The sequence below is a fragment of the Mytilus edulis genome, chromosome 9 (assembly GCF_963676685.1).
Source record: "Mytilus edulis chromosome 9, xbMytEdul2.2, whole genome shotgun sequence".
In the NCBI taxonomy this organism is placed as follows: Eukaryota; Metazoa; Mollusca; class Bivalvia; order Mytilida; family Mytilidae; genus Mytilus; species Mytilus edulis.
In genome coordinates, this window is record NC_092352.1 from 22,982,508 (window position 1) to 23,103,531 (window position 121,024).

General features: G+C 32.3%; 3 protein-coding genes across 18 annotated transcripts; all 3 read right to left on the reverse strand.

The window, feature by feature from the left end:
• Positions 1-8,430: 8,430 nt before the first annotated feature.
• LOC139487848 (wings apart-like protein homolog) lies at positions 8,431-46,905 on the reverse strand. 2 transcript variants are annotated; one of them, XM_071273012.1, is made up of 17 exons: positions 46,766-46,905; positions 42,704-44,351; positions 42,159-42,224; positions 36,595-36,783; positions 31,737-31,873; positions 31,133-31,244; positions 29,474-29,722; positions 28,145-28,256; positions 27,502-27,605; positions 23,122-23,198; positions 22,619-22,761; positions 20,862-20,977; positions 19,901-20,041; positions 18,425-18,671; positions 14,917-15,005; positions 11,145-11,240; positions 8,431-10,721 (listed from the first exon to the last, which is right to left on the reverse strand). In XM_071273012.1, the coding sequence occupies exons 2-17, from the start codon at positions 44,342-44,344 to the stop codon at positions 10,656-10,658; spliced, it is 3,585 nt and encodes a 1,194-aa protein (XP_071129113.1). In that variant the 5' UTR covers positions 44,345-44,351; positions 46,766-46,905; the 3' UTR covers positions 8,431-10,655. The 2 variants fall into 2 exon arrangements, with proteins under 2 accessions (XP_071129113.1, XP_071129111.1); XM_071273010.1 differs by having other exon boundaries at positions 42,141-42,224.
• A 9,881-nt stretch (positions 46,906-56,786) lies between these two features.
• On the reverse strand, positions 56,787-76,079 carry LOC139487849 (erlin-2-B-like). The gene is made up of 12 exons (XM_071273013.1): positions 75,959-76,079; positions 73,384-73,481; positions 72,450-72,472; positions 71,679-71,759; positions 71,091-71,137; positions 70,583-70,770; positions 64,165-64,297; positions 63,593-63,684; positions 63,069-63,158; positions 61,752-61,831; positions 60,752-60,914; positions 56,787-60,525 (listed from the first exon to the last, which is right to left on the reverse strand). The coding sequence occupies exons 2-12, from the start codon at positions 73,466-73,468 to the stop codon at positions 60,521-60,523; spliced, it is 987 nt and encodes a 328-aa protein (XP_071129114.1). The 5' UTR covers positions 73,469-73,481; positions 75,959-76,079; the 3' UTR covers positions 56,787-60,520.
• An 8,335-nt stretch (positions 76,080-84,414) lies between these two features.
• LOC139487822 (uncharacterized) lies at positions 84,415-112,098 on the reverse strand. 15 transcript variants are annotated; one of them, XM_071272959.1, is made up of 8 exons: positions 111,615-111,638; positions 99,310-99,420; positions 93,614-93,918; positions 93,028-93,084; positions 87,787-87,936; positions 86,324-87,004; positions 85,496-85,628; positions 84,415-85,161 (listed from the first exon to the last, which is right to left on the reverse strand). In XM_071272959.1, the coding sequence occupies exons 2-7, from the start codon at positions 99,408-99,410 to the stop codon at positions 85,519-85,521; spliced, it is 1,404 nt and encodes a 467-aa protein (XP_071129060.1). In that variant the 5' UTR covers positions 99,411-99,420; positions 111,615-111,638; the 3' UTR covers positions 84,415-85,161; positions 85,496-85,518. The 15 variants fall into 15 exon arrangements, with proteins under 15 accessions (XP_071129060.1, XP_071129057.1, XP_071129063.1 ...); XM_071272956.1 differs by lacking the exon at positions 111,615-111,638 and adding an exon at positions 106,409-106,623; XM_071272962.1 differs by lacking the exon at positions 111,615-111,638 and adding an exon at positions 105,238-105,260.
• Positions 112,099-121,024: the final 8,926 nt, after the last annotated feature.

Consider the following 121,024-nt stretch of genomic DNA (forward strand, 5'->3'; position numbering starts at 1 on the left):
AGTAATACCACGTTTTAGTGAATATTATGTGAATAAAGTCTGTTAATGGGTTGGACAATTGAAATTGTGTCAGTTAAGAGTTATTTAGCCACGAAAATAGTTGTGCTACCTTTATATTTTCCCATTGAAAATGTTAAAAATGAGATGTTCTTGAGTAAAAAAAAATATTGTAAGGGTTCCGCGGAACCCAGTGTCTCGCCTACTTTTGCTGTAAATCGCTCAACAAAAATGAGGGAAAAAATCAATAAAAAATATTCCTCTTGATACTATCTTATGATTGTAAGAAGCTTCTGTCCAAGTTTAGTAAAAATTTAGGATAGTGAATGAATCTAATAAATGTTTTGAAAACTTTAACTGCAGACTGTATGTAATGTTAACTGGAAGAAAATCTAAGTCCATTTAAAAGTAAAATACAGAATAAATGGAGTTATCGTTTTACAATATTTACTTCTGGATACTATCTTATGATCATAAACAAACTTCTGTCCATGTTTGGTACAAACTAAGGATAGTTTAAGAAAGTTATTAAAACTTTAAAAACTTTAACCACAGAGTGAATGTAATGTTTCCCCGCAGAACAAACTAAGTCCATGATTTATAAGTAAAATACGGAAAAAATGGAATTTTATTTTTACAAAATTTACTTCTGGATACTATCTTAATATGATCATAAACAAGCTTCTGTCCAAGGTTGTTAGAAATCCAGTATAGTTCAAGAAAGTTATTAAAATTTCAAAAACTTTAACCACAGAGTGAATATTTGTGGACGCCGCCGACGACGACGACACCGACGACGACGGAATGTAGGATCGCTTAGTCTCGCTTTTTCGACTAAAGTCGAAGGCTCGACAAAAAATAATAATACGATGCAACACTATCCTTCCAGTAAAAGCATTTTTATTTTGACTTTCTTTGCATTTTACTCAAGAGTGTGTCACTTCAATATAGCGTGATCTGGGTTGGTCGCTGGAATATGCATGAATTTATTATTAACGATTTCAATCAGCCTTAATTTTTGTGTCTGCTCAAAGTAGCATGTTCTCAAATCCGATTGAACGTGTCTTTCTAATACAACACAGGGTACATATATAACGTGTTGTCGTTTTCATATGCACATGACATTTGTCACTGGACGTTTAGGTGGTACCCAACATTACAGGGAGATAACTCTGTAAAGTCAGTGATACGTTTTAATTACGTTGTGTTGTAAAGGGAATAATAAGCTTCTCGAAGATCAAAATTGGTGTTTGTCAAACTGCTATATAACCAGTTTTAAATTTTTCTGACAAAACGGTTGGTTCAAATTTTTTGAAATTTTTATATTTCTGTTAAAGGTTCAAATTAAATACTTTGTCAAAATTTTATCCAAATTAAACGAACCACATTGATTTTAGTAAAAGTGTTCGGTACCACCTTAATCCTAATTCCTCAGCATCATCCAATTGTTTTTTTTTTTCTTGTATTACTTAATCATCTGTTGTTTACAAATCATTCTAAAGAAATAAATGGAAAGGAGCGAATGCAGCTACATTTGGTTGTATTAAAATTTAATTCATTTTATTCCGTTTAGTTCCTTTTCTACATATGTGCAGAGGAGAACTGCAGGTGTCCACATGTAAACGTCAAGCATTTGTCACCAATATGAGTACATCGCAATCCGTTACTGTTTCAACACCCAGGGGGGTTTCATGTCTTTATTCTTAAACAATTTGTTTTCTTCTCTTTTTTAGCAATGCATCACTCTCTACTGTCCTTATCTTTTATTTTGTATTCTGTATCTCCATCCAGATTCTCGTGTATACCATGAGGGTACGGATTGGGGGGTGTTGTTTATTTCTGTATTCTTTAAATGGTTATGTTACTTTTCTCTACATTTTATTTATCTTACCCATTATTCTTTCTCTATTCTTTATATTTAGGCATCCCAATATACTGATGTTTAGTTACATTACGACGTTAACCTGTGATTTATATACTGGTTACCAATGTAGATGACACATTGGTGTCATTCATGACAATTAAACAGAATCCACATGATATATGCGACCATTCTCGGATAAAATCAATTTTACTTTAATTTAACACTTTTTGAAACCATTTTTATCAATTTTTAATATCCATTGCCTACATTGTTATTGTTCATGTGTTTTGTTCCGTATATTTTATATTCCATTGCTCATGTTTTGTTTCCGTATATATTTTATGTTCCATTGCTCAAGTGTTGTTTCTGTATATTTTAGCCGCTCGTCTTGAGCCTACCAAATGAACACACCATAAAGTAATAAAATTATACTTTTATTGTCATTCATAACTCTTAACAGACTAATTAACAGACCGGGTTTTATACATCCGACCCATTAACAGACCAGGTTTTTAATAAAGATTGATTTATGTCACCAAAATACAGATTTTCGTGTAGATTTTTCACAAAATGATATCAATTTGGTTAACACTCATAATGCCTGTCTTTTTTCGATGTTCAAAATAGTGCATGCAAGTAAATTCAACCCAAGTGTCATTTTGTGTACATTTTGTGTGTGTAAAATGTGTATAAATTTACTGATGAGTAATTTGCCTTTTCATTTTATAGATCGTACATAGAAGCTAGAAAAATAATAATTACACCACTGGATTCAGTACATTGAATAGTTTTGTCAGACATAAATATTTTTTATGATAAACATATATTTAAAAGGTTATACAATGAAACATTCTGAGTTTTCAATGATTTTCTCGATAACACCTGATTAACAGACTTTAGCCAACCCGATTAACAGACCCACTGCCGATATAGCCGCATACTCAATATAGATTAACCGACCAATCTCTCGGTTAGCCGAGTGTCGGCCGTGATGAAGAGGCATTACTAATCATGTGATACAAATTTTATAAATGACCTGGTAGCTTTAGACAAGAAAAGTACTTACAAAAACCAACAGGAATCTGAAGTCGTACATTATATCATACATGTTTATTACAAACAGTTATAAAAGACTGTAAGAGGTGGTCTTTCGTATACAACATCAAAGAAACAGATACGGTACCTTTTTGGTGATTGTAATCATTGGAGTTTTCTTCTTTTGGCCAGTGAGAACTGCGTATTTGTCAGTTGGAAAGCCATCAGCCACTCTTATTCCCACTTCGTTGGAGCTTCAAGATCTGACAATCACGATCCTTTTTGATATTTTTTGTATAATGCTGTTATATGTAAACAGTCCGAGTTTACTGGATTTCAAATATGCTGGTAGTTCGTTCGTGTATATTAGAAAAGAGCAGGGTGCAGATCTTTCCTTGTTTGATACCAGAAGTTACTGGAGCAACATCGGAAGACTATCCGTCCAGGACTTCTGATTGCGTGCGTTGTGACAGAAAGGCTGACATTCATTTTAATGTTTCATTTTGTATTCCATAAACATTAAGTTTTATACAAGAGATTTTGTGTGAGACTTTGTGTGAGACTTTGTCAAAGGCTTTGACAAAGTCCATAACGATTACATTTGTGTGATTGTTTTTGTCTGAATGTGAAGGACAGTCGTTGGGTTTCTTATGATCAAAGTGTAGGAAGTCGCGCTGGAGATCATTATAATATTATTGTTAAGGTTCATCATAACCTTTTCGCAAATATGGCCGTTTTTACTACAAATTCCACTGTGAGTATAGACAAACCTGTGTATCTTGAAATTTTTTAGAGTATGGCTGGACCTAGATAAATGAAATCTAAAGGTAAAAACGACGGTAAACATAAATTTTGAATCTATAATACAAAATTTAACAGACTTATAAAAATCCAATTGCACGTGTTGCTTATTCTATTTAAATCTATGTTTATGTTTACATCGCTTATATGGCCATAGAAGGTCAACTCGATAGTTTTAAAATTAGATGGCGTCTTGGCTAAAACTCTCACAAACGAAGCTACGTCTTTTTGAGACTATGTCCTGGAAATTGTTTATTTCATACTTTTGATAGTTTGGAAAAATGTTCTACATTGTTATAAATAAAGTATGATAATTTGAGTCAAATCGGTGAACATGAATTTGGCAGCTAGTGCCCCTTTAATTAAGATAAATTAAGTTGGGAAAATTTTTGAGGTTCCCTAATATAATCAATGTTGTGAGCAGTATTGATTTAAATGGACAATAGATGGACAATAGATACCTGTGAACAATAGGTGGTTTAAACCGTGTAACTGAGTGGACCGTATCAAATGAATAAACTCACCATAGATACCAGGACTAAATTTTGTATATACGCCAAACGCGCGTTTCTCGTATGTTTGTTTATTTTGCTATCTTCTGCAGACTGCGAAAAATGCACACCGAAATCCAGGTAAGTAATTACTTTTCTGAAACATAGCCTTCATATTACTTTTATATATCTAGGTCCTGCCATGCCTTAAGGTTCATCATAACAAATGGACAAATATGGCCGTATTTTCACCTCAAAAACTAATCTGTGTACAGACTTACCTATGCTGTTTGGAAAGTTTTAATGCCTAGCATCCACTAGATATATAAAAGTTAAATGCATTTTGTGTTAAAGAAAGATAAAATCTTTTTTGGTAAGAATGACTGTAATTTATAAAGGATGATCGTAACTTTTAAATGATGACCCTCAATTCTAAGAATATCCGTATTTGTATTCATAGCTTTTTGTTGTGTTTGTCTCAATAGTGGCTCAGTTAGTGGATATAAACATGTTTCATCATTTATTTTTAACTATTTGCCGTATTTTGAGTTCATGACAATTATAGTAAATTGCAAATTTCTCGTAAACAATGAAATATTTATTGATAACGACTTTAAAATTTTAATACAAATAGACAGAGATATGACGAAAAGTTGAAGAAACAAGAATGTGTCTCTAGTACATGCCTCATCTACACTATAATTATTTCTCACTTTTTTATATACTAGTATGCTGGTGCGGCATTTGTTTCCAATCAATTGGTACACAGCCAGTTGTGGGTGAATTATGGTAAGAATTTGTTCTGTTTTGAAGTTTGTTTTTGTATTGCCACTGATGTTGTATGAATCTCTGGCTTTGTATTGAATTATAATTTGTAAACGTCTATGTATGACACGTGTAGTGATGCTGGTAAATGGTATAACTGGATGGTGAAACGCCCATTTTTCAGTTATCTTGTTTCTCATCATTTTGATTATGAAAACTGATTGAAATTGTTTTTCGAATATCTTTTGCTTTTGAGTTTGGTATTTTCTTTTATTCAAATATAATCATTTCTAATGTGATTTTTTTCATATTTAATTGCTGTTACTTTGGTCAGGGTCATTTGTTGGATGGTCAAGTATCATTTTGTTTATGTATGTAAAAGATATGTTAAACTTGCTGTTTTAGTCTTTTGTATATCTCTATATAATCATATTGTCCTTTTTGGAGTAAGATTTTTTTTTCTGAGTGTGTTATGCATCCAGGGAAGGCAATGTGTCTATGTTAACATTGTATATGGAATCTTCCATCACTGTATTGAATACCTAAACTCCATAAGTGTCCTTACAAACAACGGTATATTGCTGAGTCTTCTAAAAGACGGGCGAAAGATACCAGAGGAACAATCAAACTCATAGATCGAAAATAAACTGACAAAGCAATGGCTAAAAAAGAACAAATAAATAATAGTACACAGGAAACAACATACAAAACTAAAGACTAAAGTAACACGAACCCCACCATAAACTTGGGATTATATCAGGTGCTCCGGAAGTGTAAGCTGATCCTGCTCCACATGTGTCACCCGTCGTGTTAATAATGTTATTACATATCCGGTAAATAGTCAAATTCGGTAGGTCTAAGTGTTCCTCGAAACCTCTTTCATAATCATTGATATCAATTTGATCAGCAATCAAAGCCGGGCTTCGAAGTTTTTTAATCAGATTTGGATACTAAAAAAATCCAAAGATGTTTTACAATACATACAATGTAAGACTCTTTCATCTTGCAATAGTATTAAAACATTTGATTTTTCTACACTTTACACAAGTATACCCTATCCCAAATTATTAGACAAATTGAAAGAGTTGGTATTTATAAAAAAAAATGTCTTAGGAAGGGATAAATCCTACTTTGTAAAAAATCACTCTGATTCAAACAAAACATTATATGAAACTGACATTATCAAGATGCTTGATTTCTTGATTGAAAACATATTTGTTACGTTTGGAGGACATGATTTTCAATAAACTATCGGCAGTTCCCATTGGAACCAACTTTGCCCATCTACTTGCCGACTTGTTCATTTATTCTTATGGGGCTGACTTCAAACGGGGACTTCTTTAAAAGAAGAAAGAAAAGAAATTAGCAGTATACTAGTACTCTAAATTTACTTTCCGCTATAAAGATGATGTTCTCCCAATAAATAATTCAAAATTGAGGCATGTCATAGTGTAATCGTATCAAACAAAGGTGTTCATTATATTTGGTTTACCCAATAGAACGAACAATTTTTGGGTTAATTTTTTGTCTGGTTTGTTTCAACTGTTCTACCGAAATTTCTGTCAATTTTTATAAACGGGTTAACTAGTGGGGCAGTAACTGATTACCTTTCTAGAGCACATACGATCACCACTGGTTTTGGTTGGGGTAATTATAAAAATCTATTGAAATTGCTAGTTAGTATTTTATTTTTTTAAGTATAGTAAATAGGTTAGAACAAAAAGAGTATGTATCAGACTATTTCATTCATAATCAGTTAAATTTTGCAAGGTGTGTAATTTTTATTTATAAAATCTTTTTGTTTAGCACTCTCCTTTTTCTAACAGCTGAATATTTGGGGTTCCTTCGTGGCTACAAACATATTTGTACATGTTGTCTCAGCAGCTTACAGTAGACCACTCCGAGCGATAAATATACGAGACCCCTGTTTAATCAATTTTATTTAGCCATAGGTTTTTTCCTTTCTACGTTAAGCATGTCTCATCTGACACTGTGTCTTGTGAGAGGTTAAGCTAACTATAAGACCAGGTTAAGTCCACAATTTTCTACATAAGGAAATGCCTGTACCTTGATTTTGGCATTTTATAAACTACTTTCTGTTTTGATTTTGTTTGGAGTGCAGCATTCTATTTATTTCACTTTTTGCTTAAAGGAGTAGGTTCAGAAAGACCCCTTTTTGGCCCCAAAATATAGCAGTTTTACAAAATTGTGAAAATGTAATCTTTTAGCTATTTACTGGAAAGTAGAATGCTTCTGCTACATACATATGGGCTGTTTTTGACAGTACAATGCCCATATATCGGGTACTAGCATCATTAAGTCGTGCTAAATTACTGAAATCTTCACAATTTTAGCATTTTAGTTAAATTTTAGACGGTTTCCGTCTTAAATGAAAGTGGTCGCATTCATTCATAATATTCAAATGTAAGTTGTATTTGATGATAATACATAACATATATAAAGGTTGAAGATGAACACGTATGCGGCCACTTTCATTTTTGACAAAAACCATCTGAAAAGTGACGTTTTTTGGCATAATTGATAGATTTTTCATATTTGAGCTTGAATCGGAGCGTTTTTAATGACTAAATCAGTTAAAATCTTTCACATAAACTAATTGAATCAATTAAAAAAGACACTTAAGTGTTTAAAAAGTGTCAAAAATCTTTCGTTAGATGAACCTGAAATTTGAGGCCAAAATCGGCCCTTACCAGACCTACTCCTTTAGTAAATGTAGTATTTTCATTGAAGGAAAAATTGGTCAACATGTTATATTTGGTCTGGAATGTCAAATTCTCCATCGAGGAATTGATAATATGACTTGAGTACTTTTTTGCTTCCTCACAGCAGTCTGTTGTTAAATAGTTCAACATAATATACAACTTTTACTAGGAAGCTTTTTTCAGCATCTCAGACTCATGGTCTGCCAAATTAAATTTTATAAACTGATCTGTTATGTTTACTGGGGATACACCTTTGAATAACAGATAATTCCTTCCAACAGGGACCCAAATCAGATATTTGATGTCTTCATTTTTAGAAAGAGAGAAGATTTCCTAACTCTGATTTCCTAATGTTATAAAAATAGATTTACATGACAACTATTTAATGATTAGGATGATGGTCACAAGGGTTGAGAACTACTAGTTTAGACAAACAAAAATAAATTCTTTGCATGAATTGGGGCTTTGAATGCTACCCTAGTCAATTGAATTTAGTGTTTCAATTGTTTTTATTGCGTTATCATGCTAATACAAAGCTTTTCTGGAGCTCTGGTAAGAACCCTTTGAAATTTGAATCCTGTTTTCTATTTGTTGATAAGTTATGTAAACTTCTCTTGTGGAGAATGGTCGCATTGGCAATCATACCACATCTTCTTTTTTTAAATTAAATGCTTATGAGTAGATGTACAGGGATGTGTGATCTAGAGTTATGTGAGCCTTATGTGCATTCAAGAAGTTATTACAAACAAAAGTGCAAAGTATTTTCATATTTATTAATTTCATTGATGTTAACCTAACACATGATGAAATCTACCATTTACACAATGGAAAATCTTGCATACAAATTTCATGATTCTTGAGGAGTTAAACTCACGCTCTTAACTATACATCACATATAAAAGTCATTGATATATAATTAACAATAATCAATTATAAAGTGATCGTTTGAGGAACTAAATTTGTACAATTTCACACATTTAATAGGTTATCATTTCAACCCTGCCAGAAATCTTGTGCTGCCCTATTAACTTTTAACAAATATCTTTTACTTTAAAAAATGTCTTTTTTTATGAGCAACACCCAAAATGTATATAGTATGTATACTATTCATAGTTTTATAATAAGCAGACATTTCATTTTATAATGATAACTATTGCACAATAAAAGTTCAAGCTGTTTCTATTAAACATAAACAATCAAAAATCAAGTGTTTCTGTTTACCTCCTGGAAAGTATACACTAGCTGTCATATAGATACAAATGTCTTTGTAACAATAATATGATAAAATGCCATGACCAGCATGCCTTCATACTCATTCACTTTATTTATAAAACATTTGTGTTTTAAAGTAAACTTCATTCAAACTCAGTCTTAGGTTTTTCATTTGGCATGATAATAATAAAGACATATTTCTAAAGATGCCTTACAAATTTATCAAACTTTTTTCAATTATCCCCAAAAAAATATCTACACAAAGATGGATACTCAAATGAACAATCAGGAGAATATTTTGATATATTTTTCTTGTTATGTTGATCTAAATAGATGTGCAACAAATTATCGCATTTGCATGGTTTCTTTTCCGGAGACTATCTTTTCAAAATGTCATCAGTGATACCACATACATTAAATGTAATAATCCTTATTTCATTTGAAGTTTGTACATAAATATTTAATCAGACTATTTACACAAGAATCACACTCCTAAGTATAGGTTTATGTTTGTCATTTTATCATTAGTGCAAGGGCCTTTCGTCACCTATAACCATTATATCATGTGTTCTTATAAACAAAGGATAGAAGTCCACATCTCTAAAAATGTTTTAAAATGTTTATGAAAATAAACCATTGATGTTTGATCAGAGAAAAACCTTTTTAGTTATTTAAAAAAAAAAAGTTGTGACAAGAAACAAAGGCACTATTGCGTCAAATTTGAATAATTATATTCATCTATATTGCAAAGAATGTTTTTACTTTTCTTTTTAATAATTCAAGTGTTTGATTAGATGTTTGAAAGACATCTGAAAATAAATGGAAGTGTTATTCTGATGGCAATAAAGTGATAACAGACATGCTGAGGGCAAACTTATGTTACTGTATTACAAGGGCTTTGATAACTTACGGATGTTTCAGGAACTACTTTTAATATATCAGAATAGCTTCACTATTATGAAATTTAGTGTTAAAATAGAATTTTTCCCAGAACAGTCAGAATTGATTTTTGCATCTTATATTAAGCACAAATATGTAGTTTAAACATAATGAAAAGCATTGGAACTAAGTATAAACTACCTCAAATTATTTTTTTATGTTATACTACTTACTACAAATGAACAAGGTCATGTGTCTAAAACAGCAGAATTATGCCAGATATATATCAAAATGATAAGCATATACGTTAATTCCTTCTTGAACCAAGTAATGAAATGATTACAAAATTGATATTTACAAGAAAACAAATATTTACACAGATAAACAAACAACATAAGAAAAATTATGATACATGAATTTTTGTGACAAACCCGATTTCAACAACAAAAACAATAAACAATGTTGTTTGCACACTTCATCTCTCACATAAAAAATGTTATATAAAAACATATGACATATTGTGTGTTATTTTACATGCTAAATGTGTGATTTATGAGGAATAATTTACCATGTGTGACTTGCTAATGTTTGTGATGAATGATTAAATAAAATTCATACGACTTTTCCAGATCTATCAAAATATAAAAATTTCATCAAACATCATTTTTGTGTAAAACCATCTATTAACAATATCTATCATAACTTGGATTCACCAGAAATACATGTTATCAATTCTAAAATGCATATTTCTGTCAGAAAATTAAGAAAAAAACAATAAATCCTTCAGAAAAAAAACTGTTTGTACTTTTACAGGAATGCCTTTGTATGGCATGTAATAAACTGCTTGTTGGTCCATTTTATGTTGATATGACACCCAGTACACAAATGTTAGCAACTCTCCAGAACTTCTATCACATGACCTATGGATTTCCCTCCTGAACTTCCAACGGCAGTCTGAAAAAGAAAAGTACACATTCTTTTACATATTTCCTTCTTATCCTTATACTATACTGTAAATCAATAAAACATTTTTGTCATGAAACTAAAATAACTTTTTATGAAAGATAGTCACAAAACTTGCCCTTGAAAAATCCCTTTCTTCAGCCAATTTTCATTTTTTTTCCAACTTCTAAATATTCCAATTGTATTGGATAGAAGTGTGGATATTAAAATTCAACAGGCAATCATTTAGAGGACAGTGGATAGATGTGTGGATATCAAATATGCTTCAGGAATCTTTACATGAAAAAAAAAGATATATGTCATGTAATGTATGGATTTTAAATATTGAATATGAAATGATTAAATGTACTGTGGACGAACAAGCTTCCACAAGACCGATGAAGGAGGTTAATTGAATTATACATATAAACTTACCGTTAGACTCATAAAGGATAAAAACTTCTTCAGTATCATTATCATATCATCAAAATTACCAGATGGTAGATGTTCCTTCACCTGATTAACAAACACCTGAAATATACAATCAAATCAGTCAAATTATGTCTCAGTATTTACTTTAAATTTTGATTAATTATAACTTTTTGTTATAATGTGTGAAAATTTTTCTAATATGTAAATCATCACATTTAAAATTCCGGTTCACTGAAAATGGTGAATCTGTGAAAAATGAAAATGGAAAAACTCTGTTCTTGTCACACACAAAATGATAGTGGACATACCCTTTCTTCGTAATTCAAACCAGCTAAAACAAATACTCTAACATGGTAAATAAATTAAACTTGTACAAATGAAAGGACATGATACAGCTTTTAAATAACCTCAAGTGAGCATGTTTTCAGTGATCATTTAGATGTAACAACAAAGTTCCATGAGATGTTGTACAAAATATACCCTACTCCTCATTAACCAAAAGTCATGTCTTATTGAATAGGACAAAGACCTTTTCATACATAAAGTTACTTCCAGGCATATTTGTTGACAATAACATAGTACAACAAGAGTGCACACGCTTAAATGTCTCGCCTTCTATACTAATCATTGATATTATGTTGATAGTCCTAAGTATAAAGCTAAGCTTTATTACAACTGTCACATAAACTTAACATTAACCAAGATAACTAAACAAAGACTAATGAACCTTGAAAATGAGGTCAAGGTCAGATGAACCATGCCAGGCAGACATGTACAGCTAACAATGCTTCTATACAACATATATAGTTGACCCATTACTTATAATTTGAGAAAAATAGACCAAACACAAAAACTTAACACTGTGCAATGAACTGTGAAAATGAGGTCACGGTCAAATAAAACCTGCATGACTGACATAAAGATCATAAAATATTTCCATACACCAAATATAGTTGACCTATGGCATATAGTATTAGATAAAAAGACCAAAACTCAACTAGAGGCTCTAAAGAGCCTGTGTCGCTCACCTTGGTCTATGTGACTATTAAACAAAGGAAGCAGATGGATTCATGACAAAATTGTATTTTGGTGATGGTGATGTGTTTGTACATCTTACTTTACTGAACATCCTTGCAGCTTACAATTATCTCTATCTATAATGAACTTGGCCCAGTAGTTTCAGTGGAAAATTTTAGTAAAAATTTACAATTTTATAAAAATTGTTGAAAATTGACTATAAAGGACAATAACTCCTTAGGGGGTCAATTGACCATTTCGGTCATGGTGACTTATTTGTAAATCTTACTTTGCTGAACATTATTGCTGTTTACAGTTTATCTCTATCTATAATAATATTCAAGACAATAACCAAACACAGCAAAATTTCCTTAAAATTACCAATTCAGGGGCAGCAACCCAACAACGGGTTGTCCGATTCATTTGAAAATTTCGGGGCAGATAGATCTTGACCTGATAAACAATTTAATCCCTGTCAGATTTGCTCTAAACGCTTTGGTTTTTGAGTTATAAGCCAAAAACTGCATTTTACCCCTATGTTCTATTTTTAGCCATGGCGGCCATCTTGGTTGGATGGCCAGGTCATCGGACACATTTTTTAAACTAGATACCCCAAAGATGATTGTGGATAAGTTTGGATTAATTTGGCCCATCAGTTTCAGAGGAGAAGATTTTTGTAAAAGATTACTAAGATTTACGAAAAATGGTTAAAAATTGACTATAAAGGGCAATAACTCCTATATGGGTCAACTGACCATTTCGGTCATGTTGACTTATTTGTAGATTTTACTTTGCTGAACATTATTGCTGTTTACAGTTTATCTCTATCTATAATAATATTCAAGATAATAACCATATAACGGCAAAATTTCCTTAAAATTACCAATTCAGGGGCAGCAACCCAACAACCGGTTGTCCGATTCGTCTGAAAATTTCAGGGCAGATAGATCTTGACCTGATGAACAATTTTACCCCATGTCAGATTTGCTCTAAATGCTTTGGTTTTTGAGTTATAAGCCAAAAACTGCATTTTACCCCTATGTTCTATTTTTAGCCATGGCGGCCATCTTGGTTGGTTGACCGGGTCACCAGACACATTTTTTAAACTAGATACCCCAATGATGATTGTGGCCAAGTTTGGTTAAATTTGGCCCAGTAGTTTCGGAGGAGAAGATTTTTGTAAAAGTTAACGACGCCAGACGACGGACGACAGACGACGGACGACGGACGCCGGACGCCAAGTGCTGAGAAAAGCTCACTTGGCCCTTCGGGCCAGGTGAGCTAAAAACTTAACTTTGACCACTGAACCTAAAAATGAGGTCAAGGTCACATGACATCTGCCCGCTAGACATGTACACCTTACAATCATTCCATACAACAAATATAGTAGACCTATTGCGTATAGTATGAGAAAAACAGACCAAAACACAAAAATTTAACTATAACCACTGAACCATGAAAATGAGGTCAAGGTCAGATGACACCTGCCAGTTGGACATGTACACCTTACAGTCCTTCCATACACCGAATATACTAGCCCTATTGCTTATAGTATCTGAGATATGGACTTGACCACCAAAACTTAACCTTGTTCACTGATCCATGAAATGAGGTCGAGGTCAAGTGAAAACTGTCTGACAGACATGAGGACCTTGCAAGGTATGCACATATCAAATATAGTTGTCCTATTACTTATAATAAGAGAATTCAACATTACAAAAAATTTGAACTTTATTTTCAAGGGTCACTGAACCATGAAAATGAGGTCAAGGACATTGGACATGTGATTAACGGAAACTTTGTAACATGAAGCATCTATATACAAAGTATGAAGCATCCAGGTCTTCCACCTTCTAAAATATAAAGCTTTTGAGAAGTGAGCTAACGCCGCCATCGCTGTAGCCGCCGCCGCCGGATCACTATCCCTATGTCAAGCTTTCTGCAACAAAAGTTGTAGGCTCGACAAAAATAAAGCTATATACATAGTTTGATCTTACTTCAAACAACCAAGTCTCTTTTTACCTGCACACAACAATAAAACAGCTCTGCACTAACAGTGTGATCTGGTTTAACCCAACCCAGTATTAAAGCTATGGACTTACAGTGTGATCTGGTATAGCCCTACCCAGTAATAAAGCTATGTACTCAGTCTGTGATCTGTTTTAATCGAACTCAGCATTTAAGCTATGTACTTACAGTGATATCTTGTATTTCACAACCCAGTAATAAAGCTATGTACTCACAGTGTTATCTTGTATTACACAACCCAGTAATAAAGCTATGTACTTAGTGTGATTTGGTATAGCCCTATCCAGTAATAAAGCTATGTACTAACAGTGTGATCTGGTTTAACACAACCCAGTAATAAAGCTATGTACTTACAGTGTTATCTTGTATTACACAACCCAGTAATAAAGCTATGTACTTACAGTGTTATCTTGTATTACACAACCCAGTAATAAAGCTATGTACTTACAGTGTTATCTTGTATTACACAACCCAGTAATAAAGCTATGTACTTACAGTGTTATCTTGTATTACACAACCCAGTAATAAAACTATGTACTCACAGTGTTATCTTGTATTACACAACCCAATAATAAAGCTATGTACTTACAGTGTTATCTTGTATTACACAACCCAGTAATAAAGCTATGTACTTACAGTGTTATCTTGTATTACACAACCCAGTAATAAAGCTATGTACTTACAGTGTTATCTTGTATTACACAACCCAGTAATAAAGCTATGTACTTACAGTGTTATCTTGTATTACACAACCCAGTAATAAAGCTATGTATGATGCTACTATGCTGTTTTCCATATGCTTGCCAGCTTTTTGTAATGCTGCAAAAAAATCAAAAAGTCTAATTACTTTTATAATTTAAAACATTATTCACAAATTAAATATTGTAGTATATAAAAAAAAATTAAAGGTAGATTTTTTATTCTATTTCTCTAACAACTATACCTCTTCTTAATTCTTTAAAAATAAACATGAATACACATCCAATATTTATGGCATGTCCATCAGATTTTATGAATTCTTTAAATTATCACTGCTGAAATTGTGACTATATTTTTATTAAATCATGTTATGTCCCTTTGAAGTTTAATAAACTCATATAAGTTAATGTTATGTCCCTTTGAAGTTTAATAAACTCATATAAGTTGAAAATTTAAACTGATAATTACATACTTGACCAAGGATCCGGAATTTTTTTACCTAATTTTGGTCATTTAGTAATAACTTAAAAATTGGTGCCCTTTTTCAAACAACGATTGTCGAAATCACATTACTGTGTATGCTCATACAGTCATACTCGCAGCATCAACAAACTTGTTAAACTGTTGCATCGTATTTACTTCATGAATTTTCTTAAAAATTGATCTTGAGCAATTCAGGGAAGGCAACAGTTTAGAAATGAAATAATTATAATGACTCAAAACAATAAATTCCTCAAACTTCACTCATGTCTTTGGATTTTGATGACAAAATTATAACCCGATGTTTTGTGACAATACTAAAACTCCGGCCTCATTTCCAGGATTAGTTTTGTTTGTCAAATTCACAGGAAATCGTTGGCTTTTTAATTTTTACCTTTAACAGTGTTTGAATATTAACTATAATAGTTGGACTTGTTTAATTAAGCATGAAATCATTTTGAATTTACAATTTAGTGTCTAATCTGAGGAAGAGAATTTCAAGTGTGCGTATTACATAGTAAACAAAGCATGTGTGTTAGTAGTGAAAAAATATTTTTTTCTAGGTAAATTAAATCAAGTTTTAATTTAATTTTGAATCAGAATTGGCAATTGTCTAAGCTGAAAAGTGAGTAAATAATGCACAGTTTTTATGGACTTTTAATTGCTTTATAATATTAGTTCTGAGCTTGTGATCAATAGACAGGTGTGAATTAAAAACACAGGTAAAGAGATTAGCGATCATTAGCCAATATTTCCCCGAGCATTAATATAGTTATTAGGAGGGCCCACAGGATTATAAAACTATACTGGAGTGGCAGTTTTATTACAGGAAAAGGACAACAAAACAAAAACCAGATGCTCCGCAGGGCGTAGCTTTATACGACCGCAGAGGTTGAACCCTGAACAGTTTGGGCAAGTATGGACACAACATTCAAGCTGGATTCAGCTCTAAATTTGGATTGTGATTTAATAGTTGACACAGCATAGGTTTCTGACACAGAATGAATGTGTTCTAATGAACTTAAAATTTTTTGTTTTTTCTTAGAGCAATTCACTATGCTGTTGAATATTAATCCTCTCAAAAAAATGTTTGAAGAAATTTTCTTTTTTATTTATGAAATTTCAAATGAGAAACCCAATTTTTTTAATCACATTCCCCTTTCCCTTATTCCAAAACTAATCTCAATTAAAATTTCTAATGGAGTTTGCAACAATAACTACTCATTTAAATACATCATAAAATATTAAGATGTAAAAAAACTGCTTGTTATCACTGAATGGTAAAGATTATTTTAATTTATCAGTTGGTAGTAAAAAGTGAATATACATTGTATATTGTATATAACAAAGATTTAAGTTGATTCTGGACAAAGAAAGATAACTCCAATTAAAAAAATCTTGCTATTGCACAATATTTTGCAATTAGATATTTCTTGCTTACTATTCTGGACAAAGAAAGATAACTCTAATTAAAAAAAAATTTGCTATTTCACAATATTGTGCAATTAGATATTTCTTGCCATTACGCAATACTGTGCAATTGAAAAGACTTGCTATTGCACAATACTTAATATAATAATTTTGGATCCTGATTTGGACCAACTTGAAAACTGGGCCCATAATAAAAAATCTAAGTACATTTTTGGATTCAGCATATCAAAGAACCCCAAGATTTCAATTTTTGTTAAAATCAGACTAAGTTGAATTTTGGACCCTTTGGACTTTAGTGTAGACCAATTTGAAAACAGGACCAAAAATGAAGAATCTACATACACAGTTAGATTTGGTATATCAAAGAACCCCATTTATTCAATTTTTGATGAAATCAAACAAAGTTTAATTTTGGACCCCGATTTGGACCAACTTGAAAACTGGGCCAATAATCAAGAATCTAAGTACATTTTTAGATTCAGCATATCAAAGAACCTAACTGATTCATTTTTTGTCAAAATCAAACTAAGTTTACTTTTGGACCCTTTGGACCTTAATGTAGACCAATTTGAAAACGGGACCAAAGGTTAAGAATCTACATACACAGTCATGACAGTTAGATTCGGCATATCAAAGAACCCCAATTATTCAATTTTGATGAAATCAAACAAAGTTTAATTTTGGACCCTTTGGGCCCCTTATTCTGTTGGGACCAAAACTCACAAAATCAATACCAACCTTCCTTTTATGGTCATAAACCTTGTGTTTAAATTTCATAGATTTCTATTTACTTATACTAATGTTATGGTGCGAAAACCAAGAAAAATGCTTATTTGGGTCCCTTTTTGGCCCCTAATTCCTAAACTGTTGGGACCTAAACTCCCAAAATCAATACCAACCTTCCTTTTGTAGTCATTAACATTGTGTTTAAATTTCATTGATTTCTATTTACTTAAACTAAAGTTATTGTGCAAAAACCAAGAATAATGCTTATTTGGGCCCTTTTTTGGCCCCTAATTCCTAAACTGTTGAAACCAAAACTCCCAAAATCAATCCCAACCGTTCTTTTGTGGTCATAAACCTTGTGTCAAAATTTCATAGATTTCTATTAACTTAAACTAAAGTTATAGTGCGAAAACCAAGAAAATGCTTATTTGGGCCCTTTTTGGCCCCTAATTCCTAAAATGTTGGGACCAAAACTCCCAAAATCAATACCAACCTTCCTTTTGTGGTCATAAACCTTGTGTTAAAATTTCATAGATTTCCATTCACTTTTACTAAAGTTAGAGTGCGAAAACTAAAAGTATTCGGACGCAGGACGACGACGACGACGACGACGACGACGACGACGACGACGACGACGCCGACGACGACGACGACGACGCCGACGCCAACGTGATAGCAATATACGACGAAAAATTTTTCAAATTTTGCGGTCGTATAACAAGTTCAAACTGGCAATTTAGAAACTCAATCTCAACGAAATGACGGAAATTATTTCTGTAAAAAAATAAAATTTGTCCCAAATCCCAATCACTCATTTAGGACAAAATACTTTCAGTTTAGGACATGACCGTTTCCGGACCCTTGTACTTGATGTAGCTACTGAGTAAACAATTATTATGTACCTTTAGCAAACGTTTCTTCATCAGCCAAATCCTCTTCTTTGCTGCCAGGTTTTAGTCTCTCCTCTACATCACCATTTGCTTTCTGGTCACTTTTATTTTTCTTTGCTGAATTAACTATCCATTCCACTCCTGACTCTGACTCCTTCCATTCACCAGACTTGTTAGGAGACTGTTGAGGTGTTGTAGACTCCTGGGAGAAATCTTGTTCGTCCATTGTCTTTGCTGTTTCAAATCTCTTACAGAATACCTTAAAATAACACAGAAACTTAAGTGTGATATAATTATAAATGTATAATTATAAACATATAATTATAAATATATAAATAATTCTTTAACTGTATGGCAATTTAACCCTTTCTAAACCCCTTGTTCAAAAATTTTAATCAAAATGGGGTTGCAGATGATCTCAGAAGATGTTAGAAGTTTAAGTGTTATAACCTTTGTCATTGGATAAATCAAAATGTGTCAACTATAACAGGTGTAAGGGCTGTTCCAGAAAATACTATGTCCCCCCCAGGGAAGGCAATTTTTTTAAATATTATGTGGGTGGTTGTATTTGAAATACCAAAATGCAAAGGGAGTGCTGTTCTAATTAAATTTTATTTCTGTGGGTGGTGGGGGTTAAAAAAAAGTGCCGTCCCTGGGGGGGACATAGTATTTTCTGGAACAGTCCTAAATGAAATTGACAACTTTGCAGAATGAGGAAGGATAAAAGATGAAAATTTATTAATTTCTGGCCTTTGTTAGTCTTGTATGATTATTAATTTTAGTTTTTTTTGTGTATATTTATGAGTTTAGTATAACGTCCATTATCACTGAACAAGTATACATATTTGTTTATGGTCCAGCTGAAGGACTCCTCCAGGTGCAGGAGTTTCTTATTGCATTCAAAACTGATTGGTGACCCTCGGCTGTTGTATCTTTGACACATTCCCCATTTCCATTCTCAAATTTGTACACCCCTTACACTAGCAAGGTCATAGTATAAATAAAAAAGTCTGTATTTAATTTAAAACATTAATGGTTTGTTATTTTTTTTTTTAAATCTAATTTTCTTTATAAATATATCTCATAAAAGGAAATCTTTATGCTTCTTGATGCTTTGCTCTAAACAAAAAAAAAAGACATGTAATATAGAAAGGAAAAAGTTTTGAGATGTTGAGTTGTAATTCCAGGAATATAAGGTTCTCCTGAACATTAGCCACATCTGAGTTAACACATGTATAACAAAAACATATAAAGTAATTTGTGGAGTGTATTTAGCAACTCTTAACTTCTTAAAGAAGTCTTATTTTTGTGTAAGTTCAAACGAAAACCATTTCTAAGTTTGAGATGAAAGTTTAGTCATCTACAACCCTATCTGAAATAAAATATAACTTACATGTTTTATTTGTGTCTTCAAACAAATTATACATATCAATTTTTTTTTTATCTAAACACATTATAAATCATAGATTTAAATATCTACATTCATACCTCAACAAGAGCCTTTGCTGCAGGAACTGTGTTTTTATTGCCAAGACAGTCAAATTCAAAAGATCTATGTGTCTTTGAATCCAGAACTTTTCTTCTGTTTACACCACAGTGTTCCACCAAATTAATCAATAAACCCAGAGACTGAAAAAATAATAATTTGATTACAAAAAAATAATTAGATTTAAAGTTACTTTGGATATAAAATCACATTTCTCAGTTTTCTCAAATAACAAGGACAATAACTGTTACAAATGAGGTCAGGAAGTATTCTACACTTTTATATTTAACTTAAGCTTTAAATGTAAAAAAGGTTTATGAAAGGCATATTATACATGTCTTCATCTTCAATAAAATCTATATTTCAATATTTTCTTTGAAAATTGTTCTCCACAGCAATGTTCTGTTTGTTTGTAGTTGACAGAAACAACTTCTATAAATAGCTGCTATCTGGAAATACAGGTAAAGGTAAACAGATCCCATTCCAGATAGGATAAGGCTATTTTTGTGTTTGCTGATAAAAAAAAATGTGTGACCCTTTTTTAAAGTATTGTGTGAAACACTAAAAATAGGTAGATACTTACAAGTATAAGGATATCATATCTGAGATCTTGTGGGACATACTGTGGAGTCTGTAAGATGGAATAGCTAGATACTTACAAGTATAAGGATATCATATCTGAGATCTTGTGGGACATACTGTGGAGTCTGTAAGATGGAATAGCTAGATACTTACAAGTATAAGGATATCATATCTGAGATCTTGTGGGACATACTGTGGAGTCTGTAAGATGGAATAGGTAGATACTTACAAGTATAAGGATATCATATCTGAGATCTTGTGGGACATACTGTGGAGTCAGTAAGATGGAATAGGTAGATACTTACAAGTATAAGGATATCATATCTGAGATCTTGTGGGACATACTGTGGAGTCTGTAAGATGGAATAGCTAGATACTTACAAGTATAAGGATATCATATCTGAGATCTTGTGGGACATACTGTGGAGTCTGTAAGATGGCTGTTAATACTGTACTTATGAAGTCCTCTTGCTCTCCAACTTTTGTACAGGCAAATTCTGTGGTAAAAGACATACAATATAGTTTGCTTTGTAACCAGTGAACTATAAAATTACAATTCATCTATTATTATTCCTCCCCCCAAAAAAACATAAAAAAATATAAAACTGTACATGACAGATATTAACTCATATTACTTACTTTGATGATCCACTGTTGGGCAATTTATTATGACTGTACATTACAGTACATTATGGAGGGAAGTAATGCCCTTTACTGTCAGGCTTCAAATGGGCATTGTTGGCTACCGTTAATGTCAAATTAGTTAAAATTTTACCATGATTCCTAAAATCCTCATCTTAATCCGTCAGGTCTCAAATTATTATCGTTATTTTTGAAAAAAATTAACATGATTCAAAATCAAGCAATCATAAGAAAGGGTATATTTTATCGTTATGCACCAAAAATTACTGAAAACGATAATTGGCAATCATTTTCACCATTATCCTTCATGAAGGTACCCACCTTACGACTCTGATTATAGGATTATATGTCATATAAATGAATTTCATTGAATTGTAAACTGAGGGGACCACTCACAAACAACTGAGGTGGAGAGCACAAAAATTCATTTCCCTATCCAGGTATTCTCCATTTTGTACAACCATAAAGCTATTTCGAATAAGAAAACTTAAAATCTTTTTGATCTAAAAACAAGAATGTGTCCAAAGTACACGGATGCCCCCCTTGCACTATTCTTTTCCATGTTACATGGACTGTAAAAATTGGGTAATAATCTAATATGGCATTAAAATTAGAAAGATTATACTTTAGGGAACATATGTACTAAGTTTCAAGTTGATTGGACTTCAATTTCATGAAAAACTACCTTGACCAAAAACTTTAACCTGAAACTCCCACTTTCATTTTCTATGTTTAGTGAACCGTGAATTTGGGGTCACAAGTCTAATTTGGCTTTAAAATTAGAAAAATCATATCATAAGCAACAAGTGTACTAAGTTAAGTTGCTTGGAATTCAGCTTCATCAAAAACTACCTTGACCAAAAACCTTAACCTGAAACTCCCCCTTTCATTTTCTATGTTCAGTGGACTGTGAAATTGGGGTCAAAAGTCTAATTTGGCTATAAAATTAGAAAGATCATATCATAAGCAACAAGTGTACTAAGTTTCAAGTTGATTGGACTTAAGCTTCATCAAAAACTTTAACCTGAACAGACGGATGCACAGACGAACGGACAGACGCACATACGGAGCAACAGACCAGAAAACATAATGCCCCTCTACTATCGTAGGTTGAGCATATCGTAGGTGGGGCATAAAAATTTACAAAGGAAGGTTAACAATATTATTCAATATGAAAGTTTTTCTGACTAGCAAAAGAACCAAAAGGCAGAAGAATTGAAACAATGGACACCATATGTTCCAGCAAGCATTCTATGAGTGAGGAATATATTTGGTGCATCCTTTTCTTTAATTATTGAAAGTTAAGTGTTAATCTGTCCACATAAAAGATGTGAAAATTCAAATAGAAACACATTTCTTATACACATAGTCAGGACCAAATACTGAAATAAATATTATTAATTGTAGTGTTCATGTTTCAAAATCAATCTATATGTCTGATATAAATATTATTAATTGTAATGTTCATGTATATCTGATATATATATAAGATTTACCATTTTCATGAGTTAGATTGAGTAGCACTGATAGGATTGCTAGTATACTTTTATACACAACATATCCATAGGACTCCTTGTCTAGTTTTGGTCCATCTGGTAATGGATAAATGGGTAAAAACTTCTGACAGATTTCTAGTGCTCTGGAAAACAAAGATGTAACAATTGATATGAGAGTATCGAAATAAAACAAAGCACCGATAAACTTAATAACCTCTAATGGATACTATTTCTTAAATCTTATTCAAGACATTAAAACTGCAATTTTTTAAAAATTTGTTTGGTTTTAAATTTCACTAAAACCAAAATCAGAGTTTAAAGAGAGGATGACTTAAGGGTATGAATACTGGCATGTAAAACTGACAAAATGTTACTAGTTTACCAGGAAAATGTTCAAATATTTGGTGTTATAATTATAATTGTAGGACTTGTAAGTCAGTTAAAAAACTGACAGTCGAATATTCAAAAAATCAAAATCTGTAAACTTTTATCTGAATGCTAACCTGCAACAAGATGAACCAATAATTCCTGATTTGTATGACATTAAATATGTCTGATTCTCTGTGTTCACAAATATCACCTGAAAAACAAAGTTTTTTTTGTTAAATCAAGTGCATGTTGTTTAAAAATACCACCAGGCATTCATAAATTATAAATCATTTGTTCAAATTTAATATTTTTTAATGTACCTGAATTAAATCACGGTTTTCAATAGATACCATATATAAGAAAACAAGAATGTGTCCCAAGTACACAGATGCCCAATCCGCACTATCATTTTCTATGTTCAGTGGACCGTGAAAATGGGAAAAAATCACTAATTTGGCATTAAAATAAGAAAACTCATATCATAGGGAACATGTTTACGAAGTTTCAAGTTGATTGGACTTCAACTTCATCAAAAACTACCTCGACCAAAAGCTTTAACCTGAAGCAGGACAGACCAACGGACGGACCAACGGACAGACCAACGAACACACAGACCAGAAAACATAATGCCCATAAAAATGGGACATAAAAATCACCAATACAGTAAAACCTGTATAAACCGGCCGGCTAAGGGACTATGAAAAGGGGCCGGTTTGGACAGTGAGCCGGTTTATTCAGGTTTCCGTTTTGACTGGAAGTTAATGACTTGTGACGTCCGACATTTTGCATGTAAAAGTTCTCTCTGATTGTAAATTATATCTGATAAATTAAAATACTTTCACTTCGTTTTTCATTGTTTGCATTTGCATCATAATGTTCGCGTTGTTTGGATTGAAAGACGAGAGTTTCGATTTACTCCCATGATCAATAATTTGAAATGTTGGAATGGCCGATTAAAAAGCCAGAATATTATCAAACGTAATTTCATCACTTTCGAAAGGTTGTCGTACAGTGTACAATATCCATTGATTGTTGTCATCCGGGTTTTTTTCATTATCAAGGTCATTTGTTTAGGGGTTCACAACACTACAAAAGTCTAAAAGTCTGAAAAGACCAGTTTTTGTCTTAATTTGCATGAACTTTTACTTGACATTCTCCAAAAGTATGACTTGTGTCTTAATTTTTCTTGACAAATTCTCATTTATATCAAATTTGTATGAAATTTACTTGACATATTCTCGACATTCTGAATATGGTCTTAAAATTTCTTGACATATTCTTGACATTTGAATATTGTCTTGAAATTTCTAGACATGTTCTCGACATTCTTATTTTTTCTCAGTATGGCTTGACATATTCTGAATATTTTGAATTGTGTCTTAAATTTACTTGACAGTTCTGAGTTTTGCAAATCATGACCAATATTCATGATATAACTTAAATCTTTATTTATCTTTATATAATATACTGTTGTTTCAAGTTACACTTCAAAACTAAAGTTGGGCATGTAAAATAATTGAAAATTTGGGTATAAAATAATTTAAATGTGGGTGTGTTGATATAAAACAATTTAAAATTGGGTTTTTAAATAATTACAAATTTCATTCCTAAATCTTATAAATTAAATGATTAAAAACAATCATACTGTAGACATATTTCAATCTACATTCATAATATTCAATGTTTATATTGTAAATAATTATTGTACCAAAATGTGTTAGATATAATTGCAAATTATGATGATATACAAATCATTCATTTAACAGAAGAATGTGTAATGTCATCTGTTGGAATATATATTAAGTATTACACATGGACAGGATGTTCCCCATAAAAATAAGGTATTCCACACCCCAGAGTACATGCAACTGTCAAATAGAAATTACTGCTTTACCTGTAATTAGCCATACAACTTATCAGTTGACCGACCATGCCACTACAATATTAAAGTTTGTTCATATATGAACATGAAAATCATCATTTTGATGAAAAAAAAAATGAATTAAAATTGATTTTCTTCATCAAAATTATGAAGTTAATTATTTTAACACAAAAAAAAACAATGAAGATTTCTCAAATATTAAAAGAAAAGTATTATCTTCTCCAGGCATAATAAAAAAAAGATGAATTTATAATTGGTCCATTTTCTAAAGAAATCATTGGTCTTTCGAAATGGATCTCAAAAAGACATGCATAATATAGATCTAAACATATTTTCTTTTACGGAAGGAGTTATCACAAATATTTATGTTTGTTAAAAAATTATAAAATTCAACACTCAAATTGGAATAAAGAATGTGTTTTGGTTGTCCTAAAAAATGAATAAGGTATTTGAATCAAGATGGGAACAAATTATTTGACCTTCACAAAAGCCCCCCCCCTCTTTTGTAGCCACACACACACAGAAGGGTCCAACAGAGACGCATGGTCACATTTTAAAACTGCCTACACGATACCTATGTTACATGTTTTAGTAAAGAAAGCAAATTTGACTGGCAGTTTTGCGAACGGGAAAAATCTAAATGTTGTTTGTCAGTAACTTCAACTTATATTCCAAGTAAAAACAATTAATTCAACGTTTAATAAAAACGAATCAAAATTTAACTACATGGGGGATTATTCAGGGCACCAAAAGGGTATCTTACTATACCAAATTAATCCTTGATTCTTCAAAGTTTAGTTTAGCCATAATAAGTATATAACAGCAATAGAATGTCATAATCAGTGCAGAATAAGTCTGTTCACATTCTAAGGCGAAATTTATACTGTTGAGATAGTGTCAAGACATATTTAAGACTGTCAAGAATGTGTTGAGACATATTCAGACATTATTTAGAATGTCAAGAATATGTCAAGACACATCCAGACAATATTAAGAATGTCAAGAATATGTCAAGACAGATCGAGACATTATTAAGAATGTCAAGAATATGTCAAGACAGATCGAGACAAATTTAAGACAGTCAAGAATTGGTCGAGACTAATCCAGACTCTTATCAGATGATACAGGATGTGTCGAGAAATTTTAAGACAATGTTCATACTGTCAAGACACTTGTCAAGAAAAATCAAGAACCTTATTAGACAAATTAATACTATGTCAAGAATTTTTAAAAATTATTTAGACAAATTAAGAATGTCGAGTAAAAATTCATGCAAATTCAGACAAAAACTGGTCTTTTCAGACTTTTTGACTTTTGTAGTGCAACAGGGAACCCAGGATTTCAAAATCACGATGTGAATTTCTTACTCCACGATTTTAATTTGTTTATCCAAGTTAAAACGTAAGTTCAATCCGAGATATATTCGGTGTTTCTTTTCGTTTAATTGACACGTTTATAATGTTTTAATAAATAATACGCTCACTACTGTACGATTGTAGGTTCACAGTTTGACACCTGACTAATTGATTATCACGAAAAGCCATATTGTATAAACAAATGTGTTTTGATTGCATATCGATCATTGAAATTAATTAGACAAACCGGTTTTGACAGGTAATAATTAATGTAATTAAGAGTATTGGGACTTCATAATTAGACTGGAATTCGGAATACACAGGGTCCGGTTTACAAAGGGTATTTTAACAAAGACTTTGAATGGAAAAATATGGGACTTTCATATTCGGCCGGAATGGACAGGAAACCGGTTTATTCAGGGTCCGGTTTAATCAGGTTTGACTGTAGTTCAGTACGAGGATTTAACAACAAACATTATCAGGGCTCACTCTTCTAAATAATCGTAGTGAGAAGTGACATTTCTTTTTGAAACTGAATGTGAGAAGTGGTGACACTTGAAGAGAAGTGTGTTTGCTCCAACCATATAATGTTTGATTTTTACAATTTCTAATATGATATATTTGTAATAACAAATAAAATTTAATAAAATTTCTATGCACAAGTATTGAATGCATATTTTTTACTGTTCAACAGCCCTAAACTAGCTGCTAGTATTTGTCTGCAAAATTTCAGTAAAGAAATAACTAATTTAAAATTGTTATCCTCAGATTTTATGAAAGTTTATCATTTTTTGTCATCAGCTGAAATAGATAGTAGTTAACTGCTACCAATTGCTTCATCCAATTTTTCACAGATTGTTAAATATGTGATTTAGATATAACACATTTTTCAAAGCTCATTGGAAATATTTCCTTAGAAATAAAGAAGAGTTGAAACCATCCAATGCAGATTTATACTGCAAATCACATTTCCCATGGAATTTCTCCAAGGTGCTAGTAAAAACTGCGTTTATGACAATCAAATGCCACTTAATGGAGACAACTCTTAAAATCCAATGCAGTCATTCCTGAATCAAACATTTTTTTTCTCAATGAACATGTGGGATTATTTTACACAATGTCATTTTTTGCAAAATAAAAATTGTTACAAAATTTTTAAATATGTCAACTATTAAATATGATTGTAGTAAAGAATGACAAGATTAATATGGCTGTATTTTTTTTAGATTGTAAGTAGTTTGTTTTAACATTTTTATAAGAGAGAAAGTTTTCCCTACATTTTCCAATACTCGTAAACATCTGTCTGTTTTCTTGATATTTTCTAGAGTACTATCATACAGTAAAGTTGTATCATCTCCTATGGCCTGAATACAGGAACAAACTGGAAAATAAAGTAATACATAATGTCTCGTCCATAAAAAAAATCAAACCATTTCACTGAAAGATTTCAAATATTGTTGTGTGAAGTAGCTGCTCAGATTCTGCAATATGATGTCTGCACAACATTACTCCTTCAAAGTCTTTCTTAAGTCTATTCAAGGTTTCAAGCTTACATATCAAATTAACCATGCCACACTCTTTATATGTCTGTTCTAAGTCATAAACCTTAAATTCAATAGTTGTCTTTTTTAATATCTGTCATATTTGTTTTTTGTCATACATTGGGTCTTTTGTTTTTATCTTAAATTGTTTTACATATTGTCCTGGGAATGCCTTTGATACCTGAGTAGATTGTATATATTTTGCTCATTGTTGAAAGCTGTATGGTGACCTATGGTTTTGACTCTGATGGATAGTTATAAATCATACATCTCCCTTTTTTTATAATTAATATAAATGGAGGTGTCCATAGTACACAAATAATGACCTCTCTAACATTTAACATTATAAAGGGCCATAACTATCCTTAATTATATTTACCTGTATCTACAATATGATCTAAAGCACCAAGTGTTCGTAATTCTTCCTTAAACCATTCCCCAGCTCCCCGTGATGTCAGACTTAGTAATGACTCCATTGCAAGGTTACCAGTCTGAAAAAATAAACAGAGCTTCATCTTCCTGTTTTTAAGCAATTTTTAAGCCTCAGACTTACACAGTTCTAATTCCCACTCTTCTCAATTGAAACCTATTGAGTGATCAAACTTAATTTTTGATTGTATTAGATTTCTGGTCAACTTTTAACTAAATCTTATAAAAAGTATATCTTAATAAAAAAAAAATCTTTTTCTTTTTAACTTATAAATACAATAGGAATTTATAGTTTATTTAGAGGAGTAGCTTTTTAGTTCTAGATCCTCTCCATAGTATGACTCATCAAAATGACAATCACTATATATATATCCATGGCTACATGCATTTAATTTATACAAGTGAAACTCAAAAAACTCTTTTAGATCATTGTTTTTCTATGTGTTTTTTTTTTTAAACAATTGAGGGCTGTTCAATAAAAAATAAACATAAGAAAGAGGGAGCACACTTTGATATCCAATTTATGGATGCATGTTTTAGAACAGTAAAAGAGTAAGAAAACTATAATATAGCCTCTATAGATGTTTATCTAAACTTCAAAGTCCCTCCCTTTCATACAATGTATGTTTTGATTTAAGGAGGCTCGAGGGTATAACAATTTCAGAAAAAAATTAAACATTTGTTTTTCATTACAAATTTTATTAATTACCTTTTGTAGTTGTTACTTTATCATATGGTACAAAAAACATTCAAAACAATTAATTCGTGTTGGCCCCAGATGACTTTTAAAATGTAAACATCATTGAAAAGGTTCCAAATTATCTCCCTTTGGTGGAAAAATGCCATTTTTTGGCTTTAAAATTGAAATATCTCTTTTAACTCATCGGTGATCTATATTTTTTAACATAATTTCGATATATGCTGTACTTAAACTAAATTATTGTAAAATTTGAGCGAATTCTGTAATAAATTTCTTTTTTTATTTTCGATATTACCTTGATTTCTCCTATTAGTTCAACAGAAATAAACCACTTTTACAAAGATGTATGCTTCTTTCGAAGGCAGATTGTGAGCGCAAATGAACGGTGACCCCATTTTTTTATTTTATTTTTCTATTAATTATAAGATAAAGTTCATTTATAGAAAAATATAGAGAAATCCTATATAAATGATTTAGACCCGCGAACCCCCTTAACAATCTTTTTGAAGATCTGTCCCATTTTGATATTTCAGAAATGCTCCCTTGAAAATTAATATTTCCTTCTTTTATTTGACTTACAGAAACACTTTCAAGATCAGTTTGGTTCTCTTTCCCTTCTTCCTTCTGTAACTGGAAATAAACTTCCTTAGCACGTTCAATATTTCTGTTTAGGGCTCGTTTCCCTGCAGCGGTCATTCCTCCATCATTGTTCTGGTTATCGACCTCCATAAGTCTTAACATCAAATTTAGACTAGACTTGTCTAGATCCATGTTTAATCTGTCTCGACTCAACATAAACATCATCAAAGCTGTACATAAGGCTAAACTCTGTAAAATTTTGAAGGAAAATATAATATTCTTCATCAAAAAATGTGCTCTGTTCATAATTTAAATATGTTTTGTTTACTTCAGACTTTAAATTGTTAATAATATAAAAGCATAATCCAGTGGCGTGTCCAGAAATTTTCAAAAGTGAGAGCCCACTGACTGCCTAAGAGGGGGCCCACTTCCTTCATGATTCCCTATATAATCAACCATTTTATTTCTCATAAGGGGGGGCCGGACCCCCTGAAAAAATCCAAAATCAAAATAGGTAAATTTCAATAAAATACTGCTGAAAATAGCAAATGTGGAAAATAGGTAAAATTTTAAAAAATATTCTAAAAATATGAAAAATTCAACAAGTTTTCCATTTGTAACGATAATAGTGACGCCACCTAATTTCGAAAACATATTTGTAATATGTGGTAATAAGCATTGCGTATTAGTTTCATAACATTTGGTTAAGGCAAACTTCAGTAGAGAACGGAAATGAAAAATTCAGCAATTTTTCCATTTGTAAAGTGGCGTAACTCTAGAATGGTTATAATGATGCCACCAAAATTGAAACTTGATTTGTGTGTTTTGTTTAGGCAGTCTGTAAAAGTTTTATAACATTTGGTTGAGGCAAACTAAAGTTAGAAAAGGAAACGCCAAAAATTCAGCAATTTTTATGTTTATAAAGGGGCATAACTTAAGAACGGTAAAAGTAACACCACCCAAATTTAAACTAGATCTGCATTATGTGGTATTCTGACAGCATTGTGTGTAAGTTTCATAAAACTAAGTTGAGGTAAACTTAAGTTAGAGAACAGAAATGATAAATTCAGCAATTTTTCCATTTGTAAAGGGCATAACTCTAAAAATGTTATAGTGCACCACCATAATAACAGAAACCAACTTTGGGACGTATTGATGGACAAGGTTAAAACTTAGTGCCCCCCCCCCCCCTAAAAATCAGGTGGACAGCTTAATGTCTGTTTAAGCATTCTAGAGATGAAGTATGAATGTGAAGTTGCTTAGATCTTAACCTTAATAAAACATGACTGATGGACAATTACTTTTGTTTGATCACTTGCTGATTTTTAATCATTTATGCTACATCATGTCCTAGCTAGCCCAAAATAGAGGGACAACTAGCCCTACTCTGCCCTTTCTGTGCACCCTATACCCCTTTAGTCCTGCCCTACACATTTTTGTTTTCTAGAAGCAAATGAATAATTTTAACTCCTGGAAAAAGAATTTTACAACCCAAATATACTTAAAACCACCATAATATAACAATTTATCTTTTTTTTTACCATCATGATCAATTAATTAATCTAAAGACTATTATATCCCCTAATAAAATCTTAACACTGTGCCTCTCTGCCCTTAATTCCAAACAAGAACATTGGCCTAGACTGGTATCTTACTTACAGGGTCAGAACCAGCATCCTGTAGACTACCAAATATAACAGTCACAGTACCATGGGCCCTCAGATGCATTCTAAATGATGCAGATATACACTTCTGTGCCAGTCCAATACAGCTGAAAATATATAAATTATCTCATTGAAACAGAGCATCTCAATTCAGGATAGATATATGTTCTTTATACAATAATACTTTTAATAGATGTGCAGTGGAGTTCTTTTCTTGTTCTAATAATAATTCTGAATATGAGACAGTATGTAACTTTAATTTTAAACAGGACTGATATTGTTGAAAATAAAAATTAATATATTTAGGGTGTCCAAAGCCCTTCTTTTCTCCATCAGGGAAACTCAAACCACAAAATTGAAAGCTAAGGATGTATACATACTTCAATACTTAGACGCTATATGATCAAAAGGACTTTAAAATAATATTTAAATCTACAAAAGTCAAATCTGCATGAGGAAGATGGAATCTTAGCTTCTTGTCATTTCTAAATTAATCAACAGGAATATTTTATGAAAAGTATAAAGGCAAATAGGACAAACTCATTGAACTTGGTGTCATAGGAGAAAAGATATAAAGCTGCAGGGTGTTTTCCACTTACCTGAGACATCTTGTAGACATGGGTTCTCCTTCTTTTAAACCTGCTAACAAATATTCAATATCATCAGCAAACTCCTGTGTTTCTCCATGTTCCTGGACCTCATGAGCTTCTTTCACATTCTTTACAACGGTATAAAGCTGTAATCAAATGTTAAAATATGTTAATTAAAGAAAAACTAATCAATTAGACGTCTAAAGATTTGAATAGATTTGGTGGTGGATTTATGGCCCACTACTATTGTTTATCTTTTTGTAACAAACATTTTTATAAAGCAAGTTTTATAAAGCTTGAGGGAAATTTTGCACCTGTCCCAAGTCAGGAGCCTTTGGCCTTTGTTAGTCTTGTATGATATTTAATTTTAGCTCATTTATATGTTTTGGAGTTAAATAACTTAATTATGACGTACATTATCACTGAACTAGTACACATTTTTGTTAAGGTGAAGCACACCTCTGGGTGTAGTTCTTTTTGACTGTGTTGAAGACCCATCGGTGGCCTTTGGCTGTTTTCTATATTTGGTCAGGTTGTTATCTCTTAGAAACATTCCCCATTTTCAATCTCAATTTTATATATTTCTCCAATTTTTTTTCTGGTCTTTTTTTAGAAATATTGTCCAATAAAAGACAAAAAGAGAGCATACTATATAACAATTTTATCATGTGGCTCTTCATTCTTAATACAAAATAAATCTTTGTTTTAACTGAACTACTAACATAACATGATGATACAAATTTATAGTTTATTTTTGTGTTTCTTTTGTAATAATTAAAACATGTGTCTGTGTAAATCTTTGTGTTTGTTATGTAATTGAACACAAAAATAGTTGTAACCATATGTGTATCTCTTTGAGTTCTTTATGTACATAAACAGAGAAATAATTATAAGTCAACCTCTATGTGCTCTTTGTAAATGAACATAAAAATAATTCTAAGTGTACCTCTGTGTTCTTTATGTACATGAACAGAGAAATAATTCTAAGTGTACCTCTGTGTTCTTTATGTACATGAACAGAGAAATAATTATAAGTGTACCTCTGTATTCTTTATGTACACTAACAGAGAAATAATTCTAAGTGTACCTCTGTGTTCTTTATGTACATGAACAGAGAAATAATTCTAAGTGTACCTCTGTGTTCTTTATGTACATGAACAGAGAAATAATTATAAGTGTACCTCTGTGTTCTTTATGTACATGAACAGAGAAATAATTATAAGTGTACCGCTTTGTGTTCTTTATGTACATGAACAGAGAAATAATTATAAGTGTACCTCTTTGTGTTCTTTATGTACATGAACAGAGAAATAATTATAAGTGTACCTCTTTGTGTTGTTTATGTACACTAACAGAGAAATAATTCTAAGTGTACCTCTGTGTTCTTTATGTACATGAACAGAGAAATAATTCTAAGTGTTCCTCTGTGTTCTTTATGTACATGAACAGAGAAATAATTATAAGTGTACCTCTGTGTTCTTTATGTACATGAACAGAGAAATAATTATAAGTGTACCGCTTTGTGTTCTTTATGTACATGAATAGAGAAATAGTTATAAGTGAACCTCTGTGTTCTTTATGTACATGATCAGAGAAATAAATTCAAGTGTACCTCTTTGTGTTGTTTATGTACATGAACAGAGAAATAATTATAAGTGTACCTCTTTGTGTTGTTTATGTACATGAACAGAGAAATAATTTGAAGTGTACCTTTGTGTTCTTTTTGTACATGAACAGAGAAATAATTATAAGTGTACCTCTTTGTGTTCTTTATGTACATGAACAGAGAAATAATTATAAGTGTACCTCTTTGTGTTCTTTATGTACACTAACAGAGAAATAATTATAAGTGTACCTCTTTGTGTTCTTTATGTACATGAACAGAGAAATAATTATAAGTGTACCTCTTTGTGTTGTTTATGTACATGAACAGAGAAATAATTTGAAGTGTACCTTTGTGTTCTTTTTGTATATGAATAGAGATAAGATCATAAGTGTACCTCTTTGTGTTCTTTATGTACATGAACAGAGAAATAATTATAAGTGTACCTCTTTGAGTTCTTTATGTATGTTCAAGACCATATGAGTATTTGGACCGTATACATATACTCGTACGGTCCGACCATACGCGTACGGTCGGACCGTATGAGTATACACGTATGGTCCATTACGAGCTGACCATACATGTTATTGGATCATATGGTTTAAATTTAAACAAACATTTATCACAATCTTTATTTTTAGTTTTACAAATTGCTATAATTACAATTACTAGTAGATGGATAAAATGAACAAACGAACAATTGAAATTAAATATTTGTTTAATTGTATATCTTAATCCTGTTTTGGTACTCTCGCCCAAGGTGGCACTTGCTACCACAAGGAACGTAATATTGTTTTTGTTTACATGTTTGCAGTTCATGCATGTTCCTTTGCATTTGCATTTATTTGTAAAGTTGCTAAATATTCTAAAACAATTGTCCTTCCACATTATGTTTACTTACGATATCTTCGATTTCAGTGATCAGAATTCAATTAATGTATTACTGATCGACATGCTAAATACAAGAGATTAACAGATTTAATTAGCGTGAATTTTTTAAATAGTTAAAATATAAAGTTTTTGTTTCAATTACCATTGAACTTTTTAATATTAATTTGAGCGTTAAGTTATGTTGATCTGCTATATGCATTTGTATCTAATGAACTTGACCAACTTCCTAATATCAGTCAGACCTTACGCGTACGGTCAAAACGTATGAGTATTTTGAAAAAGTACCCATCAATCCAGACCGTACGCGTACGGTCCAAATACTCATATGGTCTGGAACATGTACATGAACAGTGAAATAATTATAAGTGTACCTCTGTGTTCTTTATGTACATGAACAGAGAAATGATTATAAGTGCACCTCTGTGTTCTTTATGTACATGAACAGTGAAATAATTATAAGTGTACCTCTGTGTTCTTTATGTACACAAACAGAGAAATAATTATAAGTGTACCTCTGTGTTCTTAATGTACACAAACAGAGAAATAATTATAAGTGTACCTCTGTGTTCTTTATGTACATGAACAGAGAAATAATTCTAAGTGTACCTCTGTGTTCTTTATGTACATGAACAGAGAAATAATTATAAGTGTACCTCTGTGTTCTTTATGTACACTAACAGAGAAATAATTATAAGTGTACTTCTTTGTTTTCTTTATGTACATGAACAGAGAAATAATTATAAGTGTACCGCTTTGTGTTCTTTATGTACATGAACAGAAAAATTATTATAAGTGTACCTCTGTGTTCTTTATGTACATGAACAGAGAAATGATTATAAGTGCACCTCTGTGTTCTTTATGTACATGAACAGTGAAATAATTATAAGTGTACCTCTGTGTTCTTTATGTACACAAACAGAGAAATAATTATAAGTGTACCTCTGTGTTCTTTATGTACACAAACAGAGAAATAATTATAAGTGTACCTCTGTGTTCTTTATGTACATGAACAGAGAAATAATTATAAGTGTACCGCTTTGTGTTCTTTATGTACATGAACAGAGAAATAATTATAAGTGTACCTCTGTGTTCTTTATGTACACTAACAGAGAAATAATTATAAGTGTACCTCTGTGTTCTTTATGTACATGAACAGAGAAATGATTATAAGTGCACCTCTGTGTTCTTTATGTACATGAACAGTGAAATAATTATAAGTGTACCTCTGTGTTCTTTATGTACACAAACAGAGAAATAATTATAAGTGTACCTCTGTGTTCTTTATGTACACAAACAGAGAAATAATTATAAGTGTACCTCTGTGTTCTTTATGTACATGAACAGAGAAATAATTATAAGTGTACCGCTTTGTGTTCTTTATGTACATGAACAGAGAAATAATTATAAGTGTACCTCTGTGTTCTTTATGTACACTAACAGAGAAATAATTATAAGTGTACCTCTTTGTGTTCTTTATGTACATGAACAGAGAAATGATTATAAGTGTACCTCTGTGTTCTTTATGTACATGAACAGTGAAATAATTATAAGTGTACCTCTGTGTTCTTTATGTACACAAACAGAGAAATAATTATAAGTGTACCTCTGTGTTCTTTATGTACATGAACAGAGAAATAATTATAAGTGTACCGCTTTGTGTTCTTTATGTACATGAACAGAGAAATAATTATAAGTGTACCTCTGTGTTCTTTATGTACATGAACAGAGAAATAATTATAAGTGTACCGCTTTGTGTTCTTTATGTACATGAACAGAGAAATAATTATAAGTGTACCTCTGTGTTCTTTATGTACATGAACAGAGAAATAATTATAAGTGTACCTCTTTGTGTTCTTTATGTACATGAACAGAGAAATAATTATAAGTGTACCGCTTTGTGTTCTTTATGTACATGAACAGAGAAATAATTATAAGTGTACCTCTGTGTTCTTTATGTACATGAACAGAGAAATAATTATAAGTGTACCGCTTTGTGTTCTTTATGTACATGAACAGAGAAATAATTATAAGTGTACCTCTGTGTTCTTTATGTACATGAACAGAGAAATAATTATAAGTGTACCTCTTTGTGTTCTTTATGTACATGAACAGAGAAATAATTATAAGTGTACCGCTTTGTGTTCTTTATGTACATGAACAGAGAAATAATTATAAGTGTACCTCTGTGTTCTTTATGTACATGAACAGAGAAATAATTATAAGTGTACCTCTGTGTTCTTTATGTACATGAACAGAGAAATAATTATAAGTGTACCGCTTTGTGTTCTTTATGTACACTAACAGAGAAATGATTATAAGTGTACCTCTTTGTGTTCTTTAGGTTCATAAACAGAGAAATAATTATAAGTGTACCTCTTTGTGTTCTTTATGTACATGAACAGAGGTGTAAGCATCATCACCATCTCTGTTGCCCCAGTGTACAGCTCTGACTAGGTGTGGCATCTCTGCAGGGGAACCCTCTCTTGATGATGTTGGCTTCTTAGCTGTTTTACTCGGGGGTGCTGGTGTCAGCTTTGGTGGTCCGTCAGCCTCACGTTTTTTCTGCAAATACAAAAATACTGTTATAAAATTTGGTTTCAGTATTTCAGGTACAATGATGCATGACTTTCAATATAAATAAACATATAAAGATTCAGGTAAGCGATACACAGTTGAGATAGTATATGAAGGAGGCTGAGTATGATATATTGTATATGTTTATATTGATAAAAAGAAAATATCACAATTCCAGAGAAGTAACTGATCAGTCTTTGAAAGCATAAATACATGAAAAAGTGAAAATTTCATAGAATATTTAAATCAAGAATAAGAATGTTAAAATATATTCAACAAGTGTCCAAACACATAGCACACAAATGAATTTTCAGTTTTATTAAGCCATGAGTTGCATATTTTTAATATATAAATCCATTTATTAATTTTTACTTCTTACAATGACTTATAATGCGTATAAGTTTAAGATAATATCTTTTTCTATACATCTCACAATCAGTAAAATAAAAATGTGAACATTTTTAGTATTCATCAAATTACTTTAAATTTTCTAAAAAATGAAAATTAACTACATAGATGTTTTTATTTTGGATAAACCTTTGTCAGTTTTTGTGTACTCATTTTATCCTTCAAAATTTAACTTCATGGTAACAACCTGTAAATAAAACTGACTATTACTTGAATTCAGACTTATGATTTTGAAGAGATATACCTTTTAGAAAATTTACTGATTTTAATTTTCTATTGATCACTATGTTTAATCTGATCTGTTTATAGGATCTTGCAATATTTTCTCAAGATTGATAAATAAAGTTTAATATATATATAGTTATGTTGTTATGTTCAAAATGCTAATGTAATCCACATGATTTTTTTTATTGGAGTTATTTTTTCTGATAGATTTTTTTTATCACTTAAATGCAGAAGAAAATGTCATTAAACAAATTTAAAAAACATGGAACAGCATATAAAACATGACAGAAATGCATACATATAAGCAATCATTAGGAATACTTTATAGTCATTAGTAAAATGCTGTACATGTGTAGTTTTAAATAAATAGTACATATATAATATAACTTGTAAAAATGTGTAAGTCTAAAATGGACAGAAAAAAGTTCAAACAATGCAGCTTAATACTAATCTCAGAGAGCAAGGCAATCATAAACGTCTACTAATTTCAAGAAATAAAGAATAAAAGCTTAATATGAATCAAAGAGCTGAAAGCTCTGAAGAAAAATGACGCCACTGTCTCTAATATTGGGATAGTTTTTATGCAAGTCTTGATTTTCACATACCGTAATTAGTTTAACAATGCAACATGTCTCGTAAGCATATAATTGATATTCGTATATGTGTGTGTGTGAAGTGAAGGTGCCAACTGGCTGGGTTTTTTTTTAAGACAAATGAATAGGTCAAGACTACCTGAATTGTACAAATAAATACCGTAGAAAGGCTTCTATATTTCTCACTGGTACATAGGATGAATCCGGGTCCGTTCGCGCCCATTCACGTTTGCGCCAACTCATGTTCGCCCCCTTTCACTTTCACACCGTACATGTTCGTAACTAATCTTAATTGGTTTTGTGTTTAATAACTCTGTAAGCAAGTGTTTTCTTATAAGTATAATTGTTGTCATTGTCTCAAAATAAAGTGAGACAGCATTTTTTTTTTGTGTTGAATAAATCTTAATCATGTTTTGGATAGCGTATTGTTAAAGATAATAATAATCCTTTCTAAATAAAGTGGTATTTTGTCAACGTTTTATTTAGCGTTGAATAACTCTTAATCATGTTTTGGTCAGTGTATTGCTATACTTTGTTTCATTGACCTCTTTCATAATGAAGTGAGATTCTGACTAATTTTTTTTCTGTGTGTTTAATTTTATCATGTTTTGGTTATAATAGTGGATTGCTACATGTATATTTTGGTTCCTATATTTTATTGTTTCAGATCAAAGGGCTTAAAAACAATTATCTTTTGTGTTTTCCTTTAAAATCTTCAATGTTTTACTCATACCAAGCTATAAATACATTCAGTATTTACACCAAAGCAATTTAAAACAACAATCATGATTTTCCAATTATTCAACTTGAATTTGAATTAAAATTGGGCGCGAATGAGTAGAGTGCGAACGGACCTTGGGTGTGAACGTGCGAGGTGCGAAAGTGTATTGGGCGCAAACAGACCTGATACCACATAGTCTGAACCCCCTTCTCCCACAAAATATGAAGTAAATTAAAAACAAATTGTTCAGAGAACAATTGAAGTCTTTCCACTAGAAAAGATCTATTTTTATATTGAAATATGAAAAATCAGTTTAAAATGTTAGTTTCTTATGGCTTTATGACGTCCTATTAACCTATGACCTTGACCTCAATTTCAAGGTCACAAACCATGGACCTTGAATCAAAATATCCTAGGTCTTTAATATGTTTGGTTAATGAGTACTACCACTTGACGCGTAATTTTAAATGTAAGATGGACAAAAACTCCCTTTTATTGTATGCGCAGCCTTTCAACCAAAATATACAAGTAAGGACATGTAAAATTATTTGTCAAAATGTCATACGGTATTTGAAAAGAAGTGAAAATAAGCCAAAATCAAAATTTATAATATGACCTTGACCTTTGACATTGACCTCATTTTCATTTTAAGTACCAATGACCTCATGAAGACCCTAGGTCTCTATCAGTTATGGTTTACCAGTTGGAAATGCATATCGCTTGAATCAAATGAAAAAGGGGGAATAACTCTCATATGGAGTCCCCATAGAGCTATGGTTCAAACGAATATTCTTATCCTTAATATGTAACGAGCAATTTGGTAAAATAAAATCTTTTACGGTTACGAAGGAGAGGTGGCCACAAGAAAAACAGTGTTTGGGGAGATAACTCTTACAACGTAATGTATTTTGTTATAATTACATTTGATATAATTATGTTTCATTATAATACTAACTGCACATCACATGTTATTCCTCAAGCAATTGCATCACTCAATAAAACTTTTCATTCATGATAACACGTGGTCCCACAATAAAGTGCACAGATGAATTGAATAAAAAAGTTATAAAATTCGTGTTTTCATGATCCTAGCTAAAAAAAGTAATTATAAGTATTGAATGTTTCTTTTTGTAACCTCATAGGGTTGCAAAAGCATTGACCGTTTGCACATTTTTAGAATGTAGCGCTTACGCTTACGCGCTTCATACAAAAAGTACTTCGGTCAACGCTTTTACACCTCAATGAATTTACAAAAAAAAGCATTCAATACTTAAATGCAGTTGTAAATTTTTAAAGCAAAAAGAGTTAATACTAACTTTCACTTTTTTGGATGTTCATGTACATTTTGTATGTATTTATTTTTCTCAACTACATGAATTTTTTGGTGTATTTTTAATGATATATATGAGTAGTCAAAATAATTATTACGTCTGGCAAGGCTTTTTAAATTTTATTCTGGGACACCTTCCTATGACCACAAGGCTATGTTAATTTTTTTCTGGGACGCCTTCTTAGGAAGCCTTCCTACGAACGTCTTAGGAAGGCATCCCAGAAAAAAATAAAATAGCCTTGTCAGACGTCATTATTATTTGGACTAAAACATGAGATATTGGATATTTTTATGCATTATTTAACCAGTTGAGTCTTTTACAGGATTGTTTGTTTAATGCTGTTTAAACATTACTGAAAAAAAAACACCTTAAATTTGCTAATTATTTGGCATGAAAGTTTGATTTATTGAAAGGGACTCATAGTTTTCCATTTAATTTTAATAATTGTCTAATGGTTAAAACAATGGCTTCGTTGTTTACTTTTATACACAACATATTCACTTTGGTTTCGTTGTTTACCTAATATTCACTATGTACTTGGTAACAGTTATTAATTAATTGAATAGAAAATATTATAATAAATATTATTGGAAGCCGAATTGACGTCAAATAGGTGCCGATTTGACTTGAAGCCAATTTAACCAGGTGCCGACTTGACTTGTACGTTTCAATTCCTCTGCGATCGTTTGCGGTATTTTCTTGAGAAAACCTATTTTCCATCATCAAAGAGAAGAAGAAACTGCTTGAAATGATTCCCGAACGCTTCGTGATTGTTAAAATACGTTTAATTCACTCAAAAAACAATTTTAAAACTTGCGATGTTTAATTCTGTATTCTGTTTAAACAGGAAGTTTCAAAAGCACGTGTAAAAGAAGAAATTAACCGGTGAGAGTGGAAATCCGTACATAACATATATCACTATAGTACGACTTTTAAAGCAAAACAGTTTCATCCTTTTGTAAAACAGTCTTTAATATACCTATCACATTAATGTTTGAAGGGTCTTAAGCTTATTCAAACCATATAAGTCGGTATGAAACACCAAAACGGAATGATAATAACCGATTACGTTTTGTAGTTTACAAAATTCTGGACTGGTTCCTGTCAAACTACAACACTTTGTTCGACTGTAGTGGAATACAAACAGAAACCAGTTAGTTTGTAAACTGGTTCCTGGCTGATTACTACACAATGCTCATGCATAATGATAAGGAACACAAGCACATTCCAGTTTGTATTGAAATTAGTAAATACGAAACCAAGCGCGGTAGGCAGAGAAATCAGGTCGGCAGTTATGGAACAATGACTGCGTCATTTTCCAAAAAATTAATGTTCTTGTGTTAGCAGAGAAATAAACCACAACATTAAATTTTCTAAATGCTTTTTCTAAATCAATGTAATTGGAAATACATAAACAGGTAAAAGAAAATAATTGTTATATATTATATCCATGCATGATATAAACATTTAAAATCATCATGCAACTTTACAAAAAACTCTTATTTTTAGGCTCATAAAAAGTTAATCTAGAAGCAATCAAGTTCAAACTATGGTCTAAAACTACATACATATTCATGTAATTTGGTTTTAAGATACTTCATTTTAACTAAAATATTGAGCTGAAGGGAAGAAAATCAAGTAAATCTTGATGGAAAATGGGCAAGTATCAAATGGTAAGAGAAGTCCTTGCTTTAAAAAAAACATGTATTGCAAAAAACATTAGATCCCTTATATTGATCACTTTTAACATAATTCCTGAGTTATTTCTATAATAAAACTACTTTTCATTATATCTTCATATTAAAACAATTATACAATAGTGTCCAGAATAACCTTTTCAGAAAGATGAAATCCATTTAACTTATGTACATGTAATTTCATGCACTGAACAAGATGTGGCTGTGCCAGAGGATAACCATTTGTTTAAGTAATAAACATGATAAAAAACAAAATATAGAATACAGCTTTACATTTATCCCCCTCCCCTGGTCTAATTTCCATAATATTTTATTTTTCTATTCTGGACACCACTGATAACACTAAAAAGCCAAGCAAAGCAGTATGCACATTTTTTTGTGTTGTTACCCGCTCCTCTTCATCTATATCTGCCTGCCATGTGGACCTCACATTATACACCGCCTTCGACGGGGACTGAAATATACAGTAGAATATCAGTTCTATAAGACTGAAATACATGTATAGAGTAAAATCGAATGTTATAGACAGTCTTCAACAAACTGAAATATACAGTAAAGTCTCATGTTGTACACAGCCTCTGACAGCACTAAAATGTAGAGTAAGATCTCATGTTATAGACAGAATTCAACATGGACTGAAACAAAGAGTAAAATTTCATGTATGTATTTCATTTTATGTCTCAACACTAGAATATTTCAACATGCCATCTTATTGTAACTTTTAGATAGAAATATGAACAGTAATATAAAAGATCACCAAAGCCTGATGCAACCAAATATTGTAATATATTTATAAATATAATATTTTGTCATCTAACAAAATTGGTTTTAAATTTCCCTTTCCCTATACATATACCTTGCTTAAGAGACCAATTTTTATAATATACATACTTATTTATACATTTACAGTGATTAAAATGTTGTCAGTATTACCTTCTGAAGTGTTGGCTTTTTCTGAAGTTCTGCCACTCTTGCATTCTTGGATCGGAATATTTTCTTCACCTTGACTGGTTCCTTGGATTTAGCTGAGTCTTGTGAACTATCTAAAGATCCCTGACTACTGGACATGATATCTTGTGAACTACTCAGGTCTTCCATTGGACTGTCACAAGTTTCTTGGGACTCCTGAGAACTCTGTATTGGGGTAGGTTCCTGTGAGATTTCCATACTTTCAGCTTGTTGTCCTACAATATCAGGCATTTCAGACTCTTCACCATCATCAAAACCAAATGAATTCTCAGCAGGATTTTGCTGTATGTTTTCAATTTCTGCTATAACTTCGTTCTGTAACGGTGGAGGTGGTGTCTCTTCTTTAACTGGTGAATCTTCGCACTTGATTTCTTCTTCAGGAAGGTTTCTATTTTTACTTTTAAATATTCTATTGACTCTAACAGCTGAACCCCCTGAACCTGAAGATGATTTTGTCTTCCTGCTGAAGGACCTAGGAGGAACAGGGTCGGCTGAAGTAAAGTTATCAGAATTTTCTTCTGTCAAGTCAAACGCTGAGTTAGTATTTTTATTCAGGGTCTGTATCTCTTGTTTTGCCAAAATTGCTGCCTCAGCTAAGTTTGATACCTGATTGAAGCTGGACACAGGATCTTCCTGACTGGCTTTTGGGCCTCTAGGCTTTTCTTTCAGATAACTTTTCAGTCCTGGAACAGGAGGAACCTTTGGGGAACAAACCACAATGACTGTGGAACCCTTGCCATGTTTGATCTCTGATTTTTGTAGAACTTTACTGTTATTGAGTCTTCCTACAGGGTCATCATTATTTGGGGTGTACTTGAACTGACTATAAACAGCAGGATCCATGTAATGACTTCTAAAGTTTAGAACAGTTAACCCTTCTTCACTGTCTTCTTCTGAATGTAAAACATGAGTTTTACTAGTGATCATTCTGGGAACATTACCTTCTTTACGCCTTGTGTATGTTCGTGTAGTTTTCTTTTTACTATTTTGGTCTGCAAATGGGTCCTCTATTTCTCTTTCAGGAGAATCGGAAAACACATCCCTTCTCTGTGGCCTTCCTTGAACCTTATTTTCTTCTTTGGTAACTGCCACAGACTGATCACCTGATTCTTGGTCATCATCGCCCCCTTTTTTCCTACGTGAATATGTACGTACAGGTCGTCTAGAAAAATTAGACAAAGGAATTTCATCTTCCTCCTCTTCTGTTCTTTCCTCTATATTCTCAGAATTATCTACAATTTGCTCTTGTCCTTTATGTGATACCTTTAGATTAGGGATAGCAGGACGTCCTAATCCACTCCCTGAGTTTGAAGTTGGAGGGGGTGGTAAAACAGGGGCCTGAACAACTTCTTTTTTCACTGTCTCACCATCTTCAAAATCAAAAGAGAAAGGATCTGCAGATTCTGTCTCTATTTTGACTTTTTTACATGTGACTTCAAATGGATCATCTTCTCTTAAACGACTGAATGAAGTCTTGCCCCACTTGGTCTGTGATGTTGACCTGTTCGCTGCTGAATTTGGTTTAAGAGCATCATCAAATGCTTTACTCTGAGCAGCTTCTCTGTTGGCCTTCCCATAGGTTTTAACAGCAGATTTGGTAGCCATGTTGTATCTAAAATATAAGTATATAAAAGCATGAATATTGAATTTCAAAGTTCATTCAAGTCTGAAAAATTAATCATTAAAAATCAAATTCAGATTGAAACTAATTATTGTTTTTTTTAGTTTTTCAGTAAAATATTCATACAGAAGTTTACTTTTTTGCATAACAGATTCAGTTCTTCATTATCCACTATAATCCCTAAGTTCAAGTATATATATAGTTAATAAAAATACCAAACATTTCAACAGAACACACACAAAACATGGGAAATACGACTTTTCACAAAGAATAAGGATAGACTTCATGAGCATTTGCTGCCACATTCATGTCCACACATTTCTTTGAAATTATCAAGTTGAAAAATAACGTACATGTACTGAAAAGAATTTAGCATAATTAAAAAGTAACACAGGAAACAAACAATTATCTGATTGGGGAAAATTCTCATAAATGGGTACTATCCCCATTTTGGGGTAAAAATTGTATTCATTTATTATACTTTACATATATTTAATTTATACATAGAATTCTAGTGGGTAACATGTTATCACGTGACATGGAATAATTCAGCTAATTTTCATTTAATTGCAAGGAAGGACAAATATGCCTAAAAATTTATAACAGCTGAGAATAACCCTATTAATCACTGGCAAGTAACCTTTTTGGTTTCTTGATTATTACATAAGTTATCTCCCATGAAAGAGATGTCACAGACGTAATTAAACAAAAGTGCAAAGTTCACGTTACTGGAAGACCATCGATCAAGAGAATAAGAAATAAGAATTTGGAAGATCATCTTGTGCCGATGATATCTCTCATAAATGGTCCTTTGGCTTGTTTATACTATACAAATCATTGGTTGTACAAACAAGAATTCTAAGACACTAATGTATTTTTGAACATAAACTTTGTATGTCTACTGACTAAAGTAAGTAAAGTGCTCTTAGTGATTCAAAATACCCTTCCACTGTTAGTTTGGTATAATAAAACAATTGTGGCCCCTTAGAAGCGATGAATGTCAAAATTGTCAACCCTTCAAAATTATTATACTTAAACTTCTTGTGTTAACAGTTTTAGATATTCACCTTGTCTATGGGTCATTATTGAAAATTATACCCAACAATTGAAAATAGAATTTAATGATGTAAATACTGCATGTATTTAGCTTGGTATGAGTAAAAACATTGAAGATTTTAAATGAAAAACACTAAAAGATTTTAACAGCTTGGCTCCTTTGATCTGAAACAATGAAACAAAAAAATCATAGCAATGCACTAACCAAAACATGCTTAAAATTTATTCAACACAAATACCTTGTTATAGTCTCAATTTATTTTGAAACAATGAAATAAAAGTTAGCAATACACTTAACCAAAAAAAGATTACGATTTATTCAACACAACAAACACGTCTTAATTTAATTTAGGACAATGACAACAAATATACTTATAGGAATACACTGACTTGCCAAAACTTAATTATAAAGTTATTAAACACAAAACCAATAAAAATCTGGCGCGAACGTGTAGGGTGTGAAAGTGAAAGGGAGCGGACGTGATAGGGTGCGAACGTGAATGGGCGCGAACAGACTCAGATTCTTTTAGGGGTATAATACCAATACACCTTATTGCTATTTAGAAATCTGTCCTGCTTGACCAGATAATCGGACCCTTCTAAACTATTGACATCCTACCACAATCACTTTTCCATTGTGGGCGTCAGATAATTTGTATTTATTACATCAAAATTTTAATGGAACCTTTGAGATGTACAGTAATAGCGAACAAATAGGTATTTGCAGTATATAATTTGTTTCCCAATCCACTATAAATAAATATGTTTAAAGCTAAGTGGTGATAATATCCAAACTTGAATATGAACAGCTGTAGACTAGTCCACATTCATCTAGCCTGGGGTCCTGGCTAATCTTGTCAGTATACGAGGCGCAGCTAGATTGGGCCGGATGCCAGGCTAACATTCATCTTGACAAAATACCTAAATAGTTGTTGTAGTAAAGGTAAAAGCAAAGATTTTTTTAAAGTATGAAGTATGCACAAACAACATGCCAAGTCATCTGCCATGATCTCGATTTGAAAAGTATAAATTATAATTTATACGCAATACAACAAGATCTTAGTTGATCCTGATGTAGCTACGAGGAACAATATAATCGTCAATTATTTGTTTTTCACAGAAAGTAGTTTAATATCTCAAAAAAATAACTCTAAGCTAGACGTAAATCAATGTGCATATCTATCAGAAAAGGCGAAAAAAGATTGATCATTTTGAGGAGGTAAGATAACTCGTACAAGAGAAAGATTGCGTTCATTCGTCCATCTGAGAACGTGTCGCGCCAAATTCTTTGAGTAAAATGTTGCGTAAATGCATAATATTGTAATGAAAAACTCCCATTTTCAATTCACCTGTTAAAAACAAATCTGCATGATATACAAACACAATCGGCAGCTATCGCCTGTACAGCGCCATTTTGAAAATTCTAACAATAACAGTTGTACGCAGGCGCACTCTCATCGCACTTGTCTTTCAGGACAGATTTTACAGGCATTGTTTCGTAAATCAAAGGGGAAATAACTTTAAAAATAGTTCAACTAATCAGTAAGTGTTATTTCCCTTTGACCCATTTTTTCCCCAATCACCTGCACATTATTAAATAATGATTAAAAGCACTACTGTAAATAATTAAAGCAACATTTAGAACAACATACTCATGAATTGGTTATATATTAAATTTTATCCATGGAATGGAAATATTTTTTTTATAGATATTTGTCCTTTAAAAGAAAGAGTCACATGTAAAATATGTTATCTGTAAATATTCGTTGACATAAAATGTTTTTGTTGGCATTATGATGTAATAACACATACAGCTTGGTCTATTGTTTCGGCTTAAATTTTTGATAATTCCTGCTATCCTTTTAGTGTAACTTAGTTTTAAGATCTACCAAGTTACGGCAAGTGCGGCTAATTATTTTATCTACATGTATAAATTACTTTTAAATGTCAATCATGGCCAATAAGCAACACCTCAGGCGGGCACAAGAGAAGATCGAAATGTGTTTTATAAGACAAAATAAAAGTCATGGATGACTCGTGAAATGATCCCCACATTATGGACCTCAGTAGATGTTTGCTCTAACGACCGAGGACTCGTGAAATGCTCCCCACATTATGGACCTCAGTAGATGTTTGCTCTAACGACCGAGGACTCGTGAAATGCTCCCCACATTGACCTCAGTAGATGTTTGCTCTAACGACCGAGGACTCGTGAAATGCTCCCCACATTGACCTCAGTAGATGTTTGCTCTAACGACCGAGGACTCGTGAAATGCTCCCCACATTATGGACCTCAGTAGATGTTTGCCCTAACGAGTGAAATGCTCCCCACATTAAGGATCTCAGTAGATGTTTTGTCTAACGACCGAGGACTCGTGAAATGCTCCCCACATTGACCTCGGTAGATGTTTGCTCTAACGACCGAGGACTCGTGAAATGCTCCCCACATTGACCTCAGTAGATGTATGCTCTAACGACCGAGGACTCGTGAAATGCTCCCCACATTATGGACCTCAGTAGATGTTTGCCCTAACGAGTGAAATGCTCCCCACATTAAGGATCTCAGTAGATGTTTGCTCTAACGACCGAGGACTCGTGAAATGCTCCCCACATTGACCTCGGTAGATGTTTGCTCTAACGACCGAGGACTCGTGAAATGCTCCCCACATTGACCTCAGTAGATGTTTGCTCTAACGACCGAGGACTCGTGAAATGCTCCCCATATTATGGACCTCAGTAGATGTTTGCTCTAACGAGTGAAATGCTCCCCATATTATGGACCTCAGTAGATGTTTGCTCTAACGAGTGAAATGCTCCCCACATTATTGACCTCAGTAGATGTTTTGTCTAACGACCGAGGACTCGTGAAATGCTCCCCACATTGACCTCGTTAGATGTTTGCTCTAACGACCGAGGACTCGTGAAATGCTCCCCACATTGACCTCAGTAGAAGTTTGCTCTAACGACCGAGGACTCGTGAAATGCTCCCCACATTATGGACCTCAGTAGATGTTTGCCCTAACGAGTGAAATGCTCCCCACATTAAGGATCTCAGTAGATGTTTGCTCTAACGACCGAGGACTCGTGAAATGCTCCCCACATTGACCTCGGTAGATGTTTGCTCTAACGACCGAGGACTCGTGAAATGCTCCCCACATTGACCTCAGTAGATGTTTGCTCTAACGACCGAGGACTCGTGAAATGCTCCCCACATTGACCTCAGTAGATGTTTGCTCTAACGACCGAGGACTCGTGAAATGCTCCCCACATTGACCTCAGTAGATGTTTCCTCTAACGACCGAGGACTCGTGAAATGCTCCCCACATTATGGACCTCAGTAGATGTTTGCTCTAACGACCGAGAACTCGTGAAATGCTCCCCACATTATGGACCTCAACAGATTTTTGCGCTAAAGACAGAGGACTCTTGAAACTATCCACACAATATGGATCTCAGCAGGACTAAATAGGTTGGCCGCATCCGTGAGAGCTATAGACGACTTCAAGCTAATCATTCAGCTGTTGTATATTTCATACATACCGGGTATATCATATATATAGAAAACCCTAACTATTCATTGTATCACGATGGCGAGGTAGAACTTGGATAAGTTTATTTTCTATTGAATGGGCCCATGAAAAGCACCACAAAATCACTGATAATACACTATTTTAAACAAAAACGTACAAAGTACAAAGTTTGAACGTAGAACATATCTCTACATTTTGATTTTATATGTACCTGTCGTACTAATATGCCATCCTCACGCCCAGTCACGACAGAGAGGTATTATAATGATCTAAATAATGGAAAAACAAAGGATATTGTGTATCCATCCATAACACAAAATCAGTTAATGCACAACCACAACAACAACAACAACAACAACAACAAAACACACAAAAAGCAAAGGAACAGCGCTTTTATTGCCGTTCTTCATCTCAAAGTCACAGTGAGGCCCTCAACACGGAGCAAATAAAACTCACATCACTGCAAATTTTATACATGTATTTTCATTATAATTATATGGTCATATATATTTATTGATATATCCATATATCTTACATTGAGCAGCATGTCAATTTCCAACCAGAAAGCAACTGCTTATACATTATGGAAAGAGAGAATAAATTGCGGAAAACCTTCATGTTCTCTTATTAAGTTTTAGAATATGTGCTCGATACAAAACAAAAATGTTTTCATCAATTATAGACGACGATGCTGTTAAATGTCCAGTGTCATATTAATTGAATATACAGGACGAGAACATGTTAGTGTGATATTATTTTTAACCATTCTCTGTACTAGACGGACAAGGTAACAATCTTAAGGAAAACATGCTACCCAGACACATTATTCTGCATCCAAGCCTACAAATCGTTGCTCTTACTCATAAATGTCACATGCCTAACTCTTAGCCGTAAATGCCACATGCCTAACTGAGAATCAACACATACAAATGTTCAAGTCTATGTTTTACCCGTCCCTGAATTGAAATCATGACCTCCGGCGGAACTCTAGATGAGCACACAGTCATGAGAATACCAAGGCGATTCAATTTATTGTATTTGTTGTAATGAGTGTTGCTAGCTTACCATCCAGTTGCAATTCAATTTAATTAGATCTTTTGAATTAAATTGCTCATAGCTTGACTAATTGTAGGAACGGTTAAACTTTACTTCGAATTAAACGAAAGATTAGAACTGAGCTGAAATGAGGCTAGCTTGATTTGTTTTATTGACCCCATATGTGTTTTTATGATGAAAGTGTAATTCAATAGACAATCGGTATTGATATGGGAACAAACCGAACTCCTTTTCTCATCGGCACGTTTTTGAATATATTCCGGTATATGAGGCAGTTAAAATCTAATAGTTAATTTATATCCTTCATAAAATGATACCAAGAGTTGAATGGAGTAAGAATAGAAGTACGTTTACCCTGGAATTGCAAATGCTTAGCAGGGTACGTCCGTTTAGATGCGCTGCATATATAAATAAGCAGCTATTTCCAATTGGAATTTTGGGCTTTAATTCCACTGCCTTGTGTAGGGAGAGTGACACGATTTCTTGAAGTTTCAAACCTGAACTGCTACATGTACAATTGCAAACTAGCTGCTCATGTCTTTCGTTGTATTCTTGTCATGTTACAGTTAAATTTGCACCACCTCTGCAGAACCTTTCTATTGGAATATTTTCAATTTGTTTCCCCTATGAATATATATATATATATATATACAACTCGTCTAAACATCAACCCAACAATGTTAGATCTGTAAATTTGCTTTCGCAAATTTTTGGTTCTTCCCTCGACGGGATTCGAACCCATGCTACTGTGATATCGTGACACCAAATCGCCTGCACTGCAGCCGTCCCGCTAGACCACACGACCACCTGGGCTCTCAAAAAAGAGCTTTCGCTGGCCGTGTGTTACCTTTCCACGTCAGTTTTAATCTAGCGGCGTACTGCAGTACATGATATATAAGGCATGAAGATGTTATTGTTACAGATCAGCTAAATTGAGTCAGTGACAACCCTACAACAGAGATATATATATATGACATGCGGTGTTAACCAAATAATCCTATAAAAATCATCTTTTTGAGTCTTTGAATGCTTGGTTTATTCAAGTTCAATCTTTAGCTATATAGCTGATCCATTACCTACAATGGAAAGAGTACAATATTATCTTGGCATATTGAGTTCGATTTTCGTAACATATTGAGTGTGACATTATTATAGCATAAGAAGTGTGTAATATTGTCGTGCCATAATAATTAAAAGCGTTATATTGTTGTGGCATTTAAGAATATCATATTGCCGTGGCATATCAAAAGTGCAATATTGTCATAGCATATTGTGAGTGCAATGTTGCCATAGCATATTTAGAGTGCAATATTATATTTTATTAACCAACTAAGTGCATTATTGCCAAAAATGACTGGTTATTGAAAATAACGTATTTTCTGTAATGGCCCTGTTTTTCTGTAATGGCCCTGTTTTTTCTGTAATGGCCCTGTTTTTCTGTAATGGCCCTGTTTTTCTGCAATGGTCCTGTTATTTCTGCTATGGCCCTGTTTTTCTGTAATGGCCCTGTATTAATGCCCAGCTTGTCTATATTAAGCCCAGTTAGGGTTTTTAATAAAGTTAATAAAATTAAGCTGTAAAGAGTATAATACCTGTTTGTAATTTATTTAATTTAGTAACCAGCAACAAACATTAAAGAACCATATAAAGGGATCACTGTTCATCCCGTTTTTCAACACATAAATTGGTTTCTTTCAACTTAATATCTTGGATATTTGGGATATTTAAAGCTTGATCATGGTGAAGTACAATTTTTTTTTTCAAACTAAACTGTCATTAAAAGAGTAAGAGAGTACACCAAGTTGGCAGCACCACATACACTTTTTCAGTTGGTTAAAAAATGTATTAAGAAATGGGTGTTTTTATAATGGCCCTGTTTTATGTCCTTGGTCAGTAATAATTGCCTCGGATGTCTGTAATGGCCCTCGGCGTTGCTTCGGGCCATTACAGACTTCCTCGACCATTATTGCAGACCTTGGCCATATAACAGGACCATTATAAAAATACTATTTAGTGCGATATTGTAGTGGAATATGAAGAGTGTGATATTGTTGAGACACATTAGGAACGCGATGCTGTCATGGTATAAGAGTGCGGCATTGTGGTGGCTTATTAAGAATACAAAGGATGCGAAATTGTTGTAGCAAAGTAAAAGAACGATATTATTGTGGCATGTTTATAGTGCAATAGTGTCGTGTCATTCAGATTGCATATAAAGAGAGCGATATTGCAGCAACATAATCATTTTTTTGTCCTACTAATATTTTATAATTGAGCATCATTTTAATGGAGGTGCTTGCGATGTCATAAACGTATGTGTAATATTCCATAGTAATTAAGTAATCATTGAGTCATCGTTAGATGTTTCGTGAACCAGTGTATGAACATGCAGTTTGTAATTACATTTGATTGAAATTTTCTTCTTTTTCGTGACTGTAAGGAAGCTTTGTATTTCAAGAGTTTTTTTGTGAATTTTTCTATTTCTATGTATCCTAATTCCAGCATCGACAGCTTTAATATGAAGTATATCTCCCAGTTAATACGAGATTCCAAAGCATGCATTTCATATCCTTGGTAGAGGGTTGGTGTATACAAATGAGTTATTAAACCAAGAGTTCTAAGTGATGAAATTGGAGTTTTTTTCTCGAAAAAAATACTGACACCATCAGGAGTTAGTTGACCAATTCACAGATGACGACAAATATGTTACCTTACGAATTAGACTTGTCACTGGGTTTGTGCTAACATGAGGAATACCACGGGTGCCATAAGTGGAGAGGGATCTATTTTAATTTCTATGTTGTGTTTTGTAGACTGCTGTTTGTCTTTTGGTTGTTTTTTTGTTTTGTGCAATGTTAACAAATTATGAGTATGACTATCCATTTTGAATATTTCGCCGTTATTTCACTCTGCCTGATGTTTCACCTGATATTTTTAACATGAACATAATTTTGGCCTTTAATCTGCTGGTATTTTAACTGATCTTTCTTGATTGGCAGTTCAAGTTATATAAGCCAAGTTGCCATGCTAATTGATTTGTAGTACAAGATATGATTTTGGTCGGGCATCAAAACAATACGAACCAAGTTTCTGACATTTCCCCCAAACCCAATTTTTTCACCCATTTGTTTTGTCTTTTAGTTGTTGACGTGGCTTTGAACCTTTGACATAGTGTTCTAAAAATCAAATTGGATCTGTTGCAACTCATGCGGCAATATCAAACCTTTGTTTTTATACGACCGCAAAATTGAAAAATTTTTGGTCGTATATTGGTATCACGTTGGCGTCGTCGTCCGAATACTTTTAGTTTTCGCACTCTAACTTTAGTAAAAGTGAATAGAAATCTATGAAATTTTAACACAAGGTTTATGACCACAAAAGGAAGGTTGGGATTGATTTTGGGAGTTTTGGTCCCAACATTTTAGGAATTAGGGACCAAAAAGGGCCCAAATAAGCATTTTCTTGGTTTTCGCACTATAACTTTAGTTTAAGTAAATAGAAATCTACGAAATTTTGACACAAGGTTTGTGACCACAGAAGGAAGGTTGTGATTGATTTTGGGAGTTTTGGTCTTAACAGTTTAGGAATTAGGGGCCAAAAAAGGGCACAAATAAGCATTATTCTTGGTTTTCGCACAATAACTTAAGCATAAGTAAATAGAAATCAATGAAATTGAAACACAAGGTTTATGACCACAAAAGGAAGGTTGGGATTGATGTTGGGAGTTGAAGTCCCAACAGTTTAGGAATTAGGGGCCAAAAAGGGGCCCAAATAAGCATTATTCTTGGTTTCGCACCATAACTTAAGTATAAGTATATAGAAATCTGCGAAATTTAAACACAAGGTTTATGACCATAAAAGGACGGTTGGGTTTGATTTTGGGAGTTTTGGTCCCAACAGTTTAGGAATAAGGGGCCCAAAGGTTCCAAAATTAAACTTTGTTTGATTTCATCAAAAATTGAATAATTGGGGTTCTTTGATATGCCGAATCTAACTGTTTGTAGATTCTTAATTTTTGGTCCCGTTTTCAAATTGGTCTACATTAAGGTCCAAAGGGTCCAAAATAAAACTTAGTTTGATTTTAACAAAAATTGAATCCTTGGGGTTCTTTGATATGCTGAATCTAAAAATGTACTTAGATTTTTTATTATTGGCCCAGTTTTCAAGTTGGTCCAAATCGGGGTCCACAATTAAACTATTTTTGATTTCATCAACAATTGAATAATTGGGGTTCTTTGATATGCCAAATCTAACTGTGAATGTAGATTCTTAATTTTTGGTCCCGTTTTCAAATTGGTCTACATTAAAGTCCAAAGGGTCCAAAATTAAACTAAGTTTGATTTTAACAAAAATTGAATTCTTGGGCTTTTTTAATATGCTGAATCTAAACATGTACTTAGATTTTTGATTATTGGCCCAGTTTTCAAGTTGGTTCAAATCAGGATCCAAAATTATTATATTAAGTATTGTGCAATAGCAAGAAATTTTCAATTGCACAGTATTTAGCAATAGCAAGAAATTTTCAATTGCACAGTATTGCACAATAGCAAGAAATCTTCAATTGCACAGTGTTGTGCAATAGCAAATATTTTCAATTGCACAGTATTGTGCAATAGCAAGAAATATCTAATTGCACAATATTGTGCAATAGTAAGAAATTTTCAATTGGAGTTATCTTTCTTTGTCAAGAATAGTAGTTGAATAAACTTCAATCATTGTTTTATACAATATACGTAACAATGTATATTCACTTTTACTACCAACTGATAAATTAAAACAATCTTTACCATTCAGTGATAACGAGCACTTTATTTTACATTTTAATATTTTATGATGTATTTAAATGAGTAGTTATTGTTGCAAACTCCATTAGAAATTTGAATTGAGATCAGTTTTGGAAAAAGGGAAAGGGGGATGTGAAAGAAATGGGGCTGGGGGGTTAAATTTTTCTCATTTCAGATTTCATAAATAGAAAGAAAATTTCTTCAAACATTTTTTTTGAGAGGATTAATATTCAACAGCATAGTGAATTGCTCAAAGGCAAAAAAAACCATTTTAAGTTCATTAGACCAAATTAATTCTGTGTCAGAAATCTATGCTGTGTCAACTATTTAATCACAATCCAAATTTAGAGCTGTATCCAGTTTGAATGTTGTGTCCATACTAGCCCCAACTGTTCAGTTTTCGACCTCTGCGGTTGTATAAAGCTGCACCCTGCGGAGCATCTGGTTCTTTTATAATCAAATGATATTGTCCCGAACTTTCAACATATTCATTAGTTGAACACATCTTAACAAAACTACCTTTGACATTTTGACCCAAAAATCAATATAGGTAAAACCAAATTTTCATTAAATTCTGTCCATCAATTCCAGTTATAATCTAGCCCTTTACTTTTAAAGGGGCGACCTCTAAATCAAAGAGGGTCTGCTTGTGGCATTATCAAATCTACTTTTGTTAAGATGTGATAGGTGGCTGAAATTTTTTTTTCTTCCCAATTTCAATTTTATTTTTATGAAGTTATGACCTTGCCCTTTGATCAACTGACCTCTAAATAAATACATGTCTTCTTCACCTTCTGGGCTATTATCGAACAAAGAAGTAACTTTTGATATATTTTCCTCTAAATCAACAAGGTTGGGGGAAACAGCATGGATGCTTATCCAAATGTATACCAAATATCAATGCTCTATCCTTAGTAGTGGGGCCTCGTTGGCGAAAGTGGTATACCTAATCAAACTACTGTATATCTGTGGTTGTGAGTTCCAATCCCGTGCAGATGCGCTTGACTCAAATCCTATTTGACAAGGATTGTACCGAAGGTCAGTGGTACTATTCTGGCACTCAGGCTTCCTCCAACAATAAAAAGAAACAACCAGGAAACAGCACAATTATGTGATGAACATGGCTTGAAAACACCAATCAATCAACTTATCATTAGTATCTTGTCTAAGTTGTTCCTTATCTATAACTGGACGTAAGATGTTGAGCATTGCATTGTTTTGTCCAGGAGTGAAAACATGTACAATTGTAGTATATGTCTCTGCTAACAAAAATGATTTATCTTCCCTGAAAAAAAAACCTGACATATTAAACATCCCAATACTCAGTAGTATGATAAAGTTTGAAATATGTTTTAACAGAAATATTTACTAATTAACTTTTTAACAACTACATGTACTGCATAAACCTACACACCCCAGGATACCAATATTGATTTGTGTGATTCAAGTATCTTTGATTGTTCTCTACAGGGAGTGATGCGTGTATAAATATTATTAATTTTTCACACTTTTCTTATCATTTCAAGTTGAACACTTTCAGAGTTTTATCTTTGACGAGTTTTTGATTTGGCTAAGTTAGCTACATGTATTTTGTAAAATACCCTGTTTTTACTAAATACTTTGTCATAGTTGAGATCCATTACATATATTCCTTTAGAAATAAACATTATTATGAAATAATCATTAAAACGATCAATATCATTATCAATTTCTGCTTTGACTCATTGACTTTTCTAAGTTACTAATGTAGCCTTTATTTTATTTCCAGACCCTGTGTTTTTGGTTTTATTTAATTTAGAGTTACTGGTAGGATTATGATTATGATGAAGGGAGCGTTAAACGAGGTTTAGGTATTGTAAGGTTTAAAATAAAGTTAAGTTTAGTATAGCCCTATATTGGCTGGTTCAACTAAAGAAAATAAAGACCTTTCAATCATACCAAAATATCCCAGAGAAATCACCATAACATTATATACTGGCATTATATATATTATACAAAAACAAAGGTATATAGGTTTTATTAGAAAGGATGATTTTGAAAACGAAATGATGAATTACAGTATCTAACATTATAAATAGTATATAAAATAATGTAGTTAGCGATCATATAAACATTGTTTTCTTTCTCAACTTTTATAACAGTTTAATGTCAATTCTCAAAATAACAGCACTTTTAAATTAAGCTTCTATAAAATGTCAATGTTTTGAACTGGTGTAAATTAGAAAAACCTTTCTTCAAAGTTGACAGATTTCTTATCTATATGCCTATGGTAGAATAAACAAAAATCAATCAAAATAAAGGATTCAATCAATGCTCATCAAACCTAAATTCAAAACAATTGTAAATCTATTATCTCAATTATTGCATTATCTTGTAAAATGTTACATGATTCATACTACAACATGTATGATTTTTTTTAGAATTTCAAAGGAATGTTTTATCTTTTTTCATGTTCTCATACCGACTGTTCATAAAATTAGGTTTAACAGATCTCATTAGTTAAACTTTTTGTTATTTGTTCCAAAAGATATAACAGCCAAATCACAACTCTTAGTTTTATGAAATAAACAAAATCATATATGACTTGATAAATAACAACATCATGTCTGTATCAAACATTATGCTTATTAACAATGCTCTCTTTTTAACATACATTTAATCAACATTTCACATATACTAATACATGTATACATATTGCAATTAACAACACAAAGCACCACACTGTGCAGGATAATAGTCTGATTATGATTATAAAAAAAATCTAGCCTACTTGAGCATTACATAAAATAATACACAACCTTCACAAACAAAGGGATCCCAATATACAGGGAACTTTAGCTTCAAAACCAAGAAGTAGTAACAAACAAAAAGCTACAAAATGTATACACAGTAATTTTCTGTTTTACACATTTCGCAAGTTTCTAAATGACACATGTATGCAACTATTGTTTGTGAGCATTAACAAGATATGGGATTTCATACAAAATAAAAATTTAATTAATTTTAACAAAACTATTATAGCTGATGTTTCTATTGAAAAACAGGCAAAAGACATTTCAGCAAAAAATTTAAGCTGCTACAGGATATTTAAGCGACAATATTATGGCCAATTTTAGCGCCAGATTAATCCATCCACCTGTATTTTTGACAGCCAATTTTTACAAAACTGTTAAAGGGTCATCAAACTAAAAAACTATGAACAATAATTTATACAGGTATAGAATTTTATCATTCATTCCTATACAACTATTTATACATGTATAAATTAATACTCAAGTTATGGAATGGTGTAAGCAGAGTTTACAGCATAAGAAAAATATTTAAAAAAATACAACTTGTCTGCAGATATATCCATACTTAATGTTACTAAATGTGTATCTATTTCTAGTTTAGAAGGGTGGATGTCAAAGTGTCATGATGGATAGGGAGCACAAATTGTACAATGTCTTCTTATCTTCCTCTTTAAATAAAAAAACAACTTTTTTGTTTAATTAAATTTAAATTGTCATATGAAAAACAGTAGCAGCTATATCATGGACAAAGTGTACCCAGCACACACGGAGATACTTCAAAATAATAAAAAAAAAAATAATACTCATATATGCTGAGAATTAGTGTAATTACAAATGTATTCTTACTCATAATCCAAAATTGATCTGAACACAAATATGATGTACTGTAAAAGTCATAAAATAAATATTTACATAAATTTGTACAACTTTTTATATAATAATGACATAATCTATATCACCATCAAGTCTGAAACTATGATTTTGTTGATTTTCTTTATAAATCATTAATACTTTAGAGGGTAAGAACAAAATTAAATGATTATATTTTACCCATTCTTAGCTATGTCTTGGATATAACTTGTCTTTTATTCACTGCATAAATCTAGATTGAAGTCTCACAAAAAATTTAAATTCTAAATCCCTTTCAAAAACATCAAATACAGGAAATGTGTAAAATGAAGTAAGCATTGAATATTAAATGGAATGATTGTAAGATTTTAAAACATCCTTCTTCTCTTAAGTGTGTTTAAAATTAAAAAAAATATATACACAACATTAATACTGCTTACATAGATAATAATATATGATGATTAATGAGTTTCTATTTTGATATATCCAACAAAATGAGTTTGACAACTGTAGTTTGTGATGGTAAATAGTGAGAATAACCCCCCTTTTTTTTTTAAATCAATGCATTTGAATAGGGACAAATGGTCGGACGCCCCCTTTAACCTGGGAATAAAGTTAATGTTCAGATAATTTTGGCCACATTTTGTTTTACTTATCATCTCTTATATGCAGAAGGTGATTTAGGGCTGGGTGAAAGGGGCTTTTGTAGCTACATAGATAGTCAATCCATAGACTTTTTAAAATTCCAAATCCTAACATTGCTTTGGTGGTTGGCACCCTCTTTTTCAAAATCCTGGATCAGCATCTGAGATAGATCTTATTTTGAAAACCTACAATAGTATATGACAAAGAAATGACAAGTCTAAGGAAACAAATTTTTCCTCGTGTAAACATTAGACAAAGTAGATATTTTGATTGGAATTAACATACAATTAACATACAGGTAATTACAACACTATAAATATCTAACAATATCAACAACTGTATTCGTACAAAGGCACTATTGTTATTATGGTATGTAAGAAATTAGTGTACAAACCATATATAAAACACTTTGAAAATAAACATAAAATTTCAGAGAATTATAGTAACACCTATTTGAATAAAGAATGTGATTATATTAAAGTTTATAATTGTGTACACAAATCACAAGAGCAACAAACTTTCAAAATTTGTGAAAAAGTATGTCAAAATAATGTAAATACAGCAATTTTTCCACACAAAATATTTAAAACCTGCTAAAAATGAAAATAACAGTTATTTTTTGTCATTACTGTTTGAAGTTTGAACATAATTTAAATTTTTTTTTTAGTGGATACACATTAATTTTTTGGTCTAATATTTACTTCATAATTTTTTAATATAACAAGTCCCTCACTTCTGACAAGAAAACAGAGGAAGCTTAAATTAAAAAATATTAGTGGAAATAAATTTATCAATCTAATTACTGTTAATAATTTGAAAATTAAAAAAAAATAAAATTATACTATGAAAATAAACCAAAGACCATGCAATTTTGTAAGTAATAATTTTAACATAAATATTCTTATAACATACTTGAATTGAGGTATGATTGCAAACTCATCATTTGAAGACCTTTTAATACACCCCAACTACTGTAAATTCAGAAATTATTGCAATGTTTATGATTTAAGCGACAGGGTTTTGGATTTGTTTATATGAATGAAGCTCGATTTTAATCAGTATGGCAAAAAACAATTATTGTATTTTGGTCTAAAATGACAAATTCACAATAATCTCTGTATTTACAGTATCAAACACTAATAAATTTAATGGTTTATTTTAATAAGTCATCATAACTTTATAAATAAGATACAAATGGCACATAAAGATAAGAGAAAGGAAACATTTTATACTGAAATACTTGGAAGGCGAAAAATTTTACACTCTACTTTTTTTATTTTTTATTTTTGTTAAGGTTTTATATTTAGGTTCTTTTTTTAATAATGGCATTTCCATTCTGGTTCTATATTAAGAAACAACATTTCCATTTCAGCTCTATTTTTAGAAATGACATTTCCACTTTGGTTTAATTCATTCGTATCACAGATGCTCATCTTCTTCTTTAACTTTTAATCTGAAAGAAAAAGAATGTTTCAGTTTTTAATCTATTTTTTATATCACAATGAAGATGAAATTTAAAGAGAAAATTTTCTCCATCAATCACTTAGTGCAAATGAAATAAAAAAAAGTGGCTCCTAAGAGCTCACCTGTCAAAAATTTAATGGATGAATTTTTTTATTTTTTTCAGTTTTAATTTTACTTTATTCTGAATACCCTAAGTATCATAAAAGATTACTTACTATTTTCAGAAACTTTTGACGAAGCACCCTTTTGCTGAGAAGTTTGGACAACTCCACTAGGATCCATAAACATCTGAGGAATACTATTACCAAAGTATATCTTTGTATTGGTAGTAATGGCTTGGTAACGTAACATCTCCAAGTATTGGTCAGTCAGTTTAGCCTACAAATTAGAACATATTTTTTCTTGAATACATTTAGTTTCAAAACAATATTGCAGTATTTAGAATTAATAAAACAAACAAGATTGCTTCGTAATATCAAAATGTCCCCAGTGGCTATGTTATTGAGAAATTCAGTATAGAGTCATACAACAGGAACACAGATTACGTAAAAAAGGGTATTTCAAAGCTTTTGATTTTTTGTGGTTATTCAAATATGGTGTCATTGAAGTACAACAGAGGAAAAACTATCAAAGTCCAATTACTCTTATCTAAGTTATTTTTGGAGAATTTAAATGTCTTATTAATAAATTTTCAAACAGTCATATTCATACCAAAAGTCACAGCATAAACAAACATGTTTAACCCTGCCACATTTTTGCAAATGTCAGAAACCATCAGCCTTTATTAATCTTGTATGTTTTTTTTTTAAATTTTGGTTCATTTTTCTGTTTCTGAGTTTAGTGTTGCATCCATGATGTAGAATTCATTACTGTAATGGGGTAAGCTGAAGCCTACCTCCAGGTGCAGGATTATCTCAAAACACTGATTTGGAGGCCATGAGCCTGTCATTTTCTGCTTGTTGGTCGGGTTATAGTCTCTTGAATACATTCCTTGTTTCCATTTTCTATTCTATCAATGTTTTAACTGGATGAACTACATGTATTTATATAACTGCTTCAGTATTACAATTAATACAGATTTGTCGAATGCAATTGTTTAAAATTAAAGCCATACAAATAGCATAGTTATGAATTCCACAAGAATCCACCATGCTTCTAAGTTTATTTCCTTTATGCAGCAATAATGAGACTGCTTGTTAATGATTTGATACATACTGAATTAGCCTCTGCTTCTTTCTTTGCTTTATAGAATTCAGCATCTGCTTTTGCTCTTTCTTTAGCTAAATGGGTAGCATCTAAAAACAGAACAATTCGTTATGTTAAACTGTTCAAGTGGGGGTTGTACATGATTCATCTACTCAACCAATAAGAGCATAAGAGAATGTAAGAAATTGTGCCTAATGTCATGTTTTCATATTTCAATTTGGATAGGCAAAACATTTGTGTAGGCAGATCTTCAATATTCTCCTTTAGTACTATCTTTTTAAACATGTACAAGAATCAAATTAATAAATCTTGAATGAACAAGTGAAACTGCGAGCTACTGCTCACTGATGATACCCCCGCCGCAAGTGGATAATATTAATAGTGTAAAAATATGCAAGTGTTCGGTAAACAGGAAGTTGTCGAGTGATGAATCTGAAAACGCATCACACGGTATAGCTGACTTATAAAAATCCTGAAACCAAATTTCAGAAATCCTTGTATTGTAGTTCCTGAGAAAAATGTGACGAAAATTTTTAACTTGGCTATCATGTGTAAAATCATACAAGTGTTCGGTAAACAGGAAGTTGTCAAGTGATGAATCTGAAAACGCATCACACGGTATAGCTGACTTATATAAATCCTGAAACCAAATTTCAGAAATCCTTGTATTGTAGTTCCTGAGAAAAATGTGACGAAAATTTTCAACTTGGCTATCATGTGTAAAATCAGACAAGTGTTCGGTAAACAGGAAGTTGTCAAGTGATGAATCTGAAAACGCATCACACGGTATGGCTGACATATATAAATGTTGATACCAAATTACAGAAAGGGTGGATGTGTAGTTCCTGAGAAAAATGTGACGAAAGTTTCATGGGACGGACTGACTGACTGACGGACGGACTGATGGACGGACGGACTGATGGACGGACGGACGGACTGACAGACAGAGGTAAAACAGTATACCCCCCTTTTTTAAAGCGGGGGTATAAAAACACTTATTGAGGATACCAAATAATAAATGAACACATGAAAGTCTGAAATCTACAAGTCCACACTTATATTGCAATACGATTGAAATTATAATAACTAGGGACTTTACTCAGTACTCAGAGTACAAAATTTTAAATAAAATAAAGTATTTTAATTGGTCTATTTCTGAGATTTTACAACCACAAGGCCTAGTATTTGCTTCCACTTTATCTATAATATATAAGATGTTACACAATTTTAACCATGATTTAATGCATTAACCTAATTTTCTGGAAAATTTATGTTGTCGTGTAGCTACAATGATGATCAATATCAAACATTTCATCTCATGCTTACCTTCTATTTCTGATATCTTCTTTTGTGATTCTTTCTCTGTTATCTTTTGCTGCCACTGAATTTTGGACACCTGAGCACTTTTTTCAGCCTCTGTAATGTGTCAAAAAATCTTGTTTAATTCAATATTAGCAATTTTAGCAATATTAAAACCAACAGTTCCTAATCAAAAGTAAAATGATTAAATAGAGACAATATAGATGAGGATTAATATCCACAACAGTTATCACAAATGGATCAATTTACAAGTGAGCTAAAGACATGGAAATATAGCATTTACACCAGTAGAATTAAACCTATAAATCCATGCATGACTTCAAAGAAGTGTGCACTAGACCATACAAATTTGGAATAAGAATGTCCATTTCATTCTTTTCTCATGAAAACTTTTTCTTTTAAATGTTTTTAAATGATACACCACTCGGAAGAATAGAAAGTGCTGTCTTATGGTGAGCAAAATTGTAGATATTCTGGTTTGCCTAAGTAAAATATACCAACAACATAAGAGAATGACTTCTTGTACCTACCTATAACAGCTCTTTTCCTCTCTGTTTCTGCCTCTTTCTCCACTACTTTCTGTTTTTGAATAGAAATAAGTAACTTTGTTTTCTCTCCTTCCCTGAAATCAAATATAAGAAGCGTTTTCATAAAATCAGAATTGTGAAAGCTCACATAAAAAATATACAACTATTAAAAAAAAGACTATGATTATCTTAAACATATTTCATACAGAACAAATAACATGAAAATTAACTACCAAATATACAGCATCAATGAAACAAAACAAAATGGAAATGGGTTATAAGAGCAGAAAAATATCATTTCTTATTCGTTGTTGAAGATTGTGTTAGAGAAAATCTATTAAAAGAGACACATGTATCAAGTTCATAAAAACAAACAGCTAAAGGCTCTTAGGTCTAGCCAAAAATATGTATGACAACTTGTATTTTGTAAAGATGGACAAGCCATTGACATTTATACAAACTATATTCCCATGAAATTTTCTTGCAAGATTATAACAAATATATGCCTGATCAAAGGTTAACACAAATGCAGCATATTTCTTTTTTTTTTATAAATAATATTTATAATAACTTACATAGATTCATAATTTTTTCTGATCTGTTCTGGAATTTTCGGTTTTGTGACTCGAACTGCCTGTACCGATAAACCTGGTGCCATGTTTCCTAAATCACCCTGCAGGGCTGTACGGAGGTTCTCATCTATCTGATCTATAAACAAATTTCATTCATTATCTATTTATAACAGCAGGTAGGTTTTAATAATTAATCTCGCATCTTCTTTATACCAACTGACAAATCGGGCACCCATTCACTCAGGAAAATCGAGATCCATTATTTTTGTGTTTTTTTTTTTTTATTTAATGCTGTAGTCCTGGCCTAGAACTATGAATTTTAAATACTTAGTTGAAGTGTACATTTTCTTTATATGTACCATTTACATACACCTACAAACCATGTCTTTTCCTACTTAAGTGTGTTTATATTACAGAACATAACCAGATGCTCTGCAGGGCACAGCTGTATACGACGGCAGAGGTCAAACCCTGAACAGTTGGGGCAAGTATGGACACATTACAACATTCAAGCTGGATTCAGCTCTGAATTTGGATTGTGATTGAATAGTTGACACAGCATAGGTTTCTGACACAGAATGAATGTGGTCTAATGAACTTAAAATTTATTTTTGCTTTTGAGCAATTCACTATGCTGTTTAATATTAATCGTCTCCAAAAAACAAATGTTTAAAGAAATTTTCGTTTTATTTCTGAAATCTGAAATGAGAAAAATTGCCCCCCCCCCCCCAATTTTTTTTCACCTCCCCCTTTCCCTTATTCCAAAAATTATCTCAATTCAAATTTCTAATGGAGTTTGCAACAATAACTACTCATTTAAATACATCATAAAATATTAAAATATAAAATGTCATACAGTCATGGTTAAAAATAATATTAACAAGAAGTAGTTACGAAGTCTCCCAAACAAAGCTCCCATAATTCGCCATTTCCATGGTCACATATCTCATTTGATTTATTTTATATATGGTTTAGGGGTAGAGATGTCGACTGTTTACAAGTTTTCAAACAGGAGGGGGTGGGGGTGATCCCCAGGGACTTCACCTACAATCCATTTGAATATATGGTTTAGGGGTGGGAATCTCTACTGTTTACAAGTTTTCAAACATGAGGGGGTGGGGGTGATCCCCAGGGACTTCACCTATATTCCATTTGATTTGTTTTATTGTCCCATGCAAGAATATATATTGTTTAGGGGTGGGGATCTTGACCATTTACAAGTTTTCAAACATGAGGGGGTGGGGGTGACCCCCATGGACTTCCCCTATATTTCATTTGATTTGTTTCATTGTCCCAAACAAGAATATATATGGTTTAGGGGTGGAGATCTCAAACCTTTACAAGATAAAATCATACTTTCTAATTGAAGGGGGGTAGGGGTGACCCCCAAGAACTAACCCTATATTTGATTTGTGTGTCTATCACTTACTGTTTTCAAATTAGTCATTTGAAACTTTAAAAAAAAATTAAATCCCATAGGGTTCTATAGTTAACCCCTCCCTTCTTTAGGCCCCTCAAAATACCGATTAATAGACTCCAATGCACAAACGAAAGATTGATGGCTCACCTAGACATTTTTTGATACTCTAAGCATGGAAGTAATATTTAGAAGGAATAACAACGACTAATTAGCATGTATTTATAGCATGCTGAGCTCTGTACTAAAGTCATACGATTTCATCCAATTATAGTCTCAGCGGTAAGAGGCCTTTGGTTACTATCTGCGTTACCGCGGTTGTAAAAGGCATCTGGAATTTCTTATCAGTCACGTGGTTTTATCGAGTCCGGTTATCATAGCGCACCTGTGGGAAATCCCTAGTTTATTAATAACAAGGTAGCGCTGTATCACATAGAATATCTACCTTTAGAAAGAAATCGAATGGTGAAACTAGAGGCTCTAAAGAGCCTGTGTCGCTCACCTTGGTCTATGTGACTATTAAACAAAGGAAGCAGATGGATTCATGACAAAATTGTATTTTGGTGATGGTGATGTGTTTGTACATCTTACTTTACTGAACATCCTTGCTGCTTACAATTATCTCTATCTATAATGAACTTGGCCCAGTAGTTTCAGTGGAAAATGTTAGTAAAAATTTACAAATTTTATAAAAATTGTTGAAAATTGACTATAAAGGACAATAACTCCTTAGGGGGTCAATTGACCATTTCGGTCATGTTGACTTATTTGTAAATCTTACTTTGCTGAACATTATTGCTGTTTACAGTTTATCTCTATCTATAATAATATTCAAGACAATAACCAAAAACAGCAAAATTTCCTTAAAATTACCAATTTAGGGGCAGCAACCCAACAACGGGTTGTCAGATTCATCTGAAAATTTCGGGGCAGATAGATCTTGACCTGATAAACAAATTAACCCCCATGTCAGATTTGCTCTAAACGCTTTGGTTTTTGAGTTATAAGCCAAAAACTGCATTTTACCCCTATGTTCTATTTTTAGCCATGGCGACCATCTTGGTTGGATGGCCGGGTCATCGGACACATTTTTTAAACTAGATACCCCAAAGATGATTGTGGATAAGTTTGGATTAATTTGGCCCAGTAGTTTCAGAGAAGAAGATTTTTGTAAAAGATTACTAAGATTTACGAAAAATGGTTAAAAATTGACTATAAAGGGCAATAACTCCTATATGGGTCAACTGACCATTTCGGTCATGATGACTTATTTGTAAATCTTACTTTGCTGAACATTATTGCTGTTTACAGTTTATTTTTATCTATAATAATTTTCAAGATAATAACCAAAAACAGTAAAATTTCCTTAAAATGACCAATTCAGGGGCAGGAACCCAACAACTGGTTGTCCGATTTATCTGAAAATTTCAGGGCAGATAGATCTTGACCTGATAAACAATTTAGCACCTGTCAGATTTGCTTAAACGCTTTGGTTTTTGAGTTATAAGCCAAAAACTGCATTTTACCCCTATGTTCTATTTTTAGCCATGGCGGCCATCTTGGTTGGATGGCTGGGTCATCAGACACATTTTTTAAACTATATACCCCAAAGATGATTGTGAATAAGTTTGGATTAATTTGGCCCAGTAGTTTCAGAGAAGAAGATTTTTGTAAAAGATTACTAAGATTTACGAAAAATGGTTAAAAATTGACTATAAAGGGCAATAACTCCTAAAGGGGTCAACTGACCATTTCGGTCATGTTGACTTATTTGTAAATCTTACTTTGCTGAACATAATGGCTGTTTACAGTTTATCTCTATCTATAATAATATACAAGATAATAACCAAAAACAGCAAAATTTCCTTAAAATTACCAATTCAGGGGCAGCAACCCAACAACAGGTTGTCAGATTCATCTGAAAATTTCAGGGTAGATAGATCTTGACCTGATAAACAAATTAACCCCCATATCAGATTTGCTCTAAATGCTTTGGTTTTGAAGTTATAAGCCAAAAACTGCATTTTACCCCTATGTTCTATTTTTAGCCGTGGCGGCCATCTTGGTTGGTTGGCCGGGTCACCGGACACATTTTTTAAACTAGATACCCCAAAGATAATTGTGGCCAAGTTTGGATAAATTTGGCCCAGTAGTTTCAGAGGAGAAGATTTTTGTAAAAGATTATTAAGATTTACGAAAAATGGTTAAAAATTGACTATAAAGGGCAATAACTCCTAAAGGGGTCAACTGATCATTTCGGTCATGTTGACTTATTTGTAAATCTTACTTTGCTGAACATTATTGCTGTTTACTGTTTATCTCTATCTATAATAATATTCAAGATAATAACCAAAAACAGCAAAATTTCCTTAAAATTACTAATTCAGGGGCAGCAACCCAACACCGGGTTATCCGATTCATCTGAAAATTTCAGGGCAGATAGATCTTGACCTGTTACACAAGTTTACCCCATGTCAGATTTGCTCTAAATGCTTTGGTTTTTGAGTTATAAGCCAAAAACTGCATTTTACCCCTATGTTCTATTTTTAGCCATGGCGGCCATCTTGGATGGTTGGCCGGGTCACCGGACACATTTTTTAAACTAGATACCCCAATGATGATTTTGGCCAAGTTTGGTGTAATTTGGCCCAGTAGTTTCAGAGGAGAAGATTTTTGTAAAAGTTAACGACGCCAGACGACGACGGACGACAGACGACGGACGACAGACGACGGACGACGGACGCCAAGTGATGGGAAAAGCTCACTTGGCCCTTTGGGCCAGGTGAGCTAAAAAACTTGAAAAACGGACGAGAATTGTTCAAACTACAGCAGTTTAACATGGAAAATTGTATTTAATTTAGCATATTTTTGCTTTTTACCGTTTGTTTTAAACTGTTCTAAAAGTATTTTCCAGTTAAAAGCGGATCCCGAGTTAAACAGTTAAATACCGATGAATCGATCAGGTTTCACATGATGTTTAACAAAATAATGTAGGCAAATGTAGGCATAGATTTTTTTACTGTTGAAATGTGCAAAGTTTATCGAGATTGAATGAAATAATATTTACTTTCAAGTATTCTAAATTTATGTATATGTCATAAATGTCATTGATTGCATTATTGAAACTGGACAACTAAAACGGGGATAATATTTTCGTAAATATATATTTAAAAAGTGTTTATTGTGGAATGCTTGTATTAATATAATAAGCTATACAGCAAAAAATATAACAAACCGACGAAATGGGCTTGCATCTATCTGTCTTACGGTAAATTCATTTTTACACAAATTAGTTTATGTATCAAGAACTTAAATTGAAGGATAGAACCGTTTAGAATTGTTAATAATTTAATTGACTATAAATACACGAGAGATTTAGATTTTTCGTATTTAATAAAGGGTGTCCAAACGTATTTTTTGTACAGTCATCTTCTTAACTATACGGAAATGGTTTTTTAATTGTCTGTAAATTTTAAAATTGAAATGACACAACTTTGTTCTCCAATTTCGTATGTGATAGCTGTCGGTTTTAACTATTAAGTTCAAACTAACCAAAAATAGGGAAAAATTGGACTAAAATAAAAATTGAACGAATGACTCTTTTCGGCAGCGTACATCAACGGAATGTAACAAATGGACTATTCGGGTTACTTCGCATGTATATTCGACAAAAACTTGTCTGTTCGTAGTTCTCCGTGAACACGAAAATGACCGATAAGTGTCAGTGATTTGAACGATCACATGCGGAGAATAAACCAGATATTGAACCAATTAACGAGTTATTGAAAGATGGGCGGTAACGCAGATGAAACCCTTGAAGTGACGACGATGTTATTCCTTCCAATATTACTTCCATGCTCTAAGTAAATCTGACAAGCAGTTTTGAAGAACCGCTGCAGACAAGTTCATTTTTAAAGTGGCGGAAGAAAAAGAAAAAGAAAAGGAAAACTGAGCAAAAACAATAATTAATAGTAAATAGTAAATGGGGAATGTGTCCACAGATGATTCACCCGATAGCATATAACATTATAAAGGGACATAACTCAAGAACTGTAAAAGTGAAGCTGCCAAAAATTGAACTTGAACTGAGTTTAGAGGTAATAAGCATTATATACACATTTCATTAAGTTTAGTCGAGACAAACTTAAGTTAAGAGAAAAGAAACGAAAAAATTCTTCAATTTTTCCTCTTGTAGAGGGGCATAACCCTAGAATGGTAATCAAAGTGCTTGTAATCACAGAATGGTAAAGATTGTTTTAATTTATCAGTTGGTAGTAAAAGTGAATACCGGTATTGCATTGTATATTGTATATAGCATTGATTTAAGTTGATTCAACTACTATTCTGGACAAAGAAAGATAAGTCAAAATTTCAAAGAATATCTCATAAAGCATTGGTTTTAGGTCATTCAAAAACCATTCTGGACAAAGAAAGATAACTCCAATATATTTTCTTGAAACAAAAAAAATGCTTGTTTTGGCCCCTTTTTGGCCCTTTATTCCTAGACTGTTTGCCCCATAACCCCCAAAATATATCCCAACCTTCTACTTATGGTATTAAACCAATTTCAGAACAATTGAAATACTTATACACAACTTATTGTCCTGACACTTAAACCTTAACCCCATAAATAAATCCCAAGCTTCCTTTTGTGGTTATAAACATTGTGTTAAAATTTTATTGATTTCTATTTACTTATACTAAAGTTATTATCCGGAAACCATCTGTCTTTGGACGACCCTAACGCTGCCAACGTGATACCAATATATGACCGCAAAAATTTTGCGATGTATAAAAACAATATTATAATCTTTGCTTATTCTGTCTTTTCTTGCAGACCAACACACTAATTTATGGTTACTTTTTCTTGCAGACCAACACACTAATTTATGGTTACTTCTAGTTGACTATTTACACAATAGTATTGATGAACAATGAAGATAAAATATTTTCAGTTACTCTGTCGTCCCTAATGACCCAAACAATCAAGTTAATCATACCTACCGAATAAATCGATGTAGACTTCCTGCAGTGTGTGTATACTACAGAACTGATTCAATTCGTGATGAACTTTGTTGTAGATGAGAGTTTTGTCATAATCTGCAGTGTAATTCCTTACAATATCATACACAGAATCTATATTCAGTTTGTTAACAACTTCAACTCGATCAAAGAAAATAATAACACCACCACTGAAAACATTAAACAGTAAAATAGTTAAGATGTTTAATGTCATAAAATATAACCCAAATCATGTGGAAAATTGTTATGATCATTGTTTTTCTTTGATTGTATGATTGCATGTCTGATGGGTTTTTTCTTAGAGTCAGAGGTTGATGTGGTCTGTTTTACTGTGAAATATTTTGGAAATTCCTATTAACTTTTCTATGTTTTGTTAGCAAATTCTTTTCAAGTTTACAGAAGTAATTTATCATAGTTAAGTTCAATTTCATGATGCAATTTTATCAAGCTTATTTTGGAAATATTTATAAAATATATAACAAAGGCCTACCTAGTACCACAAGGCACATTCTTTACTTCATCTGTCTGTAATGTTGTCTATAATTAAACAATGTGATGTTTAATTTATCAATAATGTAAAATCTTCAAATGAACAATGTAATGTCTTGAAATACACAATGTAATGTTTTAAAGATTGACAATGTAATGTCTTCAAATAAACAATGTAATGTCTTCAAATACACAATGTAATGTTTTAAAGATCAACAATGTAATGTCTACAATAAATTATGTAAAATCTTCAAATGCAAAATGTAATGTCTACAAATAAATTATGTAATATCTTCAAATACAAAATGTAATGTTTTCAAATACACAAATTAATGTTTTCAAATACACAATGTAATGTTTTAAAGATTGACAATGTAATGTCTTCAAATAAACAAAATAATGTCTTAAAGATAACACAATGTAATGTCTTCAAATTAACAATGTAATGTCTTCAAATACACAATGTAGTTCCTTCACAAACACAATGAAATGCCCTTAAATACACAATACAGTGTCTTAAAAAAAACAATGTATACATCTTAATGTTTATGGATTGATCCATGATGAAATGTTTTTAACCTCAACCTACCTGTACAGCTTTGAAAGATGTAAGGAATGGAACCATAAAATGGAATCCTGGAGCACTAGTTGTCGTCAGAAGAGCACCTCCCTACAATTAGTAATGTTGTACAATAATAATAGGGTTTCACTAAATCACTAGAATTATTAATATGTACTACAAGTTCCCACTTAGTATGAAAACAGTAACACAATACAATCAACTATCATGAAAATGATGACATCCTGAAATTTTGACTGATCTTGGCAGAAAAAGTTATCCTCTTAATTTCATAAACTACCCCATTGATGAAAGGCGCATGTGTCGGATAGACTCTGTCACTCATAAAAACTCTAGTCCTGTGCCTATTTATGTGTTATAAAATTCTTACAAGTTACAATAATTATAATAAAATTCATTACAGGGTAATTGATAACAAAAAACATCATTAAACTATCCCACATAATTATTTTATTATGTTATACATTTTTATGTTAATATCACCAAATATATATATGTATTTCAATGAAACTTGCTCTGAGAATTCATATTAAGTCCAATAGATTTTTCTCAAAGCTGATTGAAGCTGTCCATACTTTTTTTAATTTTGAAGACTTCCAGAAAATGTTAAGATGAACCACTAAACTAACTTCCGTGGGCTTAGGACTGCTGATATCTAGTGCTTTATCACAATTCACTATATATAATAACTTTCTATAATTTACATTGACTTATGTCACATGCACCACCAATGAAATAAATCTTTATTGCACCTTACTGTAAATTCATGTACCGACTCACCCTATAATACACACCAACATGTCCTGAAAATAGAATAATACATGTACCACATTAACCACAACGACATTCCTATACATAATAATCCTGAATAACATAATGTTGAAATCTTCATATAGGTAGCAATCCACGTAAAGCATCTATTATCTTAATATAGGTAGCAATCCATAATAGCATTGCACCTATACAGCTTCAAAGGATGTAATGAAGTGGGTAGATGGACTGAGCTGGTTTTTTTTGGGGTGGTTTTATTTTAACACCTTACCTTATTTTATTAAAGACAGAGAATTTCAACTGGTTTAAATCCACATTTTCTGCCATGGTAGTTTGTTCTCGTAAATATATGTACGTCTATTTTTGAAAGAAGTCAGGTGTTTGGTATTGGTGTTGTCCATTTTTAACAGTATTTTGGAGAATTTCTTTTAATGTATTAGTTTTAACAAGAATGTGTCCATAATACACGGATGTCCCACTCGCACTCTCATTTTCCATGTTCAGTGGACCTTAAAATCAGGGTAAAAACATTAATTTGGCATTAAAATTAGAAAGATCATATCATGGGGAACATCATGCGTACTAAGTTTAAAGTTGATTGGACTTCAACTTCATCAAAAACTACCTTGACCAAAAACTTTAACCTGAAGCGGGACGAATGAACGAACAGACGAACGAATGCACAGACCAGAAAACATAATGGCGATAATGCCCCTCTACTATCGTAGGTGGGGCATAACAATAAAGATTTGTGAAGGTACCAGACACAGCTTATTACAGTATGTACCATGCATGAATACTAACTAATAAGCTGCATCAGCAATGCATCCAATGGGATATCTGAACACTGACTATTATTCAAGATATTATTCTCCAACTGTAGACTACACAAAAACAAATGTTGAACTTGATTGAAATTACTGCTTTATTATAAATTTTATACCTTCTTCTATTTTATGAATAGAAAAATTCATCAACAATGCTAATCCTACACCAACCACTGCCAGTCCTGCTAATGGATTTGCCATTCCTGAGTTCTACCTGTGAAAGAAAATGCAATATAAAATCTAGAAGGTTTCTATGACTATCATTTTAAAAATAAAAAGATGTAATATGATTGCCAATGAGACAACTATCCAACAAAGTTAAAATGATGTGAAGTTTAGCAATAACTAGTCACTGTATGGCCTTCAACCATGAAAAAATAAATACCATTTGGTTGAGGCAAATTTAAGCTAGAGAATGGAAAAAAACAAAAAAAATCACACTGTAGTCTATAAGAGGCCCTACATGAAAAATTTGTAAAGGTTCCGCAGTGTCTCAACTACTTTTGCTGCTTATTGCAGGCTCAACAAATATGAGAATAAAATTCTTAAAAATATTCCACTCAATACTATATTTTGATTGTAAGAAGCTTCAGTCCAAGTTTAGTAAATATCCAGGATAGTTTATGAATCTAATAAATGTTTAATAAACTTTACTGCAGACTGTACATGTATGTAATGTTAACTGGAAGCAAAAATAAGTCCATTTATACGTAAAATCAGGAACAAAATTTAAACAAAATTTCATTCTAGATATAGCTTTTGATCATAAATAAGCTTCTGACCAAGTTCGGTACAAATCCAGGATAGTTTAAAAAAGTTATCAAAATTTTAAAAACTTTAATCACAGAATGAATGTTATGTTTCCTGGCAGAAAAAAAACAAACTTTTAATTTATAAGAAAAATACAGAAAAACAGGAATTTTTTTTTACAAAATTTATTTCTGAATACTATTTTATGATCATAAATAACTTTTTGTCCAAGATTGGTAGAAATCCAGGATAGGTTAAGAAAGTTATCAAGATTTTAAAAACTTTATCCACAGAGTGAATGTAATGTTTCCCGGCAGAAAAACTAAGTCCATTTATAAGTAAAATACGGAAAATCAGGGTTTTTTTTTTAGAAAATTTATTTCTGGATACTACCTTTATAAATAAGCTTGTGTCCAAGTTTGGTAGAAATCCAAAATAGTTTAAGAAAGTTATCAAAATTTTAAAAACGTTAACCACAGAGTGAATATTTGTGGATCACTATATCTCACTTTTTCCACAAAAGTTGAAGGCTCGACAAAAATGTGATACAATTCAACCAAGAAAAACTGTTGGCTTCATTTACATGATTTATGTCAAGTTTCATTTGAGTTCATGTAGACTCTAAGAGTGGAAATGTGTAATTATGAAGAAAACAGTTCAAGAAAGGAATTACATTTTTATGCTCACCACTGGGTTTCCATACTGTGTGTTCTCTTGTGTTATTTTTAGAAGGAAATTTATCCGAGAAAATAGGTGACATACTTTGCATCATATAAAATTGATAATGGAAATGGGGAATGTGTCAAAGAGACAACAACCCGACCAAATAAAAAACAACAGCAGAGGGTCACCAACAGGTCTTCAATGTAGCGAGAAATTCCTGCACCCGGAGGCGTCCTTCAGCTGGCCCCTAAACAAATATATACTAGTCCAGTGATAATGAACGCCATACTAATTTCCAAATTGTACACAAATGTGCCAATTTGTGTACACAAGAAATGTAGGTCATATCAAATAAATACCAAACGGAAAGATTCAAAAATAACTTTTATTATGGGGACAAAGTCCCCTATTACAGTAGAAAAATAAAGAAAAAAAAACAAAAAAACGTAATTTTCATTGTACTAATGAATTCAAAATCGTTCAAAACGCAGAAATCTACTTCCTTCTTCCAGTTTCGTTGTCGTGAGACTTTGAGTAGTCTAGTAAAATATAGGAACTCAAGGAACAATCAATACCAATATTTCATTTTTAATAATTCTTTGTCTTTGATATGAATTGACATTACCTGATGCATTGCGTTTCTTTGTTTACATTGAACATGACGTCATAACTTAAATAACGTCACAAGTAAAATCCATAACAACAGAACCAAAATTGGAAACGTTACGGTATTTCTGTTTCTTTATTTTTTAACAAATAAGTAAGTAACCAAAAAAATAATTCATACAGACTTTGTCCCCATTCACAGGTAATGCCTGCCTCATATTATTTTAGTAAAGTTCTAAGGTAACATTATCGACATAAAACACAAATGGCTGTTTTTTTAGTGTTACCCCATTCCGTTTGAATAGTCTCATATCCACGAATATAGGTGACACTACCGTAACCTTTTCATTGTCTCTTTTGACAAATTTTCTGATTGACTGAGATCACCTTAGCAATTTTTAAGAATCTATAATTTAAAGCAGTGGTCAACACTTACTTCTACGGCAATTTAGTTTATCCTGTGATATGTGTTGCTATGTTCATCTTGTATACATTGTCATTGTTAAATTTGTTAAAAAAAAATAATGTAAAAATTAAGTTTCGTTTTTGATTGCATCTTGTCACTGTCAGATCGATAACTACAAGAAATAATGACTAAATCGGTAGTTAAAATTTCTTTTCCTCTGATTTAATGCAACATATATTGTTGTCATGTTTGTAAAGAATACATACTTATCCTATTTTCTGTTGAGACAACAAAAAAGACACACAATTCTCCAAGCACTGTGATGAAACTATTCACCGCTTCCGGTTGACATGGGCGTCGCCATTGATGCAGAGCTAATAATATAACGTAGACTTATATTTTCGTATTCTAATGTCATTTTCGATTATGTAACTGTTCACTGATTAATAATTAGCGTTAGTTAAAAAAAAATCTGTGATTTCATAAGTAATAAAGAAATCTTTGCAAAATTGTATGGCACAATATAATATGTTTAGCTCACCTAGTTTCAACGGCTATGTATTTTTAGCTCACCTGGTTTCAGAGGCTTCTTCTTCTACCAATACGCGGCCACCATCAATAAGTTGATTATTTTGCCACTTTTGGCTATGGGAGGTTTGGGAAATAATACGTTGTAAGTGTAACAGTTCCTGGTGAGCTTTGTCATACCTTCGCGTCCGTCGTCAGTCGTCCGTCCGTCTGGAGTGATTTTTGTGTCTCTTGTTATGTATATATATGTGTAATGGTGGTCACTTTATTTACTTGTCTATATTCTATTTATTTGGGGAAATTGGTTTGACCTCATTGAATCCGTAGTCAAGTGAACTTCAAGTTAACCCCTAAGCTAGAGATTGATAACTCATGAATTGTGCGTGTTCGGTTATTTAAAGGAAAAGAATGTCAACATTGAAAGTGAAACAAAGGTAAATTATTTGATTGGGTGAGTTTTACAACCAATGGGTCGATGCCACTGCTGGTGGACGTTTCGTTGATTTTCCAATCACGTTAGTTTATTTTCTCTGAATTTACTTTATAAATATAGAATGTTAACCCAGATAGCAAACATGTGTTGGGCCAATATTGGCATTCCGTTGGCAACATTGTTGGGCCAATGTTGGAAACCTATGTTGGGCCAACGTCATTTTGCTCATCGGCCCTCAGTTGGCCCAACATGTTGGGTCTTTATTGGCCCAACATCAGTATGCCAACAAGGTTAACTATTTGCCAACAATCTGCCAACAATGTCAACTATTTGCCAACAGTCTACCAACGTCGTCTAGTTATAAAATTATGTTGGACCAATGTTGGTCGAACAGCAGTATGCCAACGATGGCTTCAGTCTGTCAAACTTGTTTTTCATGCCTTTCATGTTATGTATTAAGAAATATTTATCTCTTGTATATAATGTATATTATATTGGCAGGTCAATCTCGGCTGTCATGTGGAGAGTGTGATATTACACTCGTGTCAAATGAGCAGCTGAGTTCAGTTGATTAATTCAACAACTTGCAGAAACTATATTAAAATTTTATTTGTTTTTTTGGGCTGGTTATAAGTATTTTTTGTTTGTGCACAAAATTATTCAATCATTAAGATAAATACATTTAAATGACTACACAGATTTGAAAATATTAGATAAAGAGAATGATGAGCACATTTTTGGGTTTGCACTTTGAAATAATATCTAAAAAAAAAAAAAAAAAATCTGTGGTATAATACGGGGAGATAAGAACTTAATACGTTGGCATATTGTTGGCACAATGTTGGCTCATATTTCAATATTGTCATGAAATATCAATGATATGTTTTTTTTTATATAAATATACTGCTTTAAAAACTTTTGAATTATTCAAAATACTAAAAATTTTCTAGCTCTTGGCACAGACGGTTTAAAATAGTCCTATTTGGGAAGACTTTATTATTTGATTTTTTTACTAAGTCCTCAATGCCCTTCAAACACAATCTATAGTCTCTATGATAACATAGAATCATTCAAATTAAGTTCGAATAAAATTGATTCAGTAGTTTCAGTCAGAAGATCTTACACTGAACCAATGGATAACGTAAGTCAAATATCGTTGGGCAAGCTACTTTAAAAATAACAGTTGGTAAGAAAATGTTGGGCCAACATTGGGCCAATAACACCAAAATGACAGTTGGTGGAAAGGCGTTGGGCCAACAAGGGGCCAATAGTGTCAAAATAACTGTTGGCTGAGTTTTGTTGGGCCAACAAGGGGCCAATAGTGTCAAAATAACTGTTGGCTGAGTTTTGTTGGGCCAACAAGGGGCCAATAGTGTCAAAATAACTGTTGGCTGAGTTTTGTTGGGCCATCGTCGGTTTCTTGTTGTGCTGCCAACGCCAACTATTTACCAACTGTGCCAACCAATCACCAATGTTGGCCCAACAAAGTATTGCTATCTGGGAAAGAATTGAAGAACCAAGATTTTTGTCTATCACCGAGCATATATTTCTTTAGCCGTATGTCGCACATTTCCCCGGAATTTTCGATTTTAATGCACTTCGCTTTTGCTTTTGCCTTCCACTTGTCTTGATTCAACCACCTGCTAATGTGAGTTTTATTTAGACAAATCGCACGTATGTCGTGCCATATAATCTGGTATATCTTTGTACTTGATGAGCTTTTAAGCTTTTACTTGTTAAAATCCACCACATCTTCATACAACTATATAAGGTCAGAATTTAAAACAAAAGTTTTATCATGATGGCATAACCTTCATATTATCTGATAACTTTTTTCACAATTTTAATGGACATGGTGAGAGCTAGAGATTGGAATACTGAATAGAGCTCGTGTTTGATTAAATTTTAGTCGGCATTTATAACACTTGAGATAGAAAGAATTTTTATATAACACATATAACGAAAGGAGGATAACACATAGGCAGTTATTAGATGTGTGTTGAAAGTGTGTTATGCAGTTATTAGATGTATGTTGATAGTGTGTTTGTCAAAATGAAAATGTATGTAATATGGCACATTATAACGCTAAAAGGTATCAACGCTACAAAGAAAATGACTGTATCAACAAAACGGATCGACTGGAAAATATCTACATTTTCCTGTCTTTGTACTGTAATTTTAACAAGTAAATGACGGTTGAAACCTGGTTTTACATATATCTTATCCACTTGTATGACATAAGTTAACAGTTTTGTTGTATTAACAAAAATTTGTGAGCAACCCAAGCAGACATAATTGATTAACATGACAACACTTAAAACCCAGGCAGCGGCAAATATTGAGATAAAACACAACGTAGAAATAAAAGTTATATAAAACACAACTGACTTAAAAATCCAAACAAATTAAGAGTATAGTAAAACATAAGGACGTATTCAAACTTTCGAGACAAAACTTTATGTCCAGTATTTTTAGTAAGTTTTTACAACCACTGACTGGGTCGATGCCATTAGTAGTAGTTGTTTGGTCCAAGAGGTATCAACAGTCCAGTATTTGACTTGAAATATTATTGATATGTTTATTTTGTTGTAATCAAAAAGTTGAATTATTCGAAACACTACACTTGATTTACCCTCAAGCTTTTTAAAGCATAATGCGCAACTTTTTTTTTATATCTCTGATGTCGTAATACTCGTTCTTTGGCGCAAGTACCGATTGATAGATATTTTTTGTATTTCTAGTTTATCATGCTCTTCAAAGTCGTATTAGATTCGGCCTTTCAACAGTTTTGATTTGAGCGCCACTGAATAGTCGAATTTATACGTAACGTGCGTACGGCATGTATAAGTTTTTGATCTTTAGTATATTTTACAACCAATGGGGCGATGCCACTGCTGGTAGACGTTTCGAACTCGTTGGTGTCCCAATCCCGTTAGTCATCACTCATTGCGACATGAAATGTCATTGATATGTTTATTTTCTGTAAATTTACTGTTTTATAAAATAAGAATAATTGAAACATTAAGGTTTTCCAATCACATAGCATAGAATAGATTAGAAATATTCCATGCACCTTTTTAGAAATTTCGATTTTTATGCACTTCAAATTCATGTTGGATTTTGCCTTCCATTTATTCATTTTCAAGTGCTATACTAAGGATCGTTATACAGACAAATCTTACATGTTGCGGTACCAAATAGAAAGCCTGCTATAGCCTGGCACTTGAGGTGTTTTTAAGTTTAAAAAAAGTTAAAATTCACCACATGTTCACATGACTGTCCAAGGTCAGAAACTACGTCAGTTGTTGTTTATAAGTAAACAGTTTAAAAGCACAACTTTTCAATCTAATTAAAATATAAATATCTGATGTCGTTAAACTTGTTCTTCGACGCAGGTTACGATTGATAGATATTTTTGTATAATTTCTAGTTTATAATGCATTTCAACTCCGTACACAGGCAAATTCACTCACATCAATTTCACATGAATTTAAATTCGTGTGAATCTCACGTATTTCACCTCAAACGAGCTTATACGTGAAACTCACGTGAAATCAGTTTTTGTGAGTTTCATGTGAATCTCATGTGAATCTCATGTGAATTTCACATGAAAATCACGAAAAAAAATTTCATGTGAAATTCACATGTATCTTTAAAACAGAGTATTTCAAATAACATCTAAATTTTCAAATTTAATCAAAATTGTTGTAAATTTCACATCAGATTCATGTGAATCTCAATTTACGTGAAATTCACATGAAAATTTTCATGTGAGTTTCATGTACAAAACTCGATTGAGGTGTATCTCACGTGAAATTTTTCATGTGAATTTCATGTGAGCAAATTTTGCCTCTGTATTAGATGCGGCCTTTTAACAATTTTGATTCAAGGGCGCCACTGATTAGTATGAAGACGAAACATGAGTCTGGCAAATAAAATTATGCATACGATTGATTTATTTGATGAATTTTACAACCAATAGGTCGATGCCACTGATGGTAGACGTTTCGTACTCGTTGGTATCCCCATCCCGGTAGTCAGCACTCATGTGTTTACATGAAATATCATTGATATGTGTATTTTCTGAAAATTCACTGTTTTTATAAAATAAGTAAAATTGAAATAAGAAGTTGACTATTCCTTGGCATTGAGTAACTTAGCGAAATTGTTTTTCTTTAAAACACTTAAACTTCGAATTAATTCTTGATTCGAGCAATATTTGGACAAATAGCATATCTGGCAAACTAAATGTTAAGGCTGGTATATTTTAAAAAGGAATAGAGTGCTGAAAAATGATTGATTTTACTTTAAAGCAACTATGTCTATGCTATTTAATTTGTTTTACAGTTTGATTTAGAAAAAAACCGACATAGCTAGATAATACAATTTATTATATAATTACTAACACAATAATATATATATATTCTTGTAATTGTAATAAAAAACATCAAATGACATAGTTACAAACTTGATCTTGGACAGTATAAGATATTTTAGAAATTTACCTGTGACGTCATTTTTTTGTGTTGACCCAGTCGTCTGAAAGACAGTTTATGGTTCTGTTGTGCTGTCCTATGTTGTTTTACGATTTAGTTTTGATTCTGTGGTTAGCATGTCAAAATGTAGTGATAGAGACTAGTCAAAATATACTACTAGTTTTTTATTGTTTATTTGTATATTTTTCTGTCCTGAATGTTCTTGCATTTATATATATTTGTCCTGTATTCCTGTCATGTAAAGATGTCATTTTAGTGTTATTTTTAACATTGCCATGAAAGTGCGATGTTTGGCTAGCCACAAAATCAGGTTCAATCCACATTTTGCTCTTAAAATGTCCTGTACCAAGTCAGGAAATTGGCAGTTGTTATCTTTTAATTCGTTTCTCTGTTTGTTGCATTGTCGTTTGTTTTTTTGTTCACTTCAGTATTTCTGTTGTTTCGTTATTTTACCCTTATAGTTGATGGTTTCCCTAGGTTTTAGTTTGTAAACCGGATTTGTTTTTTTCTCAATCGATTTATGACTTTCGAACAGCGGTATAATACTGTTGCCTTTATTTATCCACCACATGCTCATTTGGCTGTCAACCCTCCGTTGTACTTAAAATGTCCTGTACTAAGTCAGGAATATGATAGTTGTTATAAAATATTCCGTTTCTATGTATGCACATGTTCGTGTTTTTATGTTGAAGTTATGTGTTTCTTTTGTTCCGTTGTTTTCTTCTTATAGTTGATGTGTTTCCCTCGGTTTTGGTTCGTAACACGCATTTGTTTTCGCTTAATCGATTAAGGACTATTTAACAGCGGTATACCCCCGTTGCCTTTATTTGACACACGACGGAAATACAGTTTCCTTTAACGGTTGATAGCGATTGCAGACTACATTCAATGGCTATGAAATGCAAAGAAGTGATTACAGCAGCTTTAGTTTTTGCGTGATGAAAGGTACGTTCGTCGGAATACAGTACGTTATCAAACATTTGACTCACAAAAACGCATCTTTACAGATTTTTTCAGCAATATCTGCATTAATTCAGATCAAATGTTCTTTCGAAATAATTCATTCTTTTTTCATATTGTCCTGATATATCTGCGACATTTTTTGTTTTACTGTGTTATTTAGTATTATATAATTAAAATGCTTGTTAACTTTGTTTTGTTTTCTCTTACTTCTAAATAAGAATACAATGCTTTTTTTGATGATATATCACCATCTTCTACATCTGTTTTTCATTTGAGTCCCGGTAAATTAGTCAGGCGTACCAAAAATGTACTTACAAAAATACTCCAAGGTAAATCAAAAAAGGATGAAGTCTATAAAAACCTGAAAACCAAATAGTCAAACTATAACAACCAACGGATTGACTGGAAAATATCTGCCATATTCCTCACTTGGTACTGCCATTTGACCAAGAAAATGGTGATTTAAACCTGGTGTCATAGCTATCTTATCCTTCCGCTTGTATGACAGTTGTTTACAGATCCGATTGTGTAAGCAACCCAAACAGACATAATTTGTTAACGAGACAACGATTGGGACCAAGACGTACAGCAGCCAAAACTGAGTAAACACACAACATAGATATACAACTGACTAAAAAGTCAAAAAAACATACAATTAAAAGTACAGTAAAACATAAAGACGCATACAGAATTAACAGATATAGTACAACCCTATAAGCGTAGTATTTTGGTAAGTTTTTACAACAGCTGGGTCGATGACATTTCTAGTTGATGTTTAGTGCCTGATGTATTAAAAGTCCAGTAGTTAATACTTTTGTTTTGACATAAAATATTACTGATATATTAATTAAAAATTTGAATTATTGGAAACGCAACGTTTGATTTACCCCTAATATAAGCGTTTATTTCATAATAAGCATTTTTTTCTATACCTGTACTTCGACGCAAATTACGATTGCTCCATATTTTAATAGGATTGCACCTTTTTGTGCTTCTTTGTTGTATTTGTTTGTTTTTATAGTGATTAAGATGATAACATAATGTTGACTGCTGTACCCCTATTTTTGACATTTTTACCCATTGTGTCTGTTAATTTCATCCATGTCAATATAATCAGTGGAATTTGATGCGACTGTCATACCAATGAGAGGTTTATCTAGCTACAAAACCAGATTCAATCAACCATTTTCTACATAAGATACTGCATGTACCAAGTTAGGAATAGGACAGTTGTAATCCATTCGTTTGATGTGTTTGAGCTTTTGATTTTGTCTTTTGATTAGGGACTTTCGTTTTTGAATTTTCTTCGGAGTTCGGTATTTTTGTGATTTTACTTGTTGTTTCGTATTATTTGGTAACCCAATCCCGGTAGTCACACGTGTGTGTTTATATGAAATATTATTGACATGTTTATTTTTGTATATTTATCGTTTTATGAAATGAGAATAATTGAAACATCAAGCCGGGTTTATTATCCCCTGTCGTAGATTAATTTAGTCATATTTTGCACATTTTTTCGAAATTCTTGATGCATAATGTCCTTTAACTTATATGTAAACGATTCGCGTCTCTGGCAAAATAAATATTAAGGCTGGTATCTTTCATAAAGTTTGAAAAGGGAGCAGACTACTTAAAGATTGTTTAAATCATCGCATGCTCATCTGACTGTCCATGGTCAGGAACACTGTCCAAGATTAGGAACATCATCAGTGGTTGTTTAGTTATAATGTATTTTAACTTGATAGCACAACCTTCACAGTTTCTGTTATCAGAGACATGATGCGATGAAGAATTTGTCATACTAAAAAGTCACTTATTTATGGTTCAAAATAGTATGAGTCTGATAAAACATTTCTTTCAATTATCAACATGTTACAAAAGGGATAGAAAGATTTAGTATGTAACAAATGTAAATAGAAAAAGGTTTCCAAATATGCAGTCAAGAGATGGGTGTTAATTGTATGTTAACGAAAATGAAATTTTATGTAATAAGGGACATTATAACGCTAAATAAATATCAACGCTGTAAAAGGAATGACAATTAAACACTATAAAATATAAACGACGGTCGAGTATTATGGTAAAGGACTATTAAAAGTTCATTAAAAATGTAACGCTTAAAAAAATATTATGGAAAAGAAATTACCATGCAATTTTCTACATTAAAGCCTGTAATCAACAAAGGAAAAAAAAAAATCTTAACAATATGTCGGTCTAAAAAACGCCAACAAGTTAAGGTGAGTATTAGTTACATATGATTTTTTTCTATAAAATCGAATGTGAAATAGAGCAAATAAATACATCAGTTTTAATATTTTATCTGTATATTATGACAAAGGTAATAAATAATGATACAATATATAGGAGTATTACAAATTTTGATTTTCATTATTATAACACATATAGATATATTTATTGTACCCATGTACAAAAATATTAATGCTGACAGTTTATTATAATGTGCATATGGCTGCTTTCGTTGTTTAAGTATGAACGACAGTTTGCATAACATAAAAGGATTTCAATTGAAAGAAATGCGTCCAATTGAAAATTAACCTTCAAATTGTCCATGGACTATTTCAAACAATGCTCACACTCCTACGGAGTGTTCGATTATTTGCATATTATTCGTGAAATAAAACACTAGAAAGAATAAACCAAATAAGGCAACAAAAGATTAGACATATATAATAGTTACATATGGCACTTAATCGATAATATTGATGGCAATATGATATGTTAGAAGCTGTAGATGAAATCCTGAGGTTACTGATAATTAATTGATTAAAAAAATAGGCTTATGCTTCACCGGGCAACGATTGGAATCTTGAATCAATATATGTATAACATGTAAAAACGATTCTTTGGTGAACTTATTGCGTTGTGTATTTCCAATTGCAGTACCCGTATAGTATTATGTATATAATATTACTGAACGATTATAGTACGCCGTTTGTCCTTTACATCTTCTAGTGCTTATAGCACGTGCACTTTCTCATCTGCTTGGCTGGTATTTTGACTCAGTCATATAATGACCTAGCTATGTTGTCTGAAATAAAAACAAAATGAAAATAATTTTAAATAATTTTTAACCGTTAACTAAAACGGTTTAATTGATTCAGTTGAGATTAGTTGCGCATTTAAAGTGTTGAGGTTGTTACTGAAAGCTACGGTGATTGGGTATCGCACAGTTGGAAATATATTGTTTGTATGATTTAAAAGATCATGGTTCCGTTCCGAAAACCAATGTAAAGTCGGTTGCTTATTTTAAACGTCTTAACTTGGAAGAAAAATTATACAATGAAACTCTTTTAAAAGATTTTGTTTGGATTTGTAAATGTAGCTGTTTTCAAACAAAGTATAAGTTAACAATTTTTTTTTACCTCAATGATCACCAAGATTTTCTTCATGTATCGAACGGTAGTGGTGACTGTCGTCTGCTGTCTGCAAACACTGTTTCATCCTCATCAGACACGTAATTGTCCAGGAAGTCAAATGCTGCAGACACCTGCTTTCCTAAAATGTTCAAAGAGACGAAATTCCTTTACAAATGTACAACTAAATATATTAATAAGTTAGAATTTTAAATATTAGCTGTTAAATGTCACAGTTCACTATAAGTAAGTTCATTAAGAATATTTGACAGTTATTTTTTTCTAAATTAGACTAATCTAAAATCAATTTTGTGTTTTATTTAACTTCGCCCAAATTTAGTATAAAAGAGACAATAAAATTCCCGTGTGAATATCATTGATGGCGAGGGCTGTGCTGCATATCACATTTCGGAATCAAGGTTTTGATGCTCAGCAACTTGGAGAGTAATGCGAGTTAACTGAAGAGTTTGTAAATTGATTTCACAAAAGTGGTCTTTAAGAAATGGCTGTCTTTTAAATGAAGGTTCCTGCTGATGGTAATTAGAGTAAACTGACAATCATCAATCTGAACAAAAAGTTTAATTTTGGTTATAAAACCTCGTTACCTTTAATCATTGACTGAAATGTGATAAAATCAAAAGTGACTATGACATCTTATAATATTGAGTCATTGACCCGTATACATTTATACATACTAAAATATAAATGTTATCAAATATCATTTTTTTCAGCTTAAAATATGCTATTGTTTGGTGACATTTTTTTCATTTAACTTCAAATAAAATAGGTCAGTATTTTGTTGAGAGTGATTAATGAAGACAGAATGTTACAACATACCATCTGTGTTACTTTCACGCTTCTCTAAACGTTTATGCACATGTCCACCATCTCTTCTTTCATTTTCTAAGTAAGCTGAATTTGTATATCCGTTAGTTTTATTTTCAGTCGGTTTGTTATGATGACTCTCTGTTTTATGTGGATAATTTCCATCATATTGATAACGTTTTACTGTGATATCGTCAGTACCATCGTCATTTATATCACTAGGGAGGTCCAACTTCAAATCGTCATTAACGGGCCACTTTTTAGAAATTGGTTCTGGATCTGAAGTCCTCCCTTGCATAGCTCTAATTTTGGCACTATCTGTTGCACATTCCGACAGCTCTGTATCATGAATATCTATTGTTGCTGTTTGTTCGGAAATTTCTTTCGGCGGTCTCCGTTCTTTTGTCTGAAGAATATATGGTTGTTTTTGTTGCCTATGAACATCAGCAGATGTCGCCCTGTCGGGGACTGGCGGTCTATCGGAAGGTCTATCTAACCTTTCTATACTTCTATTTCTTCTATCTTCCATCGGTGATCCTCGTCTTTTCTCTTTCTTCTTTCGTTTCGTGCCTGTCAAATCACTATGTGTTCTTTTCACCTTCTTTCCACGACGTTGGTCATCCGAGGTGTCTCTGTAAGGATCGTAAATATACTCGTGACCCTCTGGATATTCCACAAGCATTGCACGTGAATCTGAAAATATAATACATTTGTAGTTTATAACGTGTATATTCGTTTTAATTGTCAAGACTAGTGACACAAAGTGTGATGATTGTTTTATGTTTGTTAAGGTCAAGCTGATTATTTTGAATGCAAATGGCATCATTTGTTGTGAAAATTAAGTAATTGCTGCAAATTGAAATTCTCGAAAAAAAAATGTAGTTGTTTATTGAAATCATATGAAGATCGACCATATAATGATGAAGCATATTAGGTTAAAGTAAGAACCTACTCGCTGCTAACTTAAAATATTCTACCATCAGCTTATAAGTCCGGTTTTTTTTGGTACTGATATGATTTATAACATACCTTTCTGAAATTATATGTTTATATATTTAGAAATCATTAAGAAACTAACACTCTGGGGGCAAATTCGGCCTTAGATGGACTTGGCTATTATTTGTACGTCACTATTAATCATATACTTCTTGAATTGTTTCGGTACTTGTACATTCTTGGGTTTTAATTTTTGTCTTTAGTCGTAGCCGTATGGTGAAGGCGAATCAAAGAAATGTTTCAAACGGATGACATTTATAAAGCACAAGCATTATTTTTCATTTGTTTTGTCAATAAAAAATCACTTGACCAATACAATAAATCATCAAATAATTGATCCCTTATAATATATATGTAAAACAAAAGCAAAACTCGTTCCCCATTTTGAAATCCAATCTAAATTCGATTTCTTAGGTATATATAGTTTTTTAATTAAATATACAGTGTTTGATATTAATTTTTTTTGTCAATTAACCAACCTCTACTGCTCTGTGATGGATATGGGGGATAGCCTCCATACATATTGAGGTAACTGTTACTTCGTGGCAAGGCATATGGCTCATAATAATTATAAGGGTTGCTATGGTATAGATGCATATTTCCACTTGTATAAACTGGATGACCTCTACCTGAAAAATACAAATTTCAATGTGTTGATCTAAAATGATGCATGGTCTAGAGATATTTCAAATAGTCTTGTGATAAAAAAAACAAGATTGTACACTGGTGCTTTATCAGTTTTGTTTTCTTGTCTGAAATTGTTTTTTTATGTATCTATTTCCAAAAAACTTAAACTGAAAGAAAAACTGTTTATGTTGAAATAATATTCCACTTCTGTTTTTCTTTATAAGGGAAAGGGGGGGGGGGGGGGTCTATACAGTATGAACTATTGAGTAAAATTTGTAAATATTTGTGCATATTATATCAATTTTTTCAATAGTCCCACATGATAAAATTATTAAGAAAAGATAATTAAAATGATCTGAAAGGCGATTTGTGTATATAAAAAGGGTGTTTGCGCTTTTTTTAAATGGACATTTGCGCTTCAGTTCAAAGGGCAAAAAGACCTTGAACTTGTTTTAAAAGTTTATACTTGGAAGTCATCTAAACTTGTTATTAGTATTTCCTACATAATCTCGATGCATAAATATAGTTTTGTCCTTTAATAAGGAGTTGGATCTTTCAACATGCGTCGATCTTTTTCAAAACAAATATCCCAGTGATGATAAGTGATAAATTCAATTCAGCAGACAGTCTGAATGTCAACAACAATATTTAAGTGCAGTCCCCACTAAGTCGGATACATGATTGATTGATAGGTGTATGCTGAATGTCCATTGGCAAATATGGCATGCCTATTCAGGACGAGGTGTCGGATACAACTGACATTATATTAACTATATTAGACTGTATGTCTAAACGTCTGTTCGTGCAGGTAAGATAAACATATGATTTGAAACAAACAAAGGATAGACGACAGTAATCAATCCTAGAAAACAGATTACTATGCTTTAATAGAAGTTTCTATTTTTATAAAAAAAAAAAAAACATAAAAAACATCGAAAACCTAATGTTGCATATTAGTTTTAAAAAAAAGAAGTTAGTATAACTTTCAAAGGAACAAATCGTATAAACTGATCACCCCAAAATGATTTCACTTATAAATAATAAAGAAATGATTTTTTTTCTTATTTCAAGAAGGTCTGAAGAAGTTATTCGAATTTCATTATTATAGTTAAAAAATGTAGTTTAAACAATTCTCTTTTTTTATGTCCTGGATTCTTTCTTAAAGTTTTTTTTTTCAATAACTGCCAAACTCATAAATTGGTACTTTGTGTCTTGATTTTTAAAGTATTTGTTTTTGTGTTCGTGCTTATCTGATGAAGTGTGCTTATCCCTTTTCAGTTAATGTTGTTGCTGGTTTTTTTATTGTTTTGCTTTTGTCAACCCTTAAAACTTAAAAGGCAAAAAGTGATTTTCTCATTGTTGAAGGCGTACAGTGACCAGTAATTGTCTGCATCCTCAACATTTGGTCTTTACCTATTGTCTCACTTGCAGTCATTCTTCATAACCTTGTTTCTCATGATATTGATTTGTATCATTATAATATGCATTGAAGAATGTGTCGCGTTGATATGCATAGGATTGATGTTAATGAGAATGCACCCTAAACACCAAATGTAGTATCCAATGTGAATTATTACCAGGATTGATGTTTATGAGAATGCACCCTACAGACCAAATCTAGTATCCAATGTGACTTATTACCAGGATTGATGTTAATGAGAATGCACCCTACAGACCAAATCTAGTATCCAATATGACTTATTACCAGGATTGATGTTAATGAGAATGCACCCTACAGACCAAATCTAGTATCCAATGTGACTTATTACCATGATTGATGTTAATGAGCATGCACTACTACAGACCAAATCTAGTATCCAATGTGACTTATTACCAGGATTGATGTTAATGAGAATGCACCCTACAGACCAAATCTAGTATCCAATGTGACTTATTACCAGGATTGATGTTAATGAGAATGCACCCTATACAGACCAAATCTAGTATCCAATGTGACTTATTACCAGGATTGATGTTAATGAGAATGCACCCTAAAGACCAAATCTAGTATCCAATGTGACTTAATTATTACCAGGATTGATGTTAATGGGGATGCACCCTACAGACCAAATCTAGTATCCAATGTGACTTATTACCAGGATTGATGTTAATGAGAATGCACCCTACAGACCAAATCTAGTATCCAATATGACTTATTACCAGGATTGATGTTAATGAGAATGCACCCTACAGACCAAATCTAGTATCCAATGTGACTTATTACCAGGATTGATGTTAATGAAAATGCACCCTACAGACCAAATCTAGTATCCAATGTGACTTATTACCAGGATTGATGTTAATGGGGATGCACCCTACAGACCAAATCTATTATCCAATGTGACTTATTACCAGGATTGATGTTAATGAGAATGCACCCTACAGACCAAATCTAGTATCCAATGTGACTTATTACCAGGATTGATGTTAATTAGAATGCACCCTACAGACCAAATCTAGTATCCAATGTGACTTATTACCAGGATTGATGTTAATGGGGATGCACCCTACAGACCAAATCTAGTATCCAATGTGACTTATTACCAGGATTGATGTTAATGAGAATGCACCCTACAGACCAAATCTAGTATCCAATGTGACTTATTACCAGGATTGATGTTAATGAGAATGCACCCTACAGACCAAATCTAGTATCCAATGTGACTTATTACCAGGATTGATGTTAATGAGAATGCACCCTATCCAGACCAAATCTAGTATCCAATGTGACTTAATTATTACCAGGATTGATGTTAATGAGAATGCACCCTACACACCAAATCTAGTATCCAATGTGACTTATTACCAGGATTGATGTTAATGAGAATGCACCCTATACAGACCAAATCTAGTATTCAATGTCACTTAATTATTACCAGGATTGATGTTAATGAGAATGCACCCTACAGACCAAATCTAGTATCCAATGTGACTTAATTATTACCAGGATTGATGTTAATGAGAATGCACCCTAAAGACCAAATCTAGTATCCAATGTGACTTATTACCAGGATTGATGTTAATGAGAATGCACCCTACAGACCAAATCTAGTATCCAATGTGACTTATTACCAGGATTGATGTTAATGAGAATGCACCCTACAGACCAAATCTAGTATCCAATGTGACTTATTACCAGGATTGATGTTAATGGGGATGCACCCTACAGACCAAATCTAGTATCCAATGTGACTTATTACCAGGATTGATGTTAATGAGAATGCACCCTACAGACCAAATCTAGTATCCAATGTGACTTATTACCATGATTGATGTTAATGAGCATGCACTACTACAGACCAAATCTAGTATCCAATGTGACTTATTACCAGGATTGATGTTAATGAGAATGCACCCTACAGACCAAATCTAGTATCCAATGTGACTTATTACCAGGATTGATGTTAATGGGGATGCACCCTACAGACCAAATCTAGTATCCAATGTGACTTATTACCAGGATTGATGTTAATGAGAATGCACCCTACAGACCAAATCTAGAATCCAATGTGACTTATTACCAGGATTGATGTTAATGAGAATGCACCCTACAGACCAAATCTAGTATCCAATGTGACTTATTACCAGGATTGATGTTAATGGGGATGCACCCTACAGACCAAATCTAGTATCCAATGTGACTTATTACCAGGATTGATGTTAATGAGAATGCACCCTACAGACCAAATCTAGTATCCAATGTGACTTATTACCAGGATTGATGTTAATGAGAATGCACCCTAAAGACCAAATCTAGTATCCAATGTGACTTATTACCAGGATTGATGTTAATGAGAATGCACCCTACAGACCAAATCTAGTATCCAATGTGACTTATTACCAGGATTGATGTTAATGAGAATGCACCCTAAAGACCAAATCTAGTATCCAATGTGACTTATTACCAGGATTGATGTTAATGAGAATGCACCCTACAGACCAAATCTAGTATCCAATGTGACTTATTACCAGGATTGATGTTAATGGGGATGCACCCTACAGACCAAATCTAGTATCCAATGTGACTTATTACCAGGATTGATGTTAATGAGAATGCACCCTACAGACCAAATCTAGTATCCAATGTGACTTATTACCAGGATTGATGTTAATGAGAATGCACCCTACAGACCAAATCTAGTATCCAATGTGACTTATTACCAGGATTGATGTTAATGAGAATGCACCCTACAGACCAAATCTAGTATCCAATGTGACTTATTACCAGGATTGATGTTAATGAGAATGCACCCTACAGACCAAATCTAGTATCCAATGTGACTTATTACCAGGATTGATGTTAATGAGAATGCACCCTACAGACCAAATCTAGTATCCAATGTGACTTATTACCAGGATTGATGTTAATGAGAATGCACCCTACAGACCAAATCTAGTATCCAATGTGACTTATTACCAGGATTGATGTTAATGAGAATGCACCCTACAGACCAAATCTAGTATCCCATGTGTGATGTATTACCAACACCAAGTGACAATAAGACCAATGAACATACTAAATGTTTAGTCAATACTTATGACTGTTCTGACACAATTCTGTATGAGTTAACCATTTAATATCTCGTACTAAAAAGGCATAAATATTCTCAATTGGTCTTAATACTATCTCGTGATATAAATGTACTTAAATTACCTTGAAATAATTCGTTTATTCATTTATTACGAATAAATGTAAATAATGGCGCATTAATTTATGTACTTATTTCACTCGAATGACCATATCACCTGCATAGTGTATCTTAAGTACATTTACAACCCCAAAGCTAACAATTAGTATGTCATAAAGATGTAGTCATTGATATATTCAAATGTAAAAGTGTGCTCATCTTGGCTTGAAGTGTCTGAACAATAGTATATGATGTCTTTAACATGCAGTTAACTTTGTTATTAATAAAATTCAATAGAAAGTTACAAACCAAACAAAAGAATTAATGTTTGTGCAATCTTCTAAAAATATAATGCTGAACTAAATTTTGTATAAATCAAATCTAAATTTTAGTGTCTGCGAATAAATCACCCTTGCTACACAGCAAAAATCCAAACAAACATAAAACAAAAGTACAAATTTTTACCGAGCATTTCCAAGTCTGTACCATAGCTTTTGGATCGATATGTAATATATCTTATATCTGTATAATTAGTGATACATAAAAATAACTGTTCTTGACATTAAAAAACATTCTTAATTTGTGGTTTAGAAGTTTTACAAAAATACGGAAACCAGATATAACATATATGTACAAATATATAAACACGTATTTACAACGATAAACTGCAAGTAAAACTTGTATTTTAAGCAATAAAATGCATTCTTAGAAATTTGCAAATAACATTTTTTTTTTATAAATATCTTTATGATTTCTTTAGATCAGATTACAAAAAGACTATCTTTATATCCGTCCACATATATATAAATATCTTCAGTACTACTTTTAACTTAATTAAAAGATAACTAGACAAAACCTATATTAAGTATATCTGTTAATACGATTAACACTATTATATTTTAGATAGTATAAAAGTAAATCCGTAATACGATTATGATGACTTAATAAGCTTCTTACAATCTTCAATTAAAACCTATCTTTAATTTTTCAAGTCAATGCACGAAACACTTAAGTATGTCATGCCCAAAAACGACATGACACGACAACTTACTCTGATGTAGTCGTTCCTCCGACGTTGTTCTCTGCAGAGAAGAACTTCTTTTCCCGTGTCGATCCCTTTCTCTGTCTCTATCTCTATCCCCATAGTGATAGTTGGCTTGAGGTGGCCCAGCATACATACTTGGAGCTCCTCCCATCCATAATCCGTTACTTCCTACTTTCGGAAGTCTGTTTTCAGCATTTCTCGGATCCACCCGTGGATCTACGCCATTTAAAGTGCTATGTTTACTGGAATCGTTTCCCGATTGAAGAGGTTGAAAACGTCTATTATTATTTTTCTTTGGTTCTTTTTTCCGTCTGAAAAGAAAACATAAAGAAACTGAACTTGGTTCATTCTAAGCTTCTGTTTTGTTTCATTTATTCTGGTGCTTTTCAGCTGGCAACTGTTAAGTCATAACTTTTTATAATTTTATTATCTACAGCCGTTTGCATACTTAAATAAGTCTTATAATACAAGAAATACTATATGCATGGAGAGAGCTTCATACAATAACTGAGGGTATTTAGTGAACAATCTTAAAGAAGAATGATTATAAGTGATAATTTTCTAAATTCCATAAAAAAAAGTTACTTGATAAATTAAATTGTTGAACACTAATTCTTCTTTCAAACAAGAATTCTAGTATACAGTCTTTACTTTCTGATGTAAACTATAGTTGTCGTTTGTTTATGTAATTTATAAGTGTTTCTCGTTTTTTTATATAGATTAGACCGTTGAATTTTCCGTTTGAATGGTTTTACACTAGTAATTTTGGGGTCCTTTATAGCTTGTTGTTCGGTGTGAGCCAAGGCTCCGTGTTGAAGGCCGTACATTGACCTATAATGGTTTACTTTTATAAATTGTTATTTGGATGGAGAGTTGTCTCATTGGCACTCACACTTCATCTTCCTTATCTATTAACTTTCACTTGGTGACGAAAACCTAGCTGGTATTCCAATATAAACCTTTGCTATATCTGACATATTTGATTTCAATCTCGAAGAATAAGCTAACTATATTTGTTTTAATCACAGCCACAGTCGGAGACCACATTGTTAGACATTAGTTGTTCAAATTTATTTAACGTGGCACACAAACCAGAATGGGCAAGGCAATTTGGAAAATATCTAGTTAATGCTATAGTTTTCCCTTAGCATTGTAATTTTGGAAACTTTTACTTAAGATGTTTTTCTATTGAAAAAAAGAACCAAGCTAATGGAAATAGGGAATGTGACAAAGAGACAAAAACCCGACCAAAGAGCAGACAACAGCCGAAGGCCACTAATGGGTCTTCAATGCAGCGATCGTTAATTTTAGAAGACTTTTTAAGTACTCCGGAAACAAGGATTCGGTTTGTTTGAAATTCTCTATGAAAGAAATATATAAATGTGTTCATTTTTTTTATATTCCGGTCCTTATATTCTCAAATACGTTTGCCCATGTTGAAAAAGTGTAACTCGCTTGCTCCCAACCAGTCGAAGTAATAACAATAAAACTGAAATTGAAATCATCGACTCTGGGTTATATATATATAGTTATAATGCCATAGTGTTAATATAGGACAGTCAAAAAGGTTGTCCTTTTTTCATGCTCAACACTAAATGCTGATGCGACAAGCAGCTTAGTACACTTAACAGCAACGATAACAAATTACAAAAAGTTTTTACTAAATGGAGTTTTTTTAAGGAGTATAGGGGCAATTTCCCCTGAATTTATTTCAAACCCTGGTCATTTTTAAAAAGTCTTTCTATCTTTACTAAAACTCGCAGTATCCCAGCAAATTATGTGTACCTGGTGGTTCTAACATTATCTTGACTTATTCCAAAACTAGTCATCAAATCAAAAACTCCCGAAGAATGCCAAAGACCGAAATTTGAGAGATTTGTATCAAAAAGCCTTGAACAGCAACATGAAGGGCTAAATAATTTTATGATATATGCTCTCTATAATGTTCAATTTAAAGAATAATTTGACAATTTTTAGATTTTTGACGTGTGAGTGAAACAAACTCAGTGAAATTGGCCCTACTCATTTAATAATATGTATTTATCAATGCGAAAAGCATTTATTTACTGCAAGACTATACAAATCCTTGATTTATACTGCAAAGTCAATTCTATTTCTATCTCAAATCAAACTACACTCTGTGTGCCACTTACTTCCGATATGGACTAAGATATCTTTCATTTACATATGTAACGATTTGAATTCCAAAGAAGGGTATTGGTAAACCAAAATTATACATAGTATACATTGAGGATCATTGAGATGTCTCTTTTGTTTTTATGATAATGACATTCATTCGTGTAAACCATTTAAACAAATTGGTTAAATTTTCATATAGTTTAATCAATCTACATTTATATAAATATTAATGCTTAGTTTAGTAATTGAACATGACAGATCCTGACAAAACAATTCGTGGCCATTCATAATCGTGAATAATCTATCCAACATATACCAATTTGTTCTCAGCAAATTTACATAAAAAGTTAAAAATGTTTACATTATGATGAAAGCCAGAGGCTCTCTGAACACAATTTTTCATAATTTTACGAAAATTAAACAGATTGAAAAGGTTGCAAAATACGAACAATTTTATTAACATATATAAACGTGTGTGTAAAATAAGACTGTTTATACTTTATTTAAAGGAGACTAATTATGTCATGTTGTACAAGGGATCGTTGTTAAGCTAGACGCCATTTTGGTGTTGATTTCAAGCTTTTATGCATCTGCAGTAAAATCTGCATTATAGTAACTCAAGTTTTACATTATCTTTATTTGACATATTATGGTTACCAGTTATATAATTATATTGCTTTTGTGTCATGAAGGAAAGTACACACAAAAACATCAGATAGAGCATGTTAAAGTATAGAAGTCGTAAACAATTTAAGTATATTGAATTATTCATCCAAAATATTGATTGTGAAGTATAGTCAAAATATACAGATGAAATATAGAATAGATGTCCTGACAAAAAAGTCGAGATTGATTTCAACATTACGTGACTTGCAACATTAGTTATTGTAAAACAATATTGTAATATTATAAGAGCTTAAATATGAATTGTAGTATATTTTGCTTTGTCATTCTAGATCGATCACTATAGAAATTAACAAATCATGGTGTTTCTGACTTCCTAATGGATGATCATGAATATAAAAAAAGAGACTACAAATTGTCCAAAAAATAGGTCACTTCTATAAAAAAAAAAAAATAGCATCCACATAAAATTTATACATTAATGAAGGTAGGCTTGATAAACTAAGGACTGGTGACCGTGTATTTTATCACATAAATGTCAGTGTAAATTATAAGATTGCAAACTGAGGAAACTAGAGTCTGTAAGGATTGTTTTTGCTAATCTGGCAACTAATTGCATTATACTGATTGTGACCCATATTCCAAAAATATGGTGCTAGTTCAAAAGGAAATAATGATACGGATTTTGCAGCTTACATCAACAACATTTCATTTGATACCACATGCATATAATTATTCTTATTTTACTTTGCAACCCCCCCCCCCCTAATAAAAATCAAAAAGCTACAATATGTGTTCCATCTTACAAGAGCAGACAACGCAGACAACGTGCATTACAATTCTGAATGTTTTTTTTCCGTTTGGGGAAGAATAAACAAAGGTCCTTTAGTTAGTCTCAACCAGATGATCTGAGTAGTCGCTGACTATAAAAAAAATGTATGAAATTCCAACGTCACTTGAAACATAATACATTGAAGTAAAACCCTCATGGTATAGTATTTCATATAAAGGTAGGACTTCCTAGTATTAGAGTGAGAAATAGTGGTTTTTTTCTTTAAACATTCGCGGAAAAACAAATACATGTATTTCATATAAACAGGTGTATTAGGGTTGATTTTAGCATCTCTACATTTTGTTTAATGTCTGAATTCCTTATGAATAATAATTTCGTTTTGAATTGGTTTTAAAATATAACATAAAAATTCTTGAGGATTATGAGGGTATGATCAGAATCCAGTCATGGTATACACTTGTTTGTTGCAGCCGTATGGGCTACCAATGTAAGACTATTGTTGAAACCCCATTAAAACAAAATTCACAGTATGAATGGAAGGCCGAATCCAAACTAACCTAATAAAGTTAAAATTGCCTATTAAAATATATTGAAGTAAATAACTTATATAATAAGATTTTTAACTGCTATTCACACAATTACCAACAAAAAGAAATTTGATTTGACAGACATGAAGAAAAACGAAACAGAACCCCGTCATACCAGGAAAAGTTTCTTATCTATAGGCCAAGGATAACGTTAAGTTACATTGAATGTGTGACTTCACACATTTTTTCCTGATATAATAGATTATGATACCCCACAAAAAAATCAAAATAAAATGCAAAAAAAAAAATCATAAAAGTTTTGAAAAAAATGTAATGAATGAATGAATGTACTTCAGATTAATAGAATGTACGTGAAAGGTTAAAATGTTATAGAAATATATTAAAATCATCAAATTCTTCAATGTGTTCTAAAATTCATTGATCATGTACTCGTTCACACTAACTTTCTAATGACTTTCTCATATCTTTTAAACCGTTTAAGTCGTGAATAACCCTACACCACTGGAGGGGATAATTCTTCTATGTGAAATGTTTTCGATAAAAAAAATATATATACCTAGCTATATATAGGGTTTGATAAAATATATACATGAGTAATAAATCTTTTCAGATGACTGAGGTATACTTATAGTATACATATACCCATGAAGTGTCACGAATTGTTTTGGGTGTGTATACAAGGTGTTTTTCTGACTAAGAGATATGTGAGCCGATACGGTATTGTCTGTTTTGAACATTCAATAAACTGCTATTGTAATAACTTGTGTGTCTTACAAAAGCAAATATTTTACACCGATCGATTGACCCACAAATATTTTAAATATCTACCTATTCGTTATTACACGAGTGTACGGTAACAAATGATTATGTAGTGTTTACTTGTTGTAAAGCCCAGACAACAACAAATTTGTACAGTTTATTATACATGTATAAGTGTAATCATTAAACTATAGGGTTTCATTACTTGTGTTACTATATACTGCACGTTAAAGGAATATTCGGATAAGACAACAATCCTATGATATCATTACGAAGAGGGGTGGCCAGGAGGTCCCTTATTCCTACTTCACTACCCAAACTCCCACCCACTTTTATCCCTATCTATACTCTCAATTTGCGCACCCTTCTCCCACTTCCCTTCCCCTAACTACCAGACGAAAATCGGTCAAATGTGTTTCCTCAGATTATCCTTTCCCAACTCTCCCCCTTATTCCCGCCCGACTTCCACTTCCCTCCTCCTTCCTCCCAACTTCGGTTTTCTCATTTCCATTTTCCCTTTTCCTTTCCCCTGTTCACCCACTCTTATAATCCATCAAATACTTGGAACAACACTTGGATTGATCTTCGTGAAAACAGTAACTGGATATACATATTAGACTATGAACTAAAGATCTCACGTTTTTCTCACATCTCACACGAAGTCACGGGATGCTTCCTTGTTTACCTTTTCAAGGAGATTTTTGTTAACTATTGCCTAATTGTAACCGTTATTTCTCCATACACCCGTGCTTTTAAAATTCAAATATTTAACGATTTCAAAACTGCAAGTTAAATCGCTTTAAAGTACAAGAACCTTTAATTTAATTTTATCTACATACCCACAGCAGCAATATATACAGATAGCAATGGTAACCATTAAGACAACTAGTCCTGCAAGTGAACCTCCAACTATTGCTATCAATTCTTCACGGTTTACCATACTGGATCAACTGAAAATAGAAACAACAATATATATAGAGAGACATATTATAAATGGTGAAAAGGCTTATGACTCAGTTACAACTTAAGTTAAATGACCAAAAAAAACAAAAAAACACGATAAAAGCAAAAATAGTTTCAACTCATAAGCATGAATTGAGGAATGTTGTTTACGCATTTTTTTCATTTTCAATAAATACATGTGGTGTATGTCAGTCTGTTCAAAATACAGGGCGTGTTTGAATATCGTGGTTATTTAAATTATTTAAACCACACTACCATGTAGCTTCCGGTTTTCAAAAAGACAGGCTTTAAAAATAAAAAATTGGATGGTTATGTCTTTAAATGTAAAATGTAAATGACACTAAATATGACATTGTCGGCAAATATGACAAGAGTCTATAAGTTTGTAATAAGACAATAAATCATCAAGCTCGTTTACCTTTCCCCTTAAGCATTGTATGTGTATCTTATTACATTATAAACCGTAACCAGGTCATTGTGTCACACACAGTGCTTCAGAACTTTTTGACCATCTTGACCCATTCCGCTTTGTTTTATCATATTGGCTTTTTCTTGCTTGAGACTGTCAGAAATGTTCAAAAGCCTTAAATTACCAGATTTCATGAACATATTTTCTTTTGAAAATTATATAAATATTTGTGATGAAAAAAATTTATGTTTGGAATTCAGAACATGGACCCATAAACTTCTAGTTAAATACGGAAGATAGTCTAAATTAGAACATGCAGATAAATAGACAGTGTAATTAATGTCATCAACTAGGATATAAAAATAACGACACGTGTTAAGAATGTCCCTTATATTTATATGCACCGTAAAATGGCAAGCTTTAAAGCCACAAATAGACATTGGTGACGGATGCCAAATAGTCCTTTATAACATAAAGAGGATAACTGGAACCACATAACATAATGGATATTAAAGAAGACCACACCAATCACTAACGCTAGACTCCTCCGGAAAAAAATCGACACGCAAAGACAAAACATCAACGGACAACACACTGTCCAGATTACCTGACTTGATAGAAACACAAGCTCTGTAGGATAACTTAGTCTCCCCTTTTCCTTGATAGATTATGGTGAAAAACACAAAAAAATGCACAATGTAGCTACCAATGTTTACATTTTAGAAATGAGAGACATTTTTTTTAACATACAAAACACCCTATCCTCTAGAATCTTTTTTTGATTTTGAAATAAAAACATGTTTCTTTGATCGAAATAGCAGTTTTCATTTGACGAAAAAAAACAATTTAAATATTAAAGAACATAAGGGGTGGTCACGAAGTATACAAATGCCTGTCTTGGTGCGAGTTTGTATTACCGAATCTCGTTTAGGTTAGAGTGTTAATAGTTTCTTGCCCCACGGTTTGTCAGTACACCTACCTTGCACTAGGCCTGTCTCGTTTGTGTATTATCTTACAGATCTGTGTTTTGCTAATATATCATCTATACCTGTCATAAAATTTTTGATTACCAACCTTATTTGAAAAAAAATAGTGTCCTATCCAAATGAGTAATCCTTGTACAGAAGGCTTATTTGAAAATGTTTACATGATACAAATCTTTTAAGTTATGGATTTGATTGTGTCGCACATTTTTCCATTAAAACTCAAATGTAAACATTTAATATTAACACAATCATGTCCAACTTAGACGTCACATATACTTATCACCTTAGGTTAAATCACCAATGTCCCAAGTAATAACAGGGTATAAAATCTTGTTCCAATCAATTTTATAAAACTGACAAATTACAAATAGTCCATAAACTGCGTATATAAATAGGAAGTGTATAGGTAAAATTCACACAAAACTTAATCAACAATTTCAACATACATGTATTTGAATTTTTTTTCCAGGTACACCGAATTGAGGTGAATTTGTAAAACATATTACCATATAAATTCCATAGCACTAAACACGTTTTCTCCTGACGAAGTTTTGATCGATCTTCTATTCATTATACATGTTATAATAGTAGGACATTCTTTTGTCAATATCCAATCAATATCTGATAAACAGATTGATGTAATCTCTTGTTAGACATTTATTGTTCATAATCACAAGTGGTGGGAGGGACTAAACATGAAAAAATATGGTCAAATGCTTCACTGTAAATGTTATTTCACAATGTTATAAAAATAAGGAGATGTGGTATGATTTCCAATGAGACAACTATCTACTTAAGTTCAAATGAATCCAGTAAGCAGTTATAGGTCTCATAGGCAACCGTACGGCCTTCAACTATGAGAAACCCCAATACAATACGGTTGGCTATAAAAGGTCCCGACATGATAAATAAGAAACAATTCACTGGGAAAAAACTAACGGTTTAATTTATAACAAAACAATTTACGAAAAACAAACATAACAGGCATGAGCCAACGACAACCACTGAGCTACAGGCTCCTGACTTGGCCAAGGCACTTAAAGAATGTCGCGGTGTTGTACATAATTGTGAGCGCTAAACCCTCATCTAACCTAGGACAGAGGTGTAACAGTACAACATAAGAACAAACTATAAAAATCAGTTGAAAAAGGTTTTTACAACTAATCGGATGAATAAAAATAGAAAATACATCTAACAAAAACAGTGTGGACGTGTAGTTATACATTCCCCCAACAAAAAAGATACTAGGTACAGATCTGAGAGAACTCGTAGTTACTGACAGCTACTTCAAAGTCGATAAAAAAAAGCATATATCAAATAAGGTTGGTATGCAAAACTTTTATGACAGTTTTAGATAATACAATACCAAAAAAAAACACAAATACATCAATACATCAATGTATCTAAGACTAGAATATCAGTCAGTACACATCCAACATCCAATGGATTTAGTGTAAAGACGTCATTAACAGTCGGAGAAAAACATGACCTTGTGCAATGTCAAACTATATGTATCGACAGATTGTAGTTCCATGAAAAACTATTTGTGTTGGTTCATTTGAACTGATGACTGAAAAGATAATCAAGTATATCTATTATATAAAAAAGAAGATGTGGTATGATTGCCAATGAGACAACTGTCCACAAGTTGAAAAAGATTTGGTCGATGGACGAGTGGTAGCATTTATTACGCAAGAATATTTATTGACAGCAAACCAAAAAGCTTTTGGATACATGCATTATATCATCGCCATAGTGCGTTATAAAGGGTCGTTTCAAAATTACCTCATGGTGCTTATTTAAAAGAGATGGCAATGGAGACCAAATTAAAACATCGACTATACATATCTGAATTAGAAGTACAAATAAACGAATGAAATATTGAATGAATCACTGAACCCCGGGCAGAATACTTAAGTAAATTTGGGTCGTTCTAAGGTCACATTTCTATGGCTAATTCGCCATGATTTATATCTTGTGCTCCAAGCTAAATGTTGTGATATACTATTGCTGGTAAAATATCCTCTTAGATTTGATCAAAATGTGTATTAATACTGAATAAAATTATCGGACAACAACCATTAGAACTTATAAAGGGTGTAATTTTTCCATTAAATATGATGTTGATGGGGTGTTTCAATACGGGACTATTAGATAATGCTGATCTTATCCTCTTAAACTTTCAAAATTATGCAATAAGATTATATGATATGTGTTAATTCTTAAAAGCAAATTGAAAGAAACTAATTTAAACTGTTATTACGATATTTGAATATTTTAACCCATAGTTACTAGTTATAGTTTGTACCGATCTGTTGCATTTTTGTATTCTTCAATTAACATACAGAAAGTATACCAAATTGAAAAGGTTTACCTAAAATAAAGATTTAATTATAAATAAGATAGGTATGGATTACTTATATCTTTTTAGATATAGAATTACAGAAGAGATACATGTTATACGAGATAAACCTCCAGTTTTATTATTTTCAAAAAGCAATAAAAAAGATGCCACAATAGATTAAGGATGGCTTGTTTAAGAATTTGAAATATTTAGCTTTTAAACTGATTGCATTCTTTATACACCAGTGATTCAAGCGGATCTCAATAACTGACGAGCATTTAACGACTTTAAAAAGGAACAATTTTGAGCAATGTGTACAAAAATGTGACCATTTCTCAAAAAAAACATTTTAAAAACGATTATAATTGTAACAGCATGTAATCACATTGATATCTATCTATAACAAAACTGTTATGTATTTTAATCTGTCCTGACAAGTAGGAAGTTAAAAAGGACCTTGGGGTGGACTTACAGAGGATATAATCTTATATATTGAAAGAAATAGGCGTTGATGCTGTACATCTACATGTATCCATATCTAGTATCATTAAGGCTCCATAGACCCATTTTCACTAGCCAGGGTTAACGATCCCGTCCCCTCCTCTGCTCTGGAGAGGAAGGAACTGGGCCATAACTTGTCTGGTGAAGATGCATATACCAAATTAAAATAAAAACTGCACTCTTAAATAAAAACAACTAAAAACCGCAGATTTTGAAGGATTCGAAACATTCATGTTTTATGTGATGGAATACATGTAAAACACTTCTTTTTTTACATTACAATTTTACTGATTTAAAACATACCAACATACGTTTGATGGATATCTCATTTTCAGAAAGTATTATATATAACGACATGAATATAAGACATGAATATGTTCAAGGGAAGACAAAACACTACTGTACAACATTTTAAGGTACATAACATAAGTTTATGTATGTAAATAGTGACACACAATCTATTTCTGTGTCATAAATATCTAACTCCATGTTTTCAGATACAACTACAAGTTACTTTTTTGTATATTGCTTCATGTTGACCTGTCTCGTGTCTATTAACAAATTTGGTGGACAAAAACAGAAAAAGGAATCAAACCTATAAAATATATGTTATGCAAAAACAGAATTAAATGTAAGAAATAATTACGTCTGTAACAAAAACAAACCTACATGTAGTATATACTCAATCCTACAAATTTTCAACAGGTATAAAGTTTCAGAGGTTCCTTTTAAAATCAGTCACTGGAACTGCGGACAAGGGACTCTTGGTTAACCGACTGTTATAAGATTTGTTGTATATATGTTGTAATTTGTATTTTTTGTCAAAAGCTTTACGACAATATAGATTATTTAAAATAAAACCAACGAGATGGGTGGAACGACATGCTTACAACATGAGTAAGTCTTAATCTAGAGGCTAATACTAAGATATACATTTTAATCTGCTTTCTTCAAACATATCATCTCCCAAAGGCCAAACGTCTCAATTGTTTTGTATCTTGGTGAATATATTAGTTATAAATATTCTGAATTTAAAAACACGATGTTCCATACTGGGGTTGACACGAACTTGTCACTTAAAATTGTCAAATATTTAGGACAGTATTTTTGTTTATAATTCACCATTCGCTTTAAAAAAATAAAAAGGTCTATAATATCTGTGAAAATATCAGTCGTTGACTTCAGATTTTTTTAAATGATAAATAATGCAAAGTAAAACATGACAAATGTTTTTTTCCATCTTTTAAGTATATAAAGAGGTTTAAAAAGAAGGAGGTTTATTTATTGATACAAAATACTTAAGCTTAATATTTGATAAATGATAATGAAGAAAAGCTCTTCGACCTCTATGGTATGTGTGACATTTATATTTTAAACCTCTTATGTATTTCAATTCTGTAATTTTCTGGAATCTCTAATCCTAAATCATGACACCCGTTCTAAATTGAAATATACGAGGAAGACAAAAAAATACAACGGTAAAGCAAAAACATTCAGTAAAGAACGAACACACGTTGCATTGTATCTTTACTTCTTTATATAGAAATCATAAACATAGACTTACATATTTGTAAATTATTTCCCAAAACATCCCAGAATATTAAACTGATGTAGTGTATCTACGTGACAGATGTATTCATGTACCATCTGCTATTACAGTACATACCAAGGTGTAAATTGTAAAACATTTTATAAGGTCATAAAAGCCAGTTATTGGTTTTATAATTTTCCACAAAAGTCAATAACACGTTTTAAAGATTTGTATTTCTTACTATACTGACAAATCCTTGATTACTACAACAAAAATTAGTATTAGAGAAGTTTTCTGATTTTATTGTTTGTATTAGTCCATTAGTTGATTAAGAATGCTGATGTTTTCTCATCTTTAGAATACCTTTTCCCATATAACGGTCAACATTAGCTTAGATGTTATTCAAGAAAGTTCTATTGAAAATAAAAACATACCGTTATTTATTTATGATGTAATAAAATCGTGAATAAAAGCATGATTAATAAGTTCCTAATTCTCGTTAATACCTAAATCCTTGTGTGACCGCATATAGTATGCCAGATTAAATTATGTATACAAAGATTTGTAAGTGAATGAGTGTAAACATGTAATTTCATTTTTAAATATTTACAACATTCTCGATAAACAAACTAAAGTACCCAGTATGAAAATTACCCAGCCTTCCCATGAAAAATTGATTAAAACAAATTGTAAATTGAACTTTTATTGAACTTTGATTTAATATTTATGTAATTTTTAAAGACACTATATGATTAAAAATTTTATGTATCATAAATTTGTGATGGTGTACAAATTGTTTATTTCTTGATTGGGAATAACCGGCATAACATGTCTTATACTTTGAAACTGTTTTGAATTAGTATGTAGGCATATACATACCCATACGTACATCCTTACATATGACATATGTAAGGATGTACGTATGGGTAATAATGTACTCAGAATAAAAGCATAAATTGAATTTAAAAAAAAATTGGACATTGAGTGTATGAAATGTATATGTCCTTTTGTGTCCCTATGTTGTCGCCTCGTTGACTTGTAGCCTACATCTCCTTTGTTTTAAGTACCCTGAATGAATACCTAAATATATGTAAGGTATTTACATACAATTAGATATGAAAGATTTGTATATGATTAGAGCTTAAAATAATATAGCACGTACCTTTTATGTAGCATTAAATTGTAAAGTGTGTATTATAATTACCTGAGTCAAGTACTAAACGAATATCCAAAGAAGATCAAAAGTCAATTGAGGAGAAAGATTTTAAAGATTAATTTCCACCTAAAACTACGAAAGTTGACACAGAAATGAACAGTGTCCTGCTAGTCATTATACGTTAATATATCCTCCTTTAACTCTGTTGCGATCATTGACGCGAGACCTATTCATTTCTTCCCCTGTACGTCTCGCGGCATTATATTAAATTACATTTTTGTCATGCGCACAACATATTAAAATTTTAATAGCTACATTTTCATTCTTTAATAATAGTATATACGTTTACAAGGAAAATGTATCAAAAGGTCAAATATTTTAAAGCGCATATTTCAAAGTTTTAGATTATGTTTCATGCCATGTAAGTGAAATATTGTTGATTTTTTTTTAAAGATAAAAATCTTTACAATAAAAGAGAATGAGTATTTTGAAGCTGCCCTTCTCACTTTAACACTAAAATCATAAAGTAATAAAGATATATGAAGTAAAAATCATCAAGGTACACAAGAACAAACCTGTCAGATATATTACTGCTATTATATTCGAATTTTGTTCAGCATATTTACTATCAAAATTTTCCACAGGACTTTTAACAATCACAAGCCTGAGTAAATCAATCAAATAAACTTCAGATGCATTTGAGGAAAAAATACTGCGCATTTTTGACAGTGGATATAGTTGGCTTAATTCAACTCAACTTAACTGTCTGAAAAAAACACGTATTTTTACACTTGTTGGAGAACCCCCATTTTTCTTTCTAGGTTTTAAAAGATGTTTGGGTTGCTTTTGGAAGAATTAAATTAGGTGATATTTTTTTCAATGTCTGTTCTTTGTATCAATAACGGCCTTGTAATCCTTTGTTCTTGGAAAACTACATTTTCCGATGATTTCAAACTGGACCATCCTAAAATAACTGTATAAGGGTACGCTAGCTAGCATGTACGATATTAAGCATGTACCGTTGGTGTTATTTCTGGTTATGTCTTTTTGTTAGGCAGTTTTTAAAACAAACCGTTGTCCGAAGGAATAGGGGAATGATTAGGCGCCCGCTCACATGTTTAACCCCGCCACATTCTGTATGTATGTGCCTGTCCCAAGTCATGAGCCTGTAGTTCAGTGATTACCGTTTGTTGCTATGTTACCTCAAGTATGTTACATATTTATGTTTTTCGTGCATTATCTTTAACATAAATTTGGCTGTTAGTTTTCTCGTTTGAATTGTTTTACATTTGTCATTTCGGGGTCTTTTAAAGCCGTCTATGTAGTATGGGCTTTGCTCATTATTGAAAGCTATACGGTAAACTATAGCTGTTAATTTCTGTATCATTTGGTTTGTTATGAAGAGTTTTCTCATTGGTAATCATACCACATCTTTTTTTATATGCATTGAAACTGTTTCTAAAATCAAGCGAATGTTAGGCAATTAGACAAGGGCCATAGCTAGTGAGCTTTGAAATATTTTCTGTTAGTTGAAATACATGCTCAATAACCATTGCAAGTTATATACTTGAGGTCGGTATTTTAGTATTTTGATATTTGATAACCATATTACCATATCGGACAGATTATATTGTTTTGTCAAGTCAATCTTTAACATGATTCCACATGCATCTATAGATACACTGGCTGTTCATTGTTTCAAAGAAACCATTTTTATTCTTTAATCTATTTTTCAGTTTTGAATGGGGAAAAATCAATTAATATAATATTGAGGTATATAGAAATTATATAAATTCATACGCTCGTACAAATCTATTCGGTACAAAATAAAGTTATAAGAAAATTTTACAAATAACTTTTGTGACATTCGTATTCTATACAAATAAAGTATATTATTATTTAAAATGTAACAGCTTGTGGATGTGCAGAATAGAAGAGGCATGGTTCCTTAATCGATGATTTGGCTGATTTAAAGTATCTAGATATAAGAGACATCCACTCTAAAAGTGGAGGATACATTGCATTCACTTTGTCAGTCCGTCCGTCCGTCTGTTTGTCAGTTAGTCGATCCGTTTACAACACATTCTCATCTTTCAGTAACTGCAAGTACTTTCAGATCTGTTCTTAGTGTTGTTGTTTTTTTACGTTTTTGTTAGTTGTTTTATATGCGCTATGTATCAATTCAACAATAAAACAATTCAAACGCGAAAACTATTATAACAGCCTGATAAAATCATTTACGCACAAAACAATACCTCGTATTCAATGATTCAAACATTGACAGTATCAAGTATAAAGCTCTTGACATAATTTGTTCATTTATTACCCGAATAGTCACGTTATTATTGGTGACATAACATTGTCAACAACATATCTGCTAGGTAATACCGTGAGTCTTAATCTATGAATTGAAAACTATCCTATTCAAATTGATTTTATCTACTCAAGATGACTTAGATACTGCAACATTCCAATAAGCTAAAGCTCTCAGGTCTATGCAACAAAAAATTACAATTCTCAACGGTTTTTATATGAAACATTCATGCAAATCTATCTGTTACTAGACACCTGTCCTAATTTTATGATAAATGTGTTGTAATCGCATAATATACTTCAAACAGTATTATTTTTATGCGTTAATAACATTACAAAAACTCTTGTTAAAAGAATAGGGTATTGGATATTTTGTGGAAAACCTAACATTAAAAAGAGGAAAAATGCACATTATAGTATCTTCCAATTGTCGGTTTATTAGCCTATTACTATTACAAATAACATTAACAGTACCAATTTTTCTGCACCAGATGCGCATTTCGACAATACATGTCTCTTCAGTGATGCTCGTGGCCAAAATATGTAAAATCCAAAGCTTATATAAAAGATGAAGAGCTATAATCCAAAAGTTTCAAAAAGTATAGCCAAATCCGTGAAAGGAATCAGAGCTTTGCACGAGGGAGATACATTCCTTAATTTATAATAGTTTTCAATATTTTGTAACAGCAAATTTAATAACAGTAAAAATCCGTATTTTCATGGCAGTACCGGAGTACTTGTTACTGGGATGGTGATACCCTCGGGGACTAACAGTCCACCAACAGAGGCATCGACCCAGTTGTAGTAATAACATTAACGGTACCAATTTTTCTGCACCAGATGTTTCAAATTACTAAAATCTTATCCTATCAGACGAGCCGAAGACTTACAATGAAGCTTTCACTATATAAGGTTGTGTAAACTTCCATCGAGGACCCTGAACTTTTCCTAAAGCTCATGGAATAGAAGGAAAACATTTGAACACTTTTCACAATCATTATACTTACTTTTAACATACAGTAGACCAATAAAAAGTCTAATTACAACGTATGCTTCATAAATGGAACGGTTAATGTACATAAAAACATCTTGTTTTAGAAAGAAACACCGTTATACTTTGTAAAATATACTATCTGTGTAATAGAAAAACATCTATGAAACTTAATTATCTTTTTAAATTTGTGGACAAGTGGTTAACATAAATCATCCTTCTTATAGAAACAAGCAGTGGATCTCTTCTACTTGTCACTCATTCATTTTTTTTTAAACTTCTGCAAGGCCTTTTTAAAAATGAACAAAAGGAACATACATAGAACAAAAGGAACATACATATAAGCCTTTAACCTCTATTCCGCTTTACACGATGACTGAACAAGAGGCATAAACCTATGCTCATGGTGACCATGATGATCGTATCATTAACATTGAACGTGAAAGAAGGAAATAAGGATATACCAGATGCAGCTAGATTTTTTCTTCTCATAACTTTGCTTGTACCTATAGAATTGATGATACTAGGTTGAGATATGAACTGATACGGTAAAAAAGATGAAATCGATTTTCCCAACATATCGTAAAATATCACCATGTTAAGTATACTTTTCGGTTTTATTTTCTTCCAAACCAAGCAGGATTAATATTTGTTCCACAGATGTACAAGTTGTGGTCCGTATATTGTTGTCACTGTCATTACATGCACTCGTCTCAGATTTTTTTCCCTTTATACCGTTATATAAAGGTATATAGGGAAAACAAATTCTGAGACGAGTGCCTGTGGTCATGTTCTGTTACTTGTGTCTTGTATAACAAACGAGTGCCACATCGAATGGTTTAAACGAGTGTCACATCGAATGGTTTTAAACCATTCGATGTGGCACTCGTTTGTTATACAAGACACTTTTAACGTCTCTTTTAAAGGGGATGATTTCACCGATTAGACGCAAATTCTCATATTTATAACATACCAATATGTGTATCCACACTACAAGAAGCCTAGAAGAAACATTAAACAAGCATGGACACGAAAAAAAAATTAACAACATGCCGTATGTGTTATACACTAGGCGCAATGTAATTGATCGAAATCATCTCCGAAGAATGCCGATGGTCTACGATCCGATTAGAACATAAATATTAAAAAAATACACATCAAAGCACGCGCAATCGTAGAATAACGATTTATCTAGGTCTGTTTGATTGCATGCCAAACATATAGAAATCGGTTTTACTTGTTAAAGAATAATACTTGAGGATCGAATCAGTCAACGAAATTGATTTTTTTGCGACTCCCTTGTTTCACTTTCAATGTTAACATTCTTTTCTTTTTGGTAACCGAACATGCTTAGAATACGCGTTACCTCTATCTAAGGCTCAAAATGAAGGTCACATGAAAACGGATTCACATGAGGTTAATTTTTTGACCTACAATCCAATAATACATATGCGATATATTTGGGCATATTTTGAGGAAAAGGAACCAAACTGACCCACTAATAGCTTTATGTTATTTGTGAATTCTTTAAATATAAATCTTTGAATCAAAACAAAAATGTTTGTCTAAATTGTAGATAATGCCTTATAGTTCAGCCCGATTGTATTATTATTTAGATATTTGTTTACATGTTGTACTCTTATTTACAGGTCTTCGTTGACAAGTTTTACCATAAAGATCAAGGTCTACTGCATCGTTTTATACATGCAATACCTTGGGGTAAACAGCAAAAAAGAATAATTAAGTGTTGATCAGAAAAAAGACTTAACCCGGAACTTCAGCAAGACAGGTAAATTAATTACTTTTTAGTATACCAAACCTTATCAATCTTTTGCACAACACATATAGTGTGTACATTACTTCTGCAACTGTTAAAAAATGATTATTTTATCATGCTTTTAGTTTACTTTTGATTTTGAGATTTAAATAATAGTTAAACAATTTACTTACATTTATTGTAGTTGATATATCAATTGCGCTGCAATCTTATGTAGAATAACCTCCGGTCTGAAAGATTAGTATACATTTACTTTACCAACCAGGTGGTTGTAAGGTGTGTGTAATGGGTTTATCATACTGAAATATTAAAATTCCACAACTGGAGAGATAGACCTTTCTCTTGTCAACACGACTGTCTCATAGTATTTATTACTTATTTATTCAATTTAAAATGAACTTTCACATCAAAGTATACCACTGTGTATTGACGTATATAACACTAGTCCTTTCGATAAAAATTCAGCAACACCCTTTATCTCAGCACATTTAACCAAAGCCGATTAATGGAGAAGTTAATATTGTCGTTCTTAGTTATTGTACAATTAGTTGAAACCTTAACATGTGGTTATTGAAAAAGGCAGAAGCAAAAACGTTTTAAAAATGAAAGCGCAAATCTGCGCATTCATAGTTTGTGTTTTTGCTTCTGTATTTCAATACTGTTATTGTGGAGATTTCGCTTTTATAGATGTTGTCGACTGGTATTCTAAATTTAAGCGAAAATAAATTAACAGGAGAGCGCTTCAACAGTTATATCATATTAAATTTTTATTCAATTTTAAATTACGTTTCTGGTTCATACATTTCTGACAAAGATATAAAGAAAACTTCCCGTAAAGACAGAGGTACTTGTCTCAGAATTTTGTTTTCTATATATCTTAAAATATAACACATTATGGTATATAGGAAAACAAATCTGAGACAAGTGCCTGTGGTGAAAGACCTGCATACAAATGTTTGGATTTCATGTTTATCCCAACATTTTGTATTCAAACTGCAATTATTTGATACGGCTTGTTAAAGTGTATATAAAACACAGATCATTGAAAAAAGTAAAATAACAAAAATACCGTACTCCGAGAAAACGGAAAGTCAAAACTTTTAATTTTTGAAAAAAATAAGGCTTTTCTACCTCAGGAATAGATAACCTTAGCTGTATTTGGCAAAACGTTTAGGAACTTTTGGTCCTCAATGCTCTTCACCTTTGTACTCTATTTGGCCTTTTAAACATTTTTTTTTTATTCGAGCGTCACTAATGAGTCTTTTGTAGACGAAACGCGCGTCTGGCGTAAATATATAAAATTTTGATCCTGGTATCTATGATGAGTTTATTTCCATAATCAAATGACAAAATCAAAAGCTCAAAGGAATCACAGGAATATATAACAACTGTCTTATTCTTGACTTGGTACAGGTATTTACCTATGTATAGTTTTCAAAGCTAACTAAACCTCAGATGTATGCCAGTCGCATAAAATTCCATTATATTGTCAACGATGTTTGAACAAAAAAAAAAGACACAAAAGGTAAAAATGTCAACAACAAAAAACCTTTCGACTCAGACATCGGTGTCGTTTTTAAACTCTGAGTAGCAGCTGCAAGCTCTTGAATACCGAATAAGTTAGAAAATGAATATCCTTTATGTAGGTGAAGTCGATATTTTGCTACAAAGGTTTTAGGGGGGGGGGGGGGGTGGGGGTTGATAATTTCAAAGTTGAAATCGTCTATTTTGTCATAGATTCTGGTACTGAGAAGACAACTTATGTAAAACATTGAAAAAAAAGTAAAATCACAAGAATATCGATCTCAGAGGAAAATTCAAAACGGAAAGACCGCAATCAAATGACCATATTCGAAGCTCAAATACATCAAATGAATGAATAACAGCTGTCATATTCCTAAATTGGTACAAAATCGATCTATAAGTCTAAAAGTGATACAGAGGAAGCTGTCTCTATTGTTTCTTAAATTCATAGTTCTGAAGGATTGGAACCAAATCAGAAAAGTTTTGATTGGAAATGGAAAAAACAGATAGACGGAAAGAAGTATTCGAACAGAAACATTAAAAAAGTAAGTAATTTGGAACAAGGAAATCCCAGTGCAGAAGGCATAACGCATTAACATTCTTCACAAGCGACACCCGTATAGTGTTCAATGGTCACAGTTACAATAAAGCATAATAGTTTACCGTGAAAAATTGATAAACGGATTATAAAAGCACCTACAGAAATATGTCTACGATCATTTATAAAAACACAGAACAAAACGACATGTGTGAAAACTTTAACATGGATGTAAAGAGCTCCAAAACATATAAGGTCCGACAATACAATTATGATGTGAATGATATACTGCAGTAAATAATCTTTTAGTAAGAGTTCATGTTAAAGGCCGGATGTACGGTGACCTATAGTTGTTAATTTCTGTGTAATTTGGTCCCGTGTTCACTTTCAATCTATGGGAAGCTGACTTTAAAAGTCACGTTTATTAAATTTAAAAATAATTAGGTTTGCTATCTACCATAAGAACATTATATGCCAGCAAACTTTCTCAGTATCGTTGCCTTTTATACAGATTGAACATGTTCTATCTACAGTTGAGCATCTAGTCGTTAAAATTTTTAATTATTTATTACAAAACAAATGGAATCTTGGTTTACAAGTATAAACACAACTGAATGGAAATTTTGCTTCTTTTGAAGTCTACTATTTAAAAACAATAAATGTTATGTCACTACTGAAGATAAACATTATGATCACAAAATAAAACAACCGTGACAAAATTTTATTGCATTTCATCAAATTTTAACGAAAAATACTCAGTGTTATGTATAAAATGAAACGTGACTTGTAATAGATTAGGACGAACACAATGTGTTTGATTAATTAGTTGTAAATAGTTATCAAAGGTACCAGGATTATGATTTAGTGGTTATAATGTACCAAATAAAATTTGCAGCCATTTTATGAAGGGAACATATGACATAGAGATTGGTTGTTATATCATTTATATATTTTTCTTCTGGAAAGCATTATGAATGAAGTTTCATGCAAGCACAAATTTGTCCCTAAATGTATATGATGAAGGGCCGGAAATTTTTTTATGTTGATAAAAATTAGGGAAAATTTTTCTGCGAAATCGTAAGGTATGGTGAAAAACCCCTTAAATTCACCAAGAAAATCTATGGGACCATATATATTTCTCAGTGCGGTAAAATCAAAAATAGATATCGAGCTTCAATTAGACAACAGCAGGTTTTCCATAATTAGTTTATTAAAAACGCCTTTTAAGGAGATAATTGCTAAAAATAGCAGTGCCGGCAATGGGGCCACCATTTAGTACTTTATATTCTAGTACGCCAGACGCGCGTTTCGTAATACTCATCAGTGACGCTCATATTAAAATATTTATAAAGCCAAACAAGTACAAAATTGAAGAGCGTTGAGGATCCAAAATTCCAAAAAAGTTGTGCCAAATACGGCTAAGGTAATCTATGTCTGGTATAAGAAAATCCTTAGTTTTTCGAAAATTAAGTTTTCCTTCGCGTCCAGTGGTAAATGTTAAATGAAAATTCAGGACGTCACTCTTGGCTACAGATCCATGATCTGTATTATATAACCTGTATTAAAGAGGAACAGCAATTGCATCATTTCTATGTTTTGTCAATGAAGGGGCTATATTGCTTTAGTTGGATTTGGACTAAATGAAAAGAGATTTTTTTATGAATATTAAATAGAGATTAGTGACCTGAAACTAATTTTCTGACGATGTGTCCCATGTATCCAACTCTCCACAAATCATACTACAAATAACTTAAGATATACTTTTATATTTACTAGCAATAAAGTGCACTTTTACGGTTTTGATAATGCTATAACAAACTAAAGTTTATAAAAAGTGTGTACGCCTGATGTGGTGTTTTTTCTGTGAAATAAATGTAATGATTTCTCGAAATGATTTCGTGAATTAACATGGTCGTGTAGCTAAAACTTCTGCAAACATAATCTGTTCTCTGTTTGTTTGTTTTGTGTATCTTTTATCTTTTATGTTATTAATCCAAATACTTTTAAAAAATGGACCAAATTTTGAGATAATAAAACATCTTGCTCGTGTTCACATCTATTGTTAATTTATTTCGGTCAGAGATTGTGACCAATGTTTCGATAAGAAATCTTACCTTTAATAATAGGTATGTCAGAATAGTTTTAACGGGCATATATTTTTTAAAGACATACTTCTGATAGTGAAGCACTGGCTTAATAGATTGATGATAATGCTGAGATAAATGTATAGGATAAACACCGTATTGCTTATAGTTCCCCAGTGTTTACGTAAAGTGAAAAACAAAAATACAAAGCTTGTACGGTAAAAACTCATCTTAGATACAGGCTTAAAGGTTTTTTTGACGCCAGACGCGTGTTTCGTCTACAAAAGACTCATCAGTGTCGCTCGAATCCAAAAAAGTTAAAAAGGCCAAATAAAGTACAAAGTTGAAGAGCATTAAGGACCAGAATTCCTAAAAGTTTTGCCAAATCCAGCTAAGGTTTAAATCTATGCCTGAGGTAGAAAAGCCTTAATATTTCAAAAATTCTAAATTTTGTGAACAGTTAATTTATAAATATAACCATATCAATGATAATGCATGTCAGCACAGTGAACTGAACGTGGACCAATTATTTTGTTCTTAATAAGATCAAAACTAAGAATTTCATTAAGATGTATACCAGGTTTTGATTCTGTTAAGGATTACATTCGATAGGGATTCCTACCTTTAAAAGAAATTGATATTTAAAGTTTGATGTCACATCTCAACAAAGAAACAAACGGCGTCTTTTTAACTGTTTAGACCCGCGTGTTACTGATTAGTCTTTTCTAGACGAAACGCGCAACTGGCGTTTATACCGTGCAAGCTTTGTATTTTTGTTTTCCACTTTACGTAAACACTGGGGAACTATTATTTAAGCAATACGGTGTTTATCCTATACATTTATCTCAGCATTATTATCAATCTATTACACAAACATTTATTCAAAAACCCATTATCAGCGACACAAGTACTATGTTTATATATTCTGTAAATTATAACAAGCCTCGCCTTTCAAAACAATTGAGCTAGTAATGTTAAACAAGCAGATAAACCAAGGGGCATTATATACATTTGAAACGGAAATAATGTACGTAGGAAGAAGACATATGGAAATATCTTAAAGAGGAGAAATATTAACCTGAGGACAATAACAAATGGAGAAAGATCCGCCGGAATCATTGGTTAGTGTTAATTAAGCGTCATCGGCCTATATTTCATCCATGTTCGAGACTGTAACAAATAAATAATACGAATTATTAAACGTAAGGCTATGTTCTGCAGAGGTCGACCGAAATTAAGGACGGAAAGTTTGGAATGCCAGAGTTAAATGATTGCATGTGCATCGATCTGGGTAGAAAGTATACCTCGCAACAGGCCACTGACATACCCCTCAAACATAAAGGCAACAGTAGTATACCGCTGTTCGAAATTCATAAATTGATTGAGAAAAAACAAACCCGGGTTACAAACTTAAACTTAGGGGAATACATCAAATATAAGAGAAGAAAAACGACACAACATAAACACTAAAATGCAACATACACAGAAACGAACTATACGATAACAACTGCCCCTTTCCTGACTCGGTACAGTAAATTTGAAGAACAAATCGTGGATTTGACCTGCTTTTGCGGATAGCCAAAACCTTGCGCTTTAATGGCAATGTTGAATAAATATCACGAAAATAACAACATTATATGACAGGACTATAGTAAAAATAAATGAAAGAACATTCAGGACAGACAAATACACAAATAAACATTACAAGACATTTCGAAGAGTTATGAAAGTGTGTAGACCGTTTACCAGAAGGAAAAAGTGAAATAATAAAAATACCGAACTCGAAGGAAAATGTAAAATCTGAAACTCCCTTATCAAATGGCAAAGTCAAAAGCTAAAATACATTAAACGAATGGAAACAACTGTATTGGTTCAGGCATTTACTTATGTAGATATTTGCTGGTTTTAAAGCTAGAAACCTTTCATTTGCAAGTCACGTTTCATTAATTTATAAAAAAAAATCAAAACTCTTCAGTTTGTTCGTTGTTAAATTTTGATGAAATGCAATAAAATTTTGACACAGTTGTTTTAGTTTGTGATCATAATGATTATCTTCAGTTGTAACACAATATTTGTTGTTTTTACATGCATGCATTTTCATGTGTAGAAAATGCTTGAATAAACCTGGCTTTATAGCTAGCTAAACCTCTCAAGTGTATGACAGTTGTATAAAATTCCATTGTATTAACAAACAATGTGTGAACCAAACAAACAAAGAGTCTCTTGTTAAGAGTTATCGCATAGGCAATTACACCCCAGGTTTTTTATATATATAAGTGGTAAAAATACATTGTGGTGGAACTTACTTTAAATAATTCAAATTTAACAGCAAAACATATAACTGTCCATTCCTGGCTTTAGATATTTCAGTTTTAATCTGGAACTCTACATAAAAATTTACGATACAACGGATTTTTTTTCCGTTTCCTATTGTTATTATTCCTTTTTCAGACGGCGATGTTATTTTGGTGCCATCTTACGGTGTTTATAAACTATACAAAAAAGACTGGTAAAATGTTTGTAAGATCATTTATATTTTTCTATAACCAAAAAAAATATAACATTACGTCATTATAATCGTTAGCTTATACCATTTTAAAGAGAACAATAACAAGTTTTCTCCAATTGAAACAATACTGCACATTTTCGGAGAATTTTGACATGTGGGTATACAATTCAAGTTAACTTGTCAATACCGTGTATGGCCTCCTCTTGCATTTGTGACTGCCTGATACCTCCGTCGGATTTAATCGTCGAAGGGAATTGTTTCATTCGCTGATAGGGCTGTTCGGAGCTGGTCTCACGTTTCCTGTGAATTTTGGTTATTTCTGAAACGTCGTCCAAGTTCTTCCCAAAGATGTTCGATTGGCGATAAATCTTGAGACATTGGTGGCCATTGCGACACACGAACATGATTATACTCCAAAACATTCATCGAAACACATGTGCAACGTGCAACGTGACAATGGGCGTTGTCCTCTGCAAAAATTTGTCAATAAGATGCCTCTGGGGAAACAGGAGAACGGCAGAAGCCAGAATTTCGTCCATATACCTTGTTGCATTTAGGTTGCCATCAATGATTTTGAGTTCGGTGCTTTCATTGTAGGTTATTGCGCACCTTAACATAATTTCACCACCACCGAACCGATCTGTTTCCTACACGCACGCATAAAAAAAATCGTTCATTGCGTGTCCGGTATACTCTGGCTCTGCCGTCGCAAAATTTCAAATTGAAATTCGATTCATTGGCAAAAAGAACATGTCTCCATGCATGTTTACTTTTGAAACTTTTGGATTATAGCTCTTCGTCTTTTATATAAGCAGAAAAATTGGTACCGTTAATTTTATTACTACCACTGGGTCGATGCCTCTGCTCGTGAACTGTTAGTCCCCGAGGGTATCACCAGCCCAGTAGCCAGTACTCCAGTACTGGTATGAAAATACGGATTTGTTTATGTTATTAAATTTGCTGTTACAAAATATTAAAAATTATTATAAATTAAGGAATATATCTCCCTCGTGCAAAGCTCTGATTCCTTTCACGGATTTGTCTATACTTTTTGGAACTTTTGGATTATAGCTCTTCATCTTTTATATACGCTTTGGATCTTACATATTTTGGCCACGAGCATCACTGAAGAGACGTGTATTGTCGAAATGCGCATCTGGTGCAGAAAAATTGGTACCGTTAGTGTTATTACTACCACTGGGTCGATGACTCTGCTGGTGGACTGTTAGTCCCCGAGGGTATCACCAGCCCAGTAGCCAGTACTCCGGTACTGGCATGAAAATACGGATTTGTTTATGTTATTAAATTTGCTGTTTCAAAATATTAAAAATTATTATAAATTAAGGAATGTATCGCCCTCGTGTAAAGCTCTGATTCCTTTCACGGATTTGGCTATACTTTCTGGAACTTTTGGAATATAGCTCTTTATCTTTTATATAAGCTTTGGATTTTACATATTTTGACCACGAGCATCACTGAAGAGACATGTATTGTCGAAATGCGCATCTGGTGCAGAAAAATTGGTACCGTTTATGTTATTACTACCACTGGGTCGATGCCTCTGCTGGTGGACTGTTAGTCCCCGAGGGTATCACCAGCCCAGTAGCCAGAACTCCGGTACTGACATGAAAACACGGATTTGTTTATGTTATTAAATTTGCTGTTACAAAATATTAAAAATTATTATAAATTAAGGAATATATCGCCCTCGTGCAAAGCTCTGATTCCTTTCACAGATTTGTCTATACTTTTTAGAACTTTTGGATTATAGCTCTTCATCTTTTATATAAGCTTTGGATTTTACATATTTTGGCCACGAGCATCACTGAAGAGACGTGTATTGTCGAAATGCGCATCTGGTGCAGAAAAATTGGTACCGTTAATGTTATTACTACCACTGGGTCGATGACTCTGCTGGTGGACTGTTAGTCCCCGAGGGTATCACCAGCCCAGTAGCCAGTACTCCTGTACTGGCATGAAAATACGGATTTGTTTATGTTATTAAATTTGCTGTTTCAAAATATTAAAAATTATTATAAATTAAGGAATGTATCGCCCTCGTGCAAAGCTCTGATTCCTTTCACGGATTTGGCTATACTTTTTGGAACTTTTGGATTATAGCTCGTCATTTTTTATATAAGCTGTGGATTTTACATATTTTTGCCACGAGCATCACTGAAGAGACATGTATTGTCGAAATGTGCATCTGGTGCAGAAATGTTATTACTACCAATGGATCGATGCCTCTGCTGGTGGACTGTTAGTCCCCGAGGGTATCACCAGCCCAGTAGCCAGTACTCCGGTACTGGCATGAAAATACGGATTTGTTTATGTTTTTAAATTTGCTGTTACAAAATATTAAAAATTATTATAAATTAAGGAATGTATCTCCATTGTGCAAAGCTCGGATTCCTTTCACGGATTTGGCTACACTTTTTGGAACTTTTGGATTATAGCTCTTCATCTTTTTTATAAGCTTTGGATTTTACATATTTTGGCCACGAGCATCACCGAAGAGACATGTATTGTCGAAATGTGCATCTGGTGCAGAAAAATTGGTACCGTTAATGTTATTAGCCTTTTTCATTGAATTTGTATCCGAGTTCATTAAAGTCGCACTGTGACGCTGCGTAAGGGAGCTACTATTTGATTTTTATGTTGATCTAGGGTGAAAAATGTTGTCCTTTATTTTTTAAAGTTGTAATCTCTGTCCTGCCTTTTTGTTTTTCACTTTATTCGGTCCTGTCTGTTTATATTATTTCAACTTTTCTTTACTCAAAGTTCTTGACCTGATTTTTTTTTCAAATTTCATCCTAGATACCCCCTCCGACCAATCCCACCATAAAAATCACATGCTAGCTATCTAAGGATATGTCTTTTCAACGGACGACAAAATCATTGACTGACTTGACGCTATCGCTTACGAAC

Coding starts and splice junctions, on each gene's coding strand:
- LOC139487822 (XM_071272959.1), bottom strand. CDS start 99,410: ATGGTAAACCGTGAAGAATTGATAGCAATAGTTGGAGGTTCACTTGCA. Junction 87,937..93,027: donor TACAGACTTGGAAATGCTCG/GTAAAAATTTGT, acceptor TGTATTTTTCAG/GTAGAGGTCATCCAGTTTAT. Junction 85,629..86,323: donor GCGTGAAAGTAACACAGATG/GTATGTTGTAAC, acceptor TGAACATTTTAG/GAAAGCAGGTGTCTGCAGCA.
- LOC139487849 (XM_071273013.1), bottom strand. CDS start 73,468: ATGGCAAATCCATTAGCAGGACTGGCAGTGGTTGGTGTAGGATTAGCA. Junction 71,760..72,449: donor ATGTTGGTGTGTATTATAGG/GTGAGTCGGTAC, acceptor TACTAATTGTAG/GGAGGTGCTCTTCTGACGAC. Junction 71,138..71,678: donor CATCTTTCAAAGCTGTACAG/GTAGGTTGAGGT, acceptor GTTTAATTATAG/ACAACATTACAGACAGATGA.
- LOC139487848 (XM_071273010.1), bottom strand. CDS start 44,344: ATGGCTACCAAATCTGCTGTTAAAACCTATGGGAAGGCCAACAGAGAA. Junction 27,606..28,144: donor AGATCATATTGTAGATACAG/GTAAATATAATT, acceptor TTTATTTTCCAG/TTTGTTCCTGTATTCAGGCC. Junction 23,199..27,501: donor GTTTACGAGTATTGGAAAAT/GTAGGGAAAACT, acceptor TTTGTTTTTCAG/GTGATATTTGTGAACACAGA.